The sequence below is a fragment of the Phaethon aethereus genome, assembly GCF_964289735.1.
Source record: "Phaethon aethereus genome assembly, chromosome: 3".
In the NCBI taxonomy this organism is placed as follows: domain Eukaryota; kingdom Metazoa; phylum Chordata; class Aves; order Phaethontiformes; family Phaethontidae; genus Phaethon; species Phaethon aethereus.
The window spans coordinates 63,274,132-63,418,310 of NC_138576.1; the positions used below are offsets into that span (position 1 = coordinate 63,274,132).

Consider the following 144,179-nt stretch of genomic DNA (forward strand, 5'->3'; position numbering starts at 1 on the left):
GCTTAATATGGAGAACTCCCTAACTCTGTTGGACCCCAAGACATTATTGTAACATTAAAAACATAATTAGTAGTGTGGGTTATTGCAAACCCTTCCCTTCTTTGGGAATTTCCTTCATTTCCTTCCCAAGTTTGTTTACAAAATGCTTTTAAGTGACAAACCATACTTAATAAAGCCATTCAGTAGAGACTTTAGAAAGATTGTATTTAATTAGAAAGCTCTGGTTGGTAGAAAGAAATTGTTGACAATTTTAAGCACTGATGTTTTGCAAAGGAAAACATTGAATATGCTAAGGAAAGTGGTACTAGATTGTGTAGTATCTTTTCAATTTATCTGATCATTTCATATATGCAAGCTCATGTCTCGAAGTGGTGGCTGCCAAAAACTTAGAGAAGTCCAAAGATTGGCCTGAATGCCTGACCTTTGAGAGCATCAATTAGAAGAGACGTGTGCTGAATTTCCTTCTCTCTTTGAATTCCTACAAGGTTTACTGAAAATTTTTTGTTCTAAACATTTTAAGTGCTTTGGAAGCCAACACAGAGTAACTAGCAGTTTAAGCTAAATGGAGCTTAACAGCAAGTTTTCACACTGCCTCTTGATTTGACAGATGTTGCAATACTCATTAGAGGAGAGACTGATATTAAGTCCTTTAAGACTGATGTGACAATGATGGGAGTAGCTGCTGTTCCAATACATGTATTCAAGATTTTAGTGAGGGATACCATGAAGTAGAGGCGTTAATTTCAGCTCCTAACAACTGTTTTATATTGTATCCAGGTCAATAATATGAGACAGGATATGTATCCGCTCAAAAATGTATAGCTGGAAAAATCAAGTCAATGTAGATCTTCAGAGAGCTGTTTGTCTTTAAAGCCAAGACCATAAAAAAGTAAAATAATCGGGAAAAACAAAACAAAACAAAACAAAACAGCTCTTTTCACCAATTGCATGCATCGATATGAATTTCTGTATTAACTGTAGTGCACTTTCCACTTAGAGGTAGTAAAGTAGGTTGATACCACTGTGATAAAGAAAAAAAACATGTCAGAGATCTGTATTTTACTGCCAGCTTATTTGCATGGCAATGGAAAGCTCTGCTGGTGGTTGAAAGCAGCTCCCCAGCACATCATGTGGGAGCTGACAAAATTACCCAAATAAAATCAAGAAAACAAGAATCTAAATAGAAGTTCTATTTAACATCAAATTTCCTTTAATTCTCGCATTTTCATTCCCAAAGCATTTTGAAGAGAGGTTTTGTTTTCACAGACTGGGCAGCTTCAATGAGCAGAGGGAGGGAGTCCTCTGTTCCCTCCTACCCATGGGACAAGTGCAATAAGGAATTAACCCCCCTCATCCAGGGGGTCCCAGAACCTATCTTGTCACTGGACTTCAGCCAGAAAACTTTGTACCTTCTGGGGAAACCTAAGTCTGTAACACAGAAAGCTAGTGTAAACCTCCCAGTTTGCTTTGCAGAACAATTTAGATATTGCACATAATTTACATTTTTCAAGAGATATTTTCTTGTGAATCCCTTAGGATTAAGGGTAAGGTCTAAAATGTCCCACTATGAAATCTCAACTTGTTTTTGATTTAACGGCAAAGTGTAAACCTAACATTGTGAGCTCATTTTGGCCTTTATGGTCTCTCCAGTGACAGTGGTTTAATCCATGAAAGATTACTGAAACAGCTGAAGTCTGCACTTTAAGCCATGAAAATCTAACAAGGCAGTTGTGAGTGTCTGTGCAGCATTGGAGTGAGAGGCTTTCATCTCCATGCATCTGTTTCTGCATCCTCCTCCTCCCTGGTTCAGGCAGGCACAACCGTGCCCTCTCCCCTATCTGCTCTCCTCCATTCAGAGCACACCTGCAAAGAGTGCTTTTCTAGACCGTCGATTTGGTATCTCATCTTGCAATCTATCCATGCTGCTTCTTCCATATGCTATAGAGCATCCAGTCTTGGCTACTTCTTTTCGGTATCCCGTATTCTGTCCCACCTCACTGACCTATTTTTCTGAATATTACCAAAAGACTGATAGGCTCATGGTGCCAGTTTGCATCACATACCCATCGAGTTTCAAGTTACTACACTTTTACTGCAAAGGTGACCCAGAAGGTAGCACCTTATAAATTGCCTCAGTAATTGCATTCAGAGTATTTCTTAAAACTTTCCTCGCTGTGACGACTACCAAAAGTCATGGTTACTGTGCTAAGTCTGTTGTTTATTACATTGACTAATGTGGTCTTTTGTTTCTTTGTCTAGACCTAACTTGGTTTTCTTGCTGTGCACTTGGGTAATACAGTCTCTGAGGAAGGCTTTTCTATTTAGCTCTATTTAAAGCTTCCAGAACAATGTATGTATAGTCCATGATGGGCAGTAGATTAATGCAACATAGCAAAATGTTTTCAACTAACATTGCACACTGTGTAATAGGTGTTGGTGTAAAAAAGCAGCATGACAAACCTATGAAGTTTTTAGAAAAAGTAAAGCTTTGCTATTTTTTGGTAATAATTCTCTTTGCAATATTAGATAGCAAAACTAAAACACTCCATTTTCCACAGCATATATTTTAGGAAGAGATGAAAACAAGAATTGAGAAGGGAATCACCTCATACACAGAAAACCCAATAAATTAAACAATAAAAAATGACTACATTACTGCTCACAATTTTGCCAGATGTTGCATATCATGGTCATGATTCAGTTCACAACTGTCTCATACTTGTTTTTTAGTGACCATCTGTCTATATGGAAGCACCTAACTGATCTTTTTTATTTAAAAGGGAAGGCAGGTTTCCACTCCAAGATTCAAATTCACTGAACTTTGCAAGCTACACCATATAGTTCCATTGTTACGCTTTCAGATTCCATTTTTTATGCCTAGTGTATCAGAAAAAAAGCCTTCCGACTTTCTGATGATGCATTTAAGTGAATAAAGAGAGCCATGCGGGATAGCTGGAGGCCTGAAAACTAGAGCACATTCTATGCTTTTGTGAATACTTACATTTAATTAAAGAGCACCATATGCCATCAAAAGTATTGTTGGCTGGGTAATGTCCCTTCTAACAGATGTGATTACAGACAAAAGGTAAATATTGTGCAGGAAGACATAATAGTAGCACAGCCCAAAGGAGAACCTAGTAATATGAAAGCTACTCCAAGCAATAGTCTGCTATTTGGCAAGAATATAGGCTTGGTCTAGAAAATACCTACCTTTCAGCGTTGCATGGAAAAGTTCACGAGCTATCCAAGCTTTATCCCTTAGACTTATCCTGAAAATATGCATTGTTGCCCTCCAAAGCACACAAACAGACTGTGGGCTTTATATTTTACCTTGGAATGAGATTGGGTAGAAGTGCAATTGACTACTAGTGCAAAATGACCTGTATCAGATACTTCCAGTCTACTCACCTTTGCAACACAGACCCCTGCCCAGCTGGCTCCAACACCCATCAACAATGAGAAGGCCCCTGCTAGGAGCCAGACCCTGCACCAGGAACAGGCAGTCACCAACTTCTTCAGAGCAGTCTGCGCCCCAACAGCACGTAAAAGAGCATTTGGGCTCTTCCATACTCCACTGAGTATAGTACAAAACCCGCTACCTTATTATCTGGTGAGCCATTCCTCCAGCTCCTGATATTTCCTTCCACTGTGCCAGACTGGGAATGGATCACAGCCAAACTATTTAACTGAAAAACAAGAGGAAGAGAAAATAGTAGAAGGGAAGTGAAACAAAAAAAAAAAAAAAAAAAAGAAAAAGATGAATGGAAAAGACATGCGAAAGGAAACATACTGGGAAATTATTTAAAAGATGCCTGAGCTGTCGTGTTACATCTTGCCATGCAAACTGGACAGCAAGTGCTGGTGTGTGTGTGCGCTAATGGAAAACAGGAAAGGCATGTAAAGATGCTTTAATTCCTTGCTTACTTGTTTTTATTGCCAGAATATCTATAATATATAAAATATATTTCCAGCTCATTTGTATTATTTATGCAGTTTAATATCAAGCTGTAAGAAAATGATAAAATAACTGTTAACTGAACCAATATAGGTTAAAATAGACTTGAGCTACAGGGTTCAGAGATTGTCAGTTGCAACCACCAGGATGTAATATTTGCTGAGCATAATTATTATTTCCTGCTGGCATGGAAACATGCTTTCAGCTGCTTTTGACTGCATTCAGTTAGAGCCCTGTCCAATTAAGGCAATAGAAAATCCCCCATTAATGTCAACAGGCTAGCTAACATAGTCAGAAAATGATTGCAGTCCAGTTAGTATACATGTTTGACAAGAAATTAAGCTGAAAAAGGAAAAGTGGAAAAAAACCACTAACTCTTTATCAAGAAAGCTGATGCTCCACCATTTTGACTGATGTCATTGCAGAGTTTCCTACCCTGAAAGCAGGTCCTTCCTCAGCAGCACGGTACTTGTCAGGAACAAGCTATAGGAAATCTTTTAATCTCTTTCTCTGAAAAAATGACTAGTCTCATGTAAGGGAAGAAACTACTGATGCAGCACATCTTGATGTTAGTAAGCTTTTGATACAGTCCCATTTTCTGTTTTCAGGAAAGTACTTGAAAGAAAGCTTATAAGGTAAATGCACATGAATATGTTAGCCTACCTGCTTCAAATGAGAAGTTCATTCAAGTGAAGTCACATAGTCTGTCCCAAGATTAATCTATTTCATATCTTTATCACTGACTTGGGTGATGTAGGTCACACAAAGATGAGAAGATTAGCATTTGAAATGAATTTGAGCAATTGGAGGAATAGTCTGAAAATTATAAAGTTCAAAGTACAAAGGACTATGCTAGAAGCAAAACTGAAAAGCACACATACAAAATGCAGAATAGTCAAGGTATGTTTCAGCATCGGGGATTTTGTGGCTCAAAAACTGAAAGTGAAGAGATATCATTGCAAAAAAAGGATCTACCAAAGGCCACCGTTACCTTTCCTTCCCTCAGTTACAGGAGAAGTGACAACGTGCTTGGCTCTTCTTTCACCCTTTCCTACCTGCTATTTCCTCTCCAACCCATTTTGTAGGTACAATGCTATGAGTTTTCCCCCAGGCAACGATTCTCCAATTGTTCCTCTCTATATGAACTCTTCTAGAGGAGCTCCTTCTCCAAGAGTTGTAGGGAAACTGAGACCTACTAATCCCAGCAAGACCCCTTCCAGGAATTTATACAAGTTTGGCTTTCTCTAAGACTCACATCATTTCCTTAGGCATCCTCTTACTTGACCATTTCTTGAAGATGCTGCCTTTTCATTCATGAAAATTAACCTTTCCATTGATCAACATAGGATGATCCCAGTTACCAAGACATTCCCTTTCTGAGCCTTCAAGATCTCCTTTTCTGAAGACAGAGCCACCCTCTTTTGTTGGCCCATGACTTACTTCCCAGACAGTTTAAGGCCCTCTAGCAGTTCCTTAGTATCCATGCCACCTCCCTCTTCTAGGCTCCCTCTTTATCCCCCTTGCAGGATCAACCTACATGTTGTCCTCCTTAGCCAGTTTTCTACTATCAGGCTCATTCGTTTTGATGGCCAACATTTGCCATGTGTGGCAGGCACACCTAAATGAAAGGTTCTGGACAGGCTGATGCCTATATAAGCAAAAAACCTTGCAAGAGAGAAAATTATTATACTCTGAAGAGTACTTGAGGCCTCCAGTTGGAGTTTGAGCTGCTCGTTCTCAGAAAGGTATAGAAAGGCTGGGCATAATTCAGAGAAGAATAGCCACAATTATGTTTCCAAAAATGACTGTATACAAATAGACCCAAAACCCCTGACTTTTTCTAAAACTGGAATGAATGGATGCATAAAGCAGACTGCAAAACTATGGTGTGTATCAAAAAAGGATGGCGATCAACTGCTGTTGAAAGATAGGACAATAATTCACTTAATTTGCAGTAAGGAACATTTAGGCTAGATAGTAAGAGAAGTCTCAGCATACCAATCATTACATGGTACCCCAGGGAGGAAATAACTCAGGAAGTTACTGGAACCTCGGTCTCAGAAGGTTTAAAGGATAGGTTATTTTGACATGCTCAAGAAACACAGATACTCCAGACCCTGCCTCAGAGGAGGGATATTGGTTAGATAGCTTCATGAAAACTTTTCCAGTGCCGTTTCTTTGATTTCTTAATATAACTCTCAAACACTGGCAACAATACTTAGGGTGAGAATTATAGCTGTCTAGAGATTGTACCTAAGTGATCATCAAACCACAGTGACAGTGAGTGACAAAGGCCATAAGGCCTTGGAGGAGGGGAAGAAGGGAGAGGATGAGTTAAAGGAAGAAATGTTTTTAGTCAGAAAAAAATAATGATCAACCAAGTAAAAAGAGTAGACCTCCAAATGGTTACCAGAGAAACTGAACGTCCATCTTAGCCTCCCTTCAGCAGTTACCTGCATTAAATGGTCAATGCAATAGGGGAAGAAGTCCTTCTTCTCCACTTCAGCACAAACAATTAATTTATAAACAGATAAGAGTATTTCATATTCACTGAGACAACAACCCTGCAGGAAGGTCATATATCACCTTTTAAGAATGTTTTTACTTTTTTGAGTAAAATTTTCCTATAAGGTACACTTCTAGCATGATATCTTCTCAATACACTGTGAACTTTTATAAAGGTACATCAAATTACTTCAATTAAGTCTTTTTTTAGCCCGACGATGCTAACTTGGTTTTGCTAAACAAAATCAACAATGACAGAAGATTTGGTACTTAGGCAAATTTCCTAAATGGCAATGGGATACTGCTAATACCTGAGATAAAGTAGTCCACCCGTATTATTTTTAATATTACTTCTCCCAGTTAATGTCAACTATGTGTAGAGCAGTAAACTGAGAACTTGAGAATTGCTTTCATAATTAACTCCTTGTAATTTCAGCTACTAGTATATAAAGTTAGTTTTCTTACTCCCAGCAAGCAGGCTTAGCTTAATGGAAGCAGAATATGTGCTCCTCATCCTCTTTTACTACCAGTAGATTACAGGAGCCATTCTTTTGTGCCCTTTGCACTTCAGCTGGCAGTGAGCACATCCAAACTACATTATTATTTAGAAAAGTGAAATAGGGAGAGGATTGTCTATTTATTTCTGAGAAACATGACTCTGTTAAGTAATCAAAAAATAAGGCAACATTTCTTTGCTTTTCCAACTTCTCAGAGGCCAACAATGGCATTTCAGCACAATTTCTCTCAGGCCTGAGCCACCAAGACGTCTTCTATTCCATCTCTCTGTATTGTCTTCTGCCTTCTGCTTTTACTGCTTCTTCACTTAGACAGTCCCATTAAACTACAGCCATTGCCTTCCCTTGTGTTCAGACCCCAGAGAAAGCCCCTGTTACCTTCTGTCAATATGCCATCCTGCCTTTTCCACACTGATTGTGATATGGCAGGTGTTTCTTAGTTCTTTGGGTATGACCAAATAAAGATGCACTAAGTTGCTCTGCCACTCTGATTAAATGAGATTTTTCTCTGCCTTCAACCAGCTCCAGGGAAATCTGCCAGCTACAGTTGTCCTGTGTGTCCTCCATAAAGGGAACCTCAGGAAATGCTTAGAAGATAAAGCAGCTATTTTCTTACTATGAATTTGTTAAGACAAGGTAAAATCCTAGTTTTCTGGCTGTAAAATAGGAACCAGTCTTCCCAGCTTTCTTGGGAAGTGCTGAAGTCCCCAGCACATCTAAGAGAGCAAATCTATCAGCGCTTTGTACAGCGCTTGGGAACCCTTAGACAGAAAGCCCTATTACAACTTCACATGATGGTATTATGACTCTGCCAAATGCACAAATAAGCACTACAGAAAGATAGGAGAACACACGTCTGTAATATCATTGATTGTAACCCATTATCTGAGTATCCCTGAGTGCAATCCGATTCTGCGATCCACTGACTGAAGAAGAGTGCTAGAAAATAAGTGTTATGGGGAGCCATTGAAAAATCAGCTGGTTGCTCTCACACGACTAACTATAAGTGAGAACGGATAATACCATCAAGATAAAAACAGCGGGAATGGAAGAAACTGTGCGGGAGGGAGACCTATATAAGTGATAGGAGAAAAAAATGAATCAGAAAACTTAGAAATGTGTATTTTCATAGAATCATAGAATAGTTTGGCTTGGAAGGGGCCTTTAAAGGTCATCTAGTCCAACCCCCCTGCAATAAGCAGGGACATCTGCAACTAGATCAACTGCTCAGAGCCCCGTCCAACCTGACCTGGAATGTTTCCAGGGATGGGGCATCTACCACCTCCCTGGGCAATGTGGGCCAGTGTTTCACCACCCTCATTGTGAAAAATGTCTTCCTTATAACTAGTCTGAATCTGCCCTCTTTTAGTTTCAAACCATTACCCCTTGTCCTATCGCAACAGGCCCTGCTAAAAAGTCTGTCCCCATCTTTCTTATAAGCCCCCTTTAAGCACTGGAAGGCTGCAAGAAGGTCTCCCTGGAGCCTTCTCTTGTCCAGGCTGAACAGCCCCAACTCTCTCAGCCTGTCCTCACAGCAGACGTGTTCCATCCCTCTGATCATTTTGGTGGCCCTCCTCTGGACCCGCTCCAACAGATCCATGTCTTTCCTGTGCTGAGGGCTCCAGAGCTGGACGCAGGACTGCAGATGGGGTCTCAGCAGAGCAGAGTAGAGGGGCAGAATCACCTCCCTTGACCTGCTGGCCATGGTGCTTTGGATGCAGCCCAGGATACAGTTTGCCTTCTGGGCTGTGAGCACACATTGCTGGCTCATGACCAGCTTTTCATCCAAGTACCTCCAAGTTCTTCTTGGCAGGGCTGCTCTCAATCCCTTCATCCCCCAGCCTGTATTGATACCGGGGGTTGCCCTGACCCAGGTGCAGGACCCTGCACTTGGCCTTCTTGGGACCCAACACGCCCCACTTCTTCAACTTGTTGAGGTCCCCCTGGATGGCATCCCATTCCTCAGGTGTGTCAACAACATCACTCAGCTTGGTGTTGTCTGCAAACTTGCTGAGGGTGCACTCGATCCCACTGTCTATGTCACTGATGAAGATATCAAACAACGCTGGGCCCAGTATGGACCCCTGAGGGACACCACTCATCACTGATATCCATCTGGACATGGAGCCATTGACCACTACCCTCTGGATGCGACTCCAATTCCTCATCCACTGAACAGTCCACTCATCAACTCTGTATCTCTCCAATTTAGAGAGAGGGATGTTGCTGGGGACTGTGTCAAAGGACTTACAGAAGTCCAGATAGACAACTTCGCTGACGTGGCCACTTCATCATAGAAGGCCACTAGGTTGGTCAGGCCTGACTTGCCCTTGGTGAAGCTATTCTGGCTGTCTCGAATCACATCCCTGTCCTCCATGTACCTTAGCATAGCTTGTATGAGGATCTGTTCTATGATCTTCCCAGGCACAGAGGTGAGGCTGACAGGTCAGTGATTCCCAAGCTCCTCCTTTCTATCTTTTTTCCAGTTTCCAGGGACTTCACCTGACTGTCAGGACTTTTCAAATATCATGGACAGTGGCTTCGTGACTACATCAGACAAGTCCCCTCAGGACTATGGGATGCATCTCATCAGGTCCCATAAACTTCTGTATGTTCAGGTTTCTCAGGTGATCTCAAACCTGTTCTTCTCTTTCTTTGTTCTTCCAGTCCCTGTCTTGTGGTCTCCACTCAGGAGGTGTGGGAAGAGAAACTGCCAGTGAAGACTGAGGCAAAAAAGTTGTTGAGTACCTCAGCCTTCTCCTCATCTATTACCAGTCTGCCAGTCTCGGTCATCAGTACAGTTTAGGGAAATTTGCCTAAATACCAAGTCTTCTGTCACTGTTGATTGTGTTTAACAAAAGCAAGTATGCTTTTTTGACCTTCCCTTTCTGGCTGACATACCTGTAGAAGCCCTTATTATTATTCTTTGCATTCCTTGCCAAGTTAAGCTCCAGTTGTGCCTTGGTCTTTCTGAGCCAGGCAGGAAGCTTCCTACACAAGAAGGCAACGTCCCTGTACTCTTCCTAGGATACCTGTCTCTGCTTCCACTTCCACTTCCACTGCCTGTGCATTTCCTTCTTGCCCTGTAGTTTGCCCAGCAGGTCTCCACTCAGCCATGCTGGTCTCTTGCCTTCCTTTCCTGATTTCTTACATCTGGGGATTGAGAGCTCTTGTGCTCTATGGAAAGCATCCTTAGAGATCTGCCAGCTCTGTCCTGCTTCCTTGTCCCTGAGGGCAGTTTCCCAGGTAGTCTTATTGACTAACTCCTTGAAGAGCTGGAAGTTGGCTTTCCTAAATTTTGGGGTCCTGTCTTTACTCTTTGCCTGTCCCATAACCCTTGGGACTGCATGGTCACTGCAGCCCAGGCTGCCTCTAGGCTTCACGTTACCAATTAGATCACTTGCGCTGATGATCAACAGGTCCAGTATTGCATTCCCTCTGGTAGGGCTGTCTATTACCTGGCTTAAGAAGTTATCCTCCATGCACTCCAGGAGTCTCCTGGATTGCCTACAGCTCGCTGTGCTACTCTTCCAGCAGATGTTGGGGTGGTTGAAGTCCCTGTCGTGGTTTAGCTCCAGCTGGCAACTAAGCACCACGCAGCCGCTTGCTCACTCCCCCTCCCGCAGTGGGACGGGGGAGAGAATTAGGAAAAACCTCATGGGTTGAGATAAACACGGTTTAATAGGACAGAAAGAAAGAAGGGAACAATAATGATAATACCAACAAAGGAATGTACAAGAACAAGTGAGGCCCAATACAGAAATTGCTCACCACCCCGTGATCGACAGCCCGTCCCCGAGCAGCGATTTCCGCCCCCCCGGCCAACTCCAGTTTATGTACTGGGCATGACGTCGTATGGTAGGGAATATCTCTTTGGCCAGTCTGGGTCAGCTGTCCCGGCTGTGTCCCCTCCCAGCTCCCCGTGCACCCCCAGCCTGCTCGCTGGCAGGCCAGCACAAGAAGCTGGACTGTCCTTGACGGCTCAGCAGCAACCCAAAACATCAGCACATTATAAACAGTTCCTCATCCCAAATCCAAAACACAGTCTCACACTAGCTTCTGTGAGGAAAACCAGCTCTATCCTGGCTGAAACCAGGACAGTATCCACCCCTTATTCCATACCATTTATGTCATGCCCAGGTCCTATACTTTTCAATACATTCCAATTATTCATTATTACTCTTCCTGTCTTTTAATATATACACACAGATATCACTCTCTTAGTCCATGGGCCATCACTTTAAAATGTCTGTGTAGTTCATTCAGTCCATGACTCTGGGCTTCATCCATCATAGCAGTCTCTCAGGGCAGGGGAGATGGTATGTGGTGTTGGATTGTCATCTGGCACGGTCCATGTCCATGATCTGCAGGTCGAAGATGTCGATCTCGAGGGATTTGTTGGGCGCAAGCTGCTGAAGCCAGTTCTGGTTTCATCACTGCTGCACGTTGCTTGGTTTCAGTGAAGCTCATTCTTCATCAGTCTGGGTGATTCTTACTATAATACCATTGATATGGTAGATAGAATGTCATACTGAACAATTAACATAATACAATTCAAATCATTGACTGTTTTCACCCAAAATCAAGTCTCCTTGAGGTACACATCGGACTTCCCCATCCTTCCGCATTACCCACCAAGTGCACCCAGGTCCCTGGGCAAAGGCAATCCCACGAACGGGTTTGCCTTTTCCTAATGCAGGAGTAACCCAGACTGTCTTCCCCAGCATGTTTCTCACATGCACCACAGGGACTTTATCCCCTTCTACAGTACGTAGAAGTTTTGATTGGGCAGGGCCGGCTCTATTAGTAGATCCCCTAGTGTTGACTAACCAGGTGGCTTTGGCTAAATGTTTATCCCAATTTTTGAATGTCCCATCACCCATTGCTCTCAGTGTAGTCTTTAACAGTCCATTGTATCGTTCAATTTTTCCGGAAGCTGGTGCATGATAGGGGATATGATACACCCACTCAATGCCGTGCTCTTTGGCCCAGGTGTCTATGAGGTTGTTTCGGAAATGAGTCCCATTGTCTGACTCAATTCTTTCGGGGGTGCCATGTCGCCATAAGACTTGCTTTTCAAGGCCCAGGATAGTGTTCCGGGCGGTGGCATGGGGCACAGGGTATGTTTCCAGCCATCCGGTGGTTGCTTCCACCATGGTAAGCACATAGCGCTTGCCTTGGCGAGTTTGTGGAAGTGTGATATAGTCAATCTGCCAGGCCTCCCCATATTTATATTTCAACCATCGTCCTTCATACCAGAGAGGCTTTAACCGCTTGGCTTGTTTGATCGCAGCACACGTTTCACATTCATGGATAACCTGTGCAATAGCATCCATGGTCAGGTCCACCCCTCGATCCCGAGCCCATCTATATGTTGCATCTCTTCCCTGATGGCCTGAGGTGTCATGGGCCCACCGAGCTATAAATAATTCACCCTTATGTTGCCAGTCCAGATCCACCTGAGCCACTTCAATCTTAGCAGCCTGATCCACCTGATGGTTGTTTTGATGTTCTTCGGTGGCCCGACTCTTGGGTACGTGAGCATCTACGTGACGTACTTTTATGACGAGATTCTCTAGTCGGGCAGCAATATCTTGCCACAATTCAGCAGCCCAGATGGGCTTGCCTCTGCGTTGCCAGTTGCTCTGCTTCCATTGCTGCAGCCACCCCCATAGAGCATTTGCTACCATCCATGAGTCAGTATAAAGATAGAGTACTGGCCATTTTTCTCGTTCGGCAATATCTAAAGCCAGCTGGATGGCTTTCACCTCCGCAAACTGACTTGATTCACCTTGTCCTTCAGCCACTTCTGCAACTCGTCGTATAGGGCTCCATACAGCAGCTTTCCACCTTCGATGTTTGCCTACAATACGACAGGACCCATCAGTGAACAGGGCATATTGCCTTTCGTTCTCTGGCAGTTCATTATATGGTGGAGCCTCTTCAGCACGCGCCACCTCCTCTTCCGGTGATATTCCAAAATCTTTGCCTTCTGGCCAGTCCATGATCACTTCCAAGATTCCCGGGCGATTAAGATTTCCTATTCGAGCCCGCTGTGTAACAAGCGCGACCCACTTACTCCACGTAGCATCAGTCGCATGATGTGTAGAGGGGACCCTCCCTTTGAACATCCAGCCCAGCACCGGCAGTCGGGGTGCCAGGAGGAGCTGTGCTTCAGTACCAACCACTTCTGAGGCAGCTCGAACTCCTTCGTATGCCACCAATATCTCCTTTTCAGTTGGAGTATAGCGGGACTCAGATCCCCTATATCCTCGACTCCAAAAACCTAGAGGTCGACCTCGAGTCTCTCCTGGTGCCTTCTGCCAGAGACTCCAGGTAGGGCCATTCTCCCCGGCTGCCGTGTAGAGCACATTTTTAACATCTTGTCCTGCCCGGACTGGCCCGAGGGCTACGGCATGAACTATCTCCTGTTTGATTTGTTCGAAGGCTTGTCGTTGCTCAGGGCCCTATTTAAAATCGTTCTTCTTCCGGGTCACTTGATAAAGAGGGCTTACAATCAGACTGTAATTTGGAATATGCATTCTCCAGAAACCCACAACACCCAAAAATGCTTGTGTTTCTTTTTTGCTAGTTGGTGGAGACATAGCTGTTATTTTGTTGATCACATCCGTTGGGATCTGTCGACGTCCATCTTGCCATTTTATTCCTAAAAACTGGATCTCTTGTGCAGGTCCCTTGACTTTACTTTGTTTTATAGCAAAACCAGCTTTCAGAAGTACTTGAATTATTTTCTTCCCTTCTCGAAAACTTCTTCTGCTGTGTTGCCCCATACGATGATGTCATCAATGTATTGCAGATGCTCTGGAGCTTCACCCTGTTCCAGTGCAGTTTGTATCAGCCCATGGCAAATGGTAGGGCTGTGTTTCCACCCCTGGGGAAGTCGATTCCAGGTGTATTGGACACCTCTCCAAGTGAAAGCAAACTGTGGCCTGCACTCGCCAAAGGGATCGAGAAAAACGCGTTAGCAATATCAATGGTGGCGTACCACTTGGCTGCCTTTGACTCCAGTTCATATTGAAGTTCTAGCATGTCCGGCACAGCAGCGCTCAGTGGCGGCGTGACTTCATTCAGGCCACGATAGTCTACTGTCAGTCTCCACTCTCCATTAGAAGTTCGCACTGGCCATATGGGGCTGTTAAAGGGTGAGCGAGTCTTGCTGATCACTCCTTGGCTCTCCAGCTGACGAATCAGCTCATGGATGGGGATCAGGGAGTCTCTGTTGGTGCGATATTGCCGCCGGTGCACTGTTGTGGTAGTGATCGGCACCTGTTGTTCTTTGACCCTGAGCAACCCCACCACAGAAGGGTCCTCTGAGAGACCAGGCAAGGTGGACAGCTGTTTAATTTCTTCCGTCTCCAAGGCAGCTATACCAAAAGCCCACCGGTACCCTTTTGGGTCCTTGAAATACCCTCTGCTGAGGTAGTCTATGCCCAGGATGCACGGAGCCTCCGGGCCAGTCACAATGGGGTGCTTCTGCCACTCATTCCCAGTTAGGCTCACTTCGGCCTCCAGCACAGTCAGCTGTTGGGATCCCCCTGTCACTCCGGAAATACAGATGGGCTCTGCCCCTATATGGCTTGATGGCATCAGGGTACATTGTGCACCGGTGTCCACTAAAGCCTTATATTCCTGTGGGTCTGATGTGCCAGGCCATCTAATCCACACAGTCCAATAAACTCGGTTGTCCCTCTCCTCCGCCTGGCTGGAGGCAGGGCCCCTCTAGTCCTGCTCATAGTACTCGTTACCCACTTCTTGTAAATAGGAATCAGAAGTCCCTTCAAGAGGATCAGAGGTGAGATCAGCTCTTCTATTCTTTCTGGGAAGCTGCCCACTGGAAAGTGGAGCGACGATTTTCCTCGAGGAACCTGAACCCCCTTTTGTAATTGTTTCTCCTTGCAGCTCGCGTACTCGTGCTTCTAGGGTCGAGGTAGGTTTTCCATCCCACCTCCTCATGTCCTCTCCGTAGTCACGCAATTGAAACCACAGGGTGGCTCGTGGTGTGTATCCTCTATATCTTCTCTCTTGAACAGAAGAGCGCTTACTCCTAATGGCTGAGACACTGGTCCGTATGGGTGGAGGGTAGGGCATATCCTCTTTGAATTGCCGGAACTCTCGGGACAGTTTCTCTATAGCAGAGACGCAGGCCCGTAGGGAGGGAGAGAGACTTTCTTCGTATTGCCGGAGTTGGCCAGCCAATTCATCCACCGTTGGTCTCTCTCCGTCCTTCCAGGCCATTACTGCTAATGAGTTGGCATATGATGATGGTGCACTCCGTACAAACTTCCGCCACATAGGTTGCGTGCAATTGACTTCATCTGGATCTTTGGATGATTGTCCATTGTCCAAGTCACCATAAATCACTTCCAGCACCGCTAGCTCCCTCAGGTACTGGATACCTTTCTCCATGGTGGTCCACTTGCCTGGGTGACATAGAACATCTTCCTTGAAGGGATACCTTTCCTTCACACCCGACAGGAGTCGTCTCCAGAGGCTGAGGACTTGTGCACCTTTTCCAATTGCTTTGTCAATGCCCCCTTCCCTAGAAAGGGATCCCAGCTGCTTGGCTTCCCTACCCTCTAATTCCAGGCTACTGGCCCCATTATCCCAGCATCGGAGCAGCCAGGTGACAATGTGCTCACCTGGACGACGGCTGAAATCCTTTCGCATATCTCGCAATTCACTCAGGGATAGAGATCAGGTAGTTACCGTCTCTTTTATAAGTTCTTCCTCTTCCTCCTCTTCAAGTGATGCCTCGCTCTCTTCCCTCTTCCGTGCTTGTGATGGCCCTGCTTCAGAGCACTCTGCCTCCTCACTCTCTTCCTCTGGCTCCTTCTTAGCAGAATCTTCCTCCTCCCTTACTAAATGAGCTGACTTCCGCTTCCAAGATTTCTTCTTTTGTACAGGGGCAACTGATACCGGGATGGGCTGGTTCTCTGGTTCAGCTGCAACAGTCTGAGTAGCTACAGTGCCCGCCGTGGGGGTTGGAGTAGTGGCAGTGCCCGCCGTGGGGGTTGGAGTAGTGACAGTGCCTGCCACAGGGGTTGGAGTAGTCACAGTGCCTGCCACATTGCCATCAGACCCAGAGAGCCCCTCTCCCCTTTGCATAGTGTTAAATAGGGTTCGGTAGGCATGGGCCAGGCCCCAGCACATGGCAATGATTTGTGTCTCCTTGGAGCTGCCAGGCTGACAGCATACTTCCAGATATTCTGCTAGTTTATCAGGATTCTGGACTTGTTCGGGAGTGAAGCTCCAAAACACCGGAGGTGCCCACCGCCCCAGGCATTTGCCCATGCTGTTCCACACACCCTGCCATTCATAACTATGCAGCCTTGGGGCAGATCTCCGGGTGATATTCTTAAATTGCTTGCCAACCTTAGACAAAACCGAAACAATGTTCCCCAGAAGTAGCAATAGAGGTATTTTAACCAGCCAAGGGTGTTCAAAATACTGAAAAATTATTGTGATGAAGGAGGAAATGTTATGATAGAGGGTAGCAAAGGTACCATTCTGCATTTCCTCCATAAAAAACCTTTCAGAGGCAGAAGTATAATTGCTAATCGTCTCCACAAAACTGTAGCCAAAATACAGTAACGGCTTTAGTACAGAGCTCAGATGATACCACATTAAGCTCAAGGTCAGTGCTCTAAAAACAAAATTCACAGGCGAGACATTACTAATCATTGCAGAGTACAGCAGCCCGCAGAAACCAACACCGATCCTTAACATGTACAGCAAAGACGAGAGCATGATGCAAATCAAATAAACTGATATTGTGACCTGCAACCGTTATTATCTCAAGCCTCGAGCCCCACGTTGGGCGCCAAAAAGGACTGTCGTGGTTTAGCCCCAGCCGGCAACTGAGCACCATGCAGCCGCTCGCTCACTCCCCCTCCCGCAGTGGGACGGGGGAGAGAATTAGGAAAAACCTCATGGGTTGAGATAAACACGGTTTAATAGGACAGAAAGAAAGAAGGGAACAATAATGATAATACCAACAAAGGAATGTACAAGAACAAGTGAGGCCCAATACAGAAATTGCTCACCACCCCGTGATCGACAGCCCGTCCCCGAGCAGCGATTTCCGCCCCCCCGGCCAACTCCAGTTTATGTACTGGGCATGACGTCATATGGTAGGGAATATCTCTTTGGCCAGTCTGGGTCAGCTGTCCCGGCTGTGTCCCCTCCCAGCTCCCCATGCACCCCCAGCCTGCTCGCTGGCAGGCCAGCACAAGAAGCTGGACTGTCCTTGACGGCTCAGCAGCAACCCAAAACATCAGCACATTATAAACAGTTCCTCATCCCAAATCCAAAACACAGTCTCACACTAGCTTCTGTGAGGAAAACCAGCTCTATCCTGGCTGAAACCAGGACAGTCCCCCAGAAGGACAAGAGCCTGTGACCACGATGCCTCCTGTAGCTGGAATGAGAAGGTTTCATCAATAGTCTCCCTTTGTTCGGGTAGTCTGTAGTCGACACCAGCCACAAGGTTCCCTGTGTTGCCTTGGTCTCTGATTCTTACCCATAAGCTTTCAACTGCTTGTGGCTATTCTTCAGAAACAACTCTTCACACCCTATCCATTTCTTGATGTAGAGGGCAATGTCTCTGCCCCTCCTTCCTCTCCTGTCCCTTCTGAACAGCCTGTAGCCATTAATAGCCACAGTCCAGTCATGGGATTTGTCCCACCAGGTTTCAGTAATGGCAACCAGGTCGTTGCTTTCCAAGAGCATGGTGGCTTTCAACTCCTCCTGTTTTTGTTGCCCATTCTGCGTGCATTGGTGTAGAGGCTCTTCAGCTGGGCTGTCAGCTGTGTCACCATCTTGGAGGAACACCACTTAATCCCTTTGAGGTATTTAATTTTATTTTATGTTTTTGAGGTATTTATTTTATTTTCACTAATTTCTCTCTAGCCTTTCAATCTAACAGAGAAGGCACATGTTGCAGCAATAATTATAGATGATTGTAGCTCTGCAGATGCCATGTTGTTTCTGTTGTTGTAAACAATAAAACTGCCCAGACACCCACGGATGATAAATCATAGTCTTCATATTCATACATGCATACACACATACACACAAAAAATGTCACCATTTAGACTAGGCTATGAATTCACAGCTGCTCTCTGATTACTACCCAGGTATATGCTCACCAGGAGAGTGATTAGCCACCACACCCTGACAGGGCAGGTAAAAATCTGCCTGGAGGCACATATCCAGCAAGTAGCCAGAGTGCTATTCTGTGTTCATACCCTCTTCAATACATATGAACTAAAGTTTGCTTAATAGCTCACTGTGAATTAGAGTCCTCAGTGTGTTTAGTACATTAAAGACATCCGCAGCTCTTCCTGCCCATCCTTTTTGTTTGATCTCCTTGACATTTGTGACTTCCCTTCCTCTGAGGCATCAAAGGACTTAAGGTACTTTTAAAATAAAGATTAGGTACCTCTAACAGGGCAGCTCCTGGCCAAGCCACTGCAGGGAATCTAAATCAATTCCTTTTGTTAAGTATCCAGTCTGGAAGAAACTGGGGAGACTCCCATGCTGGAACTCCTTGGTGGAGAAGGGGGCAGCAAATATCTGAAATTCTAAGTGGCTGTAGAAGAAGTTACTGAACAAACTGAAAATGAACACTAACACACACACCCCCCCCCCCATTATTCCCTGAGAAGTTCCAAGAGAAATCAAGGATGAAATTAGGTAAGGTACCCACAGCAGTGGGTAACTGTTTAAAACTGCCTTGGTCTCTATCTCAGGGCATGATGGTGCAAAAAAGACATTGAGTTTTAAGAGAGACTTTGGGAACTCCAGGGTAAAAGAACTCTTAAAGCTGACATCTGTATTAGGCAAATTAGTAGAATCACTAATAAAGGAATAAAAGGACAGGATTACTCAATTCCTGGATAAATACAACCTGAATTGGAAGAGCCAGCATGGCTTTTGCAAAAGGACATATTATCTTACAAACTTCTGAAGTGGCCAAACAAATACCATAAGAACAGTTTTTGTCCTTTCTGCTTGACTTGCGGGTCAGTGTCTCTGAGCATCTGGCTTGGAAACAGTAAGAGGTCATGAAGGGAATGAAAAAGGACCAAAATAGGGGTGGACTGCAATTTTTTAGTCAAAACATTATTTTATGGAAAATGTCAATTTGCCAAAGCCAACTGCAATTCAATGGAAGGTTTTTACAATAGGTTCTGAAGCCCTATAGGTTGAGTTTCTGGTCAATCCAGAATGCCTCACCATTTTATCGCAAATGAATGCTCATATCACCATTAAGTTATTGCTTAGTTCTAGTATAAAATTGACATTAAAAAGAGGAAAACAGAACATTTATGAGCTTCAGATTTTACAAGAAAACTATGTCCTCATCATCGCCCAGTCCTGAGTCATTAAGCATTTTATTGCAATTTAAAGCAAAAGAGATCTCATTTCCAATCACTCTTATCCTTCTGGATCAACTATTCAATCAATGTCTTGAAGTACCTGTAGAAATCAGCTAAATAATCTTGCCCACCATTACAGATATATTTGCTATTATATCGATCAGGTCTCACAGGGCCTATCAACATTTTCCAAATAAATCAGGCCTACAGTCTGAAAAGTCAGCAAATTGGGGCAATAGCTCCCCAAAGCAGCCATACCTTTTTCAAACAGGAAACATTTGTCTCAATTATTTCCCCTTCTTTCTATTTTATCAGTTTGCAGCTCCTTTATCCTACTGCCACAGCTCTATGTGATTTAACATTCATGCTAGAGAAGCTGCTGCCTATAGGGCATTTTTCTGACAAGGATGGAGTGTTTTTATCTTATCACTTTAATGAGTAAAAGACCTTACAGTGCATTCCTCATTCAAGGAAAAAATGCAGACGTTGCTCTCTTAAAAAACTACACGAAGTCCCCCATGTCAAAACATTCACAGCAACTATTTTAAATCATCGAACCATGTAGGGTTAAAAATTCTTTTCTTGGTCTTACATAGTTGCATGTGTAAATTAGCATTTGTTGATGCCAGTGTCAGGGTTAAGCATACGGTTCTCTGGATACGTTACACTATAAGGAAAAACATGAAGGGCCGTCTGCTTTTCTCCTTTCTGGGGAGAAGGAAAAAAAAAAAAACCAACGATCATTTCATGCCAGCAGATGGCTACAACTCATTACTGTGTAAATTTACAGCATGGAAAGTGGAATGACAAATTAATTAGCATTTGCCAGGAATGCGTAACAGAGAATGATATGATACGTGCTCATGCCATTTTATTTCATGTCACATTAATCGAGTACTAGCTAACTGACAAAATGCATTAAACTAACCATAGCTTTTGCTAGCAGTAGTAGATAAACTGAAAATTTCTCTCACACGGAGATTTTATTTCCTTACTGTGACAGAGGAGGTAGCTCTACACACACATGCATCTCTCTGGCTCCACTTAATAACTTGCTGTACTGTTCATTTCACTGTAAACTACTTTCAGCCAAGGTTACATTAGGCCTTAGCCCAATAAGTTTCTGATGAAACTGTAGCTCACTCCTGTACAAGCAGTATTTTGTCCCCTCAGCATTTGGCTGCAAAGGGGAGCTCTCTTTCTCTGGGGAGATGCCAGCCTATGGGCAGGCAGTCAATGCAACAGGAGGGGGTCATGGTTCGGCTTGCTGTGAGGGAATCTCGCAGCAAAAAAACAACATAAAATGTTTGTCACACCTTTAATGAATAATTTTTAAAGACTTAGGTTACTGGCAACAGTGACACAGACACTTTTAATGTGGACTGGAGCTTGTACAGCTCTATCAACTCTATGAAAAGTTGGGCTTTTTTTCCAGTATGTCTAATAAGGACCTTGAAAGTGAGATACTGCAAAATCCTCAGGCATCCTGAAAAGCAGCTGAGGCATAATGACTCATGTCACTTATATGGCATACAAGTAAGCACAAATAGCTAACGTCTTAAAAAGCACTCTGATTTGGAAGATGCCACTTTCTTTACTTTGCAGAGCCATGCCTCAAATCTAATACAACTACACACCTGTGCACATGTAGCCACTGAATAAAACCTGGTGTTTGCAGCAGTGCCACTTAGTGTAGCTTGTGCACAGGGGTAAAAACAACCTGTGGAGCTGGGCATCCTTCCTCACCATCCGTGCTGTGGCTGCCCCAGGCAGGAGTTACTGCACCAGCTCAGCCCCAGGCTGGATTAGCCATGGCATACCCAGTTCAGCCTACTGAGCTAGCAAGGCACAACTGGAAATCTTGCCCTTGTAGCCTGCTCTCCATCCTCTTTTACTGTGGGGAAGTGGGACAAGAAAATGTGCATTTCACTAGAGCTATATAGTGACTCAGAATTGTCTAAGGTCTGGTAGGGTAGCAACACTATGGTAGCAGTGGTGTTGCAAAGTAATATCAAGAAGTATTAGCTAACCAAGAGGCAATAAATGGCATAACACATTTGAAATCGGGCCAGCTAAAAAAAAACAGCTTAGTTTGTACAATTGCTCTGATCACTTCTATGGACCTTTACATAGCAGTTTCAGGATCAGTTACAATTGGGCACCAGATGAACGTTGAATCTATCCCAGTTTCTATAAGCACATCTTGTTGCTTTGTTTGTTGCTAGCTGAAAAATGACCTGTCAGTGAGCAAATGCTAATACAGCAAACTGCTGTCATAGCCGGGACCGTGCGTCATTGAGCAAGACAGAAAGACAGCACTGTGCTGCCACACCACAACTATTCCCAATGCAACCTTGCTCTGCCTTTCTGGGATATCACAGCAGCACAGTTTTTCATCACGCACTTATCTACACTGTCTAAACATTACATTGATTTCCTCTCTGCTAATCAAGGAGACAAGCACACCAGGAGGCAGCTGTGAGCTGTCCAAAAGGTGGGATGGAAAGAGAAAGAAATTTGTTTTGCAGTGTTTATTTTAAAAAAGTTAAAGATAACCTTCTGCTTAATACACTGCTGCTTGAAGTTTCATGCAGAGAGCATTCATCAGTTGGTTTCTAAAGACGTATGATCCTCTAACAGAAATGTGATTCAGCTGTAGGGACGGACCTTGTGGGACTGGGTTATGACAGGTACACATGAAATAATCCCTGCGCTGGTACTGGTGAAGAGCAGCTGGTTACAGAGCAATCATTGGGAACTGGTCTTATTAGATACAGCTGAACAGTGGGCAATTAACAAGAAACTATGCACACACACCAAAATGGTTAACCTAGTTCCAAAATTTTTATCAAAATTGCTTGATGGAAAAGAATAAATATTTATCAATTTAATAAAATATCCAACATAGTAAATTTGTATTTAACCATAGTAAATTTGTATTTAACAGAAATACAACTAAGAACCATTAAAGTTCTTATTTATTTCTTATGACTCTCCATAGATGCATATTTCCAGTCAAGGACAAGCATGACTTTGAATAAAATTTCCTGTTGGTTAAATTGGAAAGGCAGCAGCTAGAAATAATCTTCCCCCCCCAAAAGCAGAAGTAGCAATGCCTAGTCTTCTATGCGCTTGTACCCTTTGCTACTAGACCCCTTGTCTTTGTAATAACGCCACTGTTGGACACACACCCCTTGTGATATGGGGTGAGTGGCTACACGTGCTGGAGTGGTGTGGCAGGTGGGTATGGAAGCAGTGGCTGGTGTCCTGCTCCCAAATTGAACACAGGGGAGCTAAGCTCTGCTCTCCTTCCCCTCCATTTGGGCCCTAACTGCAGGTTTTCTTCTACTGAGGCACTAATTTTCACAGCACTGGTAAGTAATTTGCTTTGAGTTTTCTATGCCTCTTAATTTTTTTTTTCAAGTTCACTAAGAGTTATTAGGGAGGTCAAACATTGTGATTCCATAAACTTATTTTCTTGGGAAAAAAGCAAAAAACCCCACCAAAACCAACAGGATTGCAATCAACACATCTGAAGCCATGAACACAGAAAATGGACACTATCAGCTCCTTTCACCATGGAAAAAACTGTGGTCAAAGGACTAGGAACAATCAGATTTTAAATTTTTTTCCATTCTTCTAAAATTATACTGAAAGCAAGAGATCTCTTCACAGCAGCCCATATCTAGATGGTTTAAATAATAATGTGCAGGAAGTATTACTTCTCAATAAATATTTTTGTTTGTACTTGGAAAGAAGGCTCATCCACTGGTACCACTGTCAGATGCTTCTGCACAAGTCAATTAATATTCACCTGTACAGGTGATTAATAACAAAGCAGAAATTTAAATAACCTGTACTGAACAGAAATATTTTGAAAATCAAGAAACCTGGAAAAGGGATAGATGTTGGCCAACCAGGTTTTTATTTCACTGACGCTAATTTTTCGTAAATCTTAAGCATTATATCCAGGAGACTAGAAACCCATTATATTCATGCCAATGCTCAAATGATCTGGCCTAGTTATAGGTAAGAAAAATAAATACAAGGCAGGAAGAATGCAAAGATTGTTTGAACAGAGAATTGGAATATAAATAAGCTATTTAGCATGGTCTATGCAAAATAGCTGTTACTTTGTTAATGAGATTACAAGTCTGTGTGATAAAGGCAACCACAGCTTCAATACACTTAGACATCCTAAGGCACTTGAATTAGTAACACACAATGCGCTCATAAAAAAGTAACCACTTTTCTATATCAATAAAGAACACGCATAACAAATTAGAAATTGCTGCAGGGATCTTAAAAGTCATATCCACAGGGCAGTCGCTGCATGCAGTGCTTCTGGGGAGGCATCAGTTAGGCATTTGGCAGCAAAGCCTTTTCCATCTGCTGCCTCACTTTGGGGAAGGGGCTCCTTCCTAAAGGGCTGCTCATCACCACCTCAGTTCAACTTGCAGGCTATGCCACATCCCCTTCTGGATGCCCACAGAATAAGCTCAATCTGAAAATATTTTTATTTTAAATAAATTTTAGTTAAATACCTTTCCCTCAAAGCCCAGAAACAGCTTATGCAGATTTTCAGCTAGATCAATAACTTGAACCTATTTACCATGTGAAGACAAGAATGCTTGTACTAGAAAAGCAACAAAGTAGGCACCAGACAAAGTAGGCGGAAAAAAACCCCAACCACAAAGTAGAAATTGATATAAAGTCACTACTCCTAAAACATGCAGATGATCAAAGGCTTGACGCTAAATAATAAGGCAAACACAGCAGTTAGGCTGTGTGATCTGGATAATTTGTCAGAAGCTGGGTTTATTACAAGAAAAAGCATCGCAACATTTCCAAAGCAAATTTTTACATCTAGAAACAACGTTAACAGGTCATCCCTAAAGATTTTCCTGGAAACCACAATCCTGAAGATGACAGAGACCCAGAGCAGGTGTGCAATGCAGTAAGTGCTTCCAAATGCTCTAGCAACCACGGCTAATAAACCCTTCTGATGAGTGAACAGCAGAGCAGCAAGTGGGAATAAAGACACAATTTTACATTTAGGAGTTTCACAGGTGACACTGTTACGAGGTTGCAGCCTTTGGTATGCCCACATTTCAAAAGGGAGCTTCAAAAATTGGAGAACAAGCAGAAAACCTGCAAAGAAGTTTCAAGGACGGCCAAAAAATACTACTATAAGGAATTTAAAGACCAGTGTGTGTAGTTTAACAGAAAAGAGATTGAGAAATGACATTGCAAGGTTTTGACAGGGGAAAAAAATAACAGGTCCCCGAAGTCTCCTTAACCCACTGAGGAAAGGGTAAGCAGAATGAGCAGCTAGAAGCAGAAGAATGGCAAGCTCTAAACCAGACAAAAGGCGAGCGTTTTGCGTCATGAAAAGCCATGGAAAGGGACAGATAATTCTCCATCCCCTCATGTTTTCAAACCAAGGCTAGATGCTTTTTGGGAAAAAAAACCTTGAACAATCAATTTATTGGATTCTACAAAGGACATGGAAGGAAATGAAATTGCCTGTAATAATAAAAATATTACTACCCGATCTAATGACCTTTATTGAATTTAGGTTGAACAGGAAAAAAAGGATTTTGGTGTTCCAGCAAGGAGATCCAGGAGAAAGATGAGATCTAAATGCTTATTTAGCATTTAAATTTAATAAAATTATTACACTTTTCAGGAAGCCTTTTAGCTTGATAGCCCAGGAAACGAAAGCCCTTTTTCCATTCAAAATATGTCTCCTGAGCAGTAGACCCAGATTACCAACATCCCTCCTGGGCCAGGGGATGCCTGTGGGAATATCCATCCACATGAGGCCAGTTTCAGCCTGGGCTCAGGGAGAAGCAGGAGTCTGCGCCTAACCTGCTGGCCTGTGTTGGAAGGCTCTGTTCTTACTGAGCCCTGACAGAACTGCCACCTCGTCTTTCCACCATAATTACAGAAATATTGATATTTTTTGAAGTTTCAGTCTTGCAGCAACCTTTTCAGTGTTTTCCCTGAGAAAGAGCAACCTCAGCTCTGTGAGTTCAGCTGCCATGTATGTTGGCTATTTGCCTTTATGGAATGTGTACAACTTGATTACTGCCCAAAAGGCTCTCTAATACCTGCGATAACTAGGTTTTTTGTTTGTTTGTTTACCGTGGTTGAGTCTTCACAGGCAGATCTTACTCCTTCCCCTCAGCTCCAATAGGTATTTTGTTGCCTTTTTATATTCCCTAGTAAAGCCATCTAGAAATTTTAAGAGAAATTTTTCCTTTGGAAACTGCGATTCCATCAAAGTATTCAACAAGAACGTGTTGCTTAACACACACACACACGAAGACGAGAAGTTAAAGTAATTCCTTCCAACAAGTTAGGCATGATGCTCACCTTTTCTAGTGTTAGTTGGCAGGTTTTGGAAATAAAAGTCATTTAAAGTTTGAATGAATTGATTTGTGTTCATATTTTATGTAAATAATCAAAATGATACAGCTGAAATAAGAGTTTTACTGGCTTTAAAATTAATGTTCCTTAAATTCCATTTCACAGGAAATTAAGTTTCTGATTCAAGCCAAAAGGAAAATTTTGAAATGGCTGAATTTCCTGTGAGCCAGAAAGGGAGCTTTCAGCAGGTCTGCCCTGTACCATGGGGCCGGCAGCACTGGGGCAGTGACGAGCAGTCGGTTGCTTCTTTCCAACTGGTGAGAAGTCAGCACCATTTTCACAAAGCTCACGAATTCATGTATTTTCCCAAATACACCCGAGCTTCGCAGATCATCCAGGAAACCATATGCTCCTGCATTACTAATCCATGCCTGGCCCAAATTTCCCAGTTTTCCTTTGACTGTGGTAGATGTGATCGCACAGGAGAGACACGCAAGGCATTGCCACTGCAGACGGGGGCTTGCCGGGGTGCAGAAGCCCCACTTTGTGAAACACTGCTGCCCGGGTGGCAGCGGAGCTCCCCTTGGCTTTATGCACATCCGCCACCATCCCAGCCAACATGGGTAAAAAATGAACTGCCCTCCCGGTAAAAATGTGTTTACCCTTGTTTCCACCTGCATTTGTTCTGCTTCAATACAGAAACTTGCTTTACACGTCTGCTATGCTGACCAGCCATTAGCCAAGTTCTGTTCCTTGTGTAACTGCTGTGGTCAGAGCTGACACCTGCCATCTCAAAAGGAGACTGTACTAATGTGGAGTGTTTTCTTATTCTTCCTGGGCAGAAACCAACCATTTCCAGGCTGTCTGCTGTCCGCCCATCAGCTGTCTGGCCCCACGACAGTCAGGCATGAGAAACAAGGCAGCTACATACTTCAATATCTCCCGTGACTCGCATTTCACAGAAAGAACTAATACCTCAGGCACACAAGGAAGACCAATTAAAAAAATCCAAGAGACTCTTTTGCCCTTGTATGCAGGTATTTAGTTCCCATTAACATCACTGTGAGCCATGCATGTGCATTGAAGACAAACACTCCTCTGGCTTGTTTCATAATGTCACAGCACTTGGAATTCGATCACAGACTTCACTCTTGCAGACCGAGCTCTCCAACTGCTCAAGGATTTTTTTTTTTTTTTTTCTTAAGAACACCAGTTAGGAAGGAATTATTAAAAGGATCCAGAAAAGGGTTCATCAAAATATTGCAACTGTTTTGCAGACTCGAACACTAACATTCATGAGAGCCTAAAAAAAAAAAAAACCTGAATTAACTTTTTATGTGCAAAAAAAAAGTTTAGGGAATTTATTGATCACAGCCAACAGGTATCTATGCAAGGAAGGAATCATCTGGCAACAGATGGGCCTATAATACTATTAATATCCTCACCACCTGGCTTTTAATACATGCTTTTCATCAGTAGATCATAAAGCACTTTACAAATAAGGTCAAACATCTAGTGGGAAAAGGCAGAATGAGATGTAATAGTTTGAAGCCAAAGCCAAACAAATATAAGCAAGAAATAAGGCACACTACATTTGCTCTTTTATCAATCACAACAGCAGGTGATTAACAAAAACAGGAATTTGCCTGCAAACATGATATTCTCCATCACTTCTTGTCACAAAGGAAGGATCTCATGCCAAATATGTTACAGTTCAAATAAAATTACAGACTTAAAATAATTAGTAGGTGAGGTTGTTTGCCTTTTGAACATAGCAGGTGAAGAAAACAAGGTGAACATAGAAATACCTCTTTCCCCTGAAAATCTACAAATCCACTGCATTTCCCATTAGCTCCAGCCTACCCACCTACCCAACTAGTCAAACAAATCTTGTAGTACATCCTTCCTGGATACCCAGAGAGAATTGCTGTCAAAATGGTAGTTTCCACCTTGAGATCATGTTTCAGATTTAGTAGGTATTAAACAAATAAAATCCCTACCATCTCTCAAACGCACAAGAAATCAGCCAGTTTTTGTCCATGTCATTACAAGCTGTTGAAGCCACGAACCTACAATGCTTAATGCTACATGATGTCTCCATTAGCCATCAGATTTGATAAGCCAAAGACTGAATGTTCAGGTAGACTAACCTAATCAACAACCTGAAGCACATGTCTGCTGGAATTCAAGCACACAGGCAGGTCAAACAGTGAGGTTCTGCATTGCCCCCAAGTGAAGTCAATGAAACCTGCAATAGCACTTCCAAGATGTCAAGTCTACTGACCAGTTGCTTGTAGAAAACTAAAGGTGTAGGGAAGGGCTATAGAATAACTAACCATCTTTTTAAACCAATCAACGCATCGTAGACACTGTTATGCCATAGGCTGGTGACCAGATGGGAAAAACTGAATACACGGAACACCTCAAACACACTTACTTGAATGTTTAGAAGGTTCTTGAATTCTTTGGCACCTCTGCCCCCCACGAATCATGTATTCTCAACTTTGCTAAAAAAGAAAGCTTCCTGAGTTTCACTGTTCTGCAGCTGCTCTTTGGAAAAAACGCTGTTGGTACAGGCATCACTTGCTGCTTGCCTCCATGGTCTGGTCTGAAAACTCTTCAGAGCAGGGACAACATGTATGCCTGTGTGGTGTGTATAATGGGGTCTTCACTCTGACTAAGCATTTGAGATCTATTGTAAAATTAATAATATATCTACAATATATCCGGAAAGAAGGTGCTTATTATTTAGAATGGCTTGTACAACATCTGCAGATGGCAGAATCCATATTGCTCAAAAGGTAGCAGCCTTGCATATTGATCCCTGCCCAGCCCAACATATCCAAAGGTTTCAAAGCCCTACATCACTTCAACATGCACTTTTAAACTTTGTCGTTGAGTAATTTTGCAAGTGGACTCCAGTTCTACTAGGAATCATGGTTCTATACAAACAAACCAAAGTCCAAAAAGAGATAATAGCCTGAGCAAAGGGCAGAATGTGGACGCAGGGAAAAAAGGAAGAAAGCAGGATAAATAAGGTCCACACTTGGAGATCTGAAGGATCCTGGTCAGCACAGCTGTTGCAGAGGAAAATGAGCCTAAGTTACCTAATTTCGGTGTTTGTGAAGGAGCTGCCTGGCTGCATTCTCTTTGCTGGGATCTTTATGCCTGTGACTTTACTCCTGCTGCTGCTAATTGCCTACTTCAGGATCAAACTGTTAGAAGGTGAGTCAGGACTCAGGGGCAATGAGTGGGCAGGCAGACAAAACTCATACAACAAGCTACTGTTAGGCTTGTACTGTTAACTAAACTGAAGAGAATTATGATCTAAACAATTTTCTGAAGCTGTACTGCAATTTTAGACCATTTTGTATTTGAAAAATGTTACAATAACTTGTTTAGATCTTGGATTGAACTCTCACTTAAAACTCCATAGTTTTACACCCCGTACTATTTTTTACTATTCTAAACTATAGAGGAGGCCACCAAAATGGAGAAAAAGAATAGAGTGGCTTAAGTACAGGTCATTTTGCTCTGTGCTTTCATCATGTAAGTCTTCAGTGAGACAGGTAACAGCTGTTACACCTTGTAACTGGTTGGTGATTGAATACGTGTCTGTGTTCTTTCAAAGGTATGTATTTGCTTTTACTTTGTACCTAAAAGCCCATTTGCCATGTTACCTTTTCTATTATAAAATTAGCTTATACTCACTTCAAAAATCTATCTTCAGAGTAAAACCAAAACAAGAAACCAGCCCCTCAAGTAAATGCACAGTAAGTGCAACACACCTAGGTACTGCAAACTGAGGCTGCTTGCAGAGCCTGACTGGTCCCACACAGAAAAGACTCTGGGCTACAACCGTAGCAGGCAGGGAGTTTCTTTTAGAAGGGAAACCCCTGTATATCAGACCATCCAGTTTTAATGGGATCATCTTCATGCCTTCCAGGTTTGCGTCCCAGCCGTGGGCCGAATCTGAGGTGCAGCAGCAGATTGACACGTGCGCTGCTCCCATTTTAGGCTTCCAGCTGCCAAGGCCAGCCCTGGCACACGTTCAGATCCGAGTCCTCATTCTTTCTTTCCTTCAGCCCTTCCAAAACATGTTGTTGCAGACACGGGCTAAGCTTGTTCCCCAAATTAGCTGCCTTTGAACCTTTGTCCACGGCGAGTGTTGGGGGAGCTAAGACAATATCCTAGATTTCCTCTGTAAACTTCTGGCACTTCTTGGTACAGCTTGGTGAGAACCCCCTGCCTGGGAAAACGGTCCGCAGTGCACGTGGTACAGGTTTCTGCTCCAGCAGCTCACCCATGACCTCAAAAGCAGAGACTCAAGATAGTGCAGGCAGGACAATCCTGACCACAAGGCTCTGCAGATAAGCTGAGTCATTCCCCCTCAGGTGGCCCGAGGTGCATCAGCCCAACAGGAGAAGGCTAGATTTACTCAACAGTGCAAGGCTAGAAGAACCCTTTCCTAGATGCCAGAGCAAGCACTGTAATCTGTACATTCATTAAGCTTGCTCTATCCTGCAGCCTTCTGAAATCCTGAAAACTGGACAATTTAACACAATTCTAAAAGTAGAAAGGTCACACATACCCTGAAATGTAGAATTAATTAACTTCCTATTTTGTATAATATCTCCAGGCATTTAGACCTGAGGCTTTAACAGAGAGGAAGGGTGTCTGTCTGCATACAAGCGTACACCACAAGTTACCTTCAGGCTGCTAAAACTCAAACATTTCCTGCTCAAGATGTGCTTTTCAGATGCTGAGTTAATCAGCTAGGGAAGCCTGTTCCGCATGCCTAAGCCAGCTCTGCCTTCGGTTATAAATTATCTTTAGAGCAAGGCACTGACAGTTTTTCACACACTAGTAAACAACAACCAAAAAATGGTGTGGTGCCAAAACATCATACAGTTCAGTATCTACGAGGGAATAAGAAGGCTAAGTATTGACAGCTTTTTCTCAAAAAAAGTTGAACTGAGAGCTAATGAAATTATTGCATTCCACTTTGGATAAAAGCAGGTATTCTCCCTCTCAGCAAATAATCATCTCTGTGTCTGTCTGTGATACTTAGACATTAGTTATTATGAAATAATACTGAGATACTACTGACTTATCCTTACCTGGTGATGCTCTTGCTTTTCTATTCTGGCTAGGATCGGGCAAAACAGGAAAAGCAGGTGTGTTACAGATCCCATCAGTTCAGGTATTTGGTTGAGGTTCAGACAATACTTTCCTTAAGCCAGAAGAGCCCACCAGAACCCCCCCCCAGAGGTTTGCATTCATGCTGCATGAGCAACTGCTGAACCAAACTGGCCTGCCCTGTTTCACAGTGTCCAAATCTTCCTTAGCTGCTCTTTCTGCGGGTCTGTAAATAATATGCAGAACCAGATGTTAAATCCTGCTTCTCTTAAAGCACAGCATTTTTAGTTTTGGATTTGTAGCGGGTTTAAGAAACGATTTCCTAAATTTGCTGAGATTAGCAATCAAGGCTTTAAGAGAGAGAGGTGAATGAAGTAGTTGGCAGACTAATTTGCTAAAGGAATATTGCCTCTGTACCTTTCCCTTTCATAACTGAGAAGGATGCTTGAAGGAAATCACCTGGCTGTTCAGTGCCTCAAGGAAGGAGATTCTCAGTTTGCAGACCACAGGTGTTCTGGCTGGGACTCTCAAGAGGATGTGAGATGAATTCCTGTCTACTTAATACTTGAGGCATCGCAGTCCCAGCTCTACCTCCAAGCCCTTCTTTTGCTTGATCTGAGACCGCCAGCGTCCAACCTATCCCTTAAGCCTCCAGCCAACTCAAACAAATCATCCCCAGCAGCTCTCCCTGCACAGGCGAGCAGAGCCAGCTTCAGCTTAAGAGAATCAGGTGAGCAAAACAACGAAGCACAGACAAGCCTGACAACAGACTCATTCAAATGCCAGCACTCCCTCTCTGATAAACCTCAGAAATTCAGTAGGCTTTAGGTGCTTGTTTCCTTAGATGTCTTTTTAGAAAAAAACAAACAAAAACAAATTTGCATTACCAAAAGCAAGGCTGCCTTGTTTCATTGTCAAATAAGCATTTCATCTTTCTCTGTGCAACAAGAGTCTTGATGTAAATACATTAAAACCCACCTTAGTATTATCCCTGCAAGATTCTTTAAAAATACAACTAAAACAAACGCGCATACCTTTCCCCTGAGCAACTAGGAATGACAAGGGAAGCTAATATCCAGTGACAAAGGGTTTTATGCTGAGCTTTTTTTTTTTCTTTTTTTTCTGTTTTTTTCTTATCTTTCTCCATCCCTCTCCAAATACTCTCCAAGCCTCTGACAACACCATCCTGTTCTGAAAACGCCAAGAATAACAGAGATTATTCTGCTGTTCTGTTTGTCGCACAGGCACCACTGTGACGATCAGGCCAATGTGAGGGGCTCGCATGGCACTGCCACAGTAAGGCAGAGCGTGAGTTGCCAGTACAAACTAACCGCTCTCCTTGCTGCTGTTTAAGGATTTTATTCTGACTGAGAGCTGGTGGAGGCAAATGAGTATTTCTTCTGATGTCAGTAGTTTGCGTCAGCACTTCACTGGGCATAGGCACAGTCCCTATTCCACACACAGAAGACTTTCTCCTAGGAGCATGGGCATACCAATACTAACATGCTGCTTAGGCAACCTTCAATAAGATTAGCTCTTACTAATGCATGCCAGCTCCTTTTCTTTATAAAAATTCATCATGGGAAATTAGCGCATTGCTCGCTACAACTACCTGAAAGGGGGTTGTGGTGAGGTGGGTGTTGGTCTCTTCTCCCAAGTAACCAGCGATAGAACGAGAGGAAATGGCCTCAAGTTGTGCCAGGGGAGGTTTAGACTGGATATTAGGAAAAATTTCTTTACTGAGAGAGTGGTCAAACATTGGAATAGGCTGCCCAGGGAGGTGGTGGAGTGTTAATCACTAGAAGTGTTAAAAAAAACATGTAGATGCGGCACTTCAGGATATGGATTAGTGGGCATGGTGGTGGTGGGCTGATGGTTGTACTTGATCTTAAATGTCTTTTCCAACCTTAATGATTGTGTGATTGTTATGGAATGTTGTGTTGCTGGGTTTATTTTTCAGTTAACGAGGAACTGGCCATGGCACAAGACCCTGGAAAGATCCTCCTGAATTACCATCGCCAGTGGCAGAAACCCAGGAGATCTGGACGAAAAGAGAACAAATGCAAGAACCGAACAACATTTCAGGGAGCCTCGCATCTCAGGAAGCAAGCTTAAACTCAGTACTCAGCTTTGCAGGTTTAAAAACAGCCAGCTGTAGATAAATACCATGGAAGAACACAAAATGGAGGGAGGAAGCTAGTGCTATGCCATACAAATGAAAGAGCTGCTGCTGTTCAAAAAGGTCTTGTAACAGTTCTGCTTTCTCACAGGAGGCCAAATAAGCAGGACTTTATTCAACTCATGTGACACCAGAGACTGTATCACTTAGTTCCTTCACATGACACAGGATTTGGGGGGAGGGAAAGCACCTTGCTCAGGGGCCCTTCCCTGGCCTACTGAGAGGAAAGCTATAGAACCAGCTCCTGAGCGAGCTGAGCTGGCGTATACAAGGCAGGCAGTCTTATTAAATTGAAGATGCATAAATAGCCAGTTCGTATCACGCACCGACATCGAGGGATTTGAGAAGGGTGATGAAGGGAAACTGACTTTTTCTTACTAGCTTGTACACTTCAAGAAAGATGGTAGGTTTTGTAAACTGTGTTTCCCATAGAATTTGGAAGCAAAATACAACAGTGATGGGAAACAAAAGGACTTCTCTCTGCTGACTGACCATGTCAAATTTTGAAACTATGAATATATTCCATCAGTATCTGTAAAGCAGTTATTACTCTAGTTTAAGGACAAATACACCGTTTTTCAAACAAAAAGTAGGAAACCTTTTTTTGTGTGTGTGCGTGCGTGTCATTTGTCACGCACTAAAAAATCTTTTTTCCCCATTACGATCTTTCGTGCACCGCAGATCGGCTGCGGCAGACGGCCCGCAACAACGCAACTCGAACTGTTTGAAAGTACTATCGCCTTTCGGCTTCCCCGTGTCTGACTCTCAAGTTCAAACCCAAACCGAGGAAGAACGAGAAGTGACTATCGATCACCACTGCCCCTGACGTTTACTGCCCCTTTCTGCTAGCAACTGCTGGCTGCAACTGCCTTTCCTTACAGCCGTTTGTCGTTCCCCGCCCCGCAGGAACAGAGCGGGTGACGCGCCTCTGAGGTCACGTGTGGTTTTGCACAGCTCCGGTTCTCGCGGTGTTTTTATGAAATGACTCACAGGAGTTCTGTGGTGGGCACGCGCAGACTCGTGCGGCCGTCTTGTCTCAAACACCGCCCGTGGAAGTCGCGTGCCCACCCACCTCCTGCATCGCGGACCGCCCCCCGCCGCCGCCGCCGCGCCCGGCGCCCGTCGCGCGTGGTGGGAGGGGACAGAGGCGCGTGCTACCCAGGGCACCTTGCGATCGCCGCGTGGGCACCGAGGGTCGTGCGAGGCGTGCCGTTTCCCCGGGCAACCGGAGTAAAAAGGCGGGACTGAAAGGTGTAAGAGGCGGTGACCACGATAGCTGGGTGGACTTCCGCCCCCCCAGCTCTGGAGCCCTCAGCACAGGAAAGACATGGGCTTGTTGGAGCGGGTCCAGAGGAGGGCCACAAAAATGATCAGAGGGATGGAACACATCTGCTGTGAGGACAGGCTGAGAGAGTTGGGGCTGTTCACCCTGGAGAAGAGAAGGCCCTGGGGAGACCTTACTGCAGCCTCTCAGTAATTCAAGGAGGCTTGTAAGAAAGATGGGGACAGGTGTTTTAGCAGGGCCTGTAGCAATAAGACAAGGGGTAATGGTTTTAAACTAAAAGAGGGCATATTTAGACTATATAGAAGGAAAAAATTTTTCACAATGAGTGAGGTGAAACCCTGGCACAGGTTGCCCAGAGAGGTGGTAGATGCCCCATCCCTGGAAACATGCCAGGTCAGGCTGGACGGGGCTCTGAGCAACCTGATCTAGTTGAAGCTGTCCCTGCTCATTGCAGGGGGGTTGGACTAGGTGGCCTTTAAAGGTCCCTTCCAGCCCAAACCGTTCTACGATTCTATGCCTCTATGGGTCTATGGAAATAATGTAGGATACATTGCACTGAACAGGTGAAGAGCCAATTACTTGTTACATAGAAAGGGCTACCTGTATATTTGTACAGTAAGAGTAACCATGCCCCACCTGTGATCATGCTAAAGTGTTTTCCGAGTACATTGCAATCAAAAGGTTGAAAGTAAATTCTTCCAATTTTACTCTTTGCATAAATCTGTTCTTCCCAGTGGGAGCAAAGCGTGCAGTCATTTGGTTCTTAAACCTCACACCGCAAATTTCATTTGACTAGCATCAAACATGATGTGTTTCAGGGAGCATAAGGAAACAAGTACTCCAAAGGCAGCTCTCAAATAGGAACTCACCATAGCTCCCTACATAGCCAGCTATGAATGTATGGTCCACTCAACAGCTCGCAGCACCCGCTCCCCGAACTCCTCTCATACCAGGACTTTAACATTACCTGGCAGGCCTAGTACAACATAGTCCAAACCAGAACACACTTTCTTTATACATAGTACTTGGTCTTAGCATTGGCCTACTCCTACCTTTGGTGAGCTCTGCTCTTGTACTCTTAAGTGCTGGCGCTAAGCAAACAAATAATCCTGCTGACAGCAAAAGATCCATCACGATCCCATGAAAGCAGTGATGATGGAAAAGAATGTGATACTTTCTTTCATTTTTAATGCATCTAAGCTTAGATCAATGTCATTATGTAAAGCATTCAAGGTGCACTAAAAAAATGACAGTTATTATGCATTGTCAGAAGCGTATTTGTGAATACTTAGGTGACACAGACTTTGAGAGACCAAGTTGTAATACATAAAGATTCTTTAAAAAATGGTCTTAACTCATGCAGTTATTATTAACAGAGATAAAAAGGTTTGTTCTCCTGGTTACACAGATAATGGTTTCTTCAGTGTCAATGTTCATGTAGGCTGTAATGTTAAAAACCAAACACACCGCAGATAGTAGAGATCCAAAAGTTAAAGCCAGGTATAATGTGGCACCTAAGGGGAGCAATCTGAAAGTCTGATTCTAATGATCCACCTCTGCTTACAGCTGCCTCGCCTAGAAAAACCATGATACGTAATCAGTGAGTCTCACCTACTGGCCTCCTGCCATGACTCTGCTCTGTACCTCCAGAGGTACGTCATTTCACCATTTGCTATTTAAATGTCTGACAATTTCCTCAGAAGCAGCTGGTATAGATTCTTGCCACACGCAGAACATACTGCCAACTTGATTCAGTATCCTGTGCTATGGAACAGTTCCTGTTTTCCTACATAAACCTTCCATAACAGATTTTTGCTTTCTTAGTAGACCAGCAGCTTTGAGGTGGGAGTGCATTATTCAGCCACACCAGTGAAACTATGGTTTTCCTGAGTACATAAACTTCTGTAATATTGATATCTTCTCAGAAAACCTTTAAATACTCTCTGTAATATATTCTTTCCTCTTCTTTTATTAATTACAATCTACACAATCCTTTGCAGGGAAGTTGACATGGCTGCCGCAAAGAATCGACTTTTTACACTGGAGAAAAATGCTGCCAATAGAAAAGCAGTGATCTTGGATACTGATCAGAGGTTAAAGGGATTGTAACACCCCCACCCCCCACCCCAATTCCAAACACCCATTCCCTTCCATCCAAGAAAAGACTGGCCTGGACCACACATAAAGATACAGAATTGAATTTTAGCAAGCCTTACCACAACACAGAATTGATTGTGTCGATTTCACAAAATGACTTGAGAATAGAGAGATTTAAAATGTTGAAATGTGGTATCACTCTTTAACAGCATTTAGCTGTAAAATGATGGTAAATGATGTAAAATATTGAAGAGAATACTATATATATACACTGGATGCCTTTGACACAACTGCTTATCGAGCTTACTGTAATTGCTAACATGTAGGAGGATCTGACATTCAAGACTCAGTAACATGCCATGAAAATCCTCAGGCCTTGCTGTTTTCAGTTCCATTACCTAATAGTGTCGAGAAATACCTGTTGTCACACTACTGGCATGAAACAGATCATGGTATCTTACAAAATTCCTTCAAAAAGGAAAAGTATGTATTTAAATAACACCACGGAACTAATGCTTTGTCTAGATAAATTATAAAAGCATTCTCTAAATATATATGAAAACAGTAATTGCAAGGAAATAATTTGTCTTCAATTATTGTTATGACTGTCTTCCTGTCACTAGCAATAACATGAAGCTAGGATTCCACTCTGTCTACACCCAGTAAGCATGTTTAAAACCTTCCTGCCTATCTGCGATTGCTTCTTCGTCACTTCCCAGTACAGAATTTAAAGTCTCAATATTTAAGTAGGAAAGGTACAGAGAAAGGTGGTGGAAGGATAAAGAATTGTGGAATAGCTTTTGGCTGGGGAATGACCAAAGAGAGAATGACTGTTAGATGTCTCTTCTAGTATCTGCAGTGATGCTATCAAACCAAGCTAGCAGAGGCAGGTTCAAAAGAAATGGTTTTTTTTTTTTTCTTAAGACACATGGAACGGTGAAAATGTCTGCCAGGAGAATTTTTCAAAAAGCAATTAGCCAAAAATCCAGAGGCAGATAAATATTAATGACTGATAGACCAGTAAGTCTTTGAAAATTGCTGAAAGCTGGAAGAATATTTGGGGAAGTACTACTTTCTAGCACAGTACTTATTCTTACACCCCTTCCCCACCCCGGACAACTACCAGTAGTCTCAGTGACAGGGATTCGTCAGTGTTAGTCATTTAGCTTGGCCCAGTCCAGCCATTTATACATACCTACCTCCAAAAACTCTTGTAGGGTTTACTTCACGCCAGAATCATTTAACACTACAAGTATTAGCAGCATTTCTAATGCTTGTAATTTGTACTGACATTACTAATCCAAGTATCTTTTTTTTCAAGTGCAGTATAAAAAAACCTAAACAACTGAGCAGCCTGAAAATCAAAAGTTTCAAGCCTTCCAGAGGTGTAGTCAGGCCAACCAGGCGGGACACCAGCTGCTCCAAGCAGCCCACTTCCATCCCAGTTAACATGCCTAAAAGCTGAACTGCATCCTGGCCAAGGGTACAGTTAGTTGTCATTCTCATGGCTATCAAATCTCACAAACTCTGACCTCTGTCTATGTATTTCATTTATTTTATTCCATCCAGTTGATTTCTTCTGTGGCCAAACTAATAAGTTGCCATTCAGCTTGAGTTGTCAAATAGAAGAATATTTCAAGAAACACTTTGTATTGTAGTTGCTCATCGCTTTCAGCAATCTTTTTTTTTAAAAAGTCTCTCACTAGAGTTGCTTGCTTGTCCTTTATGAAACCTTAATCTAGGAAACAATCTGTAGAACGATTCCAATATTTACTATGAACCCTTAGGTGATCATGATTAAAAAGAAAGATGTATTAAGTATTTTTGTGTAGGATCCACATGACTCACTTTCAGTATTTAAGCAGAAATACCTTCTCATTAAAGGGGCTTGTAATTGCTTTTGAAACTGCCTACATATTAGAAAGCCAGCTTGTGAAGTGCCTCAAGAACATTTTCTTTTGTTGCATGTAGTTTTTGCTACAGATATATTATATAAAACAAAGTAACAATGAAAACTCATCAGACTTGCACAATATTCCAGAACATTTGAATAATTACATACAACCAGAATCCGTAAACTTGACTATTTTTAGGATTGATCACACCTGGGTCATAGGTTTTTCTGCATGACAATGGTTTTTTAATTAGTACATGTTAATCAATGGAAGTGGTAATATGCACAAGCTATGCTGACCTGAAAGCACTATTAATTTTTCCCTGACAAAAGGTTCTGATTACTATTTGAAGAAATGCAGCTCACAGTGAAAGCAATATTGTTTTCAAGATTATTATATTTGCAGTTTTAAGGATTAAGTACAATTGCAATAAAAAACAGTTTTGATCTAGTGTCTAACAAATCAGAAAGATCCAAATAAGGAATTGAAGTAATACACTTTCCGCCCACCAAACGGGTTCTGCAACTAATGCTACACCATATCAAAAATACCTCAAAGATTTTATAAAGCTTTTTCTTACACACTTTTCTAAGAAAAATCCATTAAAACATCCCCTTAAGTGCATGTATCTCCATTTTGACCTCCACTTACATATCCCAGACTTGCCACTTCCTTGACCACCTCCCTCATGCACAGTGCTGTGGTGGTGTTCTTATATTATTAGGTTGGGGGGGTTCTCTACTGCTTTTGAAATGCAGAATGTCTCTGTTTTTGAAGAAAAGCAGGTCTGAATGTTACCTGCTATTTTTCAGGGTAATGTGGGATGCAATTGAGAACACCTACATGCATATATAAATCAACATCTTGGTTACTGTTGTCTTATGTTATCCAAATTATATGAAGCCAAAACTAACAGGAATTAAGCAAGTATGCTGACAGATGGCAGCAATCTAAACTGAGAGTAGCACCAAAAATACATTGCTCAAGTGAAAAAGAATGTATTGAGAAGTATTATGATGTGTTTTGTTACTTGAAGATCATAGTACATCCAAACTCAATGAACTCGGTAGAACCACTTGCAGACCGAGGGGCATTTTAACTTGTGCTGTGCTGTCCAAATCTCGTTTTTTTTGGCATCTGAAGATTTCTTCTCTGAACCACAGAAACCAGGATGTTTATTGGAAGATGTCTAAAAAACACTGACACTTTAGTGTCAGTATTAGGAGCCAGACAATCATCCTGCCCTTCTGGTAACCCTGGAGACTACTTGTATTAATCACTGCTTTTCAAGGTTCTGTGGTCTCTAGAATTGCAGTTCTCATAACTGACTTGCTCACTTTAAGTATCTTCCAAGTTTAAGTCTAAGTGCCAAAAGTCATACAGAGAATAAACAACTTTATTTCATAACAGAATTACAGAAAGCAAAATATCACTTAATACAACTTTAAGCTGCTATAAATCTAATTTGGCATTTTAACTATACACAGAGTCAACAGCAAAAAAAAAACCCCACACAACCCACCCCCCTGCAAGAACAAAATAAAAATAAAATCCAAAATAATTAACAGGTTTTCTCAATGGCAGTCTCAAATGATGGTACTGTCTTATTACTTTATGAATGGAGTCCATCGTACACTTTTACTCAGTGTCCTAAAAACCTGCATTAACTGTTAGACGAAGCATCTGAAACGTATACCTTCTCAGTAACAGAAATGTCAGTTCTAACATGGAGACAGTGAGGTTTAATAGAAAGCAAGCATTCTACACATGCATTCAAATAATGGAAGTGTGGAAGTTTGGACACAGTAAGAAAAAAAGCACTAAGGTTTTAAAAGCTGCCTAAATCATCTCTTGTTGGAAGAAGAGAAAGATATTTTGTTCTTCCTTCTTTCCTTATCTGGAATGCTGCAGACAGCAAAACGTCTGCAAAAAGTTGAGCATTGGCACCAAAGTGCAAAAAGAACACAGTGCTCAGTCAAAAGAAATGTGTCTGCAACTCCTTCTCCTCTATAGACTGACACACCATCTCTGCTCCGCAGAGAGGAGACCCTTAGAACAGAAAGAGTTACAGAGATATCAGTATAAAATTTATCCAAAGAAATATATTTTTGCAAATTTTAGGAAATGTTGTATTTTTATAAAAATCTTTGTTATGTGATACCATATATTTACCTGAAAAATCTGAAAAAAAAAATCTGTAAATTACTCCAGTAAGAGATTTCACTTGAGATATTTGGAAAAAACTATATCTAAATTAGTTAAGATCCCCCGTCCTGCACAATTACCACCTGCTCCAGTGAACAGTGCTTTCCAGACTCCTTTTTTTGTTCACTTTCATATAATTAAGCATCAGCTTCAAAATACAAGTATTTGTGCAAAAGAAGATCATACCCTTTAAAACTTCATTTTAAAAAATCTAAGATTGTTAAGAAGTGGTTATAAAAAATAAACAAGAAAGACTGTAAGGGAATATAGACCAAAGATGTTAAAATGGAGTTTGGTATTGGCATTTAAGTCTTGAACATCTAGTCATCATTGCTAGGCTTGGTGGATTCGGTAGAGTAGTGATGACTTGGAATGATTACAGTTCTTCGTGGTCAGGATCACGGTCAGTATCATTTTTACTTCTGGAAGAAAAAGGAGGGGGAAGATTACATAAGCATTTATAATGTGTACTGTGTGAATGTCACATCATCAAAGCCAAAACCTCATTTTTCCCATATAGGTTATTTTTGGGGAAGGTTATTTCATAAAATAATGTTGCATTAACTAAAGCCCCCTTCAATTGTGAGGTAAAGAGTAGTTCAGTTTCTATCAATGCTTTTCTTGCTTTAGTGTATTTTTCCCGCCCCAAAATTCTCATGCTATTTTAATAGTCACCTCTTGCAGAGTTTACTGAAAATTTTAATCCACGATCTAGTGCATAAACAAAAAAATGAAGATATTTGTTCAATTAGTAGTCCCTCAGAATCAGAGTGTAATCTCTCTCACTTTCATTAGAGAAAACAAGTCTACACAAACAATACTGCTGTAGTCATCGAGGCAGAGCTTTCATCACCTTAGAAACAACTAATCAAGATTCGTGGCATGATTCCATTGCCTGAACACAATTGCCCAGAGCTGTTTCTGCAGTCCTACCTGCCCTTCAGCTCCTGCCACAGGGGGGCATAGGTCTCTGGATGGTCCAAGCTGCAGACAGATACTCAAGGCACTTCAGGTGGCCTGTGTTTAGACAACTAAATTTTTTCCTTAATGTTTAACTGAGAGGCATCATCAGTCAAACAAGTCACCAGGTCTCAAGTACAAGAGAAGCATGGTGAAATGTCTTTGTATTAGTCCTCTTTTACCCTCTCATATATTTCAGACCAAGAGCTGTAAAGCAATTGGCAAACTCGGACAAGAACATCTGACGCTCTCCGATACATTGCAATATATACCATTCCACAAGGTATATATTTCTCAAACAAGCAAAAAATCACGCTCAGCAGACAGAAGGAATTCTTTGAATGTTTTTTCTGCATAAAATTTTTACAGAGTGGTTAAATATTTGATGAAGGAACAGAATCAACTTTGCAGTTAGTCACTAATGTAGAAATGTAGTGTAAACAGGCCAAGATTGTTTCTTCCTCCCATGACACAGTCCTTTCAGCTTATATGGGATAGATTATGTTGAACACTGATTTGAAAGATGGTTTTCTGGATTAAGGTAGCATGAAGAAACTGGCACATTCTGCACAAATGTAACAGAAGAAGCAACCCCTGCTCCCAAGACCTTTAAATTCATACTGATTAATAATAAATGAAAAATGTAATAGTAGCACATACTATAATAGTAAATCCTGGCAAATCAAAATGATCTGTTCTGCTGTCTCTGTATATCTTCCTACCTTAGATCCTGTTATGTAAATGCTGAAAATACAAGAAGGATGGTTTGAGTGGGCATGTTTAATGTTGCTGTGTACCAAGGGGTCAGTGAAATTATCTAAACCACAAGCATTCTCCTTGCTACAAACTAATAGATCTCTCAAAAGTGATGTGGACTTTTCCAAGTCCTTCTGGAGAATTTATGGGATGTGAGGACTCATCCACACATCCCTATCTCACAGTTCAGTGCAGTTCTATGTCCTCTCCTGTGCTTTCAAAACAAGCTGGAACACACATGCTATACCCATTTTCAGTGTCACCAAGCAACAAAGCTATAAAGCAAATCTAGTTGAACACTAAAAAAAAGTACAGTGAAAAAACATACAGAGATTTGTGCAGAGTTCCTAATTTTTGTTGACTTTTCCCCAATCTCCCTCACAAGCAATCTTTGTTATTTCCACAGTGTATAACATTGTATAATGTTATAATAATTACATGAATATTAATGTTATAACATTAATATCCCGGTGAGTGTTGACCTAGCACTTTGAAACTTGATCCATGCTGTTTTCCTGGTTTCTACAGTTTAGAGCAAAACTTATTCATTCTGTTTTCAAACACACAATAATCTGACCAAAACTGAAGAAATTTTCAAGGGGCAGCTCAAATTTAGCTCCACTCCGACGTAAAACCTCCAGCGTCCCAGCAAGCTCAGAGGAAAACTGGTCAAAAGGTAATTTATAGACTCACATAATAAAAAAAAAAACCATTGTACTTCTAGCACCATCTGCATGGGACCAGGAAAGGCAACTGGAACCACTTTGATGGAAAAGGTGGATAAACTTTGTCTGCAGGCAGAGGGCAGGCATCCTACTCTTACCCTCGTGGACTTCTCCATGGCATTCAACACCGTTGCTCTATGCAGTGCTGCAGGTAGCAGGAGTTCAGGGTAAACTCCCAGAAGAGTTGGTGTATGCAGTGATGGGAACCAACAACTCTGACAACAGATATCTCACAACAGAGAAAAACTCTGTTCTTAATACCTCACAACATGCAGCCTCTAACTGATCATATATGTGTCAATAGCTGGCACCGTATATTAGCTGTCCCTTTCCTCAGCCACATAAGTCCCTCCGCTCCTATCCAGATGTGAAAGAAAAGCAAGACCCTTGTGGGTAGATGAAATAAACTAAGGCTTTAGCCTACGTCTTTCAGCTGAAAATACGCATCTGTGATGTGACTAGTTCAGGAAGGCTCAGATCCCTTAATAATGGTCATTTTTCATAGAGAAGCATTCAGTAGGTGTACTTCATATCCTCTCAAACTGATGCTTGCATCAGAGAATCACAGAAGTGATACCTGACAGTGAAATCTTCAGCTCTTAGGAAACTCGGGTACAGGAATAAAACTGATCTTCTCAACATGAGAAATGACCAGGATTATGTGAATCCTCCTCTCTTTATAGTAGCTTACATCAAATTTGGAATCAAGTCAGTGTCTCATTTTTCATATATTCCTGGCACTTCATGAATAATGCTCATGATATCTAGAAGTCTCCTGAAGCTGCAGGATGAAGTTTATGACAGGTAGTTTTCTTTGGTAAAAAACTTCATTCGAGACTAAGGGAATGCATGCTTGTACAGGACCTAGAACTCTCTTCCATGGGCCACAACCACCATTGTATAAATGACTGAACCAAGGAAATAATAATCACGACAACTCTCATTTCATTAAAAAATAGAAAATGTATTTCTTTTACCTTGTCTCCCTGTACATTAACATTGAACAAAATGTATATTAAAAGCTTAAAGTTGTACTAAACCTGTTTTCCCTCCTGAGATGACTCTCTTAAGATTCCCCTTGCCAATGACACCTCTGCTCTTCTAGCTAAATACAGAGACTCATCAATAGAAACAAAGATGTCTCCCACCAAAGGCTTAAAACATTGCTTTTTAAACTTCATTTATTTTTAAATCTCCCTGACTGTTATTTAACTATTCCAAATTAAACCTTTTTCTTGAATCTGAATCTACAATTAACAAAACCATCAAGTTTGAAAAATCGTAAGCTTCAGTTTCATGATGTCAACCAGTGTGACAAGCAAAGGAAATCTAAAGCATTACACACCCTAACGGTTACTGAGCTTTAAGACATTAGCATATAACCAGCGCAACAGCTGGTTGTTGGGGTTTTTTTCCGTTTTTTACTCCTAGAAATGAGGGCCTAATAAACTGACATTCCTTCAAATACCTCTTTCAAGTGGTAAGAGGCTTTAAAACTTGAGTTTGCAATGCATTTACCTCCTTGCCTGCAAAAACGATAAACAGTTAAATATTTTAGTGTGCTTAGGATTAAGAATTAACTGACTAAACTGAAATGTCCAAGTGTACCCTTTCACTACTGGGAACTGCACATAGGCTTCCCACTAAACAAGCAAGATGTAAGGCAAGGACTGTGTCACATTTTTCTGTTTACCTGTACAATTACAGTCCTTGTCTTACGTCCTGCTTGTTTAGTGGGAAGCCTATTTATTCAGAAATAACCCAAACTCACTTCAATATAAACTACAACAACTTGACCAAACACAATAGGAAATACCATGAGAGTACTGTGATAAAATTGTATGTTAATGTCAGATTGGACTTAAGTTAAAAATACATACACTAACAGGCTACAGTTAGCGCCTGTTTCAACTCAATTGTGGTAGAATATATCAAAGGCGCCCCATATTTCTCATGGCTTTTATTACAGAATGCAACAGAAAACTGATGCTACATTTTTGTTAATTATATACATAAGCTTACCTGAACTATGTGCTGGAGGGCATTTTTCATTTTACTCTTCATCTTCCTCAGCAAGTTCAGTTTCTTTGTGCACCACCACTCTTGTGACAGACATGTCAGGGTGCTGTTCTTTGGCTTCTTTGATTGCCTGTGCCAGGGCCTGCAAATGTATTTAAAACATGTAACTCAACAACAGCAAAAGAACATTCATATGGGGCCCAGAGAATGGGAGAGTAGCATCAGAAACGTTGGTTGTAATTGTTCAGAACCTGAACTTAAGAGGGCTCAGGGTTAAAAAAAACCCAAAACCAAAAACCAAAACCAACCAACCCCCAAACCACAAAACCCAACCAAAAATACCCCAAAAACCCACTATGCTAAAAATTTACCAAAATTTTCAGGAAGTAATAAATAATGATGAAGTTACCCTGTAACTTTTCCAGCTCATTTCAGGAGACAAAAAGTATTCAGTAAACAGAAGTTTTTGAACTTTTGCAATGGATCTAGCAAATAAAGACTTAACAAGAATGTACACTACATAAAAATCAGAGTTCCCTTCAGTTTCCTCAATAAAATGGAAAGATACTTTGGAATGCGTACTAGGTATTGTACTGAAACTCTGGAAGAAGATTATAACAGAAATTTCTTTCTCAGCCCAGGAATCTCCTTTTTCTCCTTTTACTAGTTTAAGAGAACTTTCTCTACCTCAACTCAGGGAAGTGTAAATATAAGTATTACTCAGTTTCTTATAATCCCTCCTCATTTTAAGAAATTTTATCTTCTTAAGAGATGTACCAATATATGCAGCTGGCAGTTGGATTAGATTATCATTGTAGGTCCCTTCCAACTGAAATATTCTATTCTGTTCTGTTCTATACAAGGCTTTACAGTCAACCACATAAAAGCACCCTCTGAGGCAGAACAGGTAAAAAGAGTGCCTGTGACCTTCTATTCCTCCCCCTGATCTAAATCTTATTTACGTGAGCTCTATTACTGTTGGAACCCAACACAATAAAAAAAAAACAAAACCAAACTGCAAGGCATTCTGAGGCAACAGGAAGCACAGTTTATTCACCTTAGCATCAACCACAACTAAAAAAACCCTGAATATACTAGAAGGAGCAAGAAAAATATACTGAAACAAAAGTTTTATCTTAATTTAGGAAAGTGACAATTGCCAGAGCCATAGGTGGTAAGTGGGAGAAGAAATAACTAACTCTGAAGAGAGATTGGAAACACCAGCATTAGCCACCTTAACTCTTATATGATAATGATTTGAAGTCCTATTAAGGAAATATGTACAGAACACACAGTGTGCATTGGTACAATACTGGTATTTGCTGATGTATTAATCCTAAAAAATGTTTAGTACTTTGTCTTTTACAATATGCCAAATGTAATCTCTGTAATACCAATGAGGATTTATAAGAAAGTGGCTGCTGAGATATAAGAATCATTGTTTATAATCAAACCATAAACAACGAAAAAACCTTAAGTCTCTAATTGTTAAATTACAACAAGTAATACAAGCATTTGTGTTCTGAACTCCAAATTAAAATACTGTTTTCCTATTGAAAACTGGTTTAGTGATGTAGGGAGCTAAAAGACAAAGGAATAAACATCCAGCATGTAGTTTCTGCATTTGAAGAGCTCCATACCCATGGAAGAAAAAGAGGTAGAGATTTCTTAAATCTCTTAAAAGCTGCTCACTGCTGCTTTAAACTTCAGTAACTCAAATCCTATTTTGTATTTCCTTTTTTATAATTTCATTTTTTACTTCATTACTCACTTATCTCAAAACAAAGAATGGCTTAGAGAATTGTCTGGTATACTAAAGGTATTGTGTGACCTTTCCAGACGTCTGAAGTGCACTGAATGTGTGTCAAAGCAAACAAGAGCCATGCCTGATGCTGAACAGCCCTGTCATTTAATTATGAGATTCAAGAAGAGATTCAACTTGTCAAGAGCTGCTTTCCGGAGGCCAATCAAAATATGCAACTAAATTCCCCGAGAGCTCTCAGTATATTACAATTAAGAACCTAAATTAAATTCTGTTATATTGATTTGTGTAGGTTTCATAAAGTCAGAGTTGGATTCACTGCAACTTTATTGGAAGGATTTTCCATTTGTATTATCCAGTGATAGTTGATCGACTTTGTTACTACAGTTTCTTAGATGAAAAACAATAAAAATTGTGTAATCATCACTACAAAGAATAGATAATTGCACTTGCTTAATTATTTTCCTGTGTACTGCTTAAATTCAGCCTTCTTAATTGGGCAGGTAGAAGTGCTTTTAACCTTAGTTCCTAAAACACTGTAAAATACTGCTTTGGTACTGATAGAGATGAAAGGTACTTACATAAAATTCCAGCAGATCAACAATTACTTTTGTTATACAGAATTCTACAAATAGAAGTCAAAAACTTCTATTTATAATTTTTAAATTTGAGACGTTTATGCTTTAATGTAGTTCAAAGCTTTCAATGCTGCATTCGGATGTTGCTGACACAATGCAGTAGAGACTCGCATTTATCCAGATTAATGTATCAAAATAAGATTATTTTAGTAATACTTTTCCTACCAAATGGCAAAAGCAGCACTAAACAAATTGGGTCTCTTCCAAAAAAAGCAATCCCTTTAAAAATAGTAAGAAATGCATTCATATGATCTATGATGTAAAGTTACAAATGTGGTTTTTCTTTCAGTTATATTCTAAAGGCTCCTTATTCACAAAACATGATTGCTTAACAACTTTTACACAATTAACAGTCTCAAGGTCTTTCTATAGCCTCTTATTTCAGCTTCTCTACCTTTCTCTTATTCCAGGTTTCTGAAACATCATCTGGATCTCACTGGACCACAAAAAGCACACTGTAAGTGTTAACAGCTTAAATACTCACCTCATCATGGTCAATATCTGCATCTCCCGTAATGACAATGCGCTTCTCAATTCTTGTTTCTGATACCCCACCTTTTACCATCTGCAGATGGCACACACAAAAAAAGAAAACATCCGTGTATTTTTTCCATACTGCCACAAAGCACTGCTGTTGCACTGAAGCAAATACATTTCTGTGACTGAGTTGCAATTAGTAGTAAATATTCTCGGTGCTAAATCATCCTTGCCTTTCTCAGTTATGCAGTTAGTCACATTCTAGCAATTGCTAAACATGATAAAAACCAAGCAATAGAGAATTTTTTCTGTTACTGGAACCCAAGTTTGAACAGATCTAGATATGCAGACAAACTGGAATTCCAGCTTCTTCTACCATATCAATCTGGCAACACGGAAATTTCAGGAGGCTCTTCTTTGATTTCAGCACATCTGTCATGGGCCTCGTCTCAGTCTCTGAAGAATCCTATGCCATTATATACAAAGATGATCTGTTTTTCAGTTCTGCCTTTCATGGACCTTAGTGAGATATTTTCAACATATTTCACATTACTGATGGAAATACTTTTGTGCTTTGTTTCTTCATTTCTTACTCTAATGATTAAAATGTTTTAGCTTATAGAAAAATTCTCAGAGAAGTAACATTATATTTTTTTTTTTTAAATCAGCCTGTATAAGAGGAAAGAATAAACTACTACTTGATACACTGACCATATTAGGAAAGATCCAAGATGAATCTGTTAAGAACACCATTAAAATATTAAAACTACTTTGGCAGGTCCCTTTATCAATAATCAGCAGTTTGGGACATAAAACAGAAAGTTAGTTTAGAAAATTCAAACAAGTCTTTTCAACTGGCGATAAGCATTTGGTACGAAAAGATAAGGATCTGCTGCATTACAGTAATCCAGTAACTTTTTAGTAGAAGACAAGACTGAAACCATTTACTTTAATGGTTCCTTCCAAAAACCAGCATTACCTGACATCTGAACTTGACAAGTTAAATGTACATTTTTTTTTGCGCCCCCCCCCCCCCCCAGCTGTGGTAGCACAGTTTATTGAATATAGCCTTTTTCGTAAAATGGTGATGACTTAATGATTCCAAAAGGGAGCATGGGACTGAAAAGGACCTGTTGACTAGTCTGTATAACGAAACATACACATTCTAAATTCTGAGCTTACTTATTTCATGTGACTTTTATCTGACAACTTTCCAACATCATCCTTCCACTGTCACATTGTGAATATGATTTTCAATCTTCAGAATATTTCAGTCTTTAATATATATCTATTGAATATATATCCAGTGAGCAGTGAATTATTGCTCCATTCTGTGATGATGTGAACTTCTTGTCTTGGGGTGGGGGAAAATTCCAAATCTTTTTTTTTTTGCTTTACACCAAACAACGCTTTCTGTAATTTTCTTGGAAAACTACGTTAAGAGTTCAAAGACAAGAGTTCAAAACTGTGTTGTCTGGGCACAGCTAAAAGTTGATAAATATTTACATAAATTAATAATAACAACAATCATCATCATAATCGTCACACTTTGGTAGTTCTAACATACTCTGCCATTAAACATGAGACTGAAACAGATGTCATGTCCTGTTAAACACCGAGTTTTCCTTTCCTTTTCAAGCATGGAATGCAGAGCACATAATTCAGCACCAAAATATGCTTGCAAAGTAATCTAGGGGTACAATCTGTTTTTAAATATGCTCTAAACATAGCAGCACAAGGATCATCAACACAAAGGCTGAGAAAACATTCTTTCAGTTCATTCTTATAACTGATGCTATTAGCAGGGCTCCTGCGGACTTCTGACAAATCAGTTACATTAACGAAGATTCTTTAAGATATCAGTGAATGATGACCGGATTGAAACTGTAAAAACTTAGGTACATGCTCATTTGTCACACAGAGAAATAAGACCTATATGAAGTACTAAAAAACTAGTTATATTTTTCTTCCTTTCTCTGCTTATTCGTTAAGGCTTCTCTATTCAAAATCTGCGTACAGAAAGATTAACTCTCGCACATGCCTGGAATGAGACCAATCCATTTCAAGTCAGTTTTCTTCAATAAATTAGCAGATACATGAGAAAGTTCACATAAGACTTTATTTTGAGGGTTTGGTGTGTTTTTTTTAGTTCAGAGAAACATTATTATATTTTACCTTTGTGATGTGTGTAGTCGTGGTAGTAGAAATTGACTCTGATGTAATAGTCTGTGCACTCAGCAGCACACCAGCATTGCCACCAGCACTGCCATCAAACTGTAAGGAAGAAAAAAAAAAGGTACTTTTGTATTATGGCATTTAAAAACCCTGTTTTCACAGAAGAAAAGGCTGGTTTTCTTACCAAACACATTCTTTAGTTCAGTTAGAACTGAAATCTAAATAGAAGCCATCCAAGTTTCCCGAGTCATGTAAGACTGTCATTATGGCTCATTCTTGTGTAAATTTTATGATCAAAGTTACATGTTCCTTTCAGGAGCAATGACATATTTTAATCAAATGTCCAAAACTATAAACAAGTTATACATTTACAGACAGCAACTAAGACCTTACATAAAAAAAAAACTACTTAGAACTTCAGAAGTAATACTGCTTTGTCTACAAACATTTCACTTACCTAATTCATAGCCAAAGTATAGCCTTAGCCGCAAGAAAATAGTTTTTTGAAAAGCATTTTTTGGACATTATCTGTTTTGATCTACAAGTAACTGGAATAAAAACCAATCACCCAGCCACCATACCTGTGGAGATTCATATGTGATAGTTTTAGTTTCTGTTTGAACAATTGGAACTTCTTTAGTGGAGATTTCAGTTCTCTGTGTGGCATCTGAAATGGTTACCATCTCTGTTTTCACTACTGGAGGCTGTAGTGCAAGAAATAACCAATCAATTCAAAAGACAGAATAAGGTTTGTAAAGTGAGGCCAAGAAAACAAACCCCAAAACTCAAGAAAATCGTAACAATAAGTATTTGACTGTCTTCCCAATCAAAAAGCATGCAATAAATAAGCAAAGTGAAATGAAGCTAATACAAGGCAAAGATTTCTGCACAGGCCATAACAGTAAAAAAAAAAAAAAAAAAGGAATAAAAAGAAAAAAAAAGTTGGAATAATAAACGAGCCCTCTAGTAGCTACATAACATGGTAGGAAAATTTAATCACCTAATAACCTTGCCAAAGTTCTGTGTTTCAGCCAACAGTACATATCACACTACTATCAACTGGTAAAACCAAGCTGCAACACAGGTATTGAAAATGGGTAAAAGAGCATCACTAGGGAAAAAAAAATAAATCTTAGTTTGCATAAAGAAGCTGATAGCTAGCTCAGATGGATAAACTTCATATTAGAGTTAATCTGGGAAAATACCTATCACTGCTCGGTCAAACTGCAAATAAGGACTAGAAATTCCAAGCAAATTACGTAGAAGTTCAACTTTTTAATACATAGTACTTCTGGAACAGAAAAAAAACTTTGACAACTGGATTTTAAGCAGTCTAAATTCAATGTAATAATTCCAGAAATAAACGTCGTCTTTTAGAATCACAGAATTGTAGAACGGTTTGGGTTGGAAGGAACCTTTAAAGGCCATCTAGTCCAACCCCCTGCAATGAGCAGGGACAGCTTCAACTAGATCAGGTTGCTCAGAGCCCCGTCCAACCTGACCTGGAATCTTTCCAGGGATGGGTCATCTACCACCTCTCTGGGCAACCTGTGCCAGTGTTTCACCACCCTCATTGTGAAAAATTTCTTCCTTATATCTATATATTTTGACAACAATCCTAAAAATCAATTTTAGTCATTTAGAGTCAGCTAGTGGTGTTCCCTGTAATATCACAAAGCAAGCAATTAACCAGGGGTCTGTAAGCCAGTGAACTTGTGACTTAGCTATTGGAGAAGATTTTCAATATACTTAAGAACTTTAAAAAAAAAAAATCTATTAAAGCCTTTTGATATTTTTCTAGATGCACCAGTTGCTATCTCCCATTGATTTTGGATGCACATGGGGGGAAATCCCAGGGAATAAAAAAAAATCCTTTCTTTCCTTCACACATTTGCACACACTTCTCCCTTCTCGCCTTCCTCCAAACCAGCTATGTTTTTAGGAAGTGTGGGTGCCTGCAACCCACAACCCTTTCAAGCCATTAATCAGAATACCTGTGTATGCAAAAGACAACAAAAGAAAGAAGGTAAGTTGTTTGGATTTAAGTGCAAAGAAGAAAAAAATTGCCACCATTGCAAGAACAAGCAGGTAGATAACTAGGGAAAAAACCACCCAACTGTTGAAAAACTCAGCAGAAGATCATGCCAACTTTACAGAGACGCATCCCTGCGCTTCATTTTTTCTCTTTCTGCTTCTTTATAAAGTTTGCCCAGTAATGAACCTTTCAACCTTGTTTGGCTTAAAACAACTGACTGTGACTGGAACCCAAGCATGCTTCCCTAAATATCTACTGCACTAGAAGACTTGATAGTAAGACTGTGATATACGCTTCATCCCTTTACAGTGCAGTGCTCTCACCTATGCAATTTTTAGCCACGCTATTTCTAGTCTACAACTCCATAACATTTTTTAAAAGGAAAAAAAAAAAAGGCAAGAAAAGCAGCGAGTAATGAGGGGGGAAAAAAGAAACAAAAATTTGTGACGGGTGTTTTCTAATTTCAATTGCCGATAGCTTTCCAATCACAATTACATGTCATGGACGTGTCAAAAACAATTGACAAATAGACAAGACGAGACTCAAAACATTGGAAACATGTAAATAATAAATCTACATTATGTATGTGCATATAAAATAAGGGGGAGATAAAAAGCAGATGTCAGTCTTCGGAAGGTTTGCCTTACTGGTGATTCTCACTCAGTTCTAGCAAAAAGTCAGAAACCATAACTGAAGGAGACAGAATTTCACTGCTCATCAATGGTTTCCCCTTCCAAATGATCTGAATCTTGTTGGATGCCTGAAGAGCTGGAGGAATAGGAGAAGAAGAAAGGCAGGTATATTTTCACCCCAAGAAATATCTCTGCTTAATCTAGTTGTCAAACTGTTCTACCATTTACCTCTGAACAACAAATTATTTGTGGTGCAACATCAATGTCAACATGAGACACATCTCCATTGAGTTTGAGGTGTTCTTCCTCTCTTTCTTCACCTAAATCTTGCTTACTTTCCTCTGACAAATTCTTCTCTTCTGTAGCTATGGTAACTGCATTTTCCTGGACCAAATCTTCATCTGTAACTTGTGTGTGCTCATCTGGTACATTTAGTTTATTGCCTTCTGGTGTGGCTTCCACATGCTGTACTTTTTCTTCATGTTCTTTCCTTTTCATGTCTTCCTCTTCTTCCTGTTCTTCCCTGATGACTTCCTCAATTGCCCTATGATGTGGCTGGTATTCTCCCACCTCTTCATCCTCACTCTCACTACTACTGCTGCTGCTGCTACTATCTGATGGCAATGATGAAGAGTCCTTTTTTGACAGATGCTCCACCTTACATGTTTCCCCAGCATCAGTGGCAACTTGCATTTTCCCTTTGTTGGTTTCGTCTATGACTAGTGTTTCTTCTATCCCAACCTCTGCCTGCTTCTTCTCCTCCACTATGTCCAGAGTCTCATGTGAACTCTGCACGAAAAACATGGATGAGGAAAAACAAAAGTAGAGTATATGAATAAATTAAAATGATGGAAATAAAATTAGCTGATGGCTGGTTCATGTCATGTAGAAGACAAAAGATGGTTGTGATGGTTAACTGTAAAAGGAAGGAAAGAAAGAATGAAGATGGATTGGAAGAGTTAGAGCCAAATTTAACTATGGAAAAAAATCAGTAGAACCTTATCAGCATCGCTGACTCCAGTACAAGGCCCTTCTGCTCTGGAAGCATGTCTCTGCGAAACAAAAAGCAATCAGAGGACAAAAATCAATGCATAACTCTTTTCAACAGTGCAACATCCTCCAAGCAAGCTTTTAAGAATATATATACATGATACTAGGCAGATAGCGTGTATTCACTGCAAGACTCACACAGAACTATGCTCCTTTCCTTCCACTTCACTGAAATATTCCATTCAAAAGTAAGTAAGAATTATGGACATTATTAATTTGGGTAAGAATTTAATTATGAAAGACTGAAAGTAAAAGCATGAATGCAGTGGCCAGTGATGCTACTGAGGCAGTTATTTCTCTCAGTTAAATCAGGAATTAAGAATAAATAACACTAAGGGAAAGTAAAAAAAGCCCAAAACTATTTAGCATTCTAATATCAGTTTCTCATCATACAAAATAAAAAAAAAAGACTTTAGTGTAAGATTTTATTAGCTGCTCATATTTGGTCTGTTACTTCATGTAACAATGCATGACGGAGAGTGTTTAGGGTGGTATGTTGTCAGAATAGCAATACACTATTACCCAGGTGATCCCATTAGAATTCAGTTTGAAGCCAAAATGATGAGATTAAAGCAGTTATATTTGTATTTGTTCCGCAACAAAATGATCTGTGATGGATATCCCAGAAAGCCCACTGTAAATTACATATGAGGTAGGGGTTTTTTTGATCTAATGTATTTTTAGCGGTTTGCAGCAAAATTTGAGTTCAAACGATAAGAATACAAAAATCAACACATCATCTGTGACTTAATCCTAGCTTTTATTGCTGTTTACCAAGCAAAGCACCTACAAGGTGCAAGCCAACTCAAAGAAGCACCAATTCATATTTTTTGACTGTTGCAAACCCAGAGTTAAGCTCTCCAGCTGGATCTGGATCTCTCCCTCTGCCCGCTGACAGAAGCCACCAGCTTACCGGCTCTGCCACACGAGAAGTAAGATGCAGGCAGGCCCCCTTTCTGGCATTTTTAAGGCGTTGGGGGTGGGTGGGACCGCTGTAGGCGGGGGGAGCCCAGCCCCGCGGCCAGGTGGCCTGCCCAGCCCCTACCGTTCGGCGGCCGGCAGGGCCGGCGGGGGGAAGCACCTGGGGCGGCGGCGGCGCGGCCGAGGCGGCGGTCTCCTCCCCCGCAGCGCCCTCTGCTGGCCCCACGCTGGCGGCGGCGAAGGGCCCTCTGGTGCCAGCGCAAAGGCCCTCCTTACTAAACAAAATGGACGTTATCTCCTCTTCTAGGCTCTAGACGAGGTTAGAAAAGGGAAAGGAAAGAATTAAACAGTGACGGACGGAGCGGCAGCGACCTACAAAGGCAAGGTTTGGCAGGAGAGACACACGACAAAGAGGAGGAGGCAGTAGGGGCCCGTGAGGTGGCACGAGCGCAGACGGGACAGAAACTGCTGTCACCACCACACACGGTCATCTCTCCACCATGCACATCGCATGATAAAAATTAAAAACATTAACATTTCCATGGATCTCCCAAACAGAACAATGTACTTAGGCAGTAATTCCATATTTACTATTGGGATTTTTCCCTTTTAAAAATCCATTTTTAACACCTCCTAATGCCTGATTGGCTCAGAGCTTCAGGGTAGTCAGATACATTTGCGTGGAACAATACATACCCACAACGCTGAAACAAGGTTTTCTTTATATTATCTGTTATGTATATGTTTTTCAAATTCTTAAATATCCTCAGCAAATCCGCTTCTGCTAAAGAATCTGTTTTCAAAAAGCCTTTCCCATTCTGCTGGGAAAACTTGTTTTATTCAAACATATGTAACAGGGTACGTTGCTTTAAAGCATAAATGATGTTCATAGTCTGGTCTATTTTCTCTATGGTAAAGCAAACTTTTAAAGTTCATGTGGGTACAAGCCTCTGAAAAGGCTAAAATTCTTTATCCCAGTTTTCCTTCCATGAGCCCTTGTATTAAGTTAGAAGTAAAAACAGTTAAAATAAAAAGCCAATAATATAACAAATACCTAACATGGACACATCACACATTTTGACAGCATTCAGTAAGATACATTTCGGTGTCAGAAGAGGGTACTAGAGCAAATCCCGGCAGAAACACACGCCTGGGGAAAGCCAAGGTGCCATGCAGACAGCTGCAGTCCGTGTGGACTAAACGTGTGAGGAGCAACGTAGAATCTGAACCGACATAAGTTACACCATTATACACAGTTAATATACTGTGCATATACTACATACACACATACGGCATGCAAAAGAACAGAGAAGGAAAAGAAAAAGAACCCCTGTATTTTTTTCCCTACAAGAAAATTTAAAGTTTATTTCAAAGGTGGCTAAGAAAATTTAATGTGAATGCAAGTTACTAAATCTGCTCTTATGCAATATTTAATATCCATCAGGGCAATGTGTTCCTCACCCCCACTTTCCTTCCCTAGTTTACCACACCCAATAACTGTCCATCCATTTATAGATTACATCAAAAGGCAAAAATATTGATGATACTCCTTCTACCATACTCTGGTACCACGTGCTTTCTAACCACTCAAAAGCAGTGAAAAAAAAGGAGGTGGTGGTAGCGGGGAGTCTTTATGTGGTCTGACTGTGTGCATCTCTCTCTCTCCCCCCCAACATATGTATATAATTAAAGGCAGGCGCATACCACCCATCTTTTTGCATTTCACCACCTTCAAATTTTTAGGTCGTCTAATCTTTTAAAAGGAAAACCTGAATCACACAATTTGTTTGATAATGTAAGCCCTGTTCCCTGAGGAGGCATCTAGTAAAAATAATTAAATGTTTAGATAGAATTGGCACTTTTAATCAAATTACTGTAATTACAATAATGTATCAGCCTGTGAAGATGTTTAAATTCCTGGCAAATTCATTCTGGTACATAGTCATATGCACTAACATGAAATACTCTTTACAAGCAGCCGAGGGAAAGGGAGGAGGGAGATGGATTAAAAAAAGTAAAACATTGTGGGTATCCATATTTATTTGTGACATACGTATCAATGTGTCACAACTTCTGTTATAATTAAGTCACAGATGCTGTGCATTTCTGGGAGTACGATGGTAACAGTGGCACAAACAAGATGTATCCAGAATAACACTTCCCATACACAGAAAATTACTTATTTGCAAGTATTTACACTGGAGCAAAAGAAGGAAGAAAAGAAAGAATATCAGCAGTGGTATCCCTGCTTTATTCTCATCTATTGTCCAACTATCCTAAAAGACAGGCAAGGAATCATACAGTCCAGGAACAGGACTGAGCAATGTATTAGTTTACTAATACCAGCAAGTTTATAAATTGGGGGTAACGAAACACTTGAACACAAACTACACTTACTTGAATTACATCCATCAACAAGTCATTCAGGATGGAAATACACAGTTTCCCAAACCTTGTATTTATATGTTACTGAAACAGGACAGACAGCTTCACATTAACCTACTTTTGTCCCAATTCCTAGAAAATAGTCTAAAAGTGATGTGAAAAAGCAACATCACAATTGCTACCCATCATCACTATCACACTGCTAGCAGTTGCACTGGTTATATAGTATTCTTCACTGCATAGATGTTAAACTAGTGTCTGGGGGAGAAAACCTCCCTCTTTTCCTGGATGAAGACAGAAATACGGAAGTGTGGAGGTACTCAGAACTAGGTTGCTTTTGAAATGAAGCTGCTTCTACAGCATTATTGATTTGAATAATCAATAAAATACACAGTGAACATATAAAACAAAAGTTCTTGTGTGAAGTGTCAAATAACTGCAGACCATTATTTCCATATAGAATGGAAATACTTGTTTTGCTGTCATCCTAGTCACAGAAAATACAGCAATTATGCATTGAAAAAAATGGTTTTCTTTTCAAGTAGGAGCCATTCAGAACTTCACAGCTAGTTTGGTGTTTAAGCAGAATGTTGCTGGCATTCATATATGTGTATATATATACACACATATACAGACACACAGATCCTGGTTTACAACTCAACCTTCTCCTTTTAATACTGGCTTAAAAAAGTTATCTCCATCAGGGGAAAAAAAAAAAGAAAAAGAAAGAAGTGCCCAAGCTAGCCCACAGCAGATGCAGCAAAAAGGCAGTAGGTTTCAGGGCAGCCACCTTATCAGTTTCCTCCGGTTTTGCTCCAGCCATCCATGGCATTGCAGTCCATTGGTTCTCCTTCCCAGGCAGCGTTTTCACTTGGAAAATGTGGTCTCCTTTTTTCTATTTGGTTTTCATTTTATAAAACCAGTGTAAATCAACAGGCAATGAGACAGACACACACTACACATAAACATAAAACCAAACCATCTGAAAGCGACAACATACTAGATGAGGAAAAAAACCACCAATCAGAAATAAAAGAACTCAGGGGGGCCTTGTCTTCAATACAAAGAAATCAACACAGATAATACGCACAACCACATAACAAAAATTTAGTTATACTTTTACATAAATGTCTATTTTAACCAAAAAGATATTTATAGCTATTAAATGAACCAATGTGTCATGGCCATTTGAAAATTTGACCAGCATTTGTAGCTCTGCATATGCCACTATGTGTAGAAACATTCAGGTACTACTCAGAAATTTGAGGAATACTTTCTTGGCAGTAATCATGAATTAACAAAAGAGTCCTTAAAGAAATGATCCATACAGTTAGTGGCTGTATTATCTGTATGCACATACTCACAGTTCAGATTGCTTAAGTATCTTACCGAAATAATGTCTTATTAACAAAAGTCATTTGGTAGCATCAAGCAATTTAAATTAATTGAAAGTTCACCTCTCTGGGCACTGAAGAGAGTATTTAAGAATTTAATGGGATAAGACAACAGTATATTTAGGAGGGAAGGTTAAGAACAATGGTTTAAGGAAAGGATAACAGCAGAAGATAAACTGATTGCTTTCAAAGACTGATTTGCTCTCCTACTCTATGAATGAAGCAGCAAATAGATCCTCATAAAACTAAAAGTTTCACAACAGCAAGAGAAATTTATTTGGGTAGTTTTCTTGCCACAAGCACTCAGGATGATACTCGTAGAAAATTGTTTTCCAAACTGCTGTTTTTAGGTTCAGTCAGGAAAGAGGTATAGAGAAACAGTAGGTAAATTCATTTTACAGACTTTTGGAGATTAAGGTGAGTAAATTTTAAAAACTACATTAGATATGTCCTGAAGAAGTCAACACTCTAAATTAACTGATCATGTAAGGTCCTTCTGAAACAACACACAGGCTGCATGTGTATTTATACACAAGCCGTCTAGGAAGACTTAAAGAGAAAAGGAGAGAAAAGTTCTACTGTCACTGAAAAGTTATCTCCATTGGTCTGTGTTAACCAGAGTGAAATTTAAGCTGTCCTTAACACACAGGAAAATCCTACCATCACCTCCATTTTCTTCTAGTGATTCTAATTCAGTTGTTCTTGTAGAAGAATAGAATTCCACACATTATTTAAAGTCAGGTCCAACGGTAAATGGTAAAAAGTTAATGCATACTTAGTATAAATAAATATTCCATTAGCCAGACAAAGTGTTAATCTAAAGGACAAACTGCATTAACTATATTACGTACAGGGTTGTATGGAAACGCATGCGGACAAGTGTCTGCAGTGACATACCCCTTGTGTCTGTAGGGACAGAGGTGTGATACGCCGCTTTTCCCACTCATTTGGGCGTGGTTCAGGTGTGGATTCCATGAAATTGCGCTTGAGCTCACTAATGCTAGCCTGGTGTTTCAGTAAGTCGTCCTGGGTCTTATCCAGGTCCTAGCAACCCGCAACATAAAACAAAGTAGGACAAAACACAACAACAAAAGCAAACTTAACTGGAAAAAAAAAAAGAAAGAAAAAAAAGAAACCAAACCAAGGAAAGTGCCTTGTGTCTGAAGAGCTGTTCTTCTTTGGAGTGCCTTAAAGTAAAAAAGTTTAAGGCTATAAGGGAACTAAGATTTTTTTTTGTTTTGTTTTTTGTAATGAAGGGCCACTCAAACGCCATTTCTTCCATACTTTAAGGCAAAGGAAAAATAATGCTGTATATGGTAGCAGCGGGCTATTTTAATCTGAAGCATGAAACTAGTAGCCCTATGAAACAACCATAATTTCCAGTAGTTGCTTGCTTTCATCTAGAATTTGTAGGCACAGAAGCCATTGTTTTGGGATACTGCACAACTAACATTACTGAAGGCAGCTGGAAGAAAGAGCAGTCTAACCCAAGACACATTATAAAAATGCATCTTTCTTGGTATTACAAGCTCTATGAAAAATACTTCTCTGAAGACAATGCTACAGGGACAAATATGCGAGCAACTAACACCTGCTTAACTTCAGAGGGACCACTCATTGTGCCTGTCATGTAGGCTTAAACCAGGTTTAAAGACTTAAAGCCTGATATCTGCCAATTCCACATTTAAGAACCTGACAGCAGACACAGCGCTCAAGTAGGGATAGTTTTTGTGCACATCAATACCAAAGAGATGTTCTCTTTAAATTGCACCTACATAGGCAAGTGCCAAAGGGGACACCATAGCATGAATATCAAATTATATTTTATGATGACCCACTGAGGCTAAGCTGCAGCACCTTGGATCAAATAACTACAAACTAGCCTTTCACTTTGTACCAGATACAGAAGCAGGCATTAGGATCGTGAGCTATGCAGAAACATAACTGTTCTGGTAAGTGGGCAAAAATCTATCTGCTTAGCTCTCTCGGAAATTCATTATCCTTTAAGTACAATGCTGGGCTTTGGTGGGAAGTGCAGATTTCACTCTGTTTTCATAATCTGTCTTCCTCCCAGCATGTCAGGCCTTGAGAAAGCCTATGCTGGTTAGGCACACTCTAACACAAGAATATTTTTTCAGTATTCTGTGGTGAAATTCAAGTTTAAGTCTCAGATCCATTTTTAGTACAGAATTCAAAGACTGAAGATTAAAAAGGAATAATATGAATGTAGACATAGTTATTAATGAAGTTTTCTCAAAAGAATGTAATCAGATACAATAATTTAGGTAAAGCATCTGGTTTTTGTTCAAAGATTTTATATTTGTTAACAGAAAATGTTGAAGTTTAACTTTTTGATTAGGATTTTTATAGTCAGTGCTCACAATGCAAAGACAACCCACCATAAGTCATGAGAAAATCAAACCCAATACAAACTCATTAGTTCCTAATTTCTTTTCACTTGCGTGTTCAGCACCAGTAAAAGTTTGGTGCTGCACATCTATTTCCCAAGTCTACAAATATTCACACGCGCATTTTGAACACTAAGAACCTCTCCCCTTCTGGCAGCTCAGTAGGTTCATATTGTCACAGGACCAATGCTTCACTTTTAATCTAGGACTCACAAACAAGACATTAAATACGTCCCCCTAAAGTATGTGTTTTCTGAGTGAAATAAAACCTTACACCAAAGGTATTCCACTACACAATGAAGCTCATAACAATCATGTCAAAATTTTAAAACCTGTCTTGGCTTGACACAAGGCACATTTCTTGGACATGATCAAAGCACAGTTATGCAATGCACACTTTCAGCGCTTTAGTAAGTTATACACAAGCAGTTTCAATAGTGATCAAAAGCTGCAAAAAGCCATAAAACATATTAGTTGGGTTACTGCAGTCCATACATCTCCTTATTACTGAACAAACCCAATGATTTTTTAAAAGACAGCTTTTGTGACAAAGGGAATTATTTACAGCCCCATCTGGATGAATAAAACTGAAGACGGCAGTAGGATTTTCTAAAATTTCCTCAGTTACTAGTTTATGTTATTAACCACAAGTTAAATGACACTGATTATAACTACAGACATTCTTTGACAAAATAATCCAGATTAACATACTATATGGAAATTCTTATAATAAAAATCTCTACTTCAGTGACAAAGCACTACACATTCACATACTGTTCAAAGCTCTTTGTTGTTGCTCATCTCCAATGAAAACCAACCTTTAGGAAGCAAAAATTACTTCCATTTGAAAAGTGAAAAAATGAGGCAAAGATTTCAGAAACATATCTAAACATTCCCTTTAAAAACCTGATCCTCATATACATTTCTCAAAGCTCCTAAAATCAATGAGCATCAGAACCAGAATTGTTTTTTCCATACTTCTATCACTGCTTGTGCCTTACATTTATTCCATTTATTCAGATAATGTATTTGATAAAGTTTGATTAAACTGGTGATATTCAGATAATGTATTTGATAAAGTTTGATTAAACTGGTGATAACTAGAAACCCTGCTCAACAAAAGATGCATGCACTGAGGAGCAATGTATAAAATCCCATGTAGGATTACTAATTGGACCTATGTGCTTTCTCTAAATAGGGCTATTATTCCCAGTTGCCACCTTGAAAACACCTAGCAAAAATAAACAAAATGTACATTCAACATTCAAGATAAAGGTTTTTTTGTTTGAATTTTGTTTTGTTTGTAATTTAAAAAAAAAATAAACTCAGAAACTAGCATTATAACATGCAACATTTCCAAGCTTTTTTCCCCCATGCACTTCATGCATTGTGTCCATAACAGCCTGCAAGTGATTTCCCATCCCATGCAGCCTGGCAGTCCGTGAAAAGGGAGAGCGTTTCTTATATTATATACAAACCTCCAACATTAAATTGCTATGTCTGACATAAATATTTTCCCCGTCTACTCTCAAGGAATTGCTCTGTGAAATTAAACCACACAAAAAAACAAACAAACAAACAAACAAAAACAATCAAAATAAACATAAAATATACCAGTATACCAGCAAGTAAATAAAAAAAGACCCTTAGAATCAGACAGTTAAATAAAGGAAATAAAATGGTAAGGTGAAAAGGCACAATTCAGATTACATCCACAGAGTGCTAACAAGGCAGGCAGCTACAGCCAGATTTAATTGTAAAAAAACAACGATGCACCTTCTGCTGTGCTTCTTCCTCTTCAGATTCCACCTATGTGAGCACATGGCAAATTATCAAGAAAAGAAACTGTTAACATACGCTTACAGAATAACACAGAGGCTTCATCTCTTTGTAAATGCTGCAAAGTGTGCTATATTTACAGACCTTTACTGTTTCGGCCCCAGATGTTGTTGAAATTATTAAGCGACTTTGGTCTTCCTTCACCTACATTGTCGTAGAATGGCTGAAGTACTATTTGGCATAAGTGGTATGAAAAATGGAAGTTTCACACCATGTCCCTTTCTTGCTGTACTTTTCAGTGTTTTCCCAGATGGAAATTTAAGAATGAGTAAAGAAAAAAAAAAATGATATGCATAAGTTCTATGGTAAGTGCCTTAAACTCTGCAACAAGTTGATGGGAAAATGGAATCTAATGCATGAGTTCTTTTGGTAAAAGAGTCTAGGATTCAAGTCAAACACCTAAATACTGTATTTACAAAGTGTCTTATTTATTTTAAGAATGTTGCTGTCTTGGGACGAGTTATCTGCACGCCAACCCCCTTTTTAGGTGAATATATTCTTCCTCAAACTGCAATACACTCTGTTGGAAATGATAGCCAATCTTCATATCTTGCCTCCAAGTATTCTGAATGCTTTAAGGAACAACGTTCTTTATAAAGCAAACCACTTCCCAGTCTTTCCACAGGTAAAAAATACCAACTGCTAGTCTTAGGAAAAGATGCATTTAGAAGTCAACACTGCAAGCACATAAATTCGAAGAGGGGTTTACTTACTGCACATACTGTTGCGTTTTGGATTCTGTGCGAATGCACACATAATGTGGTATATATCGCATTTTTATTCATTTCTCACCTATCTGGGGTTCCATTTTCTGCAACTTTATGTTACAAATGATGGGCTGAATTAGGGTACAGAAAAATTGAGGAAGTCTTTAATGTTTTTCATTATTTCAAACTTAGATTGGTGTTTTTATTGACATCATGTCATATTTATCATGTTTTTAATATGTACATTGTATTGATTTAACCAGTTTCACAAACTTTGTTAAACGTATCATTGAACAGGCCCTCTCCCTTTCTGATTCTACAATATTTATTTTCATATTTCCTTTGAAAATCAAAAATAATCCACCTTTTTCTAGTGGTATTGCTGTAACATGCACAGCAGACATAAGGAAAAGAGGCATTTTGTCAACCACTCCAGATGATCAGAGCAACATGTTAGTGTGTGTCCTAGTTTCAGCCAGGATAGAGTTAATTTTCTTCACAGCGGCTAGTGTGAGGCTGTGTTTTGGGTTTGGGATGAGAAAATGTTGATAACGTGCTGATGTTTTGAGCTGTTGCTGAGCAGTCAAGGACAGTCCAGCTTCTAGCGCTGGCCTGCAGCGAGCAGGCTGGGGGTGCACGGGGAGCTGGGAGGGGACACAGCCGGGACAGCTGACCCAGGCTGGCCACAGGGATATTCCATACCGTATGATGTCATGCCCAGTACATAAACGGGAGTTGGCCGCGGGGCGGAAATCACTGCTTGGGAATGGGCTATCGATCACCGGGTGGTGAGCAATTGCTGTATTGGGTATCACTTGTTCTTGTACATTCCTTTGTCGGTATTATTATTGTTGTTATTATTGTTGTTTCCTTCTCTCTTGCTGTCCTATTCAACTGTTTTTATCTCAAGCCACGAGTTTTTTCCCAATTCTCTCCCCCATCCCACTGGGGGAGGGTGAGTGAGTGTGTGGCTGTGTGGTCCTTAGCTGCCGGCTGGAGCTAAACCATAACAGTGTGACTGAGGCTTCTGTACAGCAATTTTAACGGTGTATTTCAAAGAACGTTCAGAGTCCACTGGTTAAAGTCTGACAAAACCTACAATCCCAGCTAATGAATGAAATGAGTCTCGCCTCTACCTTAACTGCTGCTAGAGATTAATGAAAGCACTTAAAAGAAAAAAAAAAGCGCCTTGGACAGACTCAACTTTGCACACACCCTTCTAGAGCAGAAACATCCGAAATCTGGAATAACAAAAATGATGATTTTAAAGCATTCACTGTTTTCTGAATTCAGCTTTTAGGAATTTCACTTTTCAGATCTAAACAGAATTTTGGAGATGCACATTCCAGTCAATGCACGCAGGAGACATGCATTTTAACACAAACTCATAATGCAAGTAGCACAACTTGTGAATAGTATCAAGTAATAATATATCTATTATTACACAGCACTTTCAGTATTCAGATTTATGTACTTGTAAACATTTTGAACTACAAAGCAACTCTACCTGCAGCTCAGTATCTGGGGAATCTAATGAAATTATGCATGCTGTAGGAATGCAGGCAGAAAAACCACCAGCTATCTATTGACTAAAAATCCTGCAGTGGCAATTTTTCACGGATGAGAAAAGTTAGAAAGATACAGATATACACATGTGTGTGTGTGTGTGCATATTTATGTATATACAGGCATGTACATAGACATATCCCTATACTAGGAAGTGTGCAAAACTGAGCAAGCCTCTGGGAGAACAAGCGTAAAAGCTATGTGCAAGTGTCAACATTTAAGCAGCAAAATTACACACCTCCTCTTCCTCTCCTTTGCCATTCAGGTCATTGTCATTAGAAGCACTAAAGGAAGTCGCCTTAGGCTCCAGGTAGCAGAGAGACAGAGCGAGAGGAAGGGAAAATGTGAGTGAAAAAGGAATAGACTGGAAAGCAGACAGAAGCAGCAGGAAGATAAGGAGAAAAGAGGGGATGAAGGAAGGAGAGGTAATAGGAATATAGTGCTGAAGGCCAGGTGGGAGGAAAGAGATGCAAACATCAGGAAGGCTAGGAAAAGTAATATAGCCATCCTCATCAAGCAGCGAACGGAAACTAAAAGAAAAGCATCTGATAAAGTTGAATGAGACACACAACTCAGTGCTTTTGTAGTCAGTTGTACGGATTTTTCCCTCCACAGCAGGGGAGCCTCGACTAGTTAGGGGTCTCATAAATTCAAAGACATTATTCAGTGAAGCTATTTTGGTTTTATTATGATCTGGTGTTCCTTTCATGGAATTGCACTCTGACATGTCTGGGATGGTAAGGAGGGGGTCCCCAAAGGGATCTTCCTCTGAAATATCTGAAAGCATGTCGATCTCAGGGACAGGTGACAGGTTTGTGAGATGGGATGACACAGAATGGATGGGTAGTGATGATGGGTGTACGTGACTGGGCTGAAGAAAAAAATTCTGAGCACAGTGAAAAATGAAAGCACAACAAAATGCAAGTTTGAAGGCACAAGAAGAGGGGGAAAAAAAAGAAATTATTAGTTAGTGAAAATTTTTACTTAGAAGCAGAGATAGCTCTACTAACGCAATAGAAATGCCAAATAAAAATAGAAATACCCTTGTGTTTTACAAGTAGCCAACTTGTTTACTTCTGTGGATTATGAAATGGAACCCATTACGAATGTTTTGTTCTCAGGCTGTAAAGGACTGTGCACTTTTGAACTGTAATAGTCACTTACAACAGATGGAAGTGGACAGACATTCAAAGCTTTGGCAGAAAGGTCAGGGGGCAGTGGAGTACATGAAAAACAAGCTGGCACTTTGATTCTTGGGTTTATAACCATTTCCTCTAAGACTTAAAGACAGCCAGGAAGGGAAAAAAGTATCTGGGCTAGAGGGGAAAGCAAGCTGTTCACAGAATTGGCATGTGTAACAAAACCTTACTGAACAGCTTCTTAGAACAACTTCCCAAAATACTGCTTTTTTTTTTTTCCTTCTTTTGGTTAAAATGTTGAAAGATACTGCCACTTTGAAAACAAGGGAGTATCACCATTTTACCAAGCCCAAAGTCAAAAATAGGAATTTATTTTACCATTTTTCTCCCATAAAGAAACTCTGTGTGTGCCTTTTTCCTAGGCTAATTCTAAATTATTTCAGCTTGCCAGCAAACAAAAAAAAACCCAAGCAACTGTTGGTATTTGTTCCCTTCCTACACTTGAATGCAGTGGGAACATGTGAACCACACAGAGAAACACAGCAGTCCCTCTAGGAATCAAACGAGTAGCTAACTTGCAAAAATGTTTGAAAACAAAATTACTCTTTAAATAGGAAAGTAAGTTCTGGAGAACTGCCAGAAAAAGAAATGATTCCAAGAGAGAAGAGCGGCAGACTTTACCTGACACTTAGGAAGGCAATTTTTACATCAAATCATACAAGATCTAAATTCAATTTTTTGACCTATTTCCCATAGTAGCTCAAACAAACAAGACAAGTAAATGGTTGTTTGCAACAGGAACAGACCAAAGCACTCAACTTTTCACAGAAATCTACGCCTCAGTCAACATACAAGTTTTTAAAGGATGAAATAATTCTGCAATGGCTACTAAAACAATACTGTTACCTATGGTAATTGAACAGTCATAATATACTCAACTTTGTTGAACATACACAACCGTGGATATACTAGATTTTTTTGAAATCTAAACAAAGGAAATTAATAAAACATTATTTAGCCTTTGAAACATTGTTTTCAAGAATTCACGCAAGCTTACTGAGAATTCAAATTAAATTTATAGCAATAAAAGAAACCCTCAGTCAAGGCCATTCAGAAGTTTGTATTCTCTTTTGCTTACCTACACTTACATGAAGTTAAACCTGCAGAAAGCACTTAACCATTTTCCTTTAATAATTTAACATGGTGTTCTGTATGATGCTCAGAAGTGATAGGCACTAAATAACCATTCATGGACACACACCACAGGAACAAATAATTTCGGAGTGAAAGTCAGCCATACCTTTCCATCCTGAGTCAATTCTAATTGTGGAGTTTTGACTGGGCTTCCATCTTCTTCTCGGCCACCTTCCTTTAACTTGGCCTGACCAGCAGCTTCAATGTCAATGATTTTATCCCCAGCAGCCTTCCCTCCAGTAGCAGGGAAGTCTCTTAGCAGACTTTGGTCTGAGATACCCATAGGAGCTATTAGAGAGAAAAATAATTTTGGTTAATTGAGGTAAGTTGGAACATTTTGATTTTAAGACCTCTTAACAAAATTATTTTATGGAGATGTCAGCAATGAGCAATACAGGCTAGTTACTGAGTAATAAAATGTTTTTCATCTTCTTGGCTTTGCAAAAGTTCTATAGCTCTTATTGCACTGATGTGAACAGCAACATACCCTTGTGCACTTACCATGCATGGGGAAAAAAACCTCACAATATCAGGCAGTTATTTATCAACTCTCTGATTAGTCTTGGAAGATAAACTGAAGGTACTGTTCTGGTGACTGTGTAAATCATCGTAACAGAAGAGAGAAATAGGCAACAGTGTTTTGTGGAAATTCACTATTTTGAGAGAACTGTTTTAATGCAATATAGAAATAGCTATGCAATAACTGTCACAGTTTTTTTATTCTGGAACTTTAGCAAAACTGCAGAAACAACAGCTCAGTGAAACTAAGACTTTTCCTCCCTATATGCTTGCGAAAAATGGAAAGGGGAAATACTGAATATGTATACTTGAATATAGTCAAAGTACAAGAGACTGAAAGGTCTTAAATTAGTTTTTTCTCTTATTTGATTCAGCATAACAGGATTAATGAGCAGAATGTTTTTTTTTTTTTTAAATCAGGATGACTGGCTCAGTCAAAACAGTAGCAATGAAATACAGAGTAATTCATTAAATTAAGCAGTTTTAATAAACACAACTTTGATATAAACTTAACTCATTTAGCAACCTTCTGTAATACCTCCATATGCCTTGACTTTACAAAGCCAAGACATGGAAATTTGAGAGGAAGAGGTGTTTCTTGGAGTACCTTTGAGGGATATCCTCTTTTGAAAACAGTCTCAGCTATACATCAGACTCCCTTAAGTGGTGAGAAGCCAAGGACAGCTAATGGCAAATGTGGGATTTGGTATGTTAGGTTTTCAGGGTCTAAGTCGTAAGTTTTGCAATTTAAGCTTCTGATCCATTCTCCCAGGGTACACTTGGCCACCTTTGCTCTTAGGGCACACTGCTGACTCATGTTCAACTTCTCCAGTGGCAGTCCCCAGATCCTTTTCTGCAAAGCTGCTTTCAGTGCAGTTGGTCCTGCAGCAGCTACTAGTGTATGGTGTTACTCCTCCTCAGATGCAGGATTTTGCATTTATTTTCTTGAATTTCATAAGGTTCCTTTCAGCCCATTTCTCCAGCATGCTGCAGTCCCTCTAGTGAAGGTGAGGTGGGAGTGGAGCAAGAGTAACCCTTACAAGGATGAGTATGCAACTCTAGGTATTTCGGATGAACAATGGCACTGGACATGCTGTTGATAAAGGAAAGGCAGAGTGCAAGCACACCCTTGTGCTGGTTTTGGCAGGGGTAGAGTTAATTCTCTTCGTAGTAGCTAGTATCGGGCTGTTTTGGATTTGTGCTGAAAACAGTGTTGATAATACAGGGATGTTTTCATTATTGCTAAGCAGTGCTTACACAGAACCAAGGCCTTTTCTGCTTCTCACACCACCCCACCAGCGAGGAGGCTGGGGGTGCACAAGAAGCTGGGAGGGGACACAGCTGGGACAGCTGACCCCAACTGACCAAAGGGATATCCCATATCATATGACATCATACGCAGCATATAAAGTTGGGAGAAGAAGAAGGAAAGGGGGGATATTTGGAGTGATGGCATTTGTCTTCCCAAGTAACCATTACACGTGATGCAGCCCTGCTTCCCTGGAGATGGCTGAACACCTGCCTGCCCGTGTGGAGTGGTGAATGAATCCCTTGTTTTGCTCTGCTTGCGTATGCAGCTTTTGCTTTACCTGTTAAACTGTCTTTACCTCAACCCACGAGTTTTCTCACTTTTTCTGATTCTCTCCCTGATCCTGCTTAGGGGAATTGAGAGAGTGGCTGCATGGTGCTTAGTTGTCAGCTGGGGTGAAAGCACGACAACCTCTACAGGATTTCTCATTTAGAGTGTACACTCACAGTATGAGCCTACAGCTGGACTGTGGAAAGAACAATATTTAAGTTTGACTTTGAATGAACACAGTTTAAAACTATTACAGCCTGCAGATGGCAACACTAGCAAGATGCCTTAAATGCTGCCAAGAATAACTAGTTTCATTTGAGAGAAAACCAAACATGATAAGGGGGGAAAAAAAAAGGAAAACTAAGAGCAATGTTTCATCATGCTCAAAAATTTGACTGTGACTGTTCTGTAAGAGTGAAAGTTTGGGTCTGAACATGTATGTACTCCTGCTCTCCTTCCATGACCAGGTGACCTGCCTAGCGCTTGAGGGAAAGGCTGTGGGTGTTGTCTACCTGGACTTTAGTAAAGCTTTTGACAGCATCTCCCACAGCATTCTCCTGGAGAAACTAGCGGCTCGTGGCTTAGACAGGTTTACACTTTGCTCGGTAAAATAATGGCTGGATGGCCGAGCCCAGAGAGTTGTGGTGAATGGTGTTAAATCCGGCTGGCGGCCGGTCACAAGTGGTGTTCCCCAGGGCTTGGTTCTGGGGCCGGTCTTGTTCACTATCTTTATTGATGATCTGGATGAGGGGATCGAGTGCTCCCTCAGTAAGTTTGCAGATGACACCAAGTTGGGTGGGAGTGTTGATCTGCTGGAGGGTAGGAGTGCCCTGCAGAGGGATCTGGACAGGCTGGATCGATGGGCAGAGGTCAGCTGTATGAGGTTTAACAAGGCCAAGTGCCGGGTCCTGCACTTGGGTCACAACAACCCCATGCAACGTTACAGGCTTGGGGAGGAGTGGCTGGAGAGCTGCCTGGCAGAAAGGGACCTGGGGGTGCTGGTTGACAGCCGGCTGAACATGAGCCAACAGTGTGCCCAGGTGGCCAAGAAGGCCAATAGCATCCTGGCCTGTATCAGAAATCGTGTGGCCAGCAGGAGTAGGGAAGTGATTGTGCCCCTGTACTCAGCACCAGTGAGGCCACACCTTGAATGCTGTGTTCAGTTTTGGGCCCCTCACTACAAGAAGGATGTTGAGTTGCTGGAGCGTGACCAGAGAAGGGCAACAAGGCTGGTGAGGAGTTTGGAGCACAAGTCTTATGAGGAGCGGCTGAGGGAACTGGGGTTGTTCAGTCTAGAGAAGAGGAGGCTGAGGGGAGACCTTATCGCTCTCTACAACTACCTGAAAGGGGGTTGTGGTGAGGTGGGTGTTGGTCTCTTCTCCCAAGTAACTAGCGATAGAATGGGAGGAAATGGCCTCAAGTTGCACCAGGGGAGGTTTAGACTGGATATTAGGAAAAATTTCTTTACTGAGAGAGTGGTCAGGCATTGGAACAGGCTGCCCAGGGAGCTGGTGGAGTCATCATCACTGGAAGTATTAAAAAAACTGTAGACGTGGCACTTCGGGACATGGTTTAGTGGGCATGGTGGTGTTGGGTTGATGGGTGGACTTGATGATCTTAGAGGTCTTTTCCAACCTTAATGATTCTGTGACTCTGTATACACATCTGAATTCTGCAGATGATGCACAAAGGATCACAGAAAGGCTTGATGATACAGTCTCTGAGAGTTGGGAAGAATTCAAATAGTTTCTAACCAAAAGAAATACAGGAACTAAACTGGACTCTAACCACAACACTGATGTGGTGACGAGTCTTTCGGTGGCCACAAGGACTCATCACACACTATAAGCACAAGCACTTTTGCCTCTTATTCTTCCTTCGTTTCTCAGACTGTAGGTTTCCCAGGCATGTGTCACAGTTTGCTCATTTGTCCCAGTATAGAAGAATGAGTATTTGCAGAAGTAAAAGTCTTCTAAGTAAAAGATTTTTTTGAGGAAATAAGGTAAATTTAACAGCTGAATTGTAGCTAAACTCACATCATTGTCACAGTTCACTTTTATTCTAGTGGAGTTGTGTATGCCTGAATCTAAGTCAAGCTTCATGTAATTTTTCTGAAGAATTCTTCTACTTTGTGTTATTTCAGAAGTGACTTAGAGTAAAACATTTGCTTCTACATCTCTCACATACACTGCTGCTATACCTGCCTTTGGAAAGCATGACTGTTCCTAATAAAGGAAAATCAGAAGGTATTTCTGCTCAAAGAGACCAAACACCAGTAATGACACAAACATTTTAGCTATTCAAACAACCTTAACATAAAAATTGTTAACTAAACATGGAAGTATCTAAAAAATATACTAGGATAGCAATATACTGAACAAAATTCCACAAACTAGAAGAAACTACACCAAACAGAAAAGGCAGAACAAGTTAAGAGACACACTCAGGCCAGTCCAGAGTCCAAAAGATGCCACTGACTAAACAATTCTAATCAACAGCATATAGTGCATACCTATCCCATAAAACAGATACGGGTAGTGAACACAGATACTGTATGTCCAATACAGAATCTTCCATATATGCACAGCAGTGCCATACAATTTAGGGAGTGACTTAACTTACTGTTCAGGTCATTTAAAGTTTGTAAGTAACCAAAGTGGCTATTCCTCACATCACCAACCAGAAATTAAAATTCATAGATTTGTAAGTTGACATTCTGGCCATCCATAATGTCAAGATTTCTGAATGTTGGTCAGATCAGAGTGACAACACAATGTAATCATAATACTGAAGAAATAAGTCAAATTTCATACCTCCATCAAGGCTCCTGGAAACACGTTTGCTTGAAGTGCGTTCGAAGTATGGAGCTGGTCTGTCTATGAGGTTGCTAGCCTGTCGTGTCTGTGCTTGTGTACGTCCACTGTAGCGGAACTTGGAACCCAAGGTTAGAAACTTTGCTTTTGGAGGCTGTTCTGGTGATACAAGTCTAAAAAGTAAATACGAAGAAAGATAGTTTAAAAGGCTTTATTTTATGTATTTGATGAGGTACTTTAAAGCTACTTATATTTCAACTTTAGTTCACCGTACATGATTTATGCACTCCAAGAAAGGATTCTACCATAAGCTCTGAGAACGCTTTCTAAACCAGTATGTGTTATTAATTATTTGTGGTTGGAATTGAAGCGATGCTGATAACCATCATGTTTTCCACAGTATGACTAAGCATCTGGGATCCTTATCTTTTGGTGCCATCTTGGTTAAATGGTATTTTTTCTGGAAAGCTAAGGCCATTATAGGTCCATGTAGAATATCTCTGAGATCTCTCTCCTTTAGAATGTCACTTACAGTAGAAACTATAGATCTCACTTCCACTGTCTTTCCTATATTCCAAGGTACCAATACAGCAGCTGTTATTCCTCAAAGTTAGAGAATGGCATCTCAAAGCTGCATAGAAGGTTGTATCAAGTGAAAAAAAAGATTGAGATTGCTGAAGAGTTGTGACCCAAGAGTAAGAAGTTTAACAACCTAGATTCAGACTCCATTTTGTTTACAATGTCATTTATAGATTTGTCAAAGTTAATGCTTGCTGGATATAAGGAGGCAGGGTTGGGGGGACACACATATCCTGAAAAGGGTGAAAAAGAGATTCAGTTATGAGTACTATTAATGTGGGGTATGTATGTTTGTACCTGGCATTAGAGTTAATGTCAGAAAGTCTAACAATGTGGCAGAATTTGCTATGAGGGATTCTGCTTTGTTCCACCAGTTTTTGACACCACATGAGTTTGAAGAGACAGGTCCTCTATGCTTCCCTGAATTTTCTTCAGTATGACGACTTCAAGCTCTTATTCGTATAACCCTCATTGCTTATACTTTGTTTTTCAAATCTAAGCTGTCAGCTTCAACACCGAGGGTATTGTTTGTTCCAGTGCCATCTTTGCTGACTGGATAAACAGTCATCAATGTGGAACTCTTCCCAGTCTCAGCCTCTCTAGAAAGGTCTTTGATGTTGCTGCCTGAATCATCGTAGTGCTGCGAATACATGCTCACCCAGCATGGCAGTCTCCGTGGCCTATTCTCCCTCTGTATAAAACCATCAGACTATTCCAGATAGAGCTGTTTGATTTGAGGATCTGCAAAGAATGAGGAGCTCACTGAACATTGGCTTCTTTCACGCAGAACCAGCAACTACTGTACCCTTTGCACTTAGGATGGCACAGATGGGCAAGTGAGACTTAAAAGTACGCTGACTTTGTTCTCTTTTGAAGTGTTTGCACAGGGAACATCTGTGTCAGTGGAATCCGATCCAACATATGTTAAAAAAGTATCCAGCGGTGGGGGTTCTGAAAACTGACAGTCCTTCTAAAGATATTTCAGCAAAACTGAAGAATTTTCAGATACTTAGCAAAAAGAACGGTGAGCTAGGTAGAAGGTTACCATTCTCCCTAAGAGAGGATGTTTATGGGTTTGTCAGAGCGCTAGCCCGAAGGGTCCAATCTTGCATGCATAAAATGCATATGCACGCACCTGAATCTTAATCTGTTCCAACACATTTTTAAAGAAAACAGAATTCAAGACAGTCTAATCCACCCTTCTGCACTAAGGCCACTTACGTAATAAAATCACAAGTATCTGGAACTTCACTTTCATTGCTTCTATAAAACAGCCTTATGTAATCTCTGTGAAAATTTATTTCTCCACATTATTTCCAAGAGAGAGTACATTATGCATTAAGAGGAAGAAGGCTAAGAGGGTTTTTCCAAGGTTCCTTCTGTTCTTTATTTTCCAGTCTTGGCAAGGCTACAGCATTTACTGCCATTTTTATCTTCCACCCTGCTGAGATAAATTTTTAATCTTTTAATGTGGAGAAAAAAAAAGAGAACTAATTACTTCCTGATTAAGGGCATTTGAATGGATTTTTTGTATTACAATCTTAATTACATAAAATAACTGAAGACTATGCTTTTACCATTTCAAGTTTTTCTGGGGAGACACTGAAACAATCATGAAAATTTCAAATAAAACATCAGCAGAATTAAAAGCACGCTTCTGCAGCCATTGGTTAAGATCCAGAGTTGCAGACTAAGCTTACCTCAAAAGATTAATGTAGATACATAGCCTGACTGTATTTCTTAAAGTAGATTGCTGCTCTTTGAAAATGGTACTGAAATCCTGTAAGGTTGAGCTGATACAAGTGAATCCAATACCTTTTGTTTGTCATTTTCAATATAATTCATTACAAATTTTTATAAGTAACTTTATATAGTGGCTAAATTTCCCATAAATTATAAGAAGATCGATCTCAATGTAATTATTTGAGAAAAATGGTAACATTGCAAAAGACAACACAAGGAATCTTACAATATTATATAGGGCATGCTAAGAAATTTGGAAGCTAAAAATGTATATCTACGTTGAATACAATTTACTGTGGTATCAGACACAAGCTTCACACATGCTCTGAAAGAGCTACAGTCTCTTGGACTGGAGCAATTGCTTTCTACTTTTTATCTTTGGAGAAAAATAGAGATGGATTTATTTTACTGTTTTTAAATCAGGATGAGAGGTTCTGAGGATTTTCTCTCTGATGTCACCAGTGGAACATATGGATTTTACAGAATGGCTCAAGTATTTGTTACGTAATTCTCGTTATAATTCCTGGTTAGGAAAAGCCACTTCTTATTGGAATATTGGATATTAGGAAAAATTTCTTCACTGAGAGAATGGTCAGGCATTGGAACAGGCTGCCCAGGGAGGTGGTGGAGTCGCCATCTCTGGAAGTGTTCAAAAAACGTGTGGATGTGGCGCTTCAGGACATGGTTTAGGGGACATGGTGGCGCTGGATTAATGGTTGGACTTGATGATCTTGAAGGTCCTTTCCAACCTAGTGATTCTGTGATTCTGTGAAAATCCAATTATTTTTATGATGTCAGAATTTCTGTCGTATGATTATTTGATACGTATTAATGCTCCTGAAAACTTCTATATCTGCAAATGGTAGTTCTCAGTTTAGTATTTTTGACTTCCACAGGATTTGTTTTTTCCCTACTCAGGTCCATTTTATTACTATAAAATTAGGAAATACAGTTTCCCAGCAAAGCAAATCACTGCATGAGTTATTTGAAGAGTGTTGATAGACTTTTCATTGCAGACAGAATGGCATGCTATTTGTGGTAATGGACATCACCAGCCAAAGCAGACTTCAAATTTTAAAGAAGAATAGAATGGTGGACTATGTTATCTTAATAAACTTAACTAATGAATTCTATCAAACATTAAAATAAAATCTTTGATCAGGATTTAAAAAAAGAAGTGCCTCTAAATTAAGCATTTTGAGACTGATTGCCAATGTCAACATAAATTTTAACATTGCATTCAAGAATATTCTACATTCAGTAGAATACTGGAAACCATCCAGTGAGACAGTTCTAGTAATTAACTGCTTAGGTCTTATGGTCCCCAAGTTCTCTGAAGGTCTCAGTCTAGGAAGTATATTCAACTTAGACTAGTATTCAGCAACAGGACTGCATCCACCTTAAAACACAATTGCTTTTTTAAAATAAAAAACAGGATACAGAAGGAGAAAGCTTACCTTTTACATACCCTAGCTACTGTGCTCATTTGAAGCAAGAAGCTATGATTCAGTGCCTACTGAATGCACAAGAGATTCAACCTAAATCTGTGACTCCAAGGCTGCATGGGGCACATGCACTGCCTCATGGAGTTAGTGCTGTTATAAAAATCAAATGAAGATTTAAAAATTCCTTTTCAATGGAGGAAGTAGAAAGAGAAACAACTCTGTGGTCTGCTGTTAAATTGCTTATTTACAAATAGACCATAGTTTCAATGACCAATTTGGAATTTTACATTTATCAGTTGCTGAGGAAAAAAATGCAAAGAAAGTTATGGATTATTACATAAACAAGTAGTAATCTGTTTTTAAAGTGATTCTCTGTTCTTTAAAGAATGGCTGTGAACTCAGCCCAGTTTATAAATAAGGAAAAATTCATCTGTAAGTGTTTACACTCAGCAGAATATTTTGAAAAGTGAAGTGAATGAAGATTACTGTCAAGCTCTGGGAGATTCTTGTGAAGTAGAATGGCTTTCTAGATGGTCACTCTTAACATTCAATCTCTCATGAAATCTTACGTATGATCACTAGTCTAGTTCCATCCTGTTAGCAATCTGAACATTTAAATAAAGCACTTAGTTGCATTTGAGACTTTCAGAATTGGTAATTTGAGGTCAATGATTGTTAGGGTGCCTTCTGTCTAAGAGGTGTTACTGGACTGAGAAATTAGGGGCAAAGAGAGAGGAAATCTCCTCTACTTTCCTCATATGCTTTAAAAGAAAGATATGAACATACCTGGCAAGGTGGGGGAAGCCGAGAACTATCGTTTACCTGAAAAAAGTATGGTGCTCCACACAAACCTTCCATAACCTTTTAGCAGCCCGATGGTTTGGCAGTTTGAACCCAATAGTGCTCTCAAACTGTTCCAGCTGGAAAGAATCCACAAATAAATTAACCCATTTCCTCAAGCTGGCTATTAACTAGCAGGCAGAGTTCTGATAGTTCCATTACTGTAACAAGCTGTAATTCTCCTGTCAGAATACTTAATAAGATTAAAAAAAAAAAAAATTTAAAAAATCAGAATTTTCAACCTTTTAATAAAATTATACTTGGTGGGCTAGTCATGATGGGTAATAACCACATTATCACTTCCTAGCCATACTAATGGCTTTTTTGAGAAGTCCAGTAACACTTTAGTGTTCCTTGCTGATTTGCTGACTAGCTGCCCAGTGTATTTATTTTTAAACTGCATGAAGTAATTGTACTGCAGGTTGTGCTGCACACTTTCCTTGGCTTTAATAAAAGTCTGAAATCCATACTGCAGTGTTAAGCTTATCTGATCCATTTCACAATATAATAGTTTCTTAGCAAAAACATCACATCTATGAACCATCAGTGAGTGCAACAACAATACATCTGTGTTCCAAAACTTAGAGAACTACAGTGTTAGTATTGTATGACTGGTATTTAGACTTGTCTTTTGTTTCATTTATTCACACAGTAAAAGCTACCTTAAACAATTTAGAGTATAATCTAAAAAAGGATTACAGTGTTTGACATTCTGTTTTTTGTTGAATTTCCAGTTACAATGTGTTCAAAATGAAACACACACCCCCCACCTTCAGCAACTCCACAAACTTATAATGGTATCTGAAAATAAAATGGAATTCCTTATTTCCAGAACAGCTAACAGAAACAGTTATAATGTCATACAGGACCACTCCAGCCTTTGGTTACACCCATAAACTAGATACATTGACATTGAGTGAACAATTATACCCAAATGGAAAGAGAAGCTGCCTCTCTCCCAGGACTGCAAGTTTGTATAGACAGTAACAACATGGCCAGTGTAACTAGCTTTCCCTGTGACAAAAAAAAAAATTACAAGATGGCATCTATTAACAAAAGAAAATAGGTTTTCTTCTTGGTTTGCATTTACTAATCAAGATAAGTGTTTAATACAATCAGTAAAATCTGAAGAGGAAAACAAAACGTTCTTAAGTTCTGCCTGAATACAACATACGCCTGTGAGGACATCTGGGGAAAAAATGAGGATGTTTTCTTGTTGATGGATAGAAACGGTCTCATAAAAGAAACAAGACAGAAAGGTGCCACTTACTTCTGCTGGCCTGACTTTGATGTAGAAATTACTTCGCTTATAGGAAATCTTCAGAATTTTTGGCCAAGCAAAGCGGTTGATCCGGAGTCTATCTTTGTAAATGAGCAGTCCATTAGCACATACACCCAGCATGATATCCACGCCTTCAGAATCCTATCACGTATGACACAATTTCATAAAAATCAGTTTCATAACATTCCAAACGAGTACTTATTGCTGGCATACCTTGAGGGAATAATGTAACTGGGACTCATTTAATATTCAAACCTGAAAGACCTTGACAATGAGATTCTTAAAACAGAAATAGCCAAGTATATTATTTTTACTGGAAAGGCTTAAAGTAATGGCTTTGGCATGCTTCTATCTGCATATGCCATAGTTCTGTGAAATTATTCAATATTCTGGCAATAGGGACTAAGTCAACAACTTACAAGCAAGGAGAGGTATGGTGGGTGTGCTACCAATAACTTCAACAAATATTAAAAGAAGAAAAATTAAAAACAGGCCTTTCCAACTTAAAACAGTCAATGAAAGTCTGAACAAGTTGGTGATCATGGTCACCTACTAGACCAATAAAGATCCAGGAAGTAATGGCTAGTTGGCTGAAAATGTCAACGTAATGATTTCACTCAATGTGCTGGTGGGCCAAGTTTCTGAGCATTCTGTTCCATTGACAGCATCTGATGTAAGTTTTACAGGCCACAAAACTCATCACTTACTGATAAGGCTTCGATACACTGTACCACTACACAATACAGCAGAATCTCATGTCCTCCCCGGCAACAAATCAACTACATAAAATGCTGACACTGTCATTAAAAAGTTGCTTCACTGGCATAACAAACAGCTGCAAGCAGATTCTGGCAAACAGCGGTTCTAATGCTTGCAGTTACTACACTATGGCAAAAGAAAGCTCCAATTAAACTCTGAAAATCTCATTTCCTTAAAACATTACAGACCAAGTGAATTGCCATGCTGCACTTGTATTGAAAAAGTGAATAAACGCTACAGACATAGATAATGTACGTGAATAAAAATTTAATTTCTTTCAAGTGTTTCTAACAGAACACAGGAAGAAGTCTATGGAAAATTGCAAAAACAAGTGTACAATGTTTCCATATGAAACAGAATTAAACAATGTTTCTCCAGTATTTAAAAGTCTTGGTTCTTTTTTAAAGGTAGGTCTGATACTCTTACAATGCATTAATTTTCCTAATGATTTGAGACTCTGGATTTGTGCGAGGGAGTGAGAGGGGGTTGGTTACTTGGTTTCTTGGATTTTTAACTAAAAAAACCCACTAGAAATGCAAATTTGATTTGATTTACCCAGAAGAGTGGAAAAAGCACCAAAAAACCACCCTGCCCCAAGACTTCCCCCCATATCCTCTGTTTTTAACTCTCATGGTATTACAAAAACAATTACATGTTCTTTTAGGCTTTACTTTATGGCCCCACATCTCCTTGTCATCAAAAACTGGACATTTAAAATATATCCAGCCACTCTCTTGAATAAAGTATTCTTTCCAAGCTGCATATATGTCTACGCATTAAATAAACCTAGATTTAAAATAAATTCTAAGGCTGTTAGAGCTGTAAACTGAGTAATTATCATGACCAAGAGATAAAAGGCTTATACCTAAGAATTGAAGGTATGACTTTTTAAAAATAATCTATATATACTATGTTCTTTAATACTAAGCATGTCTATCCTGAAAGAAAACAAAACCAAACCAATCCCCAATACCTTGGCATGATGCAAATCCACTCCATACATGGAGAGTCTCTTAGCATTTTCTAGGAACTGGGAATCCGCCTGTGCTGGAGTCAAGCCCCTAAAACCATTGAATAAGACTTGAGTTTATTGACACAAGAACTGAGAATCGAAACTGAGTGGAATCCTGGAATTCAGACACATAGACAAACCTCAGTTTGTAAGGTATCAATAGCATTTTTGTCCTAAAGGGAAAGCGTTCTTTTAAAACATATTATATTCCTTTAGTAGAGACTTCCATCTTCATTCTTCCAAAATATTTTAGCTGTATGTTGCTTAAACTAATTCATATGCTCAGATAAAAATATTTTCTCCAAAAGTTCTCATCTGAGATCTTAGTGAAGCTACTATTTTCAAACTGAAATTTTTAAACACGTGAAAGTTAAGAGGTTCTCAGTTACATAGCAAAAGATTTCCAAAGCACCAGTAACCTCAGCTTAGCAGTTTCTTAAGAGAATTGACATAAACATGACAAAGCATGATGATTCAATTTAATCCCACTGTATCTGACACACCTGTGTGTTTTGTGTAGCTCAGCTACTTTCTCTTCCATTTCTTGAGTTTGATTGGGTGCAAATTGGAATTCACTGATATAGTCACTGCGATGCTCCTCTGGATCATGATCACCCAGCTCAGCCTGCAGGGTATATGAACCAAGGAGGGCATGAGTCACAAAAGAACATGGCAGTCGACCAGAAGCAATATCCTGTCGAAGCTGTAGGCACAAGAAATATCTGCAAGACAAAGGAAAGGGGGGAAAAAACAAACAAACAAAAACAAGAATAGAGAAAGTGTTACCAATGGCAAGTTTATGAGAGATGTGGCATAATTTATAGAGATGCATGTGATTGTATAAGCATATTTTAAAATAAGTCAATCCATTAATAATTTGTTACACTTTATATTATTTTGAGCATTATTGCCACATAGTAAATTCCACTTCTATTTTTAAGAGTCAGTATTGCTTTCATAAATAAACTGAAAAGTAGGAAAAATTCTGATTTCCAACATAAATGAGTGAAAAATTTGTATCTAGTTTGTAACAAAAGCTGACTTAGGAACTCCTTTATTTCACATGCTAGCCTGCAGGCATCTAAGGTCTACAAATAAAAACCCATGCATTTCCTCTGAAATTTCCCTTTGGCTTTAAAATTCTAACTTTTATATCCCTTGCAGTTCATGAGCTAACCAAGTCATGTAATATACAAAAGAAATCTGGTTTAGTACTGAACCCATAATTGCCTTCCTTAAACCATCTATGTATTAGAATTTATTATTGCAGGTACTGCATACAGTCTTCTATCAAATTTATTAAGTTAACAATCAGTAGACATCCTACCCTAGCACAGAATTTTAATGTAAATTAAAAAAAAAGTTTTACAAATGAAGCTTAACTTTTAACAAATTTAGCTTTAAGCTATAACCATAAAAATGCTTTCATCAGTTGAACATGCAATTGACAAGTCAACTGTCGGAAAATTTGCAAAGAAAACACAGGCAGCTTCTTTTAAATACACTGCGTACTTAATGTCTTAGTTTGTAGTAATATATCAACTACACACTATTTTTGTGCAGACGGCTGATCTGACCCAATATGTAGTAATGTATATCCTGCCTCAGCAGAGCCAGTTAACTCCAAACCGAAATGAAAGTGTTTAGGTTTTCCATAACTCCTGAAAAAATGAACATCAATTCCCTGCACTCTACCCACTGCTTATATTAGTAGGTGCCTAGTATCTATTGCATTCTATGTACTTTCTAAGAACTTTGGAAGAGAATTATTCTCAGGTTTTATTATGGTTTATGGTTTTATTTAATGCATATGTATAAAACGATGTTTTCATCAACCTAGCCTAGATTAATACCTTGAATCCCTTGAGCTTTGCTCTTAATATCAATACCACCACAACACTCATTCTTTATATATAAAGCAGCAGCCCAACAATAAACCACTGGCTTCTTTCAAATATGACCATTCATATCTTACCTCCCACCCAAATCATATCCCCACTTATCATTAAATTCTTCTTTCTCGGGTTTCTTCCTCAAGTTTTCACTTTGGCTTTTCAAACATGTTCCAAAAAGCAGTTGATAAAAGAATATCTGCAGTGTTCTACAGTAATAGCCAAACGTGTTACAGCATCCAGAAACTGAAGAAGAAATTGTATATGGCCTTCAAATTAGACTAACAGTACTTTTAAAGTTTAAAATTAGGAACTATGCATACCTAGTGATGTCTTCAGTCAACTGCGAAGGATCAGGAGGATAAAACTTCACATTAAACGTAAATATCCAAGGTAAACCTAAACATGGGAAATATCTGATTGTTAATCTCAAACAAGTTGAAGCAAGCAAAGGAAGAACCTTACTGAAAAATGTTTGGCAGTCATATAAATCTTAGATCACCAAAATCTTGAAGAAAGTTTCTTCCCTCTTTTTACAGTGTATTAGTAAGAAGTATAGATTATTTTCGTTATCAGGTAGTAACTCACATACACATGCAGTAAAAGATTAGCATGTTAAAAGTTATTTTCAAAGATGTTTTACAATAAGTTATGTAAATATCAGAGTAAGTTTTAAATTTGAAAACTACCATAATAACACTTTTAAGCTATTCTGTGTTCAAAGATATTTGCATTGAATATATATTTATTTCCAACACCTCCAAAGCTAACAGCCTCCTCCTGTTTAAACTGACTGTTAGTTTGAGAGACTGTACAATAACTATGAACATGAAATGTCAAAATAAGGTCTGCATTCGTTGCATAGAACAGAAAGAGAATAAGTAAATTATTATCTCCTCCTTTAAAATATTTTTTCTGAAACAATACCTTTAGCAACTATAATAGCAATGATATTTTAAGTTAAAATTCTCATGTGTTAGAATTAACACCACATGCATTTTTTAAACAAAAGCATGCTTAAAACTAGATTAATAATTTGACAAAGCATAAATTCTTGCCTTTAGTCATAGCTCTAGTTTTAAATAAATTTTTAAGATAGGAAAGCTGAAGTGACTCATCAATAATTAAAATACATTCTCAGAACGTAACTCTACCAGTATTGTAACACTGTGTGCAAGAGGAATACATTCATTAGAAAGTACTAATAACTTGACAAAATGTAGAACTTTCCTACTTTAAATGGATTTAATTTATTAAGTACAACGCAGACATACATATGTAATAGAAAATCCCAAAACAGGAGCCTAGGAAAATAATTTAATAGTTTAGATTTGCATGCTGCTTGAAAGCAAATGCAGTTGAGGTTTATCATAGATTAACAAACATAACGAAACTAACACTACAATGTAGATCTCCTAAAAATGATGAAGGATAAGAAAATAATTCAAAACATTATCAAAATAATTAAGTAGCCATTTTTGCCTTCCTCTTGCCCCTTTTCTGCTAATAGAAATAATACTGTGGTGAAAGACTTAGCAAAAATAATCTTTGATTAAAAAAGCTAATAATTTTATAAAGCTTGTTAATGATGAATTTTTGGCAGTAAGCTATTTTAAAAGTCTGTCCCACAGAGATAAATCATGCTTTGAAAAATGTGTATCTTAACAACAAAAAGACTGACATGCCATTTCCAACATTATGCTAGAAAAGATTGCTAACACTGTTGTTTAATTATGTTATTTTCTTAAAAAAAACCTATTTTAAAATTTCACAGCTGTCAAAGGTGAAGACGTGCTTTGTGTCAAAATTTCTAACGTCTTTCAACATTTCAAAAATTATTTCAGTTTTTCAGGCATGATTATTCATTGGAGCACTTCAATTTCCGCTTATATGAGAACCTCATTCCCCACCTGGCTGCTAAGTCACTACTTCCTTTTAGGAGCTCAAGAGTTTAGCATATCTTAATGTTCCCAGTTATTAATTATTTGTTAGAACAATGATAACTTTGCTTACAAAATAAGGCAGGACTCCTTAAATGAGAAAATCTTATTTATCAGATGTACACATAGTACTGAATTGGGTAAAATATGCCTCATTGCATCACCTACTGCAATCCAGTGCAAGACAGAATTAAGACAAAAATAACCTTTAAAAAAAGTCTAACACCAATTAATACATATAGTGTGAACAAACAGAATTAAGGCTGGAATGGATCAGCCCACTTCCATCATTTATCTCCCAGGGAATTAGCATCATTTAATGAAAAGCTGGTGCTATTGAGTAAACCAAACTGATGAATAGAAGCAATTGGGCCAAAATGTGTATACAGAAAGTATTTAGGGAGAGCTGTCATGTTAGCAGGGCTGTGGAACAGGGAGAGATGGATGAAGGATGTGTCCGTCCACACAGGCACTAAAGCAGCCTTCAGGTTTTCCTGGAATGAAGCAGTCTCCTGGTATGAAGCAATTTCTCCTGGTCTAAAATTGCAGTTAGACTAGTCACAGATGAATTCCTCCTTAACCTATTTCTCTTTCTTGTCAGCATTTATACCATCAGCTTTCAGAAAGCACTGTAGCTAGGAGACCTAGACACCGTTTGAAGAAAAAAAAATAAATCTATATTCTCTATAAAAAGCTAAAAAGAGCATAAATCATCTGAATCTATAGCCTACGTGAAAATTTTCAAATGTCTGCTTATACTAATTCCATAGCTAATGCATTGAAAAAATGTTGTAGTCAACTTTCCGCTAAATATTTTCTGGACAGTTGGTGTCCTTGTATTTTGCCTAATTACTGAAAGCACATTTATCCCCTGAAAATAGACTAGCAAGTCTATTACAATGTGCACAGTCTATATTTATACTTCTCACTACAGCATACTGTTTATAGCCACATAACCAAGGCATACAAATGTAATTGTCTTCACACAATAACGCACACTATTACTGGTGATTTGAATTGGTGGCCAAGACAAAAAAAATAAAACTGATATTTAAAATTGTATTTAGCATTCTGTCCTTGATAAGGCTCTCTGTTTTGATGTTTAATAATACGGGCTACAGAAATGTCAAAAAGTGTTCTAGCCAGCTTGTTACCTCAAAAATGCTTCTGTGGCAACTTCAGGCACATTCTTAGAGAAAAAGAATGCAATGTAACCAAGCAGCTAGCAGCATACAATTAGCATGATTCATCCCATTCAAACTGGGAAATCAGTAAAGTTTTTTTTTTCTCCAGTAAAGGCTTTTTCTCATGATATCTCTGTGTCTCAGCTAAGATTTTTAGGCTACTGTGTGACTAGGACAGATACACTGCTCACAGGCAGATGTAAAAATGCCCCATAAAATTAAGACAATTACTTCTATAATTTTTCTTAAATTACTGTCAAGAAAGTCAAAGAAGTAAGAAAGATCTATATCCAGTCCACATTTTCAAAAATGCATAAAAAACACAGTCCAGGCAGTCCTTGTTGGACTGACAAGATTGAGTTCGCAAACTCAGACAATCTCCAAACTGCAAAATCATTCTTTATAATTAGTAGGCATACAGGAGCACTTCTGCAGGACAACTCTTCCCTTGGCACAGGTGCTTAGTTCTCTTCATCATCTATAAGCTAGACTCTAGTGTACTTAGCTTAGATGAAAATTAGCTACAAAATTTACAGATACATAGTCATTTACATAAAATAGATGGATATAAAATAAAGTGACCCTGCATAAAGTGACCCCCATATTTTGATGCCTGAGCATAACCATATGCTTTGCCAGCATTAAAATCAGACAGACCTGTACATTTAAAAAGCAAGTCGTTTCCTTAATTAAATCAACCTTCCCTTAGCACTCTAGATTTCTTAAATATTTTAGAACACTGTGCTGCAAAATTCTAAACTCGTGTTATATTATTCTCACAGAATTGTATTTATGGATTTATCACCATTTTGTCTACTGCATAATTTGAAAATACACCTATTTAACCATATCATTATATCATTCTCTTTCCTAAGCTGCCGTTTAGGCTGTGTTGCAGAACATACCATAGAACCAAGAATGGAAAAAAAAAATCCATTTCAACTCCCTGGCATTCCCAGAACTACCTTAATTGTTGGCTAAGTAGGTCTCAAAGACTAGGCCTGTAATGCATTTGGCTGTTTTTAAGTTGCCCAATCTGAATGACTGGATGGCCATTAACAAAAGCATGTTGATAACAGTCTTCAGCAGGAATAAAAGGAAAGGTTTAAAGTTATAGCCCAAGACTTGCCACCAGCTGCTTTACCTATTGTACTATTTCATCTATTCTAATCCACTTCCACAGAATTATAGAGGATTTCCCTCACCCCCCTCAAGAATTAAGCTGAATCAAGTAACAAGCAAGACAAGTTTTCTGTCTTCAGTCTTTCAGTTAATCACTCCTTTCTAGAAAGAAAACACTTTCCTATCACCGTAACCATTATCCTTTTGATGATAGTGGACGTAGTTTCTTTCAACCCTAGACTGCTGAAACGTAATTATATAAGTGATATACCACTGACTCCTTTCATAGCCAATGGAAGAAAAAGGGCATTTGGTTGCCTTCCCCTCTCAGGCACCTATTTCAGAAGGCACTGACCTCATGGAAGTGTTTGCTCCTTCAAAAAACAAGTGCGGTTACCTTAAGTGGACACAGTTAACTTAAATTAGATCAGATTAATCATATCCTGCGTACAGTGATGAGTTTCTAGAATCTTCAGGCTAAATAGGTATTCTTCTAACAAAGACAGCAAGACAGTAAGAAGCTAACTTAAGAAGCAACAAAAACAGTTAAATGTATCATTTATCAGGTAGAACACATAAACCACACTCCCCTACACCAGTCTATTCTGCCCTTAGAACATCCAAATCCTCTCCATTTCTTATAAGATACATAACACAGGATATGCAATATGGAATTTTCTATATTTTATAATAAATAAATATATATTTTTTGTGATAAAAATAGATTTAATTGACATAACATTACTTTGGATTTAAACAACTGTTCCTCAATTTCCATTTGGAAGAGAATGAATTATACCCACACCAAAACCAGGATATACCCCAAAAATAGTTTCAAAATTTGTGTGAAAAGAAAGATAACCATGTCTATAACTCAGTTTCATATACTTCAATTACACAAACAATAAAAGCAAATAATTAGGCTTCCCAAAACAGATGGTTTGTACATTCATATCTCTACTCTTGACCCATAACTGTGAACATTTAAATTGCAGACAAAAGATTGATCTTCAATTGCAGTAAACACTGTGATGAAACCAGGTTTATGTAGTTTACTCATTCAATTCTATTACACGGAGAATGAGTTATGAAAATACTCATAGACAAAACTGAGTGGACTATCATGTGTTCTACATGAACTGCATGTACAACATCTCACACAAATAAATTTTCTAATTAAATTTTATATAAGGGTGAACCACCATACTCTCTTTGAAGTCTGGGACTTGACTATTACAATGTCAGTTGCTACTGCTTGTACCATCACAATACTCAAGCTGCAGTTCTCAATTTTGCAAAAGCTTGAATCCACTTTAGATGTAGCAATTTTCAAGAAGATAGTGACAGAAATGTAATTACCCACCTGTCTCTGATAGAATTCATTAGAGGTTTTAACACATGCCAGAGGACATCCAATTACGTGAGTTAAAAAAAGTCAAGAATTAATTTTCCTGAAGAGATCAGGCTGGCTTGAAAGCAACCAAGCTTTCTGCCACTTTTGTAGCCCTGAGAACAGAGCCAGTAATATGTGGAATCAAGTTCATTAGCCAAAGTAGCACCAGTAATTGCTGAGATCAAACATAATTGCCACCCAAAGGCCAACCTGAACAAATAAGAGATCTCACAGAAAGCCTGAGGACCCTGAATCTCAGCAAGAGACAGACTGATGCAGAACATGACCTGGAGGAGACGACAGGATTCTTACTTCGTCTTCCCCCGACACACGGGGTACACATGTGCCCAATGTGCAGAGTATTGGCGTTCTTCACATGTAAAGAGAGAGACAGAGATTGTTATAAATATTAAGCTTCAAACTGATAGGCTGAACTCCACGTCCAAATTTGTCACCCTTGACTGTTGTATTTGTCCAGATAAGCGTATCTAGCATGCTTCAGTTTGTGCCATACAAGAGAAAAATAAAAGAGTTTCTTCATTTCAAATTTTCAAAAGGATTAGTAGGTTTTACAGGTACCTTAAATATATTGTAATTAAGTATTTTTTTTAAGTAAGATTTCCAATCTCTATTCAAAGAAATGTATTTAGAACTCAGCCTGAAACAAAGACAAGCCTCATTACTTGATACTCACATAGTTGGGGGATAAAATTTGTTTTTCCAGTACATTCCAGCATCCGGAAACGTTAATACACTGATTATAAGGAATGCAACTGACAGTATGCTGATTACTTGCAAATCAGCCTGAGCAGGTTTCATGGTTAAAATCCTTAAAATGGTTTTCTTACTTGGTTGTTTGCCTTATATGCTATGCCTATCAACTCTAAAGAGTTACAGACTGGGGGAAAAATTCCAATTGTGATGCCCAATTCAGGAAATTGGACTTGATATCCAGTATAAAATGTAAGTCTCCATGCTGTATAAAAAATCAGATCCCCTTAAAATGTTTCTTGTAGTACATATTACAGTGTTAAAAGATGTTATATAGTGCATCCAAAATTTTTCAGGCCAATTGTAACACTTCAGATTCATGACACTTACTCGTAGGCTATATAGCATGCAGATCACTACAGAAGACAGTAATCCGAAAAGTATCAATGTCCTTGATACTTTTGCAAATAGTATAAACCAAACAAAACAGCCCTTAGCCCACATTTTGACAACAGGTTTTTACTGAAGACCTGACATTTCTGTAGAATAAGGAGTTACAATACCTGTAACTTTTCCTTAATTAAAAGAATAATTGCAGATGGCTTCTACTTGCATAACTATGTTAGTACATTCACTGATTTAATCGATCTACTTTGCTTATACAAGAGCATGTATAAAAAAAACCAAAGTCTCCAATGAAGCTTCTGTAACTTTAATTTCTTTACTGAAAATATAAATCACACTTTCCTAGTAAGAGATTTCATCAGTTGGGAAAGGTCTAAAGAAAACAGAATTAACACCACTACCATTTCTGGAAAAATGTGAGTGTTCCCTTAAAACAGGAAGTTAACAATAGTAAAGAAACCACGGGTTCATCATCGTAAATAACACACCACCGTTCTGAATTAAAAGTGCTGCCACTAGATCACATTCCCCAAAAGAGTTCAAAGCCAGTCTCTTAAGTAACTTACATTGTTGTGTTTGAAGTGTAGACATGCAAATCTTATGATCATCATCTCTCCCGCTTACATTTCCTATCAGGCACTAACAGAAGAAGGTTTCCACCCAAAAAGAAACTGCTTTGGCCACAAATGAGTAAAGCTATGAGAAGAATTTCAGTAAGTGCTGTCTAACACTTCTTAGTGGCTACTTATTTTGAGCCATTTAAATTCATGAGGAGTATTTCCTAAATTTACTCTCCATTCACTCCACTATCTATTACAAAAGTCACCTGGCTAGTGAAGTACCTGACAGAGTTTTATGCAAACAGAGTAAAATAAATTATTAATTGTATGTTGAATATGGGAAGTAGAAAGACTTCTCTCACAGATTAAGTCTGAAAAGCACTGTAGGGAGCAGTCTGACTTTCCAAGATTACGCTCTATATTCTATTTCTATTCTGGAAATGATGGACAGATCAGAAAAGCCAATGCTGGACAGATCAGGACTGAAAACCATACATTTTTCATATGATATTGATTCTCTTTTTATACCATCTCTTTTTAATATCCTACAGCAACAAACATGACCATCTTTGCAAGATTACATTCTCCATCTCATAGCCCAAATATCAACACAAAAAATTGAAAAACATCTACTGCTTCACAAGGCAAAAAGATCAACTGCAAAAAGATACAGGAAAGTTTTGGGGCAGCAGCCAGTATAATGATTAACTTCTACAGCACAAGTCTGAGTGATTCTTTCTCTCCTTGTTGGGTAGTGGACTGAAATGGAAGCTTTGCTTTCTGTTCTAAGGCTCAATATGTCATCATCAGATATAAATTCTTTTAATGCTCTAAGCATACAATTCAGTCAACATCCAGGCTACTAAGTTTATGAAGAATATTTCATTGAGGAAAAAAAAATGGGGCATAACACAGAGGTACTTACTTCGAATTTGTCTCTTAATTTCCTTTGAAGAATCTAGCCAGTTCTGAAAAAAAATAAACAGTATTTAAAATAAATTCAGACTGAGGATGGTAATTTCATACAGTGCAGTTAAAGTCTGTATTGTTCAGACATCTGTTCTACTTTAAAATAACTCAGAGAATTTTAAAATTGAACATGTGATTTGCTAGCAAGTCTCTCCACCCATGCACATAAGTGAAACTGTGTAGGGCAACTGCCTTCATGGCTGTCTCATTGCTTTAGACTATTTATGCCCTGTAATTTTGAAAAGTGGATAGTCTTACAATGGAGGTGGTCTAGCAAATTACATTTGACAAACACAATTCTCTCATACTCCTTTTATTAACATAAACAGACTTTTCAGGTACGGCTGTGTAATCTCTACCCGTCTGTGCTTACACACCCACACAGAGTTTCTTAAGATGATATTTCTCTTGAACTCCAGAGACTTACTATTCTCATCATCTGTCTTAAAGCGTATACATTTTAGTCCTGTTAACATTCAAAGGTGCTTGGAAAGACCTAATCAAATTTCATGCTTTTTTTCTGACCTCCCCAAAGCAAAGTTCTCTACAAACATGTATTATGTTAACACTGATACATGGGCAAGGGTTAAATTTAGATACTCAGCTCTATTTTAGGCAATGCAAAAAGTCAGTTTTTCATATATAGATGCCTCACTATTAAATGTGTTCTACCCTCAACATCAAAAATATTTTTATATAATCTGTTCAACCTATGAAATAGCCCATAACATTTCAGTTACTATTGGTATGTACAAAGAGACTTTTTTGTGATTGATCATCCAAAAATATAACTTTGGGAAGTGAGACTAAGAAATCAGTAATATATATGAATCAGTAACTCAGACAACCCTGTTTACTAACTTTACCAATAGATGTTAAAAAACAGATTGAGTGAGAGACTAAAAACATAAGTCTTTTAACTGCACTTACTGAGAATTTACTTTATACAGTGTTTGAACCTTTATTTCCTATGGCCGGACACACGTACACAAGCATATGCATGGAGAAACACACATGCACACAACCAGGACTTGGCACGTTTCAAAGACAGGGGTGTGCAAAGTAGGGAAGAATTAGCAAATGACATGTAAGGTCAAGGACAACATTTGCATTTCCACAAACCACTGCACATATTAGCAGCTTTACAGTCAGAGGGGCCCTCAGTGCCAGCACAAATGCTGCTAAAGGCATATCCCTACCTATGTTTCTTGCCTAACTTAGCCAAGTAGTGGATACTGGGTATACTGTGACTCACCTTTCAGTCTATGGTACTAAACTCCAGACGCAACAATTGTTTTCCAATACCATATCCCTCAGTCTTTATTACAGGCTTTTCCACCCAAAGCCAAATGTACTTCAAGGCGACATAACATGCCAGGCTACAGTTTTATGGGTCTGTATCGATTAGGAGAATGTGGAACTGTATGTTTTTGCACTAGTGCAAATCCTTAATGTTGTTATAGGAGTCACTTCCTAGTCCAAACAGAACCCATTGTACAGTGTTAGTAAAAAGCCTTCGGCCACAAGCCGTGATCTTTCATCTAGATACCGATGAACTTACACTAAACTCTTAGTTACGTGAGGGGAGGCTCCATAACTGGTGTAAATTAGAAAGATAAGAGAGCCACATCCATCAGCAGAAGTTGCCTCCTTGAGAAAAGAGAAAGAACGGCCCACCTGGAGACAGTGAAAGGATCCAATGAGGAACAAGGAGACCCCAGATCCAAATACTGTTATTGAACCGAACTGTCTCACAAGGGGAGGGGAACTTAGATTGTAAGGGTATAATTGCCCAGAGATTCTTTTGTTCAGGGTCCCTCTCCAGAGGCACCCAGCTTGAGCTGTTCTACACTGCCGTACCACCTAATAAATTCATCTGGCGTTCGTCATGTTGGAGATTCTGCTTCGGGAAACCCAAGCCCAAGCCCAAGCCTGAGGGAAGAGGAAGTGCCCAAGAGTGAGTGTGTGTATGTGAGGAGTGGAAAGGGGCACCCATCGGCTCACTGGAGTTGCCCGCTGCGAAGGGGCTCCGGTCCTAGCAGTTAAAGTCTCAGGCGGTGTATGTGCGGCTCCTTGATCAGCGTGTGAATGCTCGGGCAGCGGCTTCTCCCTTAACAACGTCGATCACCTCTGCTGATAAAGGATATGGCTTCTATGAATATGACCCAAAATACTAAGTTCCATATTGTAATTGACCTTGACCCAAGCTGACTTCATCACAAATGCAGCATGTATGTACTAGACAAATACTGTTTACAAATTAAATGCAAAACTCCTTTTCTATCATTTTTATAGAAGTAATGAATAAAAAAGAGTAATTTTACATTTTGTGCTTTAAGAAGTCTGCAACCTCTGCATTTCTACATACATTACTCCAAAAAGTCTGGATACCATTTATTCTGCTTAAGTCGGAAAAACTGCTATCTGTTGGAAGAGCCTTGACATGGAAAGGCCTTGGAAGACAACAGAGTCTTAAAATAATTTTAACTGAGACTCACTTCAGCTACAGTTATCATCCTAGGTTTTCAGTTTTGGCATGAATTCCATTCCAAAATGAAACACAGCCATATTATTCCAATTACAGAGATAACTAGAAGTACCTTAAAGTCTTAAATTTTAGATAAAGTATAGTATAAAGTGAATAAGTATAGAATATAGCATGGCATAACTGCAGCAGAAAACTAGGGGTTTTGAGTATGTTACTTTCAGTGCTTTATTTTTTATCCTTATAAAGTAGGAGAAAAGAACATACAATACAGCATAAGCTGCAAGATGAGAAGAATAATCCTTTCTTTACAGAAGCTATACAGTTCATTTTCTGATTTTCCAAATCTGGAGTAAGCTTATTGGAAGCAGACTTTGCCACTAACTTCCATTAGTGTTCTGTCAAATAAAATCAGATGCATTTATATGCATAATGACAGGGGTGAGGGGTTTTTGCACATGTGCTTTTGTTATGAATAAAACAAACACTATTGAAAGAATCTAGCCTGAAATAGACCTCTTACTGCAGAATAGACAGGTCTGTCTTTCAAAACAAAAGACAAAGTGTATACACACTACTTTGCTCTAGTAGGCAGAAATCTATTTGTTTAATTTGTGAATGGTAAGGTTATAGATGAGACAAAGTAACGAATTGTCAAAGAACAATAAAATGTTCTCTACCAGTACAAAAGTATTTTGTACAAATCCAGAAAAGCAACATTTCCAGCTGGTGCCCAGAATATAAGAGCAGAAGCTTTCTAACACTTCTGGAGACCAATTACAGTCCAAATGGAGCATTCATGAACTTTTGAGGGTGTAATGCAATGAAATCACGAACTAAACTTTAGACCAATGGATTTAACATTTGCAAAACCACGAAAGAAATAATTAATGAGTAATTTGACCTAAATAGTTTTAAAATGTGTATTAAAGCTAACAAAAATCAGTCTGATTTGAAGACATAATGTCTCTCCCAGCTGCACAGAACACCCATAGAGAAAAGTTAATGGGACTCCTCCTCCAATGGTACCCCGATGGTGCTTTAGGGAGCAGCTCTAATTCAAAAGTGCCTGGCGTTCAGTTTTCACACCCCACAGCTGCCATTTGAGTTCAACAGCTGGCTCATAAATGGGTGGCTGTGACGAGTGCACAAGAATGAGAAAAACACATCATTCAGTATTTAGTACTGACTAGCCTGGAGGTCAGAGATTTGTGGCATTTTAATCTGACCAGGCAACAGTCATAACAGAAGAAAAAGTGCATCAGAAAGAACTGATACTGAGATGCAAAAAGAATTTGAACTTAACTACAGAGGTGTACAAAAGAGAAGGCCCTAAACCCAGTAAAAGTTCCAAGTCCCCAAGCTTTCTCTGGCAGCTATTGCTGAACACAACTGATCAGCCCCACACACTTCCATCTATTAATTAAATCAAAACATAAAATACTGAATGTTTGGTTTTTTTTAAAAGAATGAAAAAAAGTTGAGACACTTAAAAGTCCTAAGGCAGAAGCATTCATCAAAAACATACCACAAATATTTCACAAACTGAAAACAATTTAAATTATCTTCATCCATGTATCAAAAAAAAAATCCTTTTGGTAACAAAAATGAGTGCTCCAATCTTACTAGGCACATTTTGTGTAATCATACAATTTCAAACTTACCAGCATGAAAGAAATGGCAGCTGGGGAGGGGGAACTTTCTCAGCACACAACCAGTAATTTTGCCATACTAAGACACTGCAATAGCTACACTTCACATTATCAGGGTAAGTTTATGCCATAACTGGTGTAAGAACTTCCAAACATGGTGCTGTACAAAAGCGTTAGCTTTGAATTAGGTAACTTGAGTGAAAAGAGCAGTAAAAATAAGCAAGCCTATATAAATGTGAACGTTACAGTACAGACTGTCCAACCTGTAAAAGACTGTAAGCACTTATCTAAGTGACTAGTTCATGACAAAGCCCATGTTTTCAAATTCTTCTTTGGAAAGCTGGGTATTCCCACTCATCTGGCAATCACAACTCAGAGCTGCACCAGGAAGGCATAGTACCAACCACATAATGGCACTTTGAGTACAATCTAGAGCCTACGGGCTACCCAGCCAGGAAACACCTAAAATAAACCCCTCCTTCACTGTGACTCACTGGCATTCAAAATCCCGTAGTTCCTGCAGTTCACCATAAATTAAGCTTAATCCTGCCATAGAAAGTAGGAAGTGGGAAATGCAAATCTGCGAGGGAAGACTAATTTTTCAGTTTCTCCAAATAACGCTATGGACTTACTTGTACAAAGAAGAGAAAATCTGACAACTGAGTTTTTTTAGCATTCATAACACATTGGACCAGATTCTTCCAGAAGTTTTTAAATAAAACCCTGCTGCTGTGCATAATTCAGGTCACAAGTGGTCTACTCTTCTTTTGAATAGAGTGCTAGACTTAGTCTGGACATATAAATAATCGACCCACAGGAATCCCATTATTCAAATATTTCTCACTTAATTTATGTAAATACCTCATTTATGAGTGTTGCTACAGTAGCACCTCCATAGTCAATGGATAGGGAGCTCAGACACTCATTTAGGCTGAAAGGGATCTCTGTCAATACCTGGTCTAACTGTGATTAAAGGCAGAGCCAGCTTTGAACTAGATCAGGTTGCCCAGGCTCATATCCCGTCAAATTTTTAGTATCTCCAAGGATAAAGACATAGGAAAAAACAGATGGGCTCTTTTTAAAGTGTGGTACTCTGTTCCTCCATTCACATGACTGAGGAATACCAAGAAATCTCTTAGTCCAACTAGAAGCTCATTAAAAGAGAAAAAAAATGAAAAAAACCCCAAAACATAGCTCTATACCAACCATAGAACCATAGAATCATAGAAACTTTGGGCTGGAAGGGACCTTTAAAGGCCATCTAGTCCAACTTCCCTGCAGTGAGCAGGGACATCTTCAACTAGACCAAGTTGCTCAGAGCTTCATCCAGCCTGACGTGGAAAGTTTCCAGGGATGGGGCATCTACCACCTCTCTGGGCAACCTGTGCCAGTGTTTCACCACCCTCATTGTGAAAAATTTCTTCCTTATATCATAGTCTTTTTCAATGCTGGGAAAAGTTAAATTGGATTTTGGTGATTAATGGAATGCATACCACTGACTGATTCAAGATTTTTCTCAGCTCAGCTCTCTAGGTGTGCTCAACCACCCCAACATGTAAGCAAGTGCAAAAGTCAACTGAAGAGAAGTTACCAAAAGGTACTTAAGAGATCCTATTTGAATACAGTCATATTAAAACACCTCTTAATTTCTAAAACTAGCATCCAGTACTGGTGATGGGCTAGCTCCAGTCTCATCTTTACAAATCCCAAAATTTTCTTTAAGCTTAAAATTAATAAAAAAGGAACTCAAAGTCCTAACAGTTACAGACTTAGGAGCAAGATTTCCTTCATATTCCTGTTCAAAGCATTATTAAACATACATGAGAAAAGGCAGCAAAATTATTGGAAAGTCAGGTAGAAGATTTTTTTTTATCATGTAAAGTTTTGTTTGCTTGTTTTAAAAAACAATATAAATAATTAAAAGTGTTCAGAAATTTGGGGAGTTTTCAGATAGTTAAGGCAAAGATATTAGTTAAAATTTCCTATCTTCACTTTCAGGTATGGCATTCTGTTTTACTATGCTATTTTACTGTTTTATTATAAAGCCTAGCAATTACTTAATTGTTTTTTTCAAAAATGCAGATATTTTAAATATTCCCCCACTCTAAAAAATAAATGGCCACTTTGTTAGATATCAGCATACACATTAGTATCTTGCACATGTTCCAAGTTTACAGCAGACTAGAATTGACATTTTGCAACAGTTTACTCAAATGTTTGTAATGGTATACATTTAATACAATACACCTCACCGAACTATTGAATATAGTAGCAACATAGAAAAACAAACAAAACTCTCATACAGGCTTACCTTCTGTTCTGAATTCTCATAAAACAACAGTCCAAAATAGTCCTTTTCCAGTAAATTGAGATGTTCACACACTTTGTCAAACAGCACTTGGCCTTTTGCTCTTTTCTGAAGGAAAAAAAAGAAAAAAAGTACTATCAGTAAACACCAAGATCCTTAATTACAGGATTAATGTAATGTACTGTAATTCAGTGGTATTAATCAGGAAAATTTAAAATATCAATAAAATAGATGATAAAGCTGTAGCCTTCTTATGATACGATGTTTCAATTTCAGTAGAAATTTTTCAATTCATCAAAAAAATTTACCAGAACGCACAAGCAAAATTCAGTACCTAAACTGATTTAAATATTTTGCATCATTAAGTGCCACTAAATAGTTCTTAAATTTGTTTTTCTGAGTCTTAGTTTTTAAAATAACCAGACACTTCTTCATGTGAGCCAACTTCTTCTACATTAATATCTTCTAAAAGTTAATGTACTTCTTACAGTGTTAATTTCTGTTAACTTCTGCATTTCAAGGATTTTGGCATACATCTTAATACTTTTAATCACATGATATGAAGTCCCCAAAAAAATAAAACACGTTATCATCTTCAAGAGACAAAAAGAACAGGCAGACCACTAAAAGACGGTGATCAGACCAGTACAAGTAGCAGACACGTGTAAGCAGAGCGTAAGCAACCTGTCTAGCTGTCTATACTGCAGGGGTTTGGAGGGGCAGAAAATAAGAAGAGAGGGCTTCCTTCTACCTCTATGAACTCTGTATGAATGCTGTATGCATTTATGAACTCTCTCACTACCCAAAAAACCCACTGGATATTCAAAAACAAAAAACAGTCTTCAAGAAGTTTATTTTTCCTAAAAAAAATATTAGTGGAAGTCAGTAACAACAACAACAAGAAAGATCACGTTTTTATTTGAGGTTAGTTTCAACATGATAGTCTGCTACTTTATAGTAGTAAGCGAAGACCGATCGTCATTTTAACACACTCCTAAAAAGGCTCAGTATTACTACAGCTTAAGCAAATGGCAACTAGTCCTGAAGTTTTTTCTGTTCTTCTTGCACCTGGAACCGGGAATGTAAAAAAGGGCATCCCGTATCTTCCTAGCACTGGTAATGAAAAGCAGGCCCAGGCCCTGCTTCTGTGCGCCAGGTTTTAGGGAAAAGATTAGTTGTACTGGAGATGGCAGCTGACAGGAGGCAAAGTTTTACAGCAGACGGCTCACAACACGTACTCGGGGGTGGGGAAGGTGAGAATTTCCGTGGTTAAAATTTGAACACGAATGGCATGCAGTCTCCCATTTTGAACCAACTCCTTCATGACTGTTCTGCTACTTCTGGCATTTATCAGTGAGGCCACAACATGGCATTTTCAGAGGCCTGGCAGCTTAAAGGAATTTTTGCATTTGCTTATCCTACAGATTTCAGTAGATGCCATACGCCACTGCAATTCCACAGAAACGCCATCGACTGCCCCTGTGTCGGCCCTCGCGACACTGCAGCCATTGTCCCCGCAGACAGCGGCCGGGCGCAATATGCCCCAGCTCGGCGCTCGCTGGCAGCTCAGCTCCGCGGCACAAAACGTTAAGGCCGGGAGGGGAGGGAGGGGGCAGAAAAGAAGGTATGCACTGAGCAAATAGTAAAGGCATTGTTGTTTTATTCCCCAAGAATCCAAAGCTTTATTTATTCAAGATTGCGTTGTTCAGCAAACATAAAAGTCCCGAAAGATCAGAAAATTAAAAAAAAAACCACAAAAAATGCTTATAAAATGAGCATATTTAGTAGCACAAGCATCACCGCGAGGCAGTGGAACTGAGAAGTCAGAATCATTTTAGAAATAGGGAGCTGGGAATCTTAAGTCTGTTTGGTACTTTCAAAAATGTTACTCTTCAGACAGACAGACTATGATTTCCCCTAACAGTCTGAAGTAACCACTTAGTTTTCTTGACAGCCTCACCTGTAGCTTAATAAAAAAACCAGCAATACAGAGAAGAGCTAAATCGAAAGCAGGAAAAGTATAAGCAACAGAGGGTTTGAAGGATCTTAGCCCGCTCACATGCATGTAGTAGGTATTTTTCTCTCTAAATCATTGTGCATATCAGTGATCACATCTTGCAATGGCAAGTTCCAGGTATACATACTTCAGCAGAGGAAATCTATGGATTAATGCAGAAATAATATATGCTATCATTAAGTCCATATCTGGAGTCAGTTGCTAATTATGTAGCTTTTCATAAAGTTTATAAACTAAACCCCACGGTTAATATCAAGTCTTTGGCATACAGAAACATAAAGCAGACAAACTTACAGGAAATACATTGCAAGTATAACAGTAAAATATTACACAGTTTCTTCTTAGGAAGTCATAGTCAACACAGAATTTGGATACACTGGCAATGTCCACTGTATCTTTAAAGATCTTCTAAGTTTATAGCTCTTTCACATAAGGAAAAACACCACCATGCCAGGAAGACCAAATTATGTTAGTCTACATTCTAGACAGCAGCATGACACAAAGAAGTTACAGCATCAGAAAGTGACATTTATAGAGGTCTGTTGTGGATTCAAAAGCATAAGAAGCCTCTTGGTATCAGCAACAGTCCTCATTATTAAAACCTATTTGCAATATTAAAAGACTCCTAGTTCTTTACTTTTTTATATATATTGTAATATAGTTCTTAAAATCTGCAAACGTATTTAATTTGTAAAGCCAAACTTTTCAAGTGCAATTTATTTGTAATCCCTTTGTAATACCTTTGTAATCCCCTACTATACAGTTTAAATTATATGATAACATATAATTTTTCTGGAAAACCCCATGCTCCTCGGAGAGTGTCTATAAACAGGAACTGAACATAAAAAAGACAACTCTTGTGATCCAGTCTTTTCAGAAGTTAGAAACTGTTTAATAAAAGAGCAGGGGACTCTAAGAAGGCAGCATCATGGTCTGCATGGTTTAATGTTACTCTTTAAACTGGATTCTATTTCTTTTTCTACCGATTGATTGAGGTGTCAAGTAACAGCCACAACCAATGTGTAAAATGATAATTTCTAATCTTATATATGTATGAATAGATATGCATTTATGTATAGGTATATACACAAATACATACGTGTATACAGTACAGCAAACGTTAGCACTGAAAACAAGGAAATCTTATTCCCGAGTCTAATGCTGAAATGGCAGTAAAAGCGTAAGTCCACACTCAGCCCCCACAAGAAGGGGAGCATGTTCAGCCTAGCTATAGAAAGAGGCCGAGAAGAAGTGCGGACAGGCTCGCAGGGCCAGTAGTTTAAAGCAGGACAGTACTCAGAACAGCAGTATTCTGTATTGCCCACAAATTATGCACTTGTTTAAGTAAGAACATAGAAAGAACATATGTAATGAAGATTGTTCCAGTACCAATTACAAGTCTGTATTTAGGCACTGCAGATGCCACCTCATAACACAATCACTTCATAAAATCGGGGGTAACAAGGTTTCTGTCCTTTAACTCTTCCTCACAAGAAGAGCAAACTGGAGCAAGCCAATTGCAGCAGACATACAGAATGGGAATTTCTGTGCAGTTGGGAATTAGAATAGGATATTATGGATTCATTTGGCTATAAAAGTTGCCACCTACAAATGCAATATAAACACTAGCAATGTTCCTCAGGGCTACCATGTAGATGGGATTTAGACAGAATGGAGCATTGGATTATGATTAATGGGATGAAACTTAACAAGTTGAAATGCTGAATTCTGCACCTAGGACGGTGTAACACCGGGCACGAGTATCAACTGGGAGAGGAGTGGCTGGAGAGCAGCCCTGCAGAAAGGGACCTTGGGGTGCTGGTCGGCAGCAGGCTCAGTACGAGTCAGCAGTGTGCCCTGGTAGCCCAGAGGGCAAACCCCATCCTGGGGTGCATCAAACACAGCATAACCAGCCCGTCAAGAGAGGTGGTTATCCCGCTCTATGCAGCACTGATGCAGCGTCACCTTGGGTACTGTGTGCAGCTCTGGGCTCCACAACTTAAAAAGGATGTCAAGGTTCTTGAGTGCATCTAGAGGAGGGCAACAAAGCTGGTGAAGGGGCTGGAAGGAATGTCCTATGAGGAGCAGCTGAGGTCTCTGGGTTTGTCTAGCTTGGAGAAAAGGAGGCTGAGGGGCCAACTCATTGCTCTTTACAGCTTCCTGAGGAGGGGAAGTGGAGAGAGGGGTGCTGATCTCTTCTCTCTGGGATTCAGTGATAGGACGGGTGGGAACGGTTCAAGGCTGCGCTAGGGGAGGTTCAGACTGGACATTAGGAAGCATTTCCTTACAGAGAAGGTCATCAAACACCGGAACAGGCTTCCTACAGAGGCAATTGATGCCGCAAACCTGTCATTGTTTAAGAGGCACTTGGACAATGCCCTTTATAACATGATTTAACCTTTGGTCAGCCCTAAAGTGATCAGGCAGTTGGACTACATGAGCATTGTAGGTTTCTTGCAACTGAAAAAATATTCTGGGTTTTTTCCTACCCCCTCCTTTCCCTAGCAGTACATGCTCAGGAAATCTCTGATGACATTTCTTCCCAGCCCTGCACTAGCAGAAGGGATTGAGTGAGTAATCATGTCCCAGCCTAGGCACTGGTTTTGTCGCTTTGTGGGAAGGAGGTGTGTACCTTCTGCTGGGCATAAGAGCTGTAGAACATCTTGAAATAATTTAACCACCTGAACAACTTTGAAAAAAAATCATGTGTAAAGTACTGTTTTTGAAACTCTTCTGTTTCATCCAGTTTAGCTGGGTTTCCACAGGATGGCAAAACCCCACATCTCTGACACTAGCGAGGCTCAAAGACCAAGTCCTCTGTCTGAAGCAGGACATGCTCCTGAACTAAACTGTTGCAGAACTTTTTGAGGTGAGCGATAGCTGTTAAGTTCCCCGTGGATTTTTTCCTTGTACTCATTTTTAGAAATGCCTGAGCCATTTCCCTTGGAAAAACATAATAAAACAAAAGAGTCCGAGAACAACAGTACTCCATCAGATCAAAGGTCCATCTAGCCCCATACTTGGTCTCCAAAGTCACCAACCATAAATGACTAAAGCACAACACATGAGCAGTGCAGGTCTACTACTGCCAGGGTCCTGCAGGTGCTCATAGCCCTCAACAGCTGGGACCCACAGCATCTCCTGCCAAGGACCCAGGGAACATGTCTCAGCTCAGTCTGGGGTCTCCCGTCCCTGCCTGAGCTATGGTGTAGGTGTGCCCGTCTCTGTGCTGCGAGAGCTGCTCTCCTCCACAGAGCCCTCAGACCTCGGTTAGAGCTAGTCATGTATTGCTGTACACATAACATAGCAAAACTATTCTAGTCTATTCACTACGCTCCCCACGAGTTGAATGAGACTGTAAATTGCCTTGAAATGCCAGGGGTTTTCCAGCTCCAAAAACACTTTCAAGGACACAAATCACAAAGATTACAAGTGGAAACAGGATTTCATTTATTTTATTTTTCTGAATCTGTTTAAGAGACAGTGCTCACAAGCATTAACACAATGCACATGGGTAGCCAGAAGCAGGTTGGTGCATTCTTCAGTTTGAAAAAAACCATTCCTTGCAGTCTGGCAAAGCCAAGTCACAGAAAGTAGCAGCAGAAATAAATGCCAAGCAGTCTCTGTTTCCTGAGGAACAGGAACTTGAAGAATGAGGATCAGTACTGATCACACAGAAAAACAGGTGTGTGGTACCCTGGGGTATTTTCAAGAGTATGACACACATTGATGACAAGCATACCTTTTGGCTGCAGAAAAGTGCTCTGCTGTGCTTTTTGGTCAGTGATGCATGAAAAGTGCTGTCGTGCCTGCTCCACGCTTGTATTGCACGTGGGGAGAGCTGAAAAGTGGCAGCTCCTGATGGTGCTGCAAGCCTGGAGCCTTTTCAAGCACAGGCTGTTTTGCACAAGCAAGAACCCCTGGGGAAATGAAGCAAGGGAAAAGCAGAACTTGCTCCTGCTACAAAATTGCAATGGCAGAGAGCCAGAGACAGCCAGGGCACTAGTGGCGCCTCGGAGGTGCATAAGAAGCAGGCAAGAACCTAGTCAAAATGGACCACAGGAGCCCTGGCAAGGGGCCATGATCAGTGCTGCAGAGGAAGCAAAAAAAACCACCTAGGGACTGTTGCCAGCCCACCCTGGGGGGGGGAAAGCCTTGCTCCCTCCAGCTGCAAGGTACGAGAGGCCATCTTCATGGTGCATGAGCAGTAGGCAGTAACGTAGCCAAAACGGACCAGAGGAGCCCTGGTAAGTGGTCATGCTCAATACTGCAGAGGAAGGCAAAAACCCCCGGGCACCAGTGCCTATCTGGCCCAGGGGGGAAATTCCTTCCTGACCCCAGAGTTGGCGATCGGCTGTTCCCTGAGCATGTGAGCAAGGCCTGCCTCCTTGACCCACAGGCTGGTCGTGCCTCCCAGGAGATGCCCAATGCTTACCCTCCCTCAACCTGAAGCCATCTCAGTGGCTTCTGAAGTGGCAAAAAGCCCCTGGCCTGATCAACCTTGGGGGAAAGATGGATGTCATTCCAGGACACCAGTGGCTGCTCCAAAGCACTGGGACCCCTTGCAGCATCTATGCATCCCAATTCTTACAGCTGCTGTCCCTGGCTCATCAGAGGATGAGGATAGTAAGCTCTGAAGTGCTCCTCAGGAAGGCATTCCCTTGGTCTTGCCACTGCTATCCAGCTGAAATGCCCCAATAGCCTCAGGCACCTCCATGTGTTGATGGTTATTCTCATCTCTTCAGAAGCAGGGGCCTTGCAACAGAGAACCACCAGCAGCCTCATCCAGCCTCCAATCTTCCTCCCTCAGCCCCCTCCTCCTCCAAGTAATTCCAGTGGTTCCTCAAGGACTTCCTCTCTGATGTTTTTGGTCTACCCCTGGGCCAGCTCTGTCCCGATGGCGAAACCAGTCAGGCTGGCAGCGGGACATGGGAGGATGCCCCCTTTATCCTGCCCCGGGGCATTGTGACTGCTGCATTGCTGGGCCGTGGCACCATGACACAGGGGTGACAGGGGTCCCCACAGTCCCACCCACCACCTCTCTGCCCAGCACCCTTCAGAGGAAGGCCTTTGGGGTGCTGGCCCTGAGGCAGTCCCTGTCCAGGAGGCTGTACCTGCCCTTTCTGGCCATGCACTGGGCCCGGCTGCTGGGCATCCTCTGGCACTTGGCTCCCAAGGACAAACCCAGTGCTGTTACTGTCCTCTCAGGCCATGGCAGAAACTAACCCCTGCAGCCCAGAGACTGCCCTGATTAGCTGTCCCTTCTCTGCACCAGAGCTTACATCCATGAGGCCACAGAGCAAGGAGGACCAGGGACTTGATCTGGTTGGACACAAACCCTTTTCCGGCGGCATGGGCAGGGGGGTGATTTCAGCAGCCGCAGCCTGGAGGAAAGCCCAAGTGTAACCAGAGCCATAGGTTGGGATGGATGGTGCCACTAGAGGGCCAGGAAATTAACACAGGCTTTAAAAAACAAGTGGGCAGAAGTTACACTGGTGTGGTGGAAAGGTTGGTCATTTTGAGACCTAGAACATTTGTATCTGTGCCAAAGCACAGCAAGGCAAATGATGACTCTTCCAAACTGTAAAAATAGCTCATTCCTGCTGTCACCGTGACATCTCCTTTTCCCCACTGAAACCAGGCTGTGCAGTCGGCCGTGTTTATACAGGATACAAAAGTCACTTCAGCCATGGGGTAAAACTTCCAGAGGTCATATGTGACTTTAGCCTTTCTGAAAGTTATTTGCCTACTTCAATTTGTGGGAAGATGTTCAAGTCTTATCTAAAACCCTAGCAAATCTCTTTTTCCTTCAGGTTTTGGTATTTTGAGTACTGAAAGAGTAAGGAAAGTACTGTTCTTGTCATTTTGTATGTTGGTGCCAAAATTGGTATGTACATTCAGGCTATGTAAACAAGGGCATTTATACCACATACATCAATTTGGTTATGGTGATGCCAGAGGTGAAAGAAAGGGTTTAGGTTCTCTCTGCAATGAACTTTGCAGAGATGTAGAGAGCATCTTTTGGCTTTGATATGACTTCACTCATAAATATTACTTTCAATGGTGACTGTTAAATCTGGATCAATATTTTTAAAATGTGTCAAATTTAATGTCATCCCTATATTTCTTTTTCTTAATAAAAGATGTCATAGTTTAAACAGACCACTTAGGTTTGTTCAATCACTAGTCTACACATCTGAGCAGTCAGAAATAAAAATTTGCAACTACAATTAAACATCTGTTCCACATCAAGTCCATTCAGAGACTTTTCTTAATTCAGGGTTAAAAACTGATCTTAATTGTACATTAAGCAAACATTTTTATCACAAGTAACCATAGAACCTATGTCAACTCCAATGTATTTGATTTGTCCATACATGCATAAAATATGGTCAATGTTCGCATCCTTTTATCGCCTTCTGTTATAAATGTTTAATTAGACCACTGACAATACAGTAAACAAACTCAATAGGACCTTAATTTGCTTCTCATTAGTAATCATTATGCAGTTAGCACTTCTTTTTGTTTGTTTAAACTGTGCTATCCTCTACTAAAACCTAGATTATATTTAAAGCAGAAAATCTAAACAAGTCTTTACTGCAGATCCCAAATTTAATGACAAAATTTCCTCTCAACTACCTAAGAAACCATAGAACTAGGGGAAAAAAAAGCAAGCTGATTCCCACCCCATGAAAGCAAGAGGCAGGTGTAGATCACCCTAAAAGATTAATAATTTACATCTGTTCCCACAGATATCAATTATCAGGAAAGGAGGAGGTCAAAATTATGGCATTTGCACTGTGCTAAAAAGAAATTAAAAATTGCTTCTAGCAATTAAATCTCAGACATTCTAACACTCTGCTCACTCAAGCTATTAAAACTCAACTGCCATTACATCTCACAAATATTACACTATTCAATCATGAACCAAAGTTATTTTCTCCTTTAATATGGTTCTGTCTTTTCAAGTAAGCACAAAGACTCAGTCTTTGGCAAATACCACTCAACAGCTTTCATCCTTGCATACTTTGGCAAGTCTCTCCAATACACTTACATGTTGTTATGCCTGTAAATGAACTGAACTCTCTTTAAAGACAGAAATAAAAGGTAACTGAAAGTTCCTAACAGTTCCCAGACTGTGAAAGTTTTTTTAAGTCATCCAGGACCATTCAACCAATAGTTTCTGCCTTTTTCCTCCTTTCCGGGAATTCACACATTACTCTGAGGAGTCTGAGGCTATGTGAATGTTATCTCTAAGAACTACAATAGTTTTAAGGTTTAAAATAAATTCATTTAATTAATCACTCATGTTCTCTATGTATGCACATACTGTGTACAACTAACTCATCTTCTTTGGTATAACACTTCCATGCAATATTATTTTGTGATATATTTCAGAAGTTTCCTAGAGATAAAGAGCTTTGGACATTTTTACTTTAAAGCTACAAAACACAGAAAACCAAATTGTTTTGTTAGTATGGAACCTGTGGACTTAAGTAACTTTAGACATTTTAGACTAAAAATTAAAGGGCTTAAATATAACAGTTCAACGGGTGTTATTTTGCTTCCATATGAACCCTTTTTGGGTTTCCAAAAACCAAAATAAAGCAGGTTTGAAGAATGCCTGGTATCAAAGTTCATAACACTTACTCCCACTTAAAGTTTTGAAGTCCTCACAGCAAGCAGCCAAGATACAGAGTAATTATTTACAGACCAGACACGTATTTTATCAACTATCCAAGATACCAATGTAGAAACACTGATGATAGAATTGGCTACAGTTTGGTGGGGTGTGTGGGGGGTGTGGGGGTGTGTGTGTGTGTAAATAAATCAAAGATCACAAAACACTACAGTTAAGAATTCCAAATTATGATGAACTGAGGAATAGGTTTCACCTTGTTACCAGGCTTAGTTTCATTATGCTGACAGGTCATGGACTTTTCTGGGCAATAGTGGAGTACCTTGGATGTTGTACCTACACTGGCATTCAGACAAGCGTATTTGGAGAAAATAAACTCAAGAAAAATACTATAAACCAGGTCCTTCAAATTTTTATCTACAAATGCAAAGTAATAAAAGTACAAAGATAGATAAGAAAAAAACTGAAGGAAATCATCACAAAAGAAGCTGAAATATCTGTTCAAACAATTCTCTAGAAAAAGAATCATTGACTTGAAGTTGAAACTGGCAAGTTGACACCAGTCAGAAGACTTATTAAGGCAAAATAAAGAGTTCTAAGGGCAAAAGAACAAACGGATTACTCTCAGAGGTGATAAATTAATTTACAAAGTAACCTTCAAAAAATATCTGAGATGTGCTTTATGTTGGAAGCCAAACATCAACTATGTCAGGCATGCCCTGGGCAACAGGAAAGACGTGCAAAAACAAGCCAGAAGAAATAATTCCATTGTCAAACAACACTAGGTGGCTGCAAAGAAGAACTTAAAATAATTATCAATATAAAAAACATACAAGTAACAAAGAAACAAGAAGGGTACAAATGTAACTGTATTCCTACAGCTACATTTGATGACAAATTCTGAACTACAAAAGAACAGCATCAAATTATAGTCATTTGCAAAGATGCCTATATATAACAGTAAAAACATGCTGATTCACCATGAGTGAACTGGTTTTTTTTCCCCAAAACAATTTCATATATAAGCTTACTATCTCAACATGTTAAAGCTATTTTTTTTCTAACTGAGCATCTCCTATCAGTTTCTATTCTGTAGCACTCGCTAACAAATGACACACGTCAGAGAGAAGGCACTCATAGGAATTAGCTTTCAGAAATATTTTGTCACAGAAAGCAAGCTTTGTTTACTCTGAAATATCTCTCAGTGCATTCTGCATGTCACATAAATATACTTTTGTTCCAAAAAGTGCTTTGACTCAATGTAGATTCCAATAAAATGTCTTATGCAGAAATTGCATCATAATAAATACAAATTTTATTCATGTAATACTAAGTTTGCACATGTACTTAATGTGCAAAATTCAAAATAAACCAAAATAATTCCAGTTGGAACAAAGTGCACATCCATGGAAATTTTGTACTCATATAACTAAGTTTATAATTGCATTGCAATTTGTGTTGGTTTATCTTTTTTTTTTTTAATTTTAGGTAGCACATAGATTCATCAGAGTTCCTTATAAATATTTGCTCCCAAAATCCAACTCCTTTCTGAAGATTCGAAGCACAGAGGGAAAGTAGAGTGACATGATATACGATTCCCTTATGCAAAACCTACTTCTACCCCTGCCCTTTTCAGCTGACAATAATGTAGCATTAACCCTTGCTTGCCGGGGATAGGGATAAGAAGCCCTAGAGCACTCTCATTTTTCCTGCATAAACAGGAATAAGTTTTACATTTCACAATGCACTTGTGAAACTCCATGATCCAAGCAAATCCCAGAACATCTTCACAGTTGTTGCTCAGCTACAAAAACACAACAAAACTAAACAAATAAATCAAAGAACAGAAGAGCTAGCAAGACACCACAATCTACTTACTGTCCCTGTCTACCGGTTGCTGTCACAGACATACTGCATTTTCACCTCAGCAAATTGTATGCCTCTTATTCCAGGCCTTGAAAGTCAACCTGACTAATTGTGCTGGAGTGGGGGAAGAAGATGCTTGGCAAAAAAAGATTCATGTGAATTATCTGCAGATAAACCTACATTTTCTCCTCAAATTTAACACTGTATGTTAAAAGATAGTTTTGTCTTTTAATACTAAAGTGCAGAACTCTTACCCTAAAGCAGCTAAATTGGGCCGTTAAAAAAAGGAAGTCAACTTCTTTCTTAATCTGTGGATAGACTAGCAGCCAGCTTTTTCTTCAGTGAAGAACTGTCAGCTTCTCAGAAGCTATTACCTTGCCATGCACAAGCAGGGACAACCACATGGAAATACCATTTCTGCTGCATATAATTCAATATTCCATGCATAAAACAAGAAGTACTCAGAGAAAAATAACTTAGACATGGGTCAGTCTCAACCACTCAGAATATCGAACAGTTCAATATCAAACATAATCTCTGAAGGAAAACTTTTGCAATTCACCATTTTTTATAGGTAATAGTCCAGAAAGTTGGAATAAGTAACACCAGCCACTTTAAGAAGCATGTGTTACCAGGGGCATAAGGAAGGCTCACATAGCACGCAACACAGCTGATCATGACAGAGCCCTCCAAGATGCAACAGGCTGAAGACAGAACTTCCTGGGCTTCTTCATTACTCTCTCCAAGTGAGGATATCACGAAACTCCGTAACAGAAATCTTAAAAAAGGTATGAATGTATTCAAACAACTTCTGAGTTTCTAGTGCCACAAAAAAGAGGCTTGGAGTACGTTTGTGCATAAACTGGATCTGGAGCTGGCAGGAAGTTTATCTTCCATCCTCCCCCAGTTATCACATCTGTTATATGCACTCTTCAGAGTCCCATTACTTCTTCTTCAAGACTTACCAGGTGCATAGAGAAGGAACTCAGGTATATGTATAAAATAACAGAAGGCGGCTGTATAGAAATCAGATAGAGCCATAGGCCTGGTGAAGCACATAGACTTTGATCTAGGAAGTATATTTCCTCAAACAATATGAGTGATCACTATTACTTGTCTCAAAGGGGAAAAAAAAAAGGAAGAAGAAAAAAAGGTAAGGTTTGGACTTCTTTTTTTCCTGCAAAGAAAACAAAATCTAAAATACAACTTTCCCCTGACTCCCTCCACCCCTGCCAGAGCATGACACAGGACAAGCAATGGCCATCATTAAGCTAATAACATAGCTTTTCCTCACATGATCTTTGGGAACAACTCATCTCTTTCACTTTTCTCATGGTTCAAAAATAAATTAGGACTTGTAAAGAAAAACTATGATGCTGTCCGTTCAAATACACCAGAAAAATGCATGAACGGACAAGCTATTCAGTGGAATGATAGAGCTTTAAAAAATATCCTTATCTCTGAGTGCAATACAAACTTACATTGTTCCTGATTCGTCCCACCCCCCCAGGACTCTCATATCGACATCTTTAGTAAGAAAGAAAAATCAAGAAAGTAGAGCAAAACTGTTTCAGCTGGATTAAATAGTCTCTGGCTGCACTAAAGAATTATAGTCAAAGAAACTGAGACAGTCTAAGTGATCAAATTTGGTACTTCACATGCTAAATAATGATTTCAAAAGACCAATCTTAATTAAATAGATCAAGAACATGAAGTAAGTGGACCTTGCAACAACTTGTGTCCACTCAACAGCACAACAGTGCAACTTCTGAAAACAGTAAAAAAGTGTGTTAAGGGAAAGCTGTTCCTGAAGCAACTTAACTCTGCCCTCTTTGAGCTGAACTATGTTGATAATAACCACACTTAAATACAATTTTTGATGTTTTTGAACACAGATGCTGCAGAACACTTAACAGACTGAGAAACGCTGAAGGATAAAATGGTAACATTTGAGTTTGGTCATGAAAACATACCAAGGATTAGATATGAGTACCTTTCACTCAAAACAGTAAGCCTGCTTCATGTAACCAACAAACACTTGCTAAAGATTATGATTTTCTCAATCCTGCCTTGAAAATTCTTTCCCTCACTCCTTCAGTTAAAAACAAAGCCACCACCACACATGTCATCACACAGCTCTCAGCTGCCAAGACAAGAAGATTCTTGAGCAATATTGGGATAATTATTATTACAAAAACCAATCTGTGGTAACCAGGACAGAAAACAGACATCTCAACATACACAAATTGGGTGCAGTCATATCACAGTTACAGGACTTCACCTATTCACTTACATTTATCCCTCTATCTATCTCAGCTTCATATTATAGAATCCAAGTGTTTAGAGATATAGCTGAACTCAATTTTTTGCAAGTTAAGATATCCAATTGCCACAAGATATATACTAAATTTCTAAAAACGTGTAGTGAAGCATGGAGAGCCTTGTCCAGACCAGCCTCTATAAGCTTTTGCTGCTTAGTCTAATTCTCAGAGATCATACACTTTTTAAAAAACTAATTCCAGATGAACTTCTTTTGTTAAACACCAACCTTAACGAAAAACTGTAACCTCTTTCCTAATACTATTATCTTATATATTCCACAAAAGCTCACTAGCATCTTATTGAATTGAAATATCCATTTTTTTAAGTTTGAAAAAATTCTTTCCATATCCAGTCAACTTTGTTTGAGAAAATAGTCGAATTTAATTTGCACCAAACATGCCACTTTGCACAATAAAGAACAAAACCAGCTCCAATGGCTGGGGCGGGGAGGAGGAAGATTGCATAAGATGTTAAATGAAACAAGGTTTAATTCTTTCAATATCCAAAATTTTAAATCCATGTTATAAAAAATTAAGCATGTTGAAGTGTTTTATAGCACTGGAGCTGAAGAAATATAGCCGCCAATATGCCTAGAACTAAATTAAGCTCACAAAGCAAAAGGGAATATAAGCAGAATAGAAATCTAACTACCACGTGGATAGCAGCTTAGAGAGCAATTTCTGGTCTACCGAAATTGCATTTCTTCCTAAGCACACAGACTATTGTCAGTGGATATTCTGTTCTTTCAGGAAAAAAGAAAAAGGAGGACAGAAAAAAGAATGGAAATTAAAGTAAAATACTGTCAAGACCTGAGACACAGGAAGACAGCTAGCACCTGAATCTATACTAAGATTACCTTTTAAAATAAAGGAAAATAGAGGGAAATAAAAAACATAGGTATTAGAGTAAACAACTGGCATAGATCATGGAATTCAATGGTATCTTTTAAAAGTGAAAATTGTAGAGGACATCTAAGTATTGCTGGCATGAGGATTAATATTTCACCAAAGTGCCTAAGTCAGAACCATCATTTCACCTCAATGATATGCCACACCACAACAGGTAGTAGGTGCTGACTCTCCGACATAGCAGAGCTTCAGTTCACCAAGACTAGGTATGAGAAGAAGGGTTACTAGGCTAGCCCATTAGATAGCTCCTTGCAAAATGTCAAGACGGTAGTGTTAACCAGCGATCAATGCAATGTTTTTGGGGGCAGTTTGCATATAGGCACTGCATTTGTTACATTATTAGTCAACTTCATGGATCTACAGCTATGCCATTGGTTTTATTGCTTTAATAGTTGAGTGTTAATACCATTTGTGCTATCATCAGTTTTTAATTGACAGTGTATACATGTGATATGCTTTATATGAAAATATGAATTATTTTTCTAAATTAAATTAACACAGCTAACATGCTTAGAGTAATTCCTGAATTATACTCCTACAATGGTGAAATATAGCTATAATTATGTACATTAGTTAAGGTTTGAAGGGACCTCTGGAGGTCATCTAGTCTAACACCCCTGCTCACAACAGGTCAGTCAAGGCCTTGTCTAGTCAGATTTTGACTATTTCAAAGGGTGGTGACTCTACAACCTATCTAGGCAATCTGTTCTGGCATTTGATCACCCTCAATTGATATACCCTCACATTCATGTTTCAATGGAATTACCTGTATTTCAGTTTGTGCTCATTTGTTCTCATTGTATCACTGGTCACCACTGAGAAGAGCCTGGCTCCATCTTCTCTATGCATCTCCCAGCCAGGTATTTGTACACAGTGCTAAAACCTCCCTGAGCCGCCTCCTCCTCTCCAGGCTGAAGAGTTCCACCTCTGTCAGCCCCTCCTCAGATGTCAGACGCTTAAAGCCTTTAATCAATGTTGCAGTCCTTTGCTGGTCTCTCTCCAGTATGTCCAAGTCTCTCATACTGGGCAGCCAAGAACTGGACCTAGCACTCCAGGTACTGAGCAGAGGGGAAGGACCATCTCCCTCAACCTGCTGCAGGTCAGGAAGCTGTTTGCCTTCTTTGCTGCAAGGGCCCATTGCTGGCCCATCCTCACCTTGTCCGTTAGGACACACCCCCACACTCCCCAGTTCTTCCTCTGCAAAGCTGCTTCCCAGCCAGTCAGTCCAGCCTGTACTGGTCCATGGGGTTGTTCCTCCCCAGGTGCATGACTTTGTATTTCTCTTTGTGGAACTTCATGACTCCCATCTGCCCATTTCTCCAGCCTGTCCAGGTCCCTCCGATATATCAGTCACTGTTCCCAGTTTTATCATCAACTACAAACTTGCTAAGGACACACTTTGTGCCATCATCCAGATCATTCATTGCCTTGGTATCAGTGTCTTTAGTATAGCATTAGCGACCGGCCTCCAGCTAGACTTCAGGCTGCTGATCACAACCTTTTGAACCCAGCAGTTGAGCAAGTTTCTGGCCTGCCTCACTGTCCACTTACCTAGCCCATACATCATCTGTTTGTCTAGAACAATCATGGGAAAGTGTCAAAAGCCCTGCTAAAGCTGAGGTTATATCCACAGCTCAACCCCTCACCCACAGAACCAGTCACCACATTGTAGAAGGTATGGTTTCCCCTTTGTAAATCCATGCTGACGACTCCCAAAAACCTTCTTATGCTGAAGAACTTTGGAAAGGATTATTTGCACCATAACGTTCCCAAGGATTGAGGTGAGACTGATCAGCCTGACATTTCCCACATCTTCCTTCTTGAAAATAGGAATGACATTTGCTTTCTCTCCCTTCAAATCCCAGGAACCTCACCTGACTGCTGGGACCTTTCAAAGATGATCAAGAATGGCCTTGCAGTAACACCAGCCAGCTCACTCAGCACTTGTGGGGGCATCCCATAAGGTCCCATGAGACTTGTATCTCTAGTTTAAATGTTCCCTTACCTGACCCTCCCTTTTTCCATTAATTTCCAAATTGCATCTTCAGGCCTTTGCCATTAACCATTTACAGATAAGATGATCAAACTGGAAAAGTAAAGGTTTTCTGACTAAAACAGCTTATGGACTAAGAATAGTGCATCAGTACTTTTTTTTTTTTTTAAGAAACAAGGCATTACTATCCACATCAAGATTAATAAGATTCTAGTGAATCTAAGTTATATAATATCTGAATTCAAATATAAAGTCCTCTTAATCATTACAATTACACCACTGTTACAAATTAATTGTATAGTATTGTATCTACTAATTGGCCACAAAAGTTTCAGTATTTAACTACTGATGAGAATCCTATCAGCTTATATGAACTACAGCATTGATCTGTATGTTGACACTGAAGCTACTGCACCATGGCTTTATCTCCTCTCATGCCCTTTCCCAGCTATTGTCTTATATAAAAGACACATGCAGTAAGAATTAACAATGACAAAATTTAACAGAGAATAAGTTGCTGGGTCATATTTTGTTTTCTTTCACACTCCTTTTAAGGTATGTGAATACAAATTGATGCAGTTCTACAAGAAAAGAGGAATGTGATTGTACAGTCAAACAAAAAAAGACCACAAGAAATACTGTATTAGCTCCAGTTTTATTACTGATTTATCATGAAGGTTTAAGATGGCAATTAGAAAAAGACAGGATTCTACCAAAAGCTATCTGTAAAATAACAGTAATGAAAACAAGGTATTTTTCAGTTTTAGTTCCTTATTAGCAAGTATATATATTTAAAGAAGTGTCTCTAATGTAAATAAAATATAATGAAGTTGGTCTACAGTGCATAGTAAAAACTGGAAGAGGCATCAGGAATGTCTCAACCATGGAAATTACTCCAAACTAAAACCCGATTTACTAGAAGGTCAACCAAGGTAAACTGGGCTTTGCACTTTGTGTTTAGACTACGGAGGTTTTGTTTGTTTTTAAAATCTTGTATCATTTCTGTTACTTTGCAAGGCAGAAATAACCCCACATTTACTCAAACACTAAATATTAAAGGAAGACTAAAGAAAAGATCAGTATCAGAAATTGATCTACTCGGATTCACTGCAGAGAGCACAAACTGAAGTTTCAGTTACCAGTTGAAGCAGTTTTCTAATACTTAACATTTTGGTACAGTAGTAGAGAATAAAAAGCTCTACAAGTAATTAAGAGCATGAATTCATTTATAAAATTGCAGTTAGCACTGCTCATGTCCTATAAATGATTCAAACGAACACATAAAACACATTGTTTCTATTCTACTTTGTCCTCCTCCTTAATTTTTGCTTCTGGTCTTACAGCACACTCATATTTGTTACATAAAACATATTTCTTGCCAACCAACTTAAAACAGAATCATGATAGACTTAAAATACTGCAGAATAGCATTTTTCAGTTGTAAATGCAAATTGGTATCTTTTGAAATGTGTGGTAAGCCACAACTTCATTTAAGTCTCATTTTTGGATGGGCAAAAAGCCCAGGAAGATAAAATTCATATAGGCTTCAATCAATACAGATGTACCATTCAGATTTAAACATCCTGGCTTACGTGAAAAATCAAAAAATGACTCCAGGGTTACTGCATGATCTAAGTAAATTTTTGGTTTAGATATGATTTCTCTATATATTTCTCCATAAATATTGATAAGATTATATAAATAAAAATATTTTTCAAGAACTTCTAGGTGACAAAATTCCTGCAACGTTAGACCATAAGTATACCCAGCCCTACTACGCATTGTGTTCTGGACAGCAATTATTCTGTAGTGTATTTTCATATTCGTGTTTTGGTTATTATGATAAAAAAAATTTCTGATGTAAACACAACATAAAAAGTAAGTAGACTTAACTAACATTAACGAAGGTGTCATTATTTCTTTTTATAGTTGACTTAACCTACAGTGAAGTGGTCTACACTTGACATTGTCAGGGAGAGATCCCTGTAGGGATAAAATATTGTACTTCAAGAAACATACACTGAAATTGTTCGGTTTCAACATCAAGAATAGGAATTATTTAACAAATGGAGGCTTCAGAAAGCTTGTATTACTAGCAACTTTAAAACAAAAACTTTAAAAATTCCAGCAAACTGCAGCAAAACATTCCCAAGGAATATTTGATATTGATAAACAAGAAGTAAGAATTTCTTAACTGATAGGAAGAGTTTTATTAGAGAATGGGTTTCAAGAAAGCTGTACTAATGCATGAAATATGACTTAAGATGTGATGAAACTTCAGAAAGTCTTAAAAAAGGTAGGTTTTTTTAGTCTTCTCCAACTATTAGTTTTTGCAAGATCTCAAAGGACAGCTGAGCAGTGTCCATCCAGCATTATATTACAGTATATAAAAGGACTTGTACACAACAAGCAATTAAACTACTAGGAAGCCTAATGAAACCCACAATTAAACAGTGTAGGTAATGACAGACATTGGAAAATGAAATGGGGCAAGAGAAGACAACAAGGTGTTAAGTAGAAGCCTGCACTATCGCGTGACTTGTGATGTACTACATCAAAAATTGAACAATTTACATTAGACAAAAATGGAAATATTTTCAGGGTATCGGCTGGATCTAGGAAATGCCATAACATTGCCATGGTTTCATCCTTAGAGAAATCTGAAATATTTATCTAGATGTTTGGTTTTAGAAAAAGCCACTCTTCCTGACCCAGATACTCAGTCTAGGCACCACAACTAATCAGTCAGTTACAGCATCATGCAAAATATAACAACTACATTTGCAAGTGTAGCCCAGAACAACTATTTTTCCCCCATTCCTAACAAATGGATACTCTAGTGCAAAGCATAAAACAGGAATGTAAAGGAGGAGTTGTTTGTTATAGGTGATAGGTTTCCTCACTAAAATAATTAATTTTCCACATAACTACCACGCATTGTGGTTCTAATACTCACTTAAAAGTCTGCTTGCTGTGGGTGCTGCATTAGGCACCGCTGTGCAGAACATGCTGAATCATATCTTGTTGCTTGGTCACATCTTTAGTTTGCTGAACCCATAAATTAAAATTATTATATTCTAAACTAGCAGCTTATATGGCCACTGAAACTTCTCATCACCTTACAGCCATCTCGTATGACTAGAACAGCAGTGAGACAAATTTCACAAAGAGAAATGACTATGACTGGAGGCAACAAGTAGAAGTGAAGCATCAGAAAGCCAAACAGACTTCACCAGCTGTTTCATTCACTGGATTCCTCTTTATCCCAGAAGTTTACAAATAATTGAATCCAAGAACAGCTTAGAGCTCCTCTCCTGTGAAAGCAACTGCTGAAGAGCAGAGGGCTTTTTTAGGAATGGGATGCGGCTGTGCAAGGGAACCAGGCCTCTTTCTTAGAATTTGCCTTTGGTGCTACCAGCTGGAAGAACTTTCAAAAATATCATCTACAGCTTTGTTTTGAGATACAAAGCTAGTCTTCAGATACTATGAACATGGTTTTCAAGTGTTTGCTAAGTTTATTGGAATTACAAACTAGAACTAAGCAACTTTTAATGTGTCTTAGAACTGACTGGTTGGAAGTACGGTTTCCCAATATAAACTGTTCTACAAGGAACATTGTCTTTTTAAGGGGGTACCGTATCCCAGTATTAAATAAATGAGATTATTTCTGGGGTATCCATCAATCCAGCATGAAATAGGGAGTTTCTAGTTTAAATCAACTCCCAACCCTTCAGGAAGTGTGCCTGAGGAAGTCATGCAGTTTAGAATAGTTGGTGCTGCATCTTCTACTGTGATTACCATTGAACTTTCTAACAGAGAACAGCCTCCCACGCCCTTGCACTGAAGTGACTGGCATCTTTCAGGAGACAGTAATAGCCCGAAGTAATCTGCTGGTATGATCTACTTACTACCTTACTCATATAAAAATTCTCATAATAAATCAAACCAAAGGTTATTTCACTGAAGTAAGATTTGGAATGCAACTTTTTTCCTCCTTTCGTGTAATTACATGTTTTACAATTTAGTCTTGAACTAAATTATTAAACAACTACTATTTGACTTAGAACTTGGACACTATGGTCAGACTCTGTGTGTGTGCATACACACACACACAATATATATACAAATTATATATATATACACAATATATATAACATACATAATATATATTATATATATAAAAATATATATAGTATATATACACACAAATTCAAAGGATATTAAAGCCATAAAAACCAAGAAGCTATTTTCCATTTATCTCACAATCACTATTTCTGTTAGTGATCTGAAGTCAGATTTAACAGACAAATATACACAATATCTAACCCAGTGATTTAGTTTTAAACAAGCGATTGATGCAGCCATGAATATTTGGAACTAGAACGTAACTTTAAATACAAGTATGTATTTTATACCTGTAGCAGAATTTTTCATTGAAGCAAACTTTTTTTAAACTTAGTTCTCAAGCTGAGATAACTTTAAAAAAAGAAAAATTAATGAATTCAAGACAACTTTATTAGTACGTGTGACACTACCTTCAGGCAAATCTTAATCTTTTGCAAATAAAAACAGGTTTGAGCTGTCAAACGATCACCATTGAAAGGATTTGTATATTGCATTTTATCTTATTTGCTAGTGTACCACAGAGTGCATTTCTTAAGGATAAACTGGTAAGGTTTTAAAGATGGAGTTTTACAATGAAATATTAACTGGCCCTGCAAGATAGCAATGTGAATGAAACATTGTAATGAGCTCACTAGATACACAAAAATATATTTATTAAACTCTCAGTGCAATGAAAGGAAATTTTCTTTTTCTCTGCAGAAAAAGAGCTCTTTATATAGAGGCTTGATGCCTTACCTCTAGGTCACAGCTGTATTCCGTGCCATCCAGAAGCATCACTTTACACTGCACAGTTTTAATTTTCCTGGGAGACTTCTGAGGAATGTTTTCTGTTTTAATTTCAGCTGTCTGCACTTCTTTTGTCTCCTTTTCTTTTTCTTCTTGTTTTTCTTCCTTTTCCTCTGCAACTTTCTCCATTTCCGTTCCTTTACCATCTTCTTTGGCAGGCTATATAAAATACAGTTAAACAATGACTGAAACTCAGGAAGGTGGATATTTTTGACTTGTTCATTTCTTTTATAAGCTACTAATAAATACGACACTAAGCTTTCATTAAAGTCATGCACATTCTTGAAGCACAATAACCGGTGTAAGCATTAAGATCTCCTTTGGGGACCAGATATTCTTGCCCCTCAAACCACAGAAGGTACGCTTTTTTCTTTTTTTTTTTTTTTTACTTCCTTGAAATGAGATAATTTTTAAAATTTTTTATTAGCTTTTTTCCCCCAACAGAAACAAATTTAACAAGAGGTCCAGGAATTATATAAAACTGAAAAACAGTTTTTATGAAAGTCAAATTACACAGAAACACAGAATGGTTGAGGTAGGAAGGGACCTCTTGAGATCACCAATCCAGTGCCCCTGGCACAGTTTGCCCAGGACAATATCCAGCTGGGTGGAGCTACCTTCACAGGTGGAGACTCCACAACCTCTCTGGGCAACATGTTCCAGTGTTTGACCCACCATCACAGTAAAAAAAAAAAAATTTTTTTTTTGTGATTTGAGATGGAATTTCGTTTTTTAAATTTGTGCCCATTGCCTTTTGTTGTTTAATTGCATACTACTGAGAGGAGGCTGGCTCCATTTCACTCCCCTCTCTTTAAGTATTTACACACATTGTCAAGATTCCCCTTGACCCTTCTCTTCTCTAGGCTGAACAGTACCAGCTTTCTGAGCCCCTCCTCTTATGAAAGAATCTCTATGCCCTTAATCATCTTCACCACCCCAGAATGTGAGATTTGAGTGTTAAGAACTGGCATGCAACTTTTCAAAAAGCAAGATTCTTGAGCATTGCAGAAGGTTGTGTCTGGCTTGTAACGCAGCACCAACCTTCCAGAATAAATCAATAAGGACAGCGACCACAATCATGGTTTCTAGGTAAAGGATAACAAAAATTGAGATTATAAGGACTTGGAGATAATCCATTTGTTATTTGTTGTAGTTAAGTCACTAAGGAGGTATTCATGCGATCCAATGGCTTTAGAGACAAAGCTGACTTAAGAAGCTTCTTCTCTTACCCCTGCTCATTTCTACCACAATGATACAGTTCAATGTTCCTTTGAACTATGCCAAAGTGTGAGGTTACGCTAAAATTAGACATCCAGAATGATGGAATAAAAAAAAAAAAAAAAAAGAAAAGGGTCTGCCACAGAGCAGGAACTTTTAAAACCAGCTCTGCTACTTGTAACTGTATCACCCAACTGCACAATAGGCCAGATAGCAGCTGTCATTTTTTCCCCAATATGATCCTAACAAAGCCTTACATGAATTATATAAATCATGAATCAGGTCTCATTAAAATTACTCCAAACCATCCACTAGCCTTCCCACACATACCTGTGTTTCAGCACTACTAACAGAGTGTTTTTTTTCCTTGTCGTCTGCTTTAGCATTATGCTGATTTTCAGCTGCTGCTTCTTCTAAGCTCTTTTTTGGCTGAGCCACCCCCTCTGCTGTCTGGCATTCACTTTCTTCAATTACTTTTTCTTTCCCTGTGGTCCTTTTCTTGGCCTCATCTTTGGGCTCTGTCAAGGTGTATGATTTTTGTTTCTTAAGCCAGGGGGGAAGGAAACGAGAAATACCCTTGCTTTCAGGTGAAGCTTTTTCCTTCTTCTGGCTACTTGGACTACTTTGGCTAGTTGGTGCTGGGACAGAGGAAGAATCTTGAGCTTCTTCAGAGGATGCTTCCCCGGACTTTTGATTTTCTGGAGTCTCTGATGCTTCTTCAGGGTTGTCATTGGCTTTGTCTGGTCCCAGCTGCTCAGAATCTTTCTTTACTTCAGTCTCTGAGCCAACTTCAGTTGTCATTGTCAAACCTTACACTAAAAAAAAGCAACAATAAAAATATTTTTGTTACATAGCATTACTACTTTTACTGATTCTTACATTATTTGCAGTAATTTGTAATAATAATAATCTACAAGAGTTTCTAAATTAAACTTAATGGGGTTAAAGAAATACTTCTTTACAAATTCTTAGCTCACAAGTAAAACCAGTAAGCTAAAACTTAGTGCTCTGCAGATAAAGATTTTCAAAAGCACTAAAGAGATAGATATACCAACAGTTTCCTTCTGCTTGATAAAAATGTAGCTGTGCTCACTGACATGCATTTATTTTACTATAAGGTACTCCTAATGTTATCGGCCAAAATTATTTCATGAGTAACTTCAGTTCTTTTTCTACTGGGCTCCTTGGCTGACCCAGAAGCTCAAATTTCAGAAGAGTATTCCCCTTGTCTAGCTAAACTGATAGCTACCACCCCCCTACTATTCAGTGATGCTTATCAATATGACAAGTTTTATACAGAAAATCTTTTTAAACCAAGAAAGAGTGCATGCTTCTAGTTGTTCCTTTTTACATTAAGAAGAGTCATTCTTGCCGTAAAAGAGGCTCACTTAAAATATCTGTACTCTTAGACCTTATATAACTCTTCCACCCTCCTTATCATCCATAACTTTTCAGCAAAGAAGCAACCAGTAGGCTTACAGTTGACAGTACCAGAAGCAGACATTGACTTTAGATGGGAAGTCACAGCTTTAGTATTTCAGTTTTAGTTTATAGTCAAATCTGTTACGTTTAAAGTTAAGGATGTATTTTCACAATTCCCTTATCTCAGTCCACGGTGAACCAGTGGTAGGGATGGAGGAAAATGAAAGAGCAAGCTTACCAAAGAATAGGATGGTGAGCATGACACTGAGTAAAAAAAACATTAGAAACTCTAAGTCAGTGAAACTGTTGAAATCACTAATAATGCTAGGAAGCATACTTTTTTTTTAAGTAAGATTGGGTTCTTAATCATGAATTCATACGAATCAACATAAAATCAGACATAACTCTCATAGTATCTCACCACTTCTGTGTGCTCTTCCTTCAGTGAAATCAAAGGTAAATCACAATACTTTATCAACAGGATATGTGATAATCATCTTTAATCTTAACATTATTTGCTATTTCTTGAAAAATTATTAACTAGAATAAACAAATTTTGTTAGCTGTGTGTCACTGGATTTTGCTGCGTCACTTTGAAAATGTAATATAATTAATTCTTCCAATTTATTGAAGTGAGCCAACAAAAATAAGCACATCAGGGTCCAACAAACAAAGTTTAAAATAGTTAGATCCCACTAGATGCCACAGATATTTCTTTATAACCATCTTCAAACAATTAGTTTTAAACTGATGGTCTGTTTGTCTGGCCTGAAGGTTAGCAGCTTGGTTACAATCGCATTTATAACTTTAAAACATAGGGCCCTCTCCATTAAAATTGATTGCCATCAATGCCTGCCATTAGAGTCAGGAGGCTATTATGTCAGGACTCCTGCTGAATTCAACAGCTGCCGCCCCCACCCCTGCCCAAAAGAAAAGTCAAGGGGAAGGTAATACGGTTCAGGCTTGATGCAGTTAACGTGCATGATGCTTCAAACTGCACTTGAAGCCAATTGGAAACTAGTTTAGATCACAAGGCAGCAGCAACACATTGCCTCTAGGTTTCCAAAGCACATTCATAAGTAGTCAGAAATAAAGTTTAACTAAGTCATTCCCAAGGACAAAAAGTAGGGGGAAAAAAAAAAGAAAAAAAAAAAAGAAAAAAAAAGGAAACTAATGAATGCCCAAATATACAGGAGAGAAGCCCTTCTGGCAAAAGAGATGGACAATATTGAGCCAAAGGAAACAAACTTGACAGTTGTCTTAGTAAGAAGCTTAGACACAGGAGCCTTGAACTATCTATAAGCAAATTCATATTAAGCAAGCATCTTGAGGCCAAAAGTAACTACATGTTGTGGGTGTTTCTTTATTACTTTACACTTGACTCTCTAAACAAAAATATTGGCCAGTGGGGACATTAAAAGAAAAGTTAGTATCTTTACTGCTATACTAGAGACTTCTAAATACATTTCAAGCTTAAATATTACAGTTATGTAGCTATTTCCTTCACTTTTTATAAAACCCTTCAAGTTTTAATACTGTTAAAGGTTGTGGTAATAGAGTATTAATATTCATGTAAGTATTCTTTATCTCAGAGGTAATAGGGCTCTGAAAGGCAGGTTTCCATTTGACTAGCTGTTGAGATGAAAGAATTTGCTATTTCAAGCCACACATTAGTATGCTAGTTTTGAAGCTGCTACTAAACAAATTACATATTGTTATCACCTTCGTATCTTACACAAAATTGCCCCTGTTCTCTCCTAATGGTAGATATCAATCTTAATAATTTATTATTATTATTAATAATAATAACAATAATAATAATGTAAGAGTTTATTATCAAAATGAACAATATATAAAAAACATCGATTTTCCCCAAGAGAAAAATCTACAAATTTCTGCTGATCAGAGAATAGTGATCCATTCTGCTCAATAAAGTCAAAATGGAGGTTTCATTATTCAGAGAGATGGTGGTGATTTTTTTCTCATGCATCTCTAAGAAAGAGCCAATTTCTTCTCAGAAAGTAGCTTAAAAAATTCTAGAGAACTTGATAAATCTTCAAAAAAGCTACAGAAAAAGGAAAAAAAAAATTACTGTATTTCCTGCATGCATTTTTTACTTTTCAAAATATTCAGAAATGCATGAAATACATGCACACACTAATAAAATTATACACACCATTCTCGAAATTAAGATTCTGTTTTGCTGATACAGTCAAATACGAGGCATCTCCAGATATTCCCTAGAACTGAGCAAAACAAATCACCCTGTAAGCATGTTCCTATTATATTGTTATAACAAGAAAAGGAACTGAGGATACCAAGTTATTTATCTTAACTGATTAATTTTAGACAATATAGCAGCAGGTGGTACAAACTAACTCAGTGTGAAATAAGAAAGCTTCTGCATTTCCAAGTGTCCAGGTTTTTCATAACTAAATTTATATTTAAAAGGAGAACTTGGCTTTATACTGCAGAAGCACTGGAAATGCGTTACAGCTCCTGTTTGAATAGGTCTGTCCACATTTATTTAATGCCTTCATTTGATGCCTACGGCAGGAGGTGATTTCTTTCATGAGCTCCATTTCCCATAAGCTTGTAACTTCAGTGCTTTTCCAGGTGAAAAAAAAAAAAAGAGAGAAAAAACCTAAACAAAACACACTGCTAAGCCTGTATATTTCTTTAGAATCCCAGCAGTCTGAGTTAGAGATGGATGAATTTACTGACCAAGAGTGTAAAGGGATGGTCCTCCCCAAATACCTACCTTCTCCAGCACATGAGCTTGATCTATTTCTTTTTTCATTTGGTGAAAGAATTAGGCATCCCTAAACAAAAAATTTTATTCAAATTTAAATAAACAAAAATTTTGTTTCTCAAAACAGAAAAATCGGGTCTATCTGCCCCTCCCTGCACTCCCTTCCCTTGCATTCACTATTTCAATGCTCTGCCAGATCCTCCAGTTTTGTTGTTCACAGGAAAAAAAGAGGTGGTGGGAGACAAAATATCAGAGTTCTGCAATCAGAGTCTATTGTTGCAGGTCGTAAAGTCTCTGATGTCACTTTCATTACAATGAAGCGGATCGAGTAACCAGGTTATCTGGAAAAGGTTTTTTTCTGATGTGAGAGAAAAGACCTTGCAAGATCCCATCCAGCCTTTTGTCTTAACAGCCAACAATGTGTCAGAAACAAAATGGAAATAAGAAGCAGAGAGCATTTGTCTCAGAAATGAGATCAGGAAGAAATAAAGCAAAGTAGGTTGAAAATTTACAGTTCTAAACTTTAGCTGCACCATTTCTTCCTCTCCTGTCTCCAAGGAAGCATTGTAAACTGTCATTTGCTCTTACTACATAGCATAAACACACTAAATATTTTTGCCCCTTTAATTTTTTAAGCTCTATAACAGCTGCAGCAGGATGGGGTTCTCCTTATCTCATGTCTTTCATACAGCAAGGTAACATTAAATCCGTATTTCATTTGAAAGGAGAATGAGAGTAAGAATCTTGCAGCAAGAGTAGAGAACAGAGAAGGAACATTAAGGAGATGCTCAAATGGAAGGATTACCAAGGACGGAGCAAAGACAAAAAAAAAACCTTTGCAAATTTTGCAGTTGGTCCACGCACATTAAACTATTAGTGATAACATCCGTATCTTTTGAAATCCTCCTAAAAACTTGATACATGCAGATTCAATGTCCCCCCAAACCGCAAGGACCAAGGTGGGAGTGGTAGGGCAAAAAGTATTGGAAACAACCTCGCAATTTCTGAAGAGGAATTAAGGTTATTGAAACAGGTCCCACTTTCATGGGGAGCAGATGTCCTGCTCTAATCATAACTCTACCAACTTCCCCAAGCAAGGGTGCTGGCCAGGAAGCAACTGAAGACAACAGCTATTCTCTCCCCTCTTTGTTTTTCCTCTCCCTTTTTTAATCCAGTGAGGAGAAACTAATGCTGGCCAGAGTTCACACCTAGAAGCAGGGCAGAACACTATTCTTTCCTTACCACTCTTTCCTCACAAATGGACAGTTTTTTCAGTTAGTTGATACCCTTCTTCCAGTTCCTAGTATAAATTCTTGAAATGTAATTGTCTACCAGAAGGATTCCTGCCACCATAGATAAACCAGAAACAGAAGACATACCAAGTATAACATGGAGTTCATAAAATAAAGAGGGGAAAAAGAAAAAAATAAGAGTGGCTCAATGATCACAATGCAGCATCCTGAACAGTTACAGACAACATCAAATTAAAACCATAGAAAGCTTCTTTTCACTGCAGTTGATAATCTGCATCTTAATTCACTATTTCCTTTATGGTATTTGTTATGCATCAGCACAGATGAACAAATCCAAAATCCTTTTCCATATCTTTCTGGATCTTATTTTACTCAATTTCTGAGTATATAAAAGTAGGAAAAAGCAGTCCTAAACTTGTTTTTTCTTTCTCAGTTTGTCACTGAAATTCATACCAAACTCAAGAAGGAAAAATTGCTTTCATAGTTATACCTCCACCAGTCTACTAGGATTTTGCAAAGAAATCATCATCTCACACAAAGATTAAAAAAAAAAAGTTTCATCGTACTTCTAGTGAAATAAATTACAACTCAGAGCATGAAAAGCCAACATGGGTGTCTGCACAAGTCATGCAATTTTCTGGATCATGGTATTATCAATAATTCCTTTTAAAAATCATTATCTTCATAAAAATTAATTAGTAGCACACTTGCACTTACAAATATTAAAGCTCGCATAGGGTACACATAAAAGAACAAAAAGAGAGCAAAGAACATCTGAAAAATATACATCAAAACCTGAACGCTTCAACTACTTATTTGGGAGCTTTTTTGTTTTGTTTTAAAGAGAGTGTTTTATTTCTTCTCATATTACCAATTCGGAGCCCAGAAGACTGCTCTGCATTTGACAGTTGGTTAGGACAGGTCATTTACAAACAATATGCTTGCTGGTTTCGATACATAAAATTTTTTGACATAAAAGCCATGAAGTAAAATCTTAGCTGGAACAGTCGTTCAAATTTTACAGAGTGTTAAAAAGGTCTGGTTTAACCTATAGGTAATACCTGAGGAACTTGGTACTACCCCAGAAGATTTTTCAAAAGCATAAATTAATTCTTTTCTATAGAATACAATTGTACAATAATACTCCGAATCAGGTTGAATGTACTGCCCAAAAAAACCTTTGTTTTTACATTTCTGTTAAAATTTCAAAACTTGTATTTTATCATCAGTTGTAAACAAGAAAATCCATGCCATCACATGGTTCTGTGCAGCACACTGCTGTGCTACATCATTTTGCTGAAGGTGCCAATATAACCTGAACACATTCTATTAGCAGACAATGCAAAAAGTAAACCAAATTTCCCCTTTTATTCATTATTTAGGTGGATTACCACAGTTGCAAAGACATGGACCTCTCTGAATGCAAAGGCATAAGTTAATAACTACAGAACACAGTTTTCAACTTTGAGATCCCTTAAGGAAGCAAAAACATCCCTTAAATTCGCTTAGTTATATCAATCCACAACATTTACATTGCACGGCTTCCAATAAAATACTGACCTGCAGTCAAACATCAACTCAAAAAAGCCCCAGTTCTCCCATCGGACCTTGCACCCTCCTCTGTATTTACACATACACAGGACTGTATATACGTACAGACACACTTTGACTACTGAATATAATAATTTGGATTAATTTCATTTCTAAGCACATCCTTGAAAAACCAGATGAGACTAAAGTCAAAGATCAACAGTTTAGCAAGCTACTGAACACGTTTTAAAAAGTCACAACAGAGAACCCAGAGGAAAACATGTTTTATATCTAATCACCTCTTTTCAAACGATTAAGATCATCTCTAGGAATTGAGCCCAAACCTAAGTATTTACACACTGAATGTGACAAGCAGGACTGTTTTGGTTTGCTCCTTTCCTGATGATAACTGCACAAAAAAGAAGGTTCACCGCAGGGGCTGCAGAGACAGACTGCAGACTCTGCTTTTTTTGAGTCTCACCAGCAGCCACAGGGCAGGAGCCTGCCAGAGCCCAGTGGTTTCCCACGCTGTGACAAGGCCACCGGAGCTGGGGCCTGAACCGATCTCATGCTGTCATGGCTCTTCTTTGTAGGCTTAGAAGGTGTTCTATTGATAACGTGTTCGTTGATAAACAGAATGCGTTGCCAAGAACGATCCTATGCCATACATAGCCAAAATAAACCCCAAATTATTTCTTTTAAAGCTTCACAGTTCATGGAAGAGCCTTAGGCAACAATCCAGGTGACTGGACAACTGAAGCTGTGTTATGATTCAGACTTTTGCCATCATAATAATATCTCCTGCTAAAAATACGTATCCCAAACATAAGCCAACTAAAAACCACCCTTTCTCCTTATGGTTCTGCCCCAGCTGCCTCCTAAACTGGAAGCTCATTTGCAAGGAGGCAGCGGGGTGAGCAAACTGCCGTTGCCAGGCTGCGCACCGTCAGCAGATGGTGCCATAATAGTTCTAAACTTCAGTAGCACATTTCAAAGGTCAAACTTGAAACCGCAACAATATTCCAATTTCACATGCAATTCCCAAAATATGACAAGTAATTGAATGCTTTCATAGAAGTATTAGCATGACATAATTTAATAAATATAACTGCAGAGCCAGACAGTGAATTACTTACTCCATGACAATAAAAATTAGTTACATGTGTACGTGAACATGTGTGTGTCTAAGTATGTACACACATTGACATAGCGCCTAAGCTTATGTCCAAGAGCAAAAATGCCACAAAATGGTGTCTTCCCAAAGGATCCTATGTCTATCAAATCCAGTTTCCAGATAAATCCAGGCATGTCATAGTGGCTAGCAGCCCCAGAGTTAATGGCAACTATTAGTCACTATTCAAAATAACAGGTATTTTGTTAGCCTTCATGTTTACATTCATGTCATCATACAGCTGAATATTTGCAAGCATATGGTGTTTCCCTCCCAAACACCTAATATCAAATGCCCACCTGCATTACTAGGAAAACATTTTTGTCCTTACATAAATATTGCAATATCAAGTCTCTAAAACTAATTTTCATAGTGCTAGAATATTAGTGCAAATGTGTCATCATTCCTTGGAGGACTCACCAGAAAAAGCACTGATAAGTGCCTACATAAGATAGTGTGAACTTAAAAGGTACTTCTGAAACAACGATGTAAGACAAATACTAGAGTAATTCTGAAGATCACTGTGAGGACAAAAAAGTCATCAAGGATTTAGACAGCAAATTAAATGAGACAGAAAAAGCTATTTCTGATTAAAAACGCAAAGTGAGTATCTGCAGTCTAGATAGAATTGCTTTACAGAAATTTGTCAGCATAATAGTTTTATTGTGAAAATATTCTAGGGAAGTTACCTCAACTCTTTGTAAAGTCAAAATAGAATCCAGGAACATGACTATTTCTCAAAATCTTTTTCCCATTAAAGCAGCACAACAATACGTATCTACTCCCTATCACTCAAATGCTCCCAACTTTTCATAAAGCACCTGCTGCAGGCCATCTCGATTTTGTCTGATAAATAACTTCGTTACTGCAATCCATATACAACTTAAAAGCATTAGTTTTAAAGGATAATTCGGTTGAAGGGATACAAGTCTCCAGACATGAACACAAGTGAGAATTCTTTAAACGGTATTTTGTCAAAATTTGTCTCCTGACACTAGGTAGCACCCTAAAAATGTACAATAGAACATAGAAAACAACATTAGAAAGTGCTGTTTCCCAAACTAAATGAAATGCATTGAGAACTGCATTGTCTGTGTAACAGCACCCATACAACATGTAAAACTCATCGTAAAAAAAAAAAACACAACCCCAAAACTTTGAAAAAAATCAGAACATAAATACCTTTCAAGAGCTACATGTAGCCAAGTTGCGATGCCCACATTGAAATTTCTTTGAGATTACATTTAAGCAAATATACATCCTGCTGCTTTCTCAGTGCTATCTATATCATATCCAGAGAAAACAGGAATCTGTTCTTCCTGTATTTTCAATCTACAGATACTGATATATCAAGGCAAAAAAAAAAAAAAAATCTCAAAGAGCAACTTAATTCAAATAAAGAAGTCTCTCTTTGCCAGAGTACATATGTACATATATAATCTCTTTATCAGGCTAGTTTTGTGCTGTTCCCCAGCACTGAAAAAATGTTGTAAGCTCATGAGAATCCAACAGTCTTTTTGAAAAGCTGTGTTGAACAAGAGTGACCCCACCCAAGCCCTGACACTGCTAGAGAAGGACATGCTCAGTGGAAAACCAGGATTTAGTTCCAAATTCTATTACAGCAGCCAGAAAATGAAAATGGGTCAAGAGACAGCTCTGTTTTTCTTTTATCTGTCCAACAAACTACAAACAACAGTTTGAGAAAAATTCTGCCCTATCTTTAAAATCAACATTGTAAGTTTACACTGGGTTTTGACTGTTCACATTAAACTCTCATGATAACCACACTTTTAGAGATTAAAAACAGCAGTGAGCAATCATTTGTTCTGTGCAACTTTGTCCCTCCAACCTCCATTCCCTTCCTTCCACCCCACCCCACCTCACCAAATGGCTGTTTCTATAACAGTGCCACAATTCCACTGAAGAACAGGCAAAGACTTCATTTTTTCCAATTCTTACTAAAGAAATTTGGGGCTGGAATATGTATTTGGGTTCTGTAAATTATTTAGTTTGTTCTGATATGGAAGTGATTGATTTCCAGATGCCACAACAAGTTCTTCATTTCCAACTTTCTTTTTTTTTTTTTTTCCTATTTATAATATATCGTCAGGATGAAAAAAAGTTTCATTTTATACTTACAACATTAAGTTTACTATTGCATAAAGTAGGCTTCCAAGGCACTTACGATAACACGGCTAATGAAAGCACTTTCCAACTTGGGTTGAAAAATAATGTACTAGTACCAGAGAATTTTTTTATCTCCAAACTAGGAGGCCCCAGCATAATAAAGCTCCTGGATGCTGGAATCCCAGATGCACATCATTGTTTTGACAAGTATCCATTTCCTCTTCAGTGGAAGTCATATAGAGAATTATTACCATCTCGCATGTTTAGGAAATGTACAACAGCATACAAGAGAGGGAAATAACCGCAATACCGCAGGATTCAAGGTCAGTAAAAAAGAAATGAGAAGCAACTAATCTGTGCTTTTGGTAGAACACTAGTGAGAGACCCCTACAAGCAGAACACATTTGCAAGTAGTTTTCATAAGCAGATATAGCCATTTTTATTTCACCAGTATGTCGAGGCTGAATGTCATACAGATGCAGACACTGCTGAGATCACAGTCAAAGTGCCTGTTAGCTTTTTATTTCAGCTAGTCCAGCTTAGGAACAATGGCCAGAAACCAACTGACAAATGCATTGAGACAGTTTGCTCTGTCATGTACAAGAATAGAGTTTAGTAGACAAATGTTGTTTACAAAGCTTCAGGGTGTAAACATAGCCACAGAAATGCCTTTTTTGGCAGCAACACCAGTTCTGTATTTCAACTTTAAAGTGCACTTCATCATTTTTGCTATTGTCAACTGCAAGCATTATAGAACAGTTCTCGCTGGCAAGCCAGTTTAACAATACTGGTTGATGTTTGCACATTACTGAGGCAAACAAAAACTTAGAAAAAGTGACATTAAAATTATAAATTATTTTATACAGCTGGCAGGTGTAGAATCTTCTCCTGCTACTATTTTTTTTTTAACGTCAATTTTCCTGAATCAGTATGCAAAATGATACTGCCTCCACTTCCTACTGGTAATGAAGCTGGTTTCAAAGACTTGGTTAAATGGCATCCCTGGCAACTAATGTTACACAAGCTTAATCCAAATTCCAAATAAGTGCAAAATTTTAAGAAATACAGTGAAGGATTTCTGGATTTCTGCAGGTAAGTTGCAGATGTCTCTTGATTGGGTATGTTGCTACCAGTACATGAATCAACTGTTGAAAGACCTGCAGAGATCTTGACACATGTGCAAGTAAACAAGCACAGGCTATTAACGTATAGTATATTTTATAAAAAGCAAACAAATGAAAAATAGAATCGTTAAAAGCATGATAATTCACAACTGCTGCTGCAATGAATAAATGCTACTCCACATTCCCTGCCAGCTATCCCACATTCCCCAAATCTCCAAGGTTAACCACCTGAGATGTCTTATGTTGGCGTTGTAATTTTTATGTTTGCAGCTAGCACAAGCTAGCCGAGTCTTTCACGTGCTACTGGAACAGAAGTATTCCCTTGAAAGAGCACAACCAACTTTCTCAGTCTTCTTCCCCACCCCCTGATTAATTATAAAGCACCTAAAATGATGTATGTAAAGCAGGACACTGCAAACATTTTCCTACACACTTATGTTTACCAGAATATATCACAAAGTATTGAAACTACAGATAATACTGCTCTTCAGGAAAGTATGCATCTACTGCTCCTGTGGGAGCATAACATTGCCAATCCCAAGCAACAAAAAGCAGTGAAGGAGAGATGCCTCTTAGCTGAGCAAATAAAATTGGCAGCCAAAACTTCATCGCTCCCATAGGCTCTTCTGAATGCTGGTATTTGATTCAAAGAGTGAAAACATCAGCAGCTTTCTAGGAGTTTCCCCGCATTTCATGGCAATGGCTTCACCACTAACAACATTTCGACCACTACAACACCTCTGGGCTAGACAAAGTGAAATGATGCCGTAGAGGTCAGAAACAAGTCTAATAATACTAACGGGGGGGGGCAAAAGCCAAAGAGAATTTTATGCTAATAATGCTGGTTTTGTGCCTGAACTTCAGCACTTAACACATTTGTTACTCATCTAAGTGCTTTAGCTGTTTTGTGCTTCCAGGATGCTCCCAGCATGAAAGATTGTAATATAAAAGAGATAACAGGATATGCATGAAAGTCCCAAGGGAGTAACTATTTAAACAAAGTTTTCTTTGGAGAGTTAGGGAAAGACAACAGATAAGAAAGCTTTAAAAGAGTAATTCATTTGTGAACACCACAAACAGGGTGGGGAGGAGTAGTTAAAACTGTTCTGTAGACAAGGAAAGAGAGACAGTGACTTGCCAAACCACGACTGCAATGACATTCCCATATAAATACATATCACAAACTGCAGTTTACCAAAGCAGCCTCACCCACTGCAGAAAAGCCTTTTAATGACCACATACAAATGGGGATGGTGTGTTATTACAGTAAGCTTTCAGGCCAAATTAAGTAGAGGCTTTATTCTGCCTTCTTGGGCCACAATTTCGTTGGACGTGATGATCTTAAAGGTCTTTTCCAACCTCAATGATTCTGTGATTTTCAGTTCTCATTCTATGTATCCAGAGCAGTTTCAAAACTTTGAAACAGTTCTAAGCAAACACAAATCCAAGTTGACAGCAATTTATCATCTAACAGTTTTATTAGACAAACACATACAGCATGACATTATGAACTCTATGCCTAAAAGACTTGTTTGTTTGAATTAAACTCCCAATCTGCATCTGTTTGGGGGTTTCTTTGCCTCTTTCTTGGCTGAGCAGTTTAGGTGCCAACTCAACAAATGCTTGAAAGCGTATTTACCCTGCTGTTCTCTAGGAGTACACTTCTCTTGCATTTAATCTTAGATCCAAGACCATATTTGAGCTCACAGTCATGGATTTCCCCCATCCTATCTAACTTTTCCTTAACTCTGCATTCACCTCTGAAGTACTTTGAAATGTAAAGCTGTGAGAAAGAGAAAAGTGGTATAAGCATATAAACAGACCAATCTCATTTCACATTTTTCTTGACCATAGTATACTAGTCAACAATCTTCTTTTTTTGCAAGAGCATATTCTTGTGTGGAAGCCAAAGGAAGCATATACTAACAAAAAGAGACTCAGACTCTTATTTACAATTACATCATGTTCTCTCAGAAACCAAGATCACTTGAACAATAGTTCCCAAAGTGAGATGTCAGAGACCAAGAACTGGAGCTCTGGTCAAGATGACGTCTGGGATGTGCTAGTCTAAGAAATCTGCCTAAACATATGATGCTCAACAAATAAAAGGCTGAAAACTTCTAGCTCTTTGAAAACGTGTACATCTTTGTGTTAGGATGGGAGAAATACACCCATATGATAGACTTGAGTTTTGGCAAACAGTATGAACAACATGCAAACTAGTGTTCAATAAATGCAGTAACAAGTGTGGATACAGAAACACAGTAAAAGGGAAGGACTGACGTTACAGCTCTCAATTCTCTCTTCCTTTTATTATGAATAAAAAAACTTACGGAAAAACAAGCTAACAGTGAAAGAAAGTAAAGACACCACTGGAGAGAAAGTCGGGAGTAAAAAAAAAAAAAGGAGGGGTGGGGGAGGGAAGGAGCAAACAGGAAACAGACGCTGAAGACAAAACAGGAAAAAAGGTCAGGATTTGTGTAATAGCCAAAAACTGCAGTGAGGCCAGAGAGGGGGGCAGGGTGGGAAGACACCAGAATCCCGCTATGGGCTAAGTTACACTGTAGAGACTACGGGACACAACACAAAATCTGCAAGAGTTGGTCCTTCAAGTGCTAGACCACAGGAGATCCAGCAACTATCGTTTCACCCTCACATATAAAATCCTGCGAGTGAATTCATTTAACCACAAAAGAATTTGTGCAAGAAAAGGCAAATGCACACCTATAGGACTGGGAAAAGCAAAACCCTTAAATCTGCTGCCCTTATGACATACTCTTTCCACAGAAGAATTTCTTTAAAACCCTAAAATCTTTCCTATCCAATCAAGTGCCTTGAAAGAGGCAATACTTTTATAAGACTTTTCCAGCAGCTTCTTCATTTTTGTGCATTAACTTCATGACAAGTTTCAAGACCCGTTCCTCCATTGTAAGATTCAGAGTACTTCTTTTTTTGCACTTGTAATCATTTACATATTTAATCCTAAGCAGCGCATGCTTGCTTTGGATTGTCTAACGGATTAAGTGAAAAGGTGTACTTCCGGCAAAAACTGGGTTACTGTATCCCCAAATCCCTAAAGTGACAGAATTTCGATTAGATTGCTTTTGTTTTTCAGGCAAATCTACACATCCATAAGCATTTCTGTTCCATTCAATACCAAGATTTGAAGCACAATATTTCAGCAATTTAACTACATCTTCAGCTCACCAGTTCCTACCTAGTAAGCTTCTTTGTGGTTTTAAAACACATCATGAATTATATCCCATTGATCTTTGAGCTCTTCAACAAAAAGTAAAACACCTGTCTGAAGACATGAGCTAAGTGTTTTGTGGTAGTTACAAAATTGACTAATCTAAAATTATTTTTTTGCCAAAATCAGAAATATTTTTATACAGATAGAGAAACTTGGGCACTATGAGGAGAAAGTGACACACGAGACACACTCACTAGGACAGTAGTAGAACCAAAACAAAAATACATCTCAAGGCCGCCTCCTCCTCCTCTCTTACATACCAACATCAAGTACGTCTAGATGTTCCATGTAAGGAGACAACAGCACAATCTTTCATTTATTTTCAGTTGAAACCCAGAGGTGACATCTCCAGAAATATAAGCATGACAGTCTACAGGAGTTAATTGCCATTAGACAATAGCAATACTTCCAAACTTCATATTAAAAAAAAGAGAAGGTGGAGACAAGTCTTTTTAATGTTTACATTATTAGATCCTCTAGATGTGCACAAAAGTTCTATTACATGTACAGAGTGTCAGTACTGGCTTATGTGGGAGTTATGAAAACTACGAAAAGTTACAAAATGAGCTTTTCTGCTTTTAAAATTATAACCTGCAACAGAAGCATTCCCAGCTCAATTTTCACCGACATAACTATTATACAAGCTAAAAGTTTGTTCTTGTCAAGTGATGTAACATTTTCCTGTTGAACAATCCAAGCTAATTCATGCTTGTATATGACATCACTAAAAATCTGAGGTCAAATCCAAATCTGTAGGAGACAGACACCACTAACTATACATTCCAATTCAGCAGAATTAGAATTCACCACAGTTAATGCACAAATTAACCAAATTCTCATGCGCACCAGGTAAAGAAAGAATTTTGTGTTGGCAGATTCCTTTTATGAGGTACTGCTGTCATCAAGTGATTCCCTGCAACTTCATTAATCACCATGAACACTTTTACACAGAAACAATTCAATACTTGAAGCAAAATGAATATGCAGTATTTTGCAGCCTTTCTCATGCATTTTTTATGCCAATTAAAATAATGTTTCATTGTCTACTTTAACAAAGGAGAATAGATTTTAGACTGCACATATCTACAGAATATACTGCAAAACTTGAGATAAAAATTGTAAAGATTAACATAAGCTTACTGGAAAAGGGAAACAGACATGTGTAACATAGCATGCTTGTGAATTCTAAATACGAGTTTCAAACTGTTGAAGAGACAAAATAATTTTTCATCCCACAAGAGTTACATGAACCAAAATATTGTACCATGCTTCATATGAAATGTAAAGTATGCTAAGCTTCCCAAAAATATTTCAAAAAAGTTGACAAGTTATTTATACAATTCTTATTCTGAAAAACGTATTACCAGCTTGTATTAGCCCATGTGAAGATGCATAGACAAGCCTTTTAAATCTCTCTCTCTCTCTCCATAAGATAAAGAGACATTTAGAAGGAAATGGTGAAAACAGATCTATGTTGGAGCACAATGTTCCATAATCCTGGAATGGCAAACAGATTCCCTAAAATTCCAAAGCCATAGTAACAACGCTGTTTTAAGCTGTGATGTGTGGGCTTCACCATTTGCAACACACAGACACCCTTATACATGAGTTTCATGTATAAATGTCTCTTTCATCCTCTTTTCTTCTCCCTCCCCTCTTGTACCTTCACTTAATCTTATTTACTTTTTTTAGAATCTTCCTGATTATCAATTAAGTCTTATGCCTTCCACCCTTAATTCCATCACCATTGCTAGAAAGCCAGGGTGCCAAATTGTGTCAAAAGCCTGGCTTACATCCAGACAGTTTGGCATCTCACCTGGACAACATGAACATAAGCAATTTAATATACAAGCTGTTTTTTTCTTTCAAATCGTATCCCCAGGAGAACAAGCAAAATAAGCTGTTCACAGCTGATCAAAAACAAAAAAATCAAAACCAAAAACCAACAAAAAAACAAATGTAGTACATTTGTACCAAAAAAACAAATGTAGAACATAAAAGCTATTCAACTAATCACAAATTATGCCACAGCCAAATATTTAATATGAATGAAACAGAGTCAGAAATAGAGCATGTATTTCTGCAGCTAAGTTTTTAATCAGAACTATACTGCTATCTAGTATTGCTGGGTTTTTTCTACCCAAAGCAGCTGGAAACCAGTACAGTGAATATATCACAAAGATGTCCTGGGAGGCCGAAACAAAGAGAAGTTGGTTACTCCTTTTTGGTACATCACAACATATGTTCCAGTTAGTGTTCTCAAGACCCCCAATAAATGGGTGAATGACAGAACTTGTCTTAAAGAGATAATCAAATCTGAGAATGGTATAAATCACCAGATTTTTCTGCTGTAATCTCCCAAAGTATCTTGTTCTGAAAAACAGTTTGATTATGTCCTTGATCCATAGTCTATGAAGACCTTTGCATTCCCTAACTGAAGGGATTAGAGGCATCAAAAACAAACACTAGAGCTCCTTTCATAGGGAATCTCTTCCAGAACAGCCCCTGATTAATGGAGATGAAAGTGGAAGACCTCTATACTTCTGAAAGAATCTGCCTGACAAAAAACCCAAGGCAAAGCTTATCTAGAAGAAAAGGATTGTACGCTCTGTTGACGTTGTCAGTGACCTCCTTTAAACTGTCATGGCTGGGATGAATAGCCTAAGTCACCAATCCATTTTATGACTGCTCAATCTGAGCCAGGGTTTAAGCAGCGTGCTGTGCTGCACAGGCTACCTTAATCTGCGTACAAGTAAAGATAGGCAGAGAGCTACAATCTGCTCACGCCCAACGGACAAAGACTATCCTCATCCTCACTCTAATCAAGGTCTGCATTTATTTAAGGAATACATTTTCCAATTCAAAGACTGAACATAGAAGTTTCGGGAAAGATATATATTCTGCATTACTGAACTCAGAGCAGGTTCTACTGTTTGCAAACCTCATGCAGAAGTGATAGGCATACCACATTTTTTATCTTCTCAATTTTGACCATGACACTATCTTAAGAATTGTCTCTAACTAATCCTTAGTATATCCTTTAGTAAATGAAAATAAACCCAGCAGGAACAAAAATCAATTATCAAAAGAAAAACTGTAAGCAGGAGAGATGCCATTCGTCTTTTCACTAATTCCTAGCATTACAGTCCTGTGCAAAAAGAAAGAATACTGCAGTCTCTTGGAAGCTGTGCAATATGTCTTCTACTTAGTGTTTAAACCCTTCAGGAAACACAGCAAGAATAAGAGGAATGCAAACAAATTTTAAGAGGCTGTGTTGGAGCAAGTTTTTCTTCTTTTAGTTCTGAGCACTTTGTTGAGAGTGATCCAAGAAAAGCCCTTAACATTTAAAACTGAAATTGATGGGAAAAGCTAGTATTTATAAGTGATGTTTAGAAAAAAAATAGGTAATTTTTTAAAGAAATAACTCTGTTCGCATGGTTGTGTTTTGAAAATTCTTTTTGTTGCTTTAGTCACATGTACTCAAACAGATCTGACAGCTAGTTTTAAAATGTTAAAATCTCCAAGTTCATTAATGAAGTGACCACAAGATTCTGTAAAGCCACTTTATAAAAATATTCAAATTTGTCATTTGAAACATCTGTGAAGCTCTTCTAAAGTATTCAGTCTAATCTTTCAGGAATAATGTGGGGGTTTTTTCCTGAAAAGGGTAACTGGGAACCATAAAGTTCTATGTATGGCAAAGCAACAAAAGCCTCAAGGTTAGATGCCAACTTTGAGTTATGTTCTAAATAGAGCTAGAACTGACTACTTTATGGACAAAACAGAATTTATTGTCTTATTACTTAACTTAAACAACTAGTATAAATATCCCAATATTTTATACATCCTACTTATAAATCAATTGCTCTGTAGCCCGTATTCACTGATCAACTCAATCAATAAAGGGGTGAAAAACTTGTTATCTCTAAAGTCAGGACAGCCTGTGGGAGGGCGTTATTTCTCAGGACTGACTAAACACACAGGTTGTACTAATTTGAAGATAAAACTATCTTAAAAGAATACATCCTTTGATTTCAATTGGTTGGCAGTAATGCTCTATCAAACTGTGTGCATATGCCTGCACATAAGTGTTTTCATGATTTTTGTCAAGAAACATCCATTTCTTTTTGATCAGTAGTTGTTAAAATGGATTTATTTCAGCAGAATGCAACGCCAATATTACATGTTATTGTTGTTGTGATAATCAAGTTACCCACACAGTCAAGTTATTGTTTACCTTAATATATACTTATTTTTATTCTTCACTTAACCTTATTATCTTAAACAATAATTAATATTTTTTATTTGTGATTAATGCATCCCACTATTTAGAATGAAGTTGAAATTTGTTTTCAAAACATGGCATAGAACACTAAAACTACATCAGTGAGATAAAAATTGTGCAAAGACACCCACTTTAAACTGATTAGAGACTTGGTGTGTAGAGAATGCATTGCTATCCTCAAATCTGATTTCAAAACTAATCATGCTTCCTAAGAAATAGTGACCAGTTTCTTAATTTAAGTGTGTCAGACCCAGCTTCTAACCAGACTCTGAAGACAATGTTCCTTTTCAGGAATTAGGCAGCCCATAGGACCTCATTGGTTTTCCCCCATTACTTCTATATTAAATGATCTCATCTCAATGTTTTGTGGATAAACTAGCTTTAATAAACTCAACAGGTCAAAGTCCTTAAGAACTATTATGTAAGAGCTTTAAAATTAGTTTTCTTCTCTCTGCTTTTCAGCATGCTTTTAACAATTGTCAACACTGAAAGTGCTAATAGTGTTTTAATATATGGTCACTTAGAGCATACAAAGCAGCAAGGTCTTTTCCCCACTCTTACTCCCCTGTCTCCTGCATTCCTGTCAGATAATTCCATTGGTCCTTTACAGCTCTGGCACTGCACTAACAGTCTGTCATCCTATTTTGAAGGGTAAGAAGGCACATTATAGATTTCATCTGGCTTGGCAGAAGCTTGACATGGGTTAGTTTATTAGTACAGATGTATCCAACAGAAGTTTGGACCATCCGTCTTCTGAATTTAAATTTTGTGCCCCAATACCTATATTCATGTAAATACTTAACAGGCAGCATTGAGTTCCCAAACAAACCTACATACAGCTTAAGATAGAATATGCTATATCACAATTCACAGCGCTATTCTGAACACATACATCAGCACATGAACTTGTATTTGTATTGGTATCTAATGAACATCATCAATACTTGACACACAAACATAAAATACATACATATAAAAAAAGTATGTATCTAACCATATCTCAAAAAAATGGTACTGCTGAAATTAAGTTTAAAAACAAAGATTTCTTATAAAAAATTTCCCTTTTTAAAATCACGTGTGTCTAGAAAATGTACATTCTCATAGCTGCCTTTCTTCAGTGTCTCAAAGCAGCAAGTATGCGCCTGTATACATGCAAACTACTTCAGAAACTTACAGTTCTTCCTTTATAACCATTGTTAAACTCAGATACAACCATTACATTTTGGGGCTGGTAGCATGAGTTGCAGGTTGTTTTGGTATTTCAGCCACTTCACTTAGCTACATCAATAGCAGCTGCAGTCACATTTTTGACTGTAGAATAAACACATTCTAAAAACATTCAAAAAGAGTGTAGACTTCTTTTCCTTTACACAACTGTGTTCCTTACCCTTGTGAAATTGCCTGTTTGCTGATTACATATTCATAATGAGACTAACTCTAGGCAGAAATAAGAGTATTTTGACTTAAATCTTAAGTAAAAGATGCTCTTAGTGAGTCAACAGATTTGTCTCCAGTATGAACAAGCATGACTACTATATGGATAACACATCCTCGCTAGCTTTAACCTAGGTATTACCAGTAGGTAATTAAATATGCAAAAAAAAAAAAAAGAAGCAGTGAGTTCTGATCCCTACAGGCTACATTATCAAATGTCCATATTGTTCTAACCCAAACTTAACAGAACAAGGCTCTAATATGCATTCACCTATTTGTATCTTGGATAAGTTTAATAAATTGAGCAGCACTGCAGATTTTTACTTAAATATAGGGATTTTTTTTTTTCATACTTGAAATCATGTATGTACTCTTAGTGGGTGAAATTTGAAAGGAAAAATGCTGACCAGACCATAACTGAACCAGATTCTCTATTCACTATTAGACACTCACTATTGAAAGTGTCTCAATGAGCAGGGTGGAGTTTCAACAGAACTTTTAACTCTTATTTCCCAGGTAGTCCCCTTCATGCAAATCCCACATAAAAATCCAGTATGTTTTGATACTTCAGGATCATGAGCCTTCCAAGGAAACTCTTCATACAAAATCTGCATCTGAATAGCACAGGAGTAAAACAGGAACCATTTGTCCACGAGCAAGTGGGTATGGTAGTTCCATCTTGCCGGAAGACTTCACAAACAAGTGTGTTGGAACTGTGTAACTATAGGATGAACTTAAGACTGAACACCAACAACCCTTTATTTTAAGTTAGTATTTTCTCAGCCTTTCAATACCCATTAAGATTTCTTGGGGTTTTTTTCAGATCAAGTAGTTACAGCTAAAAGAATCAACAACCCAGCTGTTCTAGCGCTCTGCACGGTGCAGACGACACAGACTAGTCCTTCTTTGCTAGCAATGTGCAATACAATTTAAATCTTTCCCAACAGTTGTATCAAAATAGATTTCAAAACCACTGGATCTATCAATAACATTAAACATTTTAGACAAAAACATCAGTTAAGATGATTGTTCCTTTCTCCTTACTGTACCCCCTTCCTCCATTCATGTCACCTCAGTACCTTCAGATACCGACTCCAGCACAACCCTCCACGAGGCTGGCAGCCCCTCTCCACACAGCAGAGCTCTGCTCCCGCACTTTGCCGGAGTGCCACACACACGCTACTTTTAAGGAAAACGAGAGAAAGGCAAGGTGCTGGAGAGCATAGCTCACGTCTTGCCTCACCATTTTTTGCTGCAGGAACCAACCTTTCAATGACACTTGCAAACTAGGACTTCTTCGACTTACGTTGCTGTCATAGTGCTCAGCATCTCCTTTATGCATCACTTTACTCTTTCAGAGTAGGAACACAGAAACGCAATGTACTTTGCTGCTTTGAACAGACAACTCTCTTTGTAGCCACTCAAAGAATGTGTTCTGCAATCTCTCATAATTTAATCACTGTCAGTCATAACAGCCTATTGTGAAAAATAATCCACTCGTTTATTTTATCATCAGTGCACTCGAGCATGGTCAATTCACGAGCAATGTAGTCACATGTATCAGCCACCAGAAATCCATTACAGAGCTGCTGGAAAGCCTGTGAACGAACAAGTTGCTTTCTTCTGATAATCCATAGGCTAAATCTAGAAGTCTCACAGTCTTTCATACTATTTTCACAGAAGAAACAAAGGAAAGCCTTCAAGCAATAGTTCTAGTGTTTACTTCAACATATGCTCACACAGACAGTAGGCTAATTACAACTTCAAATTTCAATATTAAATTACAGTAATAATATCTCATTCAAATCAGATGCTCATGGAAGAAAATGTCATCTTAATATCATCATAGTAGCTCACGGGACATATACAAGATATAACAGATATAAGCAGCATATCTGTTCATGCTGAGAGACCAAAAGCATACCTGCTTGAAAGTGTAGGAGATGTTTGGAACTGCAGAAGGAACGCTAAGGTTTGGGAGCTATCAGGCTCTGTAACAATCAGGACTTGCAAAATAGCAGCCAGATCAATACATCTGCACGCATTTAACAAGCCCTGCTCACACAGTCAGGTTAATGAAGTCATGCAACTAAGCAGTAAGAACTGTAAGATACACTAAGAGATCCAGATGTTGCTAATCCAAGAATCATCATTATGTATTAGTAGTTACTAACAGACTCAGGAGTTCCACAGAAGCTACATACAAGAAATATATGCATACACTTTTTTTTTTTAATGTTTGCACACACATGTATGTATACTATAGTCTTATCTCAATCAGCCAAGGATTCCTCAGGAAATATCCTCCTACATGAGAAGTCATACAAATTTCTATTATAAAGACTGGTCAGAAAAATCATTGTAGGGTCCTGCACCTGGGTCAGGGCAACCCCTGGTATCAGTACAGGCTGGGGGATGAAGGGTTTGAGAGCAGCCCTGCCAAGAAGCACTTGGGGTGGATGAAAAGCCAGACATGAGCCAGAAGTGTGTGCTCACAGCCCAGAAGACCAACCATATCCTGGGCTGCATCTAAAGAAGAATGTCCAGCAGGTCGAGGGAGGTGATTCTGCCCCTCTAATCCACTCTGCTGAGACCCCACCTGGAGTCCTGCATCCAGCTCTGGAGCCCTCAGCACAGGAAAGACATGGACCTGTTGGAGCAGGTCCAGAGGAAGGCCACAAAAATCAGAGGGATGGAACACCTCTCCGATGAGGACAGGCTGAGAGGGTTGGGATTGTTCAGCCTGGACAAGAGAAGGCTGCACGGACACCCTACTGCAGCCTTCCAGTACTTAAAAGGGGTTTATAAGAAAGATGGGGACAGGCTTTTAAACCTCTTGCGATAGGACATAGGGTAATGGTTTTATACTAAAAGAGGGCAGACTCAGACTAGGTATAAAGAAGAAATTTTCCACAATGAGGGTGGTGAAACCCTGGCACAGGTTGCTCAGAAAGGTGGTGGATGCCTCATCCCTGGAAACATTCCAGGTCAGGTTGGACGGGGCTCCGAGCAACCTGATCTAGTTGCAGATGTCCCTGCTCATTGCAGGGGGGTTGGACGATGGCCTTTAAAGGTCCCTTCCAACCCAAAGATTTTATTATAAATCCTAAAGCTTTGTAGGAATTTCAACTGATAATTGTTGAAATTGAATGGTTGAAAAAAAAAAAGTAATTTCACATAGAGTAACTCATTGAATCCCGCCTTTCTGTGTGCCATATGCAGAACACCTGCACAATACCCTGCTCCTTAAATTTCTTTCATCTCTTCCATTTTAAAAAGAGGATATAATTAAAAACATAGTGGTAAAAAAGCACTCAAATATCCAGTGTTAACAATTTCAGTCAGGATATGCAGATAAATCTAGAAGTGGCCTACCACTAAGTTTAAAAATAAACCCGACTAAAGAAACCTCACTGTGAGCACTCAGCCATTGAAGGTCCTTGGCAAACTACAGGAGCCTCACCCACCCATCCTTTTGGCAGCAGTATGATGCTACGGGGTAACCTACATGGGAGACATGGCAGACTGCCAAAGCCCTACATATTTATCTGGAGAAAAATTGCAGAAGAACTGCAGATGCTGACAATTTGGAATGCTCTCTGGTTTGAATAATGCCGCATTCCGCAATGTGCCTGACCAGAACAGCAGTGCAATTCTCACAAGGTACAGAGATTAGGTATTTCTCTAACTTCGTCAGAAAAGAGTCACAGATAAATCAGAGGAAGTTTCTTGTTTATTGCCACAAGATAAGAGTATAATTAATCCTCCACATGGACACTCAATCACTTAATACAATGCATTCCAGTTAATTAATAGAGCCAATTCACTAGGCACCTGCTCTAGGTATTTCTTGTCTTGAAGTGATTTTTTGGCTGCTAGAAGAAAAGTTGCTTTGAATGCAACTATTGTCACAATGCAAGTTAATATGTAATTTCCATAAGAAATCCACAGTGTATCAGAGAAGTATATCTAAGAAAGTATATGTACACAACAAAACTGGTATCAAGAGAATCATGCCTGTTCCACCGTTCAGAGACTGAATTTAACTTTTAGAAGTGTTTCATATCATGAAATATGACTTTTTCCAGTTAACTGAAAATTATATACTTTATTTTGTTATAAGCAAAAAAAGACTAGTACAGCAAAACTTCTGCTTATTTTCTCACTAAGCTACAAATTACCATACCATTCAACTTCTAGGTGTCAAAAATGTAAAGCAATAAAGCAGCACCGCAACTACCCGAAGGAACTGAAGTAACTTTAATTCAAACCAATACTTCACAGGAAACCTTTTCTGTCTCCAAAGGTTACTATTGTTGAACTTTCCAAAGGAGTTGATGAGAAGCAATTTTTCATGCAGCATTCAGTTTTAAAGTCTGCTGAGCACTCAGAAAAAGGCTGAGAACAAAAGTTGGAATTTACTACCCAATTA

General features: G+C 39.1%; 1 protein-coding gene across 1 annotated transcript; it reads right to left on the minus strand.

Annotated features, from left to right (window-relative positions):
* Positions 1 to 45,042: 45,042 nt before the first annotated feature.
* EPB41L2 (erythrocyte membrane protein band 4.1 like 2) lies at positions 45,043 to 120,197 on the minus strand (the record flags this gene model as incomplete). Its single annotated transcript, XM_081997775.1, has 22 exons — positions 45,043 to 45,150; positions 47,893 to 47,973; positions 50,061 to 50,159; positions 50,642 to 50,764; positions 52,956 to 53,516; positions 53,726 to 53,779; positions 54,859 to 55,008; positions 57,874 to 57,978; positions 59,375 to 59,521; positions 62,662 to 62,694; positions 65,236 to 65,883; positions 67,437 to 67,618; positions 72,242 to 72,414; positions 76,831 to 76,928; positions 78,119 to 78,271; positions 79,863 to 79,950; positions 80,405 to 80,623; positions 82,117 to 82,192; positions 90,034 to 90,076; positions 96,526 to 96,630; positions 118,128 to 118,337; positions 119,727 to 120,197. 22 exons carry the CDS (start codon positions 120,195 to 120,197, stop codon positions 45,043 to 45,045), a joined length of 3,927 nt encoding a protein of 1,308 aa, XP_081853901.1.
* Positions 120,198 to 144,179: the final 23,982 nt, after the last annotated feature.